Genomic DNA, 137,259 nt, shown 5'->3' with positions numbered 1-137,259 from the left:
CTAAGTTTCCCGGCGGAATGTCCTGAGACCCTTGCGCCAGACTTCTCCTAGGAACTGACAGGAAACAAACGCCCTGCCCTCGTTCCCTAGGGGTGGGGGGAGCCAAATCTCGACGTGTCGTAGGCGAAAGCTCCGACATCCCTGGTAGGGTCTAGCTGCAGAAAGACATATCCATACCTGGAAAGAAAACAGCTCCAGAGGCCCCCCAGACACCCCGGGCCATGTTGTGCCAGTTCAAGCTAATCTCTCCTGGCTACAGGAGAATTTACCTGACTTGTCCCCACGACCTCAGGTCGCATCCCGACTGAGGGTGCCCACGTCCCCAGCCTCCCAGGGCGCGACGCCCTGGTCCCCAGCGAGACTTGGGAAGAGATCGGAGTCCGCAAGGCGCGCGCCCTGTGTTCCCCACTCCACCCTCCCGAGTCCCCCGCCTCCTCTGTGGGTGACTGCTGCGCGGCCGCGCGGCGGGCGCTGGCGCGGAGGACCGTGCGGGCGGCGGCGGGGTTGGCGGGCCCAGCGCCCAGCCGAGCTGGAGCCGCCCGCTTTGCATACGCCGGGGGCGGGCCGGGGGCGGGCCAATGGGCGGCCGCCTGGCGCGACCCCGCAGGGCGCGACCCGCCCCCCTCGCTCGGGCCCCGGCCCCGCGCGGCGCGCTCTTCACTTCTTGGGGGCTTTTTAAAACAGCGCCACTGGGGTCTTCTCCATGCGGCTCGGGCTATGACAGCCTCCGTGCTCCTCCACCCCCGCTGGATCGAGCCCACCGTCATGTTTCTCTACGACAACGGCGGCGGCCTGGTGGCCGACGAGCTCAACAAGAACATGGAAGGGGCGGCGGCAGCGGCAGCGGCGGCTGCAGCGGCGGCGGCGGCGGGAGCTGGGGGCGGGGGCTTCCCCCACCCGGCTGCAGCGGCCGCGGGGGGCAACTTCTCGGTAGCCGCAGCAGCCGCCGCCGCCGCTGCCGCCGCGGCCAACCAGTGCCGCAACCTGATGGCGCATCCCGCACCCCTGGCGCCAGGCGCCGCGGCCGCCTACAGCAGCGCGCCGGGGGAGGCGCCCCCGTCCGCCGCCGCCGCCGCTGCTGCCGCCGCTGCCGCCGCCGCCGCTGCAGCCGCCGCGTCGTCGTCGGGAGGGCCCGGGCCTGCGGGACCAGCGGGTGCCGAGGCCGCTAAGCAATGCAGTCCCTGCTCGGCGGCGGCACAAAGCTCGTCGGGGCCCGCGGCTCTGCCCTATGGCTACTTCGGCAGCGGCTACTACCCGTGCGCCCGCATGGGCCCGCACCCCAACGCCATCAAATCGTGCGCGCAGCCCGCCTCGGCCGCCGCCGCCTTCGCCGACAAGTACATGGACACCGCGGGCCCGGCGGCCGAGGAGTTCAGCTCCCGCGCCAAGGAGTTTGCCTTCTACCACCAGGGCTACGCAACCGGGCCTTATCACCACCACCAACCGGTGCCCGGCTACCTGGATATGCCGGTGGTCCCGGGGCTCGGGGGCCCTGGCGAGTCGCGCCACGAACCCCTGGGGCTTCCCATGGAAAGCTACCAGCCCTGGGCGCTGCCCAACGGCTGGAACGGCCAAATGTACTGCCCCAAAGAACAGACGCAGCCTCCCCACCTCTGGAAGTCCACTCTACCCGGTAAATGGCGCCCCCTTTCCAGCCCCGGCCTTCTGGCTCTTCTCCTGCTTCTCCTGGGCTCGCGCCCCGGGGTCACTCGGGTGTCCCCCCTGCACTCTCCCTGGCCTGGCCTGTCCTAACAATTTTTTGAACCCCTGGGAGTCTGAGCCAGGCTGGCTGGCGCTGTCCGCCCTATCCTAAGTTGAGCTGGCCCCTGGCCCTCCTTCGGTGAGGGGTGACTGGGAGGGAGCTTGTGGGTTCCAACTCGGGCAGCCCCATTCTCCCTGTGTGCCCCACCCTCCCAAGCCCTTGACACTGACTCCAAGATGAGAAATTGACTTGATCTCGAACTCACCACATTGCCCCTGATGGTTCTCTGAAAAATGGCTTCGTTGAAGAAGCTTAAAATGTTTAAACTTGGGGCAAGTTGAGAGCCAGGCTCTACAGAAGTGTTGTGCCCTGTTGAGGGCTAAGGTGTGCACCGCTGGGTCAGGCGACCGAGCGCAGTACATGAAGGGTAACCCGATTGGGGTGGTCATTGGAACTCCGGGCGATTCCATTTCAATACACAACTAACCATGCCACCTCCTAACGCTCCAGGCTTTGGCAGAAGGCCGGATTGTGCAGAGCGCGTGGCAAAGAGCAACCAGGCATTGCAAGTAGGGCCGGGAGCTCAGACTGAGCTGTCGCCTGTGTCCTGGCTCTGGTCGGCTCCCAGTGTAACTTGCCTTCTCTCTTATCTTATAGACGTCGTCTCCCATCCTTCAGATGCCAGCTCCTACAGGAGGGGGAGGAAGAAGCGGGTGCCTTACACTAAGGTGCAGTTGAAAGAACTCGAACGGGAATACGCTACCAACAAATTCATTACCAAGGACAAACGGAGGAGGATATCAGCCACGACGAACCTTTCTGAGAGGCAGGTCACAATCTGGTTCCAGAACAGGAGGGTCAAAGAGAAAAAAGTCATCAATAAGTTGAAGACCACTAGTTAACGGATTAAAACTGGAGCGGAGGGCAGCTTGAAGAAACGCCTAAGGACTACTCACTTCTTTGCCCAGATAATAATAAGGCTTAATAATAACAGAAGAATTGGAAAGAGAGACACTGACGTTTTGCTCTCCTAAGGGGAATCTTTTTCTCGCCAATGGAATCTACAGTTTGAAAAACAAAAACAAAAACCTTGAGAAATGGTAGAGACTGCCAGTTCTCCCAACAACCCCTGCAGGCTCTAGAGTCAACTCCTCAGCCCCTAAAACACACAATTTCAGATAAATTACGAATTTACTCAAATCTTGTAAGTATTTATGTGACCATTATATTTTAGGATACTGTGTTAGGTGGTAATAATCTGAAAACTGGTTACAGAAACAAAAGTCTGTTTCAACATCCGCTTGTCCAGCATCATCCCCTTTGCGTGTTAAGTGCCTGCTCAGGTAAAACCTTACTGAAATTCCTACCCAAATACTTTCCAAAAGAAATGTCTCATGGATAGGCTTAGAGGGGAAAGAACTGAAATGTTGATCTTGAACTATTGCTTAAAAGGGAGAAAGGAGAGAGAAGGCTCATCCTAGGATTGATTGTCTTGGTAGTAAATGCAGCCAGCTAAACCCTTGAGGCTGCAAGAGAACTCTGGGTGGGTGATGAACTTCGGGAAATACCTTTCAATTACTTACAGCAAGCATGTTGGTGGCATTTGGACTAACCCAGTGTCAGAGATCTTCCCATAGAATCTGTTGTATTTTTTAAAATGTTTAGAACACACCAGATGATTCGAAAGATTCACTTTACGCCCCATCTCCCGGAAGGTCCCATTTTAATATAAATTTCTCCTGAAATATACTCTCTTTTTTTAAACTTATTTAAATTTGCATTTCTCAATACTTGTTAAACATTTTGCTAAAGACATTATTTTTCTTTTTTTAACTTTGAAAAAAAGAAAGCTCACATTGGAAACCCGCTCTCTCAAAATATTTAAATGTCTACACTCTGTATTTTAATCTGCTAAAGGATTAGTATTTTTCCTTGTTTATCGTGTTATGAGACCGCATTAGAAAGTCTAGGGATTCATCTTCACAGCACATTTTTAATCAAGCAGTAATTTCAGTTCACACATTCGTTTTGTCCATATTCACTAGAAATGCTATCTTGTAAATAAAGACGTTCAGCACACTGTGAAAATGTATTTGTGCACCTGCTTTCTAAATACTTCTACTAAAAATGAAAAATTAGATCTGTAGATAGTGGTATTAATTCTGTTAATAAAATAATCGCTGCCATTAAAATCTGAAGGAAACACTGAGTTACTTTTCTATGCTGAACTTACACTGCACAAGAAGAGAAGGAGCAGGTTTGTCTTATACAAGCCAAAGACCGTTCTTTTCTATTCTTAGTCAGGTTTTTATAATTTTTTATGAGAAGGGAAAGATCTCGCATAATTAAAATTCTACAAATGAAAATGTTCTGGGGAGATGCAAGTGTCAGGTATTCTGAAAGGCAGAGGAAAGAAAGGAGGAGGGAGAGAGTGTCCGTTCCCAGGCTCCCCTGGAAAAGGAAAACCAGTTGTTGAGTAGTGCCTAGACTGTCGTATTTTCAAATCTGTCTTGGGTCTGCATGTGACTGAAAGGACAGGTTTGGGTATTTGCTGAAATGACAGGAGTAGGAAAGGCCTTAAACCTTGACCTTGAGGAAAAAAGACAATTTGTGACCTTGACTTTTGACAGCTCCTGAGTCGGCTTCGGTCAGATCTGTAGATCAAGGGCGCCACCTAGTGTTGACAAGCCTCCTTGTAATTCTGCTTCAAGGGAATCAAGCTCTCTTACCCCCCTGACTTGTTTTAGAGATTGGATACTCATAATTTTTTTTTTGCTCTAAAGGGAGATTTGAATATATGTAAATGATACATGTGCTTGTAAATATGTCAATATATAATATATGTTTATACATGTATACATTTGGATATCAGTGTTTGTGTGCCTGTGTATATGATTGTAGAATTTGTACAGATAGAGAATTTTTAACTGCTAATGACTGAAGACACTGTAATTTAAGGTGAATTCTAGAGTTAAGGTACAAAATGCTCTTTATGTGGTGAGAGCTTGCTTCCTCTCTTTAATGGTCAACTTTAATTCGTCCTCGTAGCGGCTTGCTTTGCATCAGATTTCTGCGGATCTGTTTGAAAGCTGTCCATGTCTGTTACAGTGCAAGAGGTGTTCTTAAATAACCGTGCTTTCCTGGCCCTCGCCCTCCAAGGTGGTCTGTGACCTTAATTAGAACTATCTGGGAATCTTTACGGCAAATAAAAAGTCCACATACCTTCCCAACTCTATAGCTCTAGAGTTACATTTCAGAAATTCAAAGAAACCCGCCTCTCTGAGAAGTCAGTAGAACTTAAATATCTCAAAATGTGCTCAGAATATGGGTGCACAAGGAAAATTATCCTCCACCGCTCGAGGCTGGGCGTTGCTCCAGGGTGGTGTGCAATCTTATATTCATGCTTGCAAATCTACCATGTGATTTGTGGGAGACATAAATATACTTAATATTAACAGCCACCATCAAAACTATATTAACAATCAGTATTATAGCTACTGCTATTGACCCGACCCGCTAACAACACAAGAGATGTGTTCAGAGTCATAAATAATACATTTCATGTTTATGTATTTAATATACACATAGGGATGTGTGTCTCTGTGTGTGTGTGTGTGCGCGCGTGTGCGCTTGTGTGTGTGTGAAGTCCATTCTGTGCACACATGTATTAAGATGTCAGTGGAACCTGGAGCTTTGGGATCTGGATTTTCAGGTGCAGGTTCATTTTATCTTTATGTTAGAGGAAACGAATAGCGCATGGGAGAACTGGATTCCTCATTTGGTGGAAAATGATATGGGCCAGTTACAATCCCAGATGATGGAAACATCTCCAGCCTCGCCCGAAGACTGAGAGCTTCTTTATATCTTTATAGATGAGGAATTGTGGAAAGAATATAAAGCTGTTTCAACAAAGGATGCTCCCGAAACATACAGCTCAGATGGTCTTGTTAAGTGCCAGCATAGTTTGCTGCCCTGAGGATTGTCAACCGTTGGTGGAACCGAATGAAAACACAGCTTCAGACCCCACCGCCCTGCACCTTGTGTTACAGTCCCGTTTCCAAGTGAACCTACCATCAAGCAAAGTTAACGATGTCTCCAAAATGTTTAAAGTGTTGGAAATTCCCCTCCGAGTTGGATCAAACACTGTTTATGAACTGCTCCGACGGGGACTCTTCTGTTGAAGGGAGACATTTTTCTTTAGATGTAAGAAATATTCTGAGCCTACGGGGCCTAGGAAAGAGGCCAACAGCAGCTCTGCAGATGGAAATACTGCCCCTTTTGAAAGCCGGTACTACTGCAGGAGCCTGGGGTAAAGTATCTCTCTCTCTCTCTCTCTCTCTCTCTCTCTCTCTCTCTCTCTCTCTCTCTCTCTCCCTCTCCCCAGAAGATGTCAGGGTGCCCCCCCCTTTAGTTCTGAACTGGCTGCTGATGCAGTGTTCTCACCTAACACCCTTCTCATTTAAAATAGGCGTGGATTTATCAGACTAGTTGAGGCGGTTATGGATTATAATGGCTTCTCAAAGTTTTTTTTTAAAAAATATTATCATTTTGTTTTTGTTTTGTTTTGTTTTGTTTTGAGGCACGGGGTTTCTCTGTTCATGAACTCACTCTGTAGACCAGACTGGCCTGGAACTCAGAAATTCACCTGCCTCTTTCTCCCAAATACTGGGATTAAAGAAGTCCCACTACCATGCCTGCCTGGAGACTTCTCAGTTTTTCAATAGCAAGCAGCCTAAACCCTTTAGGTCAAAGGCAGCCAGGAGAACATTGGCCTCCTTCTGAAGACAATAGGAACAATAATGGCAGACACTGATCCATGAATGATGATGTTGAAAACCTCATTCAAGTTTTTTTTTCAAAAAGGAAACTTCCTGAATAAAAAATTATAAATATGGGACTTGAAAAAAACGACCTTTTCCATCTGCTCCTAATACTGTCAGATTTATTAAGTAACTTTAAGTGGACGATTGTAAAACGTCACTGTGGACTTCACTAAGTATTTATGCCTAATGCCGAGCTGAAGCCAATTCCTTTTTTAAATTAACGTAAGATTTTAAACACAAAGGAACTCAGAGACAAAGGGGGAGAATGTTCATTTGAAGATAGTCAGCTTAGTTTAAATGTTTTGTTAGAGATTCACCCGAAGGCAGCAAAATTCAGCCCAGGATGCTGTTTGTGTGCGAGCAATAGCCAGATAGTAGCTAGTACAGACGGTTCGATGCTGCGTCTTTGCGTGGGTGAAGATGCTGGAGTCCTCTCTGTGGATTCCCGGGGCCAGGAGCTGTGGGGAAGGTTGTCCAGGACTACTAATCCCCTGATGGGGGTTCAGAGGCGCCCTTCTGGGCTTGTGAACCTCGACTGAAGAGTCGCTAGGGGATTGCTGATTTATGCGCATTCCTTTAAACTTGATCGAATGCGTGTCAGCAGCCCAAGACCTGGAGAATCAGAGAAATGTGCCGCGAGTGCCCGCATCCCATTTTTCATAAGCAAAAGATGCGGCCTTATCCAAAAGGCCTGGCGAGATTTATGCCTGCCTGGGTTTTAGACAGGCACGCTAATTAAGTTTCATCTGCCTGGCCGCCGGGTAAATAAAATCTGGCTTCGTTCGTTATGAAAATTACTACTCAGTTCTCACGCATCTACCTAGAGCTGACGGATGCCTGAGATGTGCCTGCTATTTACAATGTTTTTTATAAAAGAAAGGTGATGCTTGCGCAGAAAAATTCCAGCGTGAAAGCAGCCACGGCCTTGCCACAGTCGATCTCGTTTCCCTCCGGCTCTGCGGCAGAGCTGAATCCACCCGGCAGAAGGAATTCCACCGGTGTCTAAGATCATTTCTGTGAGCCGTCGGGAGGCGCGGAGCCTGCCCAGGTGCAAGGGTGTGGGCGAGTGAGAGCAGAGGGTCCGTGGACTTAGATGGCTGCCGAGTGGCGCGCCTGTTGGGGACAGGCGCTACCCCAAACCTCCTGCCCTGGCACAGGACACCCTGCTCAAGATGGAGGCCCGAACCTTGCCAGAGCCCACCCGGCTCCGACGGCCTGTGGGCGGCAGGCAGAAGAGCCACGGCACCGCGGCGGAGGTCACCGTGGTGGGACTAACTAGCAGCCCGCGCCGCGTGGACACAGGAGGGCCGAGGACACACGCGATGAGCCACCCCGAGTTGCAGGCTGACGTCACCACAGGCCTCGCAGGCCTCGCCTGGCTCCTGGAGCAATTTGCTGAGGACGAGGACAGGCGACCGAGGTTTTGTGAGGGTGCCCCCTTCTCCGCCCCGCCCCTCCGTCCCCTGGAGAATAATCGGGTATTTAATCTCTCCTGGTCTTAATTCTTGGCAGCGTGGAAGGTGGTTTTGCAACGGGAAATAAAACTTGACAGGAGCATTTTCTCGAAAAGGGGTTTTCAGACGGGCTGAAAAGAAATCGTGTTTGCCGTCCTCCGGCACTTCCGTCCTGGAAGTCCGGAGCTGAGTGCGGGAGGAACCCCGGGAAGCCGCGCGCGCGAGCTCCACCTGGGCCGGGAAGCAGCCTCGGGCCGCGCGGTTCCCCGAGCATCTGCCGCCTAAAGCCTGAAGACAGGACCGGGGCGCACCGGAGCTCAGCACGTCCGGGCCTGGCTGGCACTGTCTGACACCCCGGTGCTGGACGGGGGCGGCTGGGGACCTGCGAGAGGTGAGGGCCTTGGGAAGCCAGCTTTAGCGCTGACTTCTGCCCTCGGGGTTAGGTAGGTGGTGAAAGCCGCGCTTGGGGCTTTGTTTCCTGGCCGCGAGCCTGTGGTCCAGCACTTTCGAAATGCAAGGGGGAATGGGGGTGAGCGGTCTGGCCTGAGTGGATTGTCTGGGCTGTTATTGGGTGGCAGAAGCTGGAGACAGCGCGGAGTCCTCCTCCCGCTCCTTACAGCTTTTCACACCGTAAAGGTCAAGTCCTCGGCGCCACCGCCTTCTTCACGGTCAGGGCCGCCTGAGAAAGAAGCCCGCCACGATTACAGAAAAGCACGGGATAGGTAATTGGCCAGGCCATCATTCTTGCTGCAGGCGGATCCTGACCCGGGTAGCCTGAGCTCTAGCACTGAGGCAAAATTCTTTTTAATTTTCAATTCCCTTTATTCCCATCCTCCTTTGAAAGGGGTCTTTGAAGCTGGGGATAGTCCAAGCTATGCCTTCATCCTGGAAGGGCAGAAATTGCCCCAGTGCGGGTGATTTCCGTGTTGGCGGAGGCCTAACCAGGGCGAGAGCAAGGATATACGCGCCCAGGAGAACGGACCGGGCTGAGTGGAAGTTCTGGTCGAATAGGAACAGTGAGTGGCTCGGCCGGCCTGGCGGCTGGGAATCCGATATGGAAATAAAGATACTGCTGGGTTCGTCCAGTCCAAACTCAGGGTTTTTGAGGTCTTTGGTGAGACCCTTAATGTCTTTTCTGCCTAAGTCTACTTGAAAGGAGGTAGACTATGCCAATGCAAAACCCTTTGACTCCTGCCCCTCCCGCCACCCCCTCCCCGCCCCATGGTGCTCTACAGGACAGAGAATTCCTCTACGAAAGCCTGCAGCAGGTCAGCCCGTCTGGCCCAGCAGTAAACACATAGCTTAAGACTAGTTGGCCACTCAGCCTATCCCCCAAAGAGAACCAAAAGAGACCTGCAAAGCATCTTTTTCCTTTTTCAAAACAGAGCTGTGGCAAGGAGCTACATCAGGGTGAGTAGCATGGAATAGGTACCAGGGAAGAGGGGCTACCAGGCAGGGTGAAAGGAGGAGGCTCCCAGTACAGGGCTCCTAGTGCGGGCCTCCACGCAGACAGAGGCTGCTCTTGGGTTTCAAAAGTAACCAGTGGAAGTGGAGCCATTCTAGGAGACAACTGTAATTTAGGGCCCCGGGATGCCTCCGCATCCCCACCCGGAGGACCAGGGCCAGCCTTCTGGTTGCATTACACTCCTCTGTCTTTACTGCAGACACACTCAGCTGAGGAAACCCCCGTTTGGGCCGAACTGCTGCTGCGAGGAAGGGGGGTGAATAGGAGGTGGATATTGAGAACCAGACCTTCACCCTTCAAAGTCTTCCTCACCCCACTCGCTCCCACTCTATAGGAAAGAATAAATAAAATCTCTAATGAGTTGGCAACCATGAAAATAAAAATAGTTCTCAAGTGAACCCTCCCTTCTCCCCTCAGCTAAACTAAACGATAACCAGATTGTTTGGGCGATTGAGCCCCTCGACTGAGCTCTGTGGTACACCCTCCAGTGGCCAGAAGAAGGATGTGGACTTGTTCAGATGTTTAGGGACACTGGATAGTGACTGGACCCACTAGTCAGGCAAAGAACCAACCGTGAGGTCAAGTTCAAGATGTGACCTATTCTCTTGCTTTGGGAACACATACTTGAAGATCTTTGGGCCATACCATGCAATTTATCTCCTTAGTTCACCATGGGGGAAAATACACCAAAGACAACCTCCTTCTATGTAGGAGAGGGTACCTATGTGGAGGTCTGGCTCCAGTCACTGGTGTTTGTGGCCATTTGACCAAATCCCCTCATTGGCCAACTCTCACACCCATGGAAAAGATGGCCACCAGATCAGCACTGGTTTTCAGTTTAGCTTTATAAACACAATGCAATATTTTGAAACAGAGGAAAGCAAGGCTCATGCAAGCAACAAAGGGTGAAATATTTATGGTGTTTTAATCAATCCACTGAACAGCAACTGTAGAAAACTGAGAGCAAGACCTGATCGTTTTAGTGGGTCCACCTCATCCCGGGCTCCTGTAATTACTCAGAATAAAGAAGGAGATGGGCTCAGAAAAGGAGCAAGGGTTCCTGAGGGAAGAAAGAAGGGAGGAGGTTGTGCTTGGAATTAGTACTCATTGAATGAGGAAAAGAAATTCATGTCAGGTCTCTCTCTGTGGGAGGTTAAAATGAGGAAAGTCAGAAACTTAATAGACCCCTTTCTCTAAACCTGCCTTGTAGGTTCCTTCTGGGGGGGGCACTTCAACACCTCAGCCCTTACTCAAGCAAGGGGAGACAACAGAAAGGGCAGGAGAATGCCTGAGGAAGGCTAGCTGAGAAGAGGCAAACAGACCAGCAGGAACTGCCTGGGGACAAGAAAGGCTTGAGGGGGGACTGGAGAGTGGGGGTAGCTTGGTTGAACATTTAAATAATGGATACCATGCTCAGCCTTCCAAGGACTGCCATGGGGGTTTCAGATCCCCTGAGTTAGGGATATCTGGCAACTGCTGCCTCCCAAGCTCTACAGCCAGGGAAGGCAGTAACCTTACAGCCTTTCAGGTTGACTCTAGGAAGCCCAGAGTCTAGGAGTGCACTCCTGTTGTCCACTTCTGTTCTCCCTCGAAGTGGCACAGTACTATGTAGTCTATCAAGGGACAGTGCTTGCAGCTCTAATCTCTTGAATGACTGTACTGGAAGCACCCCAGGCACAGCCACCCCATGATGACAAGGCCTTACATGGCCTTTCTACAAAATGAAGCCTAGGCAGCTTCCTGTAGCGCTGCTCTACTACTGCCCCGTACATCTCCAAGTGCAAGAAAAAGCAGACTCAGCCGAGGCACCTGGACACACTTTATTCTGGTATTCTACCTCGAGAAGGAGGGTGGAGCGAATGGTGCCTGAACCTCCCTCCCTTCATGGTGCGGTTAAAACAGCAGACTTTGTGGACACCGATACAACCCCCACCCTTTTGGGACAAAATCAGAAGAAACCTCCAAAAGGCTTGGTGTGTTTTGCTGATTAAGTTTCCTTCTTAGCCTTTCAGTTCGACAAGGCTAACTTGTTGGCCACCTCCAATCTCTGGACCGAGAGCCTTGGCCAAGCGCTAAGGGGGTCTGCCTAGACCTTGAAGTTCGGGGGGGGGGGGAACAAGAGGAGATTGAACCGGTTCCCTCCCTTCTCTACAGACACACGCACCGTCAGGCCGCGGCCACTTCCTGCCTTTGTTTTTCTTCCTCCAAACATTTTTGGCCTCTTGCATTAGCCGCCGTAGGGCTCCGGGTTGACGATTAAAGGAAATAAACGTTGAGGAGTGTTTTCTGGAGACGGCCCGCTCGCTGTGCAGTTCTTGAGAAAGAACAGCTCCTGGGAAACCAATGTCCAGGGCCAATGTCATAGCCTTGCCGGCAGCCGCCTCTTCTAGGAATGGAACTCGGACTTGGCCTTCCGGTGTGGTCTTATCCCTAGCCCGGTCTTTCCCAGAGCCTGGTGGGCTAAGATCGACCTTCGGCCTCCTGCAAAGCCGAAGAGTCAGTTAGGCTCAGAGCTAAGTGAAAACCAAGGACCCTCAGAACCACCTCCCTTTCTTTCCCCAGATTGGGTCGGAACCTCAGAGCAGCCTCCGGCCTTGTTTCTGAAGCCTGCCTAAAGAATACTCACTCTACCAGGTTCAAGCAGGTCAGGGCCAGGCGAAGCGGCTTCTATTGAGCAGCCTTGGGGGTCTGAGCATCCCAGCTCTTGTCTCTGCTTATAGAACTAAACAGCAATCGGCAGCTCCAGAGCTCCAGGCCATCTCCCTTCGGTTGCCTTCAAAAGCCTTTTTTTTTTTTCATCCATCTTCACCGCAGCGCCCCCACACGCTCCCTTCGAGGATGCAAGTCCCTCCGGGGCACCCCTCTTCTCTACTGTCTGTCTAATTGCTCTGACAATCACCTTCGTGGAGCACCTTCTTCGCCCACAGCCTTTCCTGAAGAATTTGCCGTGTCTCCAGGAAACACCCATGGGATACCTACCTGCCGGCTCTCGTTCACAACTAGCTAGCCCTGCCTCGATGCGAACCTGCACAGTGTCACACCGACCTTTTTGCAGGCACCCCTTCTCCCTGGCATCTGGAGAAGTCGAGCTAATTATGAGAGAAGCTGCCATGTAGCCAGGGGAGGCGGCCTTGCATCCCCCCGTGGCTGGGCCACCTCGGGCCCCACGGCTCAGGCACAAGCTGAAGTTGACTGCCAAAACTGCTATAAAAACCGCAGGTCTGTCTAGAACTGCTTTCGGTTCTCCTAGACGCCCCCGGGTTCAATTATGGTCTTAAAAGCCCTAATACAAGTGCAAGAATTTGTTTGCCTTCACCCAGGGGCGGGGCGAGCCCTGCAATGGTGGCGCCTTTGTTATGGCAAAGTCACTGAAACCCTTCACGCATTCCTTTTGTTCAAGGGTAGGGGTGGTGAGGACTGGGTGGGCTGCTGGGCAAAAGTTTGAGGTTAGCAAAAATCAACCCAGGGAACTGCTCAGATACTGCTGCTCACAAGCTCACCTCCCTTTTTTATGTAGCCTCCAAAAAGATATTGTGAAAAGATAAATATTTTGCCTCCTTGGCGACTGCAGGAAATAGAATTTTTGTTTGTTTGTTTGTTTGTTTGTTTGCTGCAGGACCATCCTGTAGTTTCGGTCCCCTAAAGCTAGCCTTCCCCAACTCTTTTCTCCCTGCTCTTCCAGATCTCCTTGCTCCCACCACTGCAGTCGGCTAGGAAGCCACAGTGGACAAATATGTCAAGCTGAAGATGCACAAATAATTTCAAGTTCAGCTCTCAGGGATTCAAGGGGCATGAAAGTTCCTGCAACAAATCCTGAATAAAGAGTTCATTAAACCAATGTGTCCAAGGTGCTTGATTTGTGATAAGCAAACCTTGTAAAAAAAAAAAAAGGTGGGGGCATAGAGCCACATAAACATTAATGCTAATAAATTAGTTTACTCCACTACACAGTAATTACTTGATATTATTGATATTTACAGTGGGCATTCAAATGCAATGGTGGGTCATTATTTGGAGAAAATACATAATGAGAATAGTTCTTTTCCAGAGCAATACATGATTAAATTTGTTATTGAGTCAGTTACAGTCAGCTCAGCAATAAATAAATAAATCGATGTTGACATTTAAATACCAAAGATCTTAGCGGTTATACTCTAAATCTCCCCCAAGATATGTAAATACCTTTGGCTATTTCCTGGATGAGGAAAGGGAGAAAGGTTTTCACTTTTGACTTTTTGTGACACCCTAGCTCCTTCTAAGGGAGCTGTGGGGAGCCCCCAGTTCTGGGTCCCCTCCCTGCTTTGACCATGCCTAGCTGCCCCATGCCCTCTCTTTTCTTTCATTTTCCCCAAACACTTCTCCAGTCTTGCAGAATGGCAAGCATTATTTTGTCTTCTTAATCTCCGTTTCCTCCTCTGAAGAGAGCTAAGTTTATCCTAGTAGTTATGGCTTCTTGAGCATTATCTCTCTGGACATCAAGCTTAGCTTTTTCAAGACATCTCTGTGGCCCAAGGTGCAGGCAGCTAGGAGAACACCTCTCTTTTCTTTGGCATCGTGCTTCTCCTATGGACTACACAGCAAGAAGGATGAGAGCTGTCTGGGTGTTTTTCTCTTTGAATAGTCTTTGCTTTCACTCTTAGGCTTTGCAAGGAAGAAGAGGCGGGTTAGTCCTCTCTTAGCCAGGGAACCTTGGGCCATTACTCCCTCTTTGCCACCCTCCATTTCCCCTCACAGCTCTGAAGAGCTGCAAACAGCCAATGGGTCCCCCAAAGGTGCAGCATACCCAGGAGAAGGCTCCTCGGATGTCAGCGCCTCTAAAACAGCCCAAGGTTCGCCTCAATGGCATGGTTTCCGATTCGTCAGCTTCAGGAGACAGAACAGCTTGCGGACCGGTGAGCAGAAGCGCAGTCCCAGCGCCTCTGGCTCTGCGGAGTCACTCCGAACCCTTACAGGCAGCTGAGGAGAAGGGGGTTCCTCCAAAGGCAGGGTGTGGGGTGAGGAAGTAGGCAAAAGATACAGGGTAGGTGGAACCCGGGTAAGGCGAAGGCCCTTCCGGACCGCGCAGATTATTGACAAACCGCGGAGGAAAGCTGCTCTGCCTGTTAGCGGTTTGGGGACGGAAGGCACTAAAGCGCTTCGGAAGTGACCATGAATGAGAGCGTGTAATCAAGTCACCGTGCAAATCGGACAAGCCACGAGGCCGGCACATCCACGGCTGCGAAGCCTGGCCCCAAATGGGGTCCAGCCAGGGTCTGAGGCTGAGGTGTTCCCAGAGCAAGCTTGTGAGAGGGGGGGCTGCGAAGAAGGAGGTGGCGAACGTAAGCCTTCGGATAACAGGCTTCCAGACCTGGAGCCACACAGTTCCGGGCTTTCACCTGGCCATCCCAAGCCCAGAGCATCCCTCACCCACCGGGGTGTTGGGGGGAGGCGTCGGGAGTTGCGCTCTCTCGCAGCCCTCAGCGCACCCGTGGAACAGGACCATGTAGCTGAGCAAAGGAGAGCTGCTTGGGGGCGCACCCCAACCTTTCTGCGCGCGGGGAGCCCCCCCAGCCAACATGAGTTACACCGGCGATTACGTGCTTTCGGTGAGAACACCGAGTGACGATCTGTTGCTTCCCCTGAGGTGGCTACAAAGAAAGGAAGCCGGGAGGGAGGGGAGGGGGAAAAAAAGGAAAGGGAGGGGGTTTAAAAAAAAAAAGCCGGGACTAGCTCGCAGCTTGTCAATTTCAACATCGGGTCACATGACCAGCACCTCCCTGCTAAGGATGGGGATAGATTTCCACGTCAGCTTACGTCTCCAAATTTCTACTTCACGGATCCGCTTCAAAGAGGCAGCTGCAGTGGAGAATCATGTTAAGCTCGGCTACTGCGGAGAGCCCAAGGTAGCCCAATGATGGATTTTGATGAGCGTGGTCCCTGCTCCTCTAACATGTATTTGCCAAGTTGTACTTACTACGTCTCGGGTCCAGATTTCTCCAGCCTCCCTTCTTTTTTGCCCCAGACCCCGTCTTCGCGCCCAATGACATACTCCTACTCCTCCAACCTGCCCCAGGTCCAACCCGTGCGCGAAGTGACCTTCAGAGAGTACGCCATTGAGCCCGCCACTAAATGGCACCCCCGCGGCAATCTGGCCCACTGCTACTCCGCGGAGGAGCTCGTGCACAGAGACTGTCTGCAGGCGCCCAGCGCGGCCGGCGTGCCTGGCGACGTGCTGGCCAAGAGCTCGGCCAACGTCTACCACCACCCCACCCCCGCCGTCTCGTCCAATTTCTATAGCACGGTGGGCAGGAACGGCGTTCTGCCACAGGCTTTTGACCAGTTTTTCGAGACGGCCTACGGCACCCCGGAAAACCTCGCTTCCTCCGACTACCCCGGGGACAAGAGCGCCGAGAAAGGGCCCCCAGCGGCAGCTGCGACCTCCGCTGCGGCGGTGGCTGCGGCGGCCACGGGCGCGCCGGCAACTTCAAGTTCGGACGGCGGCGGCGGCGGCTGTCGGGAGGCGGCGGCGGAGGAGAAGGAGCGGCGGCGGCGACCCGAGAGCAGCAGCAGCCCCGAGTCGTCTTCCGGCCACACTGAGGACAAGGCCGGCAGCTCCGGTGCGTATAAAGGCAGCGCCCAGCGCTTTATGAAAGGGGAGTTGGGAATCTAGCGCAGCACCGCTGTTAAATTTTTATATGCTGTTTTATAAGCATATAAGGTTTATGAAGGGCCTTTAAGTTTCCCCCAACAAAACTTTGTTATAAAAGGAGGGATCACGTGGCGAGTGCTGAAATTGGCCGTGAAATACCCACCGGCCAAAGCACGCTTGGAAAAAAAAAAATACAACTCCCCTTTTTCCTTTTTTCCCTTCTCAGCTCCCAAACCCAACAGCATGATCCCGCTCGAGGCCAGCTCCAGGCTGGGGAGCCGGAGGTGGGCGCCTGTAAATTCCCCCTACAAGGGCTTCAGGAGCCTTTGATAGCGAGGTAATCCGGAGATTTTTATAAAAGCCATGTGTTGCGGCGGGACTCCAGTCCCGGCTGGGATTCAAAGGCATCGCTGTTTAACGATGGCGCTAGGAGCGCATTTAACAGATAAAGTAGCCCGCTTAGCTCGAGCAATATATTAAAAGAAACAAATTAACCTAAAGTTGGCCTTTTTGTCCAAAGGAAGCCATTTTCCTTTGGCGCGGTGGCAATTACGTGCCGCCGTTCTGTTATTCACAGTTGTTATTAAATCAGTCAAAAACAACCTGTTTTTTTCTTTTTGTCTTTGTTGTTGTTTTTAAGGTGGGGGTGAACAACTGGCTCCTGCCTGAGGGTTAAGGAAGCCTCCTTCCCTCTACCCTCCCTAAAATAGCATCCCTGTACTGCTGAGGGCCTTCTGGCTGTGTGTTAGCAGTGAGTGCAGTGTGAAGGTCCGGGGTAGGGGGTTTCCTCTGCCGCCTCCCACCTCGAGAGACCTGGGAGGCTGGCGGAAGATGCAGGAGCTCTTGATCAGGAGTCAGGCTGACAAAGACCCCGCAGCCGCCCCAGATGTTAAGAAGGGCTAAATCACGGCTGCAACCGGGAAAGCCTGGGGCCAGGATGCACGCCTTTACTGCCTCTGGAACAGGCGGCCCAGGTGCTGAAGGTGAAATGTCCTCGGGCGGCTATTTGTTTAGTCTGGCGGGGCAAGGCACAGCCCGCAACCCCCCACTTGCCTGCTTTCAAAGCGGTTTAGCCAGCGCAAACTCGCCTGTTGCTGTGGGAAGCCCTCCTTTTTGCTCAAGGGGCAGCCTGAGTCCTTTCCCTGGGGGCCTATCTAGGGAGCTGGCTTTTATCTGAAGCCGGCTCCGACTGCAGCTTGTCCCTGGCCAGCAATAGCAGCCTGAAGGCAAGGGCCTGGAAAGACTTTGAAGGGGCCTGGATTGGGCCTCCAGACCCAGTGGCCAGACCTTCTTCTCCACTGGGGGTCCTGGGGCAAGTGGCATCCCCTATTCCCTCCTCACTCCTGCCTCTTTCCCTCCTTAGGTGGCCAACGCACCCGCAAAAAGCGCTGCCCTTACACCAAGTATCAGATCCGAGAGCTGGAGCGAGAGTTCTTCTTCAGCGTCTACATCAACAAAGAGAAGCGCCTGCAATTGTCCCGCATGCTCAACCTCACCGATCGTCAAGTCAAAATCTGGTTTCAGAACAGAAGAATGAAGGAAAAAAAGATTAACAGAGACCGGTTACAATACTACTCGGCCAATCCACTTCTCTAAGGCGCCAGCCTCCTGGAATTGGGAGGGGGGCTTCATACACGTGAAATAATATGCAGATTTTGCCCTTGACAAGGTCAAGCCACACAGTGACTTGGAAAAAGAGGGGGGTGATGTAGGAGAGAGGGGGGAGGCTTCCCCTGCAGAGATAGCCCAATAGGAAGGGGCCTGAAAACTCTTGGTTCAGATCTCAATGGTTAAGCTTCCTATTAATAATTGGATTCTAAGAGTTGTGAATCAACAGGATGAATGGTTTGGGACCCCTGGTGGTTCGCTCTTAGAGCCTGCAAAAGCTTTGGGCTGGGTGTGGTCACTGGGGATTGGGCCCCCTGCCAAACCCCTTGGAGGCCACCCCTTCAGGACCCTCTGAATAGAGCCTGCCCACCCCCAGGACTCCTAAGTCAAGAAGTTGGATGCTCTCCAGGCCTAGGTCAGCTTGGGGATGGGCTAGGAGGAGAGGGGAGGGTTCCTAGATGTCCAGAATGGGGTTGCTTTCCAAAAGTAATGTGAACGAAAGTTGGACTAAAAGGTGGCTGTGAAAAGGAGAAAACTGGGGGTCCTGGAAGAAAGAGAACTCTGTCCAGGTGATATTAATATCTTTCCATCCCTCCTGCCTACCCATTGTTTTGTACCCAGGCCTGAACCCCTACCGGTCACCTCCTGCAGCCCACCTGGCTTTTCTGCCTTCCAATGGTGGTGATGGGTCTTCACTCAAGCCCAGAGTTTGTAGAAGACATTGAGAAATCCAGAGGCCATGCTGGCTGTTGGTCCCTCAATCTCTGCAGGAAATGCCTGTGGAATGCTAGAGTTTGGCAAAGCCTCCATGACATTTAGGAAGCTTGGATTCAGTTGGTGTCAGGCAGCAGAGCAGCAGGCCTGGCCAGTGGGTCCTTGGCTTTGGCTATAAGGGGCTGAAGTCTCCCTGCTCCCAGATCCCCCATTCCTACGCTGCACTCTGCTCTCATTGACTCAGAACTGAGCTTGGAAGCTTCTGGCAATCTTCTAAGAGCCGGAGAGTGATTTGGAAATATTTTAAAAGATAAATATTATATTATATATATATTTCCCCGAAGGAACCAAAGCGAATTTTAAGATGCAATGTAGAGGGGGGCGGGGATAATAAAAATATTTAAAGGCTCTATCTGTTTACAGTGTTCCACGGTTAAACTCGCTCACTGCTAAAAATATTTGAATGTATGCTTCATACAGGGATGGTGTTCAAAAGACTTGTAAATAAAGAAACCATAACCTAATGTATTTCAATACTCTTCTTCCTCGAGTCCCCACCCCCAATTCGTTGATTTCTTTGAGGATGCTGAAGAGAATGAGAAGGATGTTGGAGATGGTCTTTTTATGCTTTTACAATATTGTAACATTTGGAAAGTGTTGGCATACCTAGAGCTAGCCTCCCAAGACCTGAGAACTTCCTCTGGGGAGCCAGGTGCTCTCCAAGTGAATCTCTTCTGCCTCCCTGTGTTGAGAAATTCCTGGTGGTTCTGTCTGTAATGAATGCCTTCAGCCGGTTCTTATCCACCCTATATTTCCTCCATGTCTTAACCTGCACACGGACACCAGGGCACATGGGAAATGAGGAGGATGGAAATGTGGGTATTTAGTCCTGGTGTGACATTTCTCTCCCTGTTTGCCTTTTCCTGCCAAATGTCTCCCCTCAGCTAGCATCCTTTACCAGTAAATGGGGCGAGTTTCCAGGCCCCTGAGGGGTGTGTGCAGAGGTGGTAGAATCAGGATTGAGCTACAACAAAAGCAAACCGAAAGCCTGGCCTATATGTCCACAAGGAAAGCAGCATCTTAGGGATGGGAGATGTCAGGGCCTAGTATGTGAGACTTCGCTCCCTCCAACTGACTTCAGCCCTAGAGAAGGCCTTAGGGGCCTGCAATGGCCAATGGCCTGACCCAGTCTAAACTTGCTCATCTCAGGACTGAGTTGAGCCCCTCTGAGTGTGCCCTGTGGATCCCTTCAGCAGTAGAGACTAGGTATCATGGCAGAAGTGAATCCCGGAAACCTCTAGGGTTTCCCCGTCCAACTCCAGCTCCCTCTCCGTTCCCTTAGGCAAAGAAAGATGCGGGCTTGCTCTTTGTTTGCTGCCTTTGAACTTCTGCCTTAAATTTGGACATCACCCATAACCTTGAGGGCACGGCTGAAAGGGACAGAACCTTTTGTTGCCCACCCCACCCTCTCTACAGCCACCCAGGCTGAGGCAGAGCAGCAGAGAGGGTCTCATTTGGAGAGAGGCCTTCGGCTTCAGACTCTGCTATTTATTTGTTTGTGTGTTTGTCTAACTGGCGCGACAGGAGAAAGCCAGCTGAAAGGGGAGAGGGACAAGCCCCCTAGATGAATGTCCAGGTTGATAGACAGACACACTGAGAAGAACAAGGACCCTCCTGGGGGGCAAAGGGGGCGGGCAGGGAAGCCCAGTTTAGGAAAAGACTTCCTTTGGGATGGTTAAAGATTAACCAAAGTCTCTCAAGTTGCTAGAGAGAGTCTAGCCAGAAGAACTGCTTGCAGGCGGGCGGCGGGCGGGCGCGGGTTTGATTTCTGAGCCCTATAAAAGCCCATCCTCCGATGGCTGTGACAATGTGGTCGTAAACCCGTCCCGGGCCGGCCAATTTGCATATTTGGAATGCGCCGCTATAAACCCGGCTGGGGTTTTGCAGCAATTTCTTAGATGTAAAAATGAGATCTCAATAGCAGCGGGTTGGGCACATTCTCTCCCTCTTTCTCTGCCGGGAGCCAGCTTCCTTTTCTGGGCTGCAGGCTGGCTCTCCAACTTCGCCTAGACCTGCAACAGCCACGAGATGGCGCACTTCCGATCAATGTCAAAGCCGCCAGGGAGCCTGGAACCCCAGCGAGATTCTTGGCCTTTGTTCGCTTCTGGTACTAAGAGCAGCACGGTACCTTATTTCACTTGCCCGGCTCCCCTTCGTATTCAAAAATAGGGAACCTCGCGCTCAAGAAGTGATTGGGGTTGTAATTTAAAGCAAAGCGCCTTCACTAGGCCTCTCCACATCGCAGCGTGGAGAAGCTGCTGCCCTTTGGCAGTGATTTCAGAAATGAGTCAAGGTAAGTGGCCACAAGTTTATCAATTTCACTGTAGTAGAGGTGGGGAGGAGTGGGAACGTGACCGATGGCTAAGCGAAGCTCTAGGCCATGACTGAGTTTGTGGGGTGATGCGCGTTTGCCACCCCCTCCCCCGCGCTCCCCTTGGCTGTCTGTGGTTGGAAAGCGGTGGGAGGCCTAAGTAGAAAAGTTGTCTGTTTTAGCTCCGTGCGCCAGCCTTTCACCCAAGTTTCTCACCCTAGGCGATCTTTCGATTTTGCTGAAATATTCAGATCTGAATGCGTTAGGTATGGCCGGAACCCAGGCAAAAGAGAGAATCAGCTCTGGGATTACGTTTCTTCGGAGAGGAAGGGATGGTAGACTAAGAAAAACAAAATTTCTCCTTGGAAACAACGGTGTGGTCAACATCTGTGGCCGTTGGAGCGGGTTTATTCCCTGGGGCAGCCCGCCAGAGGTTGCCTGTTTTCTCGGAGGTACAGTCTAGAAGTCTGCCTAGCAGGCTAGAAATAAGCTTTGTTCCCAAAAAGGCCATTCAAAGAAGTCCAATTTGGTTGTTTTCTTTTGGTTTTTTTTTTCTCTTTCTCTCTCTCTCTCTCTCTCTCTCTCTCTCTCTCTCTCTCTCTCTCATTCCTCTCTCATTCTTTCTCTCTCTCCCCCTCTCTCTGTCTCTGTCTCTCTCTTTTGAGTATGTTGGAGAAAGCCCCGTACTGCGTATTTGGAATGTGGCATCATAACACTGGCAGACATTTTCCAACAAATTCTCCTAGCCGTTAAAACGAAGGGACTTTGAATTGCACATTTTGCAAATTATACAAAAACACATTAGTAAATATCATCATATTTGTTTATACAGCATGGGGAATTAAGTCTGACCCAGCAGGCATTTGTTCAAGGCTTTCATAAAAACAAGTTTTAAATAACCAAAGTGCTTGCATTTTTGAAGGCCAGATTTAAATCTTCCTTTTTCCCATATTTAAATTTTTATTTTATTATATTTTCATTTGTTTCTTGAAGGAATTTCTTATCTTTTCCCAAATAAACCACGCCGTGGCTGAGTAAAAGGAATTTTAGAACAAATCAGTGCCGCCCCTGTTCACGTGTGTGAGAGCAAAAATCGTGCTTATGAACCGCTAGTTTTGTGATGCATGGGCTCCAAAGCCAGCCGTGCCAGGAAAAAAAAAAAAAAAAAAAAACAACTCTGAGCAGAAATGAGGCCCCACTCTGTGAACTGCAGTGGGTAGCAACTCTCCTTACACGCCTGAGCTGCCTCCAGTTTAAGACCAGGGCCATGTCTTTACCCACAAAACTAAGAACGCTGGTACTTCAAGACTACTGACAAAAGGCCCCAATACTTCCCCCACTAAGGGGCAAGGGCCATTTTGAGGGTTGGATTTAGCAAAAAAGAAAGAAAAATATTTAACCTAAGGATAGATTGAACCTGGTAGACCAGAAATGAAAAGAAAAAACCCCACACATTAAACAACCCTGAAAAAGGCAACACTCTTAAAGAACAAGTAAAGATTATTGCTTGTAGAAAAAAATCTAGTTATTCATAAATGTATAAATGGGGGAATTTCTGAAATTTTGTTAATGCTGGACATGCTGAAACTGTATTAATTTTCCTCTATGAAGCTGCAATCCAGCTCTACACCCTCTAGATAATCTGGAGCCCCCCCCCCTCCAAAAAAGAGCACTGAGAATGATTTCTATATAAAAACTAACTTATATTTCATTCTCAGGACCTAGGGGTATTTTGCTTTTTGTTTTGTTTGTTGTTTGTTTCGTTTTGTCCTAGTGAGAAACTCAACTTATTTTCATAATAAGAATGTATTTGGGGTCCTCACAAGGGCCTACACAGGAAGAGGAATTGGCTTTCAAGTCAAATGCAGAGTAATCCTCAAACTTTCTTGATTCATGCGTCTGGCATTTCCCATGGAGAGAATGGATCTTATCTCCAGGTAGAAACCCGCAATATTTACTCCTGAACAAACACAGCCTGTGGCGGTGGTGGCCACAGCAGGGAGATTGCTGCAGTGGTCTGGTTAAGGACAGCAGGCACCATGGGTTTTAGGTCAAAGGCATCTACTGAAGGAAAAGGGAATTCAGCAGCTGAAAAGAAGGGCAGAGGCGAAAAGAAAGAAAAGGGAATCACTCTACTTAATCCCTTGGTGGGGGGGGGGCGGATGGCGAATCTCCTGAAAGCCAAGGAGCTCAATAAACAAAATATTTTTTATTGTGGAGGCTAACACCTCATTGTTGTGGTTTAGGGAGACACTGGAGCTTTCAGGGTGGCTGAGGGGAGCCTTGGGCTCCAGACCAAGAAAGCCGAGCAGGCACTCAACCCATCTTCCACGTTTAACTGAGTCATTATATTTACTCTGCGACAGCCATATCAGGCCAGTCCGCCAGATACCTCACAGTATCCCACGGTAGGCTCTCCTGTTATTCCCTTGCTTAGCAAATCTCAGTGGGAGTAAGACAGAGCGGCCAGTTAGAGAGAGGTTTCCATGAAGGCTCACACACTTAAACAAAGAAAAGAAAGAGCTCAAATTAAATATGCCGTTTGGTTTCTAACGAGGGGGCAAGTTACTGTTGCCAGCAACATAGCTGCTTTTCACAAAGGCTGGTGAAGACCCAAGTGCCAATGCCATGGTCTGTGAGGCTGGTAGTGGACAATCTGATTCTCCCAACCTTTGGCAGAGAGGCATTTACATGCAGTACTGGAGTTGACTTTTTAACCTTGGTCAGCAATAGCAGGCATCTGGATAGCATCCAACCTAGAAGCCCATTTGGCCATCCTACAAGGCCTTGGCTAGGACCAGCCTGAGTGGCTTGCAGCTGGGCACCTGGCTTGTTTTGCCAGACAAATAAGCAGGGGTTGCTGAGTTCCATGAGAGTACTGGATGGAGAATTTAAGGACAAAGCTTTTTTTGGGGGGGTCTATAAAACCCCTTGGAAATGATGGATCAAGTCATGGGAATGCAGATTTGTTTCTTTCAGACCTACCCTTAGGTATGCAGCGGACTCCCTGAAACCTTGGAAGGTTAAGAAAGATCCCTTATCTGTGTCAGCGTCTTTCTTTTTATTCTTGTAGCCTCTGCTATCTCAGACACTCTCTCCAATGGCCACCGGTCCCTTAAAAGTCACTACCAGTGAAGCTCCTTTTTACATGACGGGGACAGCAGAGGGGTCTAATCCTGATCCACAAGCCTGCTGGCCTGCTGCTGCTCCTTTTTCTGAAGGAACGTTCAGCACTCTTGAGACCTACTTCCCCACATAGCATCTCTCGCCAGAGAGGTATCTGAATCACTGAAGAGCAAAGTGCCCTTTTTCTGGCAGCCCCCCAGCTTCCGGGCATTTTCAGGTGACAGACTGAACACAAGTCCCACCTGTCTGGTGAACAGAGGAGGGACCAAGCACATCCTGGAAGCTTAAGGGAGGGCCATTGGCTTCAATGCTCTGGAGCTCTGCAGACTGGTGATTCTCTTGGTCGCTCGGCCTACCCAAGAGAAAATTTGCCTTGGCCTTGGGCACAGAAGCAAACCAGATAGTTAATGTTTCACACAGACCCAGATTTTAGTTTCCAGAGTGGCTAATATAGATTGAAATTTCCAGCTGCAGCGGGCTGATGCTCATGGGTGTTCGTTCATATTCTCTTTCTCTCTCCCCTTTTCTCTCATTTCTTTCTTCATCTTCCTTCCTTCTTTCTCTCCCCATTTCTTTCTTTTGCATTCAGATGCTTAGATACCCAGCCCTCCCAGACAGTCACCTTGGGGGGGACAGAGGTAGAAGGGACAGGGATACCTCGCTAGCTAGTGTTAGCAGAAGCCCTGATTCCTGGGCGGCGGCTGGCCAAGCAGCGGCAAACAACCCCAGTCGCTGGAATCTCAGGAGCCAGAGGCTGGCCTCTACCGTGGTAGCCCAGTCTATGTGTTTTCACTCTGAGGGTCCTCACAGGGTCGTTGTTGTCCAGTGGCTGGATTCATTCTGGGAGAATCCAGAACATGATCATCTAAATGTAAGAGTCTTTCTCTGCCGTTTGCAGAAGCCTGAACAATGTAGTTTCTGGAATCTGGGCAGTCAGCAACACTCCTGTTCCTACTGGAGCTGGCAGGCCTAGGGCATCCTGGAGACCTCATAACCTTGTGGGTTACAGGTCAGGGGCAAAGCATCAACTAACTGCACAAGCTCCACTGGATCCTGCCGGAGAAGGTCACAGTTTCTGAGCTTGAGATGAGGTGCTCACTTTAAAAAGCACCCCTGAGTAGAACCCAGTGTCTGCTAAGCAAAGCTCCTGGTCTCTGGAGCCTCTTATAATAGGGCCCAAACCCAGCTTAATCTTCCAGGGAATGGATCGCCCTCATCACCACCTTGTTAAAATGTGCACGCTGTAACACAAAATGGCTGGAACAAAAACTGCTCCAGCCACGTCTTTGGGTGGTGGGGTGGGACAGCAAGATAAGAGTGTAGTGACAGGTTTTTCAGAACCTCAGGGAGGCTAGGAATGCTAAGGCTTTAAGGAAAGCAAGAGAGAAAGCCGTGTGGTAGAGGCGTTTGCTGGGCATGTTCTCCCAGGGTTTCACCTCCAGTTCTCCCAGTACAGAGAGACCAGAGACCCAAAGCTAATATTCTAGTCCCCCAAAGCAAGTGAGTTTGGGTCTCCTCGGGGGTGATGGGGAGTATGCCTTTGACTGGGGGAAAGCCCTTTTCTAGGGTTGCCAGACAGTTGGTTTTCACCTCACAGCAGCTCTGCAAGGTTGTATGGCAGAAATAGAGAGCCATGAACAGACAGAGGGAAGGGGAAAAATCTTGACTGGCCAAAGGATGGAGTGGGGAAGTCGTGAAGACAGAGGAGCCAGGCAGTGATCAGCCAGTGCATTTCCGGCAGTATTCATTGTACGATGTTCGAGTGGTACTAGCTAGCTTCCAGTTCACTGAGGATTCTGGACACTCCGAGGGTCTCAACAGCCTTAGGACCACGCCAGTCACTTTGGGGAGCCAAATTTAAGAACTAGGACCAGCTTCCAGAAATGAATAGAACGAAGAGACAGAGACAGGGCCTGCTTAAGTGATCAAGGGACGACAGGGACTCATGGCCACTCCTGCAGACAGACATGGGAGCACCCAAAGATGGCTGGGGTGCACATCATAAACACCCCACTTGTTAAAAGCCCAAGGCCTAAGGGCGCTTCCAAATATATTCTTTGCGGGAGGGGGGCAGTTTGCAGACTCAAGAGCCAGTTCTCCTGACCACCACTTTGAGGCAGCCCCCACAGTTCTGGCCTTCGGGCCATAGGTGTCAGGCGTGCGTCTTCTGGCCCATCAATACAGATTACATATTTATATCAATCGCGGGCTTCTAGGGCGCCCTCGGAGAGCGGCCCTGCGCCTACGAAACCAAACTGGGAGTGGTCGCGTGGAAACTCTGGCTCGGGATTGGCTGCGGGCGCCCGCCGCGGTGCGGGGGGATTGCTAATGGTATTCAGCATGTTTTGCACAAGAAATGTCAGCCAGAAAGGGCTATCTGCTCCCTTCGCCAAATTATCCCACAACAATGTCATGCTCGGAGAGCCCAGCCGCGAACTCTTTTTTGGTCGACTCTCTCATCAGCTCGGCCAGAGGCGAGGCGGGTGGCGGTGGCGGTAGCGCGGGGGGCGGCGGAGGCGGCTACTACGCCCACAGCGGGGTCTACCTGCAGCCAGCCAGCGACCTGCCCTATGGGCTGCAAAGCTGCGGGCTTTTCCCCGCGCTGGGAAGCAAGCGCAATGAAGCGCCGTCGCCTGGAGGCGGTGGTGGTGGTGGTGGTGGTGGTGGCGGTGGTGGCAGCGGGGGTCTGGGTCCCGGGGCTCATGGCTACGCGCCCGCGCCCCTAGACCTGTGGCTGGACGCGCCCCGTTCCTGCCGGATGGAACCGCCCGACGGGCCGCCGCCACCGCAGCCACAACCCCAGCAGCAGCAGCCGCCCCCGCCCCCGCCGCAGCCGCCCCAACCCCCGCCACAGGCCACTTCGTGTTCTTTTGCGCAGAACATCAAAGAAGAGAGTTCCTACTGCCTCTACGATTCTGCGGACAAATGCCCCAAAGGCTCGGCCGCCGCCGACCTGGCTCCTTTCCCGCGGGGCCCGCCGCCCGACGGCTGCACCCTGGGCTCTTCTAGCGGAGTGCCAGTGCCTGGCTACTTCCGCCTGTCCCAGGCCTACGGCACGGCCAAGGGCTTCGGCGGCAGCGGCGGCGGCGGCACGCAGCAGCTCGCCAGTCCCTTCCCTGCGCAGCCCCCGGGGCGCGGTTTCGACCCGCCGCCGGCACTGGCCTCGAGCTCGGCGGAGGCAGCCGGGAAGGAGCGAGCCCTCGACTCCACGCCGCCGCCCACGCTGGTTTGCACCGGTGGCGGCGGAGGCTCGCAGGGCGACGAGGAGGCGCACGCGTCATCCTCGGCAGCTGAGGAGCTGTCCCCGGCCCCCTCCGAAAACAGTAAAGCCTCGCCGGAGAAGGACTCCCTGGGTAAGCAGAGTGCAACCGAGGGCTCAAGTCAGGCGGGCAGACAGACAGACCCACAAGGAAGGAGTAGAGAACCAGGAGCTCGCGCGGCAGCCGCAGGCCTTGGCCCAAGCTGAAGGCAGGCTGACCTTCTGAACTTGTTTTTTTAATATTTGGGCGTGGGGACGCTGTAAAAACCCATGTCGGGCTTAGGGCCCCACACCAAGACGTCCATAGCGCTGGCCCCAGCTCACCCAGACTTGGGGGATGAGGACACCAGTGAGCAGCCCTCCTCTCGTGCATGCACTTTCTTGTGGCCCTGAGTACCCCCAAGCCCTGGTCTCCAGCCCAGCCAGCTCAGCGCGGCCCACGCGGGGGGAGGGGCAGGGAGGGAAAGTGGCTCGCCTGCAGATAGCACGGATGTTTGTAAGGCATCCAAAATAAGCAGCCGCCAGCGCCAATAAATAAGCCCATTAACCGGCGAAGTTCGAGTTTACGATCCCCCGTGCCTTTTTCAAAGTTCCTGGAGGGGCGGGAATCCTTGTTGCAAGAAGAAGAAAAGGCAAATCCCTCCCGGACGCCTGGGCCCTGAACTGAAAACCTAGGAGTGGCCTTTTCCCTTCTGCTGGAACTCGTTGTCACCCAACTGCACACCCCAGTTTCTTGGAGAGACAGGGGCGGAACAGCCCTTGACCCCAGAATCGGCTTTTCGGGACTTTCCTATTGGCCCAACTATATCCTTCTCCTCTGGCCTAGGACAATCTAGGAGGCTAGAGTAAGCCTTAGTGAAGCTGCTGGTTTCTCAAACAAATAAACATCCCTTACCCCCAGCCTGGGGGCCGCAGGAAATGCTTCCCTGCCACTGCGTGAGAGGCAGAGAAAGGCGTTAAGTTCAAGATGTACGGCCTTGCCTACTCCGGCCTTTCATTCTCCAAGCGCCCCGCCGAGTGGTGCTAAAACAGGTGCCTGGAAAAAAAGTAGGGGAAAATGTAAATTGGGAGGACCGGGTGTGGATTGGAGGCCCACTCGATTTTGTCATGCCTTTTGGAGGAATTTCTTGTTCTCCGAAAGTCAAAGGAGGGCATAACCCTCGCTCTATGAATTCGGGCACCCCTCTAATGGGAAAGACCCGGAATTCACCCCCCTCGCACAGCCCGAGTGGCCTCGACTTAACCTTCCCCTCTGCATTCTCTTAAACTCCAGGCAATTCCAAAGGCGAAAATGCAGCCAACTGGCTCACGGCAAAGAGCGGCCGGAAGAAACGCTGCCCTTACACGAAGCACCAGACGCTGGAACTGGAGAAGGAGTTTCTATTCAACATGTACCTTACTCGAGAGCGGCGCCTAGAGATCAGCCGTAGCGTCCACCTCACGGACAGACAAGTGAAAATCTGGTTTCAAAATCGCAGGATGAAACTGAAGAAAATGAACCGAGAAAACCGAATCCGGGAGCTCACAGCCAACTTTAATTTTTCCTGATGAAACTTGCAGGCAACGCCCGTATTTTCGCTTCCAGAGCGCCTGTACCCCTCCTTCTGCCTCCAGCCTCTGTCCCAGAACTCGCACCTGTGCCGGAGCCCCATTGCGCCCTTCCACACTCGCCGTCTCCCAGGCCGTTTCGTCTGTGCAGGGCTGGTTTGTTCTGACACTTTGTTTCTTTGTCTGTTTGCTTGGTGTTGGTTTACTTACTTTCTGGGGGAAAAAGCCATATCGCTAAAATTCTATAGAGATTGAGATTGTCCTCATGTCGAGTCCTGACTGGGCTGGGTTCGCTGCCTCGGGGGTTCCTACTGCTAGTACCGCCCCAATTCTTCTACTAGGATCTGCTTTCCTGCTCAGCCCTGGGTAAACTTAGCCGGAAGCCATAGGTCCCATTGTAGGCGCTGAGGTGTCTGGCCTGAGGTCAATGGTGCAAGGAGCCGCCACCGGGTTCGCCAGCCTGGAGTGCTGGGCTGTGTTTAATCAGCGAGTAAAGGCCTGATTTCTCTTTTCTTCCTTCTTTTCTTCCTTGGTCGAGAGCAGAATATTGAAACATGGACATGCAGGTTAGCAATAGGGCTTGACCTGGCTGATTGAAAAAAAAAAATGAGAAAGAAATAATCAGAAAGATTAATTTTTTCCTTCCTGTGTAAGATCTCCCAGCTTTAAAAAAAATAATAAATGGCCAAGAGAAGGAGGCTTCTCTTCCCGTTTGCCTAAGGTCTTGCTTGCCTGACTAAAATCCCTCATTTACCTTTGAATTTCCATGTCCTGGCTGTTGATAAATAACGCAGGTTTGTTTATACATGTGGAATTAGTGGATTTTTGCCATTAAAACTGTTGCCATTTGGTAACACGCGAAAAGCACACCACGATTCTCCCTATCTTATGGAGTTGGGTTTTTTGTTTTGTTTACTTTTGTTTTGCTTTAATTCACTTTTGCTGTTATTGTTCTGTTTTGTAGGCTTTCTGAAATTCATGGGAGCCTAAGTGGGCTGGGGCAAGCAGATGAGAGAAGGGAGACATTGTTTGGATTTTCTTTATACTGTGAAGTTACATGCATAAAAGGGTCAAACCTGTAGGTGCAGAAAAAGAAAAAAAACTATAAGTACAAATCTGTATAAATGTCTATTATTATGAAAAATTGCCAATCTTGTTTAAGCAAATGCATTCTATCGTTATTATAAATGTTAGTTTTAGCTTTATTTACTTCAAATCTTAAATCAGAATAAATTAATATTGTATTGCTGCTGTGCGTGGAAAAAAGATGATGTTTATGTTCTTATAGAATAAAAGCTGTGGAATGAAGCTTTTTAATTTTACCTCTTTTTTGATTTCTTATCTTCACCTTCCACTTTATCCTGTCCACCACTTTTACAACAGGAGGGCTAGCCCGAGCCCCCTGCAATTACTTTAGGCATCTATTTAAATATTACCTAGACGGTCGTAATTTGTCTGGGCCCTATAGCCCTGGTGCCTTAAGGTTTGTCGGCTTTTGTTCAGTTTTATGACTTGCTAGTATATCTGGATTGTGGCTGTCTTGGACCAGTGGTTTCAGTTGAGAGGAGAGCTGCATAGACAGAGGAAGCTAAACAGGATTTCTTTCGGGAGCCCCAGAGAGACTCACAGAGGCCAGTTATTTTGCGGGTGTCCAGGTCCCAGAAGACACCACGCCCTAAATCCGCGGAGGAGAGCCCACTCACAGCACCACTGGTGCCTGAGGCAGCGGTTAAGTGGACCGGGGCCGAGCTGTCCAGGGTCACCCCCTCCCCCTGCCGGGCCTCCCCCACCTGGCGGCCCTCCGCTAGGCCACGCGTTTCCTGCACGCCGGAGGTGGGGGGGAGCGGCTAAGGGGGGGAGGGTCGCGGGAGCGCGCGCCTCAGCGGGCGGGCGGTTAGGAGGGAGATGCGGGGGGAGCGAGAGGCTGCGGGGAGCAGGGGAGCAAGTCGAAGAGGCCGCGACCAGACACAGGACTGGGCTCGGTGCTGTCCCCTGCGCTTTCCGGTCGTCCGAGGAGGCTGCCGTACTGTTCTGCTTCGTGAAGCTGTAGAATCTCGGGAACCCTCGGCAGGCCGCTCGGTCTCCCCTCTCTTCTCGTCTCCCCCCTTTGCTTTTTCCTCGTCTTTTCTCCTCCCCCCTTCTCCCTTTTACTCTCTCATTCTCCTAGGCATACCTTCCTGCGGACCGGTGGCTTTTTCCTCTACCACGGGTTTAGAGCAGTGGCTGGCGCAGGGTGCGGAGGGCTGGTCTGGGCACGATCACAGCGCAGGGCTCTTTCCTTGGTGGCGACGGTGGCGGCAGCGGAGGCGGCGGCGGGCGAGGCAGCCCGGCGCCGGCAGCAACAGAACTGGTCGGTGATTTAGGTAGTTTCCTGTTGTTGGGATCCACCTTTCTCTCGACAGCACGACACTGCCTTCATTACTTCAGTTGAAAGCGTCTCCAGGTACCAGCGGGGTGGCCAGGACGGCCATCAAGGCCCTAATCGTGCCAGGCCTGCGGTGGCATCCTCGGATCCCCAGTGCAGGAGGAGCTTCGGGTCCTCTGCGCTGTGCCACCCAGCCCGCCTCACGCTCTGCGCCCCACACCTGGCCCGGGGCAGGTACGGTCAGGTTAGGGGCTGATTCTGGGGCGCCGGGGGCGTGGTAAGAATTCTGGACCCCGGGCCATTCAAGGTCAGGGGCGCTCTCTCGCTGTCTGAGCTCTCCCTACCTAGACCTGCGCCTGTCTGGGGCTCTACCTTCTCCTGCGAGACTGGGCTGGGACACGGATGCACCACTGTAAACCCGCCTTGAACCGAGGGAAAATTCGTTCGCCCCGTAGATCCCCGGGCTGAGGGCTGAGATAGGAGAGTCGGGACCTTCCGGGGCTGGTATCCTGCCTGGTCTTGTCGCTTACCCTTCCGCCTGCAAGCACGCCCTCTGCTCCCCAAGTCGCCGCTGTGTATTTCACGTATTTCCATCCTCTTTCCTTCTTTCTTTCTTATCCTTTTCTTTTTCCTTTTCGTTGCTCTTTCCCTTATTTCCGTTTCTTTTTTCTTGTGTTTTGCATCTTTCTGTCCAGTTCTCTGTCTCTCGTTTCCTTTCCAAATCGCCATTCCCGAGGGGAAAGGGCTAGCTTAGAGAAAGTTTTTGAAGCTTTCATTTTTCTCTCGGTGCACGAGCTTGAGTCTGCTGAGGAAGGGGTGCATAAAGGAGGCTGTTCGGGTACGCGGTTTTTGGCCTGGTGGGCCTCTGCGCAGACAAGGCCTCGGTTACGATCACGACCGGATGGCGGCGGCCTTGCGTTAGCAGCTGCCTGAGAGATCCGCTGAGAGGGTACCCGCGGCGTCTTTGTGTGCCCATACCGAGGACAGGGAAGGAAACCTTCGCTAGTTCCACTGGTTCGGAAGCTGGAATCAGAGCGGAAGCCCGGCCTAGGTTCTCTGGAGCCTGGTTACCAAAAGAGCTCCCGGCAGGAAGCTTCAGGTCGGCTCTGCCAGCTTTACCGGCCCTAACTCGGGCTTTGACCGTGATGAAGGAGCCTCGCTGGGGCCAAGGCTTGACTGCTTGCTGTCTTGCCAGCGGTAGCAGATCCAGAAAACGTTAGCCTAGTCCCGTCCCCCCCACACCCCCCCACCCCTTATCCAGCTGGGTGTTTGGGAAGGAGGCCTTTCCCAAGTCCACTACCTTTTAAATGAGTAGAAACAATGCCACATTTAAGAACTAAAAGGACACAGGCTTAAGTATTGATTTTAAATCGCAATCTATGAAAGCCACCCTAATCACTCTCAATACAGAAAACTGAAAACAAACCATCCCTTCCCCCCTGCAGAACACTCTCTAGCCTGAGACCACAGAATTCTGTTTCCCTTCCCAGCTTTCCCAGCTTAGGCTGGGAATTGTTTTCCTTGCTGAGCTCAACAACCTGTTATCTGAAATACCAGTACTCCCGGTTCCCGCCAACTCTGCTCTGCCATTTTCTGGATCCCGGTATTGGATTTATTTCAGAGGCCAAGGTTTCAGGAAGATTCTCAGTTGGGAATGCTGTGGTTTGTCATTATAACCATTTATTGTTTCTAGATGTGCATTCAAACCTTTTCACATCCAAAAGAAAGGAAGAATAAAACGCTACTCTAGCATCCAATCTCTGGGCTTACAAGAACAGTATCTGCTTTTGGGGAGTCCTCCCCCTTCTCCCACCAGTAAACAGCTGCTTGACACTCAATGCCTGGTATTTATTTTGTAATTCTCCTACTTGGAGACTAATGGTGTTTTAAAAGCTACAATAATAATAATAACAACCCATGTCTGCTCTTGGTAAAAAAAAAAAAAAAAAAAAAAAAAGGCAGACAGGCATGCTCTGCCACTCACAGACAGTTTAGAGCAGAGGCATACTCCAGGGTCATCGCCTAAATGAAAATCTGCACCTCAGAGGACTGCCGGATATTTAGAACACCTTGGACTGTGTGTGTGGGGGGGTGTAGGGGTAAGAATGACTTGGAAAAATTTGCAAGAAAAGGAAAATATTAGGGGGAGGGGACTGAGGCAGCAGGGACAAGCCACTTCCAGTTCCTGGTGTTGGCCACTTTCTTCTTCCTGCCGACAAGCAAAGAAGGAGGCTTGTATTCCTGGGGTGGCATAGCTTTCCTAGCTGGAAGAGCCTAATATTGTGGCGATTCCTATCTCCTGGAATGGGAATGTGTTAGAGTGTTGGAAGGTGTTTCCTTGAGCTATTTTGTGAGAAAGTAGGCAAAAAGAAAGATGGAAGTGTCTTAGGCCAGCCGTTTTGCTTATAGTGAAGTGAGGTAATGAGAAACACACTCTTGGGAGGCGCAGAAATCACACGTGAATTTCATTACACAGTTTCTAGGAGTTGTTGCTTTGTGTTCCGAATTGGGATAGGGTCACCCCCCCCCCCCCAATGAACAACAGTGGCTGTGGCCTTTTCACTTTCTCTCATCCCCGAAAGATTCTAAGGGGTGAGAAACAACATCCTCCATTTGGCCAAAGGATGAGATTAAAGTCAATGTCCAATGCTCCTCCCGGGTGGATCTGTAGCACTGGACTTGAGCTGTTAGTTGCCTAGTTTTGGGGATCTCTGTTGCTTTGTTTCACAGAAAACCAAGGCTAGAGACAGGAAGGAAGAAAAAGGGAGGGAGGGAGAAGGAGAAAAGAAAGAAGGGAAGAGAGTGGAAGGAATGGAGGGGGTAGTGGGGGGAATGGGAGGGAAAATGAGGAGGAAAGGATCCGGAAGGGCTCGTACTGGGCCCTGGAAAGGCCACTACCAATGCTGATGCTCTTCTTTTAGGCTCGGTTGCCCTTCAGCAAAACAAATTCCCCTAGTACTGATGTTTTTCCCCCAACTTCGGTCCGGGGAGAAGGCTTACAGATGATGGAGCTGAGAACCGGGTTGCTGGTTGAGAAATCATCCGCTGAACCGCTTGTGCTCAAAGTCGTGGGCCTGGGCCCAGGCGGTGCTTGTGACACAATTAGATCCTTAAACCCTTGCAGGCAGCTGGCAGTTCCCTTCTTGGCAGTTTCTCTGTGGAGCCTTCCCTTGTGGAGTAAGGACGATTTGGGTGCTGTGCAAGCGTCTGACTAAGTACTGGTCTAGCAAGGCCCGGTAACCCAGTCTAGGTGGTTGTGGCATCATGGGATGGTGCGACGCGGCAGGGGAGGTGGTCACTCTGAGGTGAAGAGAGCCTGTATTTGACTTTTTGAGGCGGGCCTGGGGGGAAACTCGCATCTCGGAGGACCGAAAGGATTATTTACAGGGTGCTCACCAACCAAACACAACAGTCTAATTTAACCTTTCCAAGTCCTCATAAATTTTTACAGGGAGCCGCAGTGAGGCAAAAGAATCTGTTGGTTGTTCCTGACTTCCCACCAGCCTGTGTGGCTTCCGAAACAATAACTCCTTATGAAATATCATAAATATAGATTTAAATACAGTAGAGTGAGAATGCGATTTGGCTGCTTTTTTTATGGCTTCAATTATTGTCTAATTTTATGTGAGGGGCTCTGCTGGCCGCACTCGCACGCGGGACCCGCGCCTTCCTGATGGCGTGATTAATTGTGATATAAAATAGTCCGCTTAAGAAGTGTGTGTGTCTGGTGTGTGTGTGTGTGTGTGTGTGTGTGTGTGTGTGTGTGTGTGTAGAGGGGGTGACAAGGCAGAGTACAGAGGCAAGGCCAGATTTGATCTTTTAATCTTCGTTGGCCACAATTAAAACAAACCAGATTGTGGAGCGGCGCGATCCCTTTGCATAAAAACATATGGCTTTTGCTATAAAAATTATGACTGCAAAACACCGGGCCATTAATAGCGTGCGGAGTGATTTACGCGTTATTGTTCTGCCGGGCGGACACGTGACGCGCGTGGCCAATGGGGGCGCGGGCGCCGGCAACTTATTAGGTGACTGTACTTCACTCCCCCCCCCTGGTGCCACCAAGTTGTTACATGAAATCTGCAGTTTCATAATTTCGGCGGGTCGGGTTGGGCCGGTCAGGCGCGGGCTACTGCGATGGCCACCACCGGGGCCCTCGGCAACTACTATGTGGACTCCTTCCTGCTGGGCGCCGACGCTGCTGACGAGCTGGGCGCCGGACGCTACGCTCCAGGGGCCCTGAGCCAACCCCCAAGACAGGCGGCAGCACTGGCCGAACACCCCGACTTTAGCCCTTGCAGCTTCCAATCCAAGGCGGCGGTGTTCGGTGCCTCGTGGAACCCGGTGCACGCGGCGGGCGCCAATGCGGTGCCTGCCGCCGTGTATCACCACCACCACCCCTACGTGCACCCCCAGGCGCCCGTGGCCGCGGCGGCGCCGGACGGCAGGTACATGCGCTCCTGGCTGGAGCCCACGCCCGGTGCGCTCTCCTTCGCGGGCTTGCCCTCCAGCCGGCCTTATGGCATTAAACCTGAACCGCTGTCGGCCAGAAGGGGTGACTGTCCCACGCTTGACACTCACACTTTGTCCCTGACTGACTATGCTTGTGGTTCTCCTCCAGTTGATAGAGAAAAACAACCCAGCGAAGGCGCCTTCTCCGAAAACAATGCCGAGAATGAGAGCGGCGGAGACAAGCCCCCCATCGATCCCAGTAAGTGTCTCCTCCCTGCAAGCCGGCCGCTGCCTCCACGCCGGCCACCGGGATCTACCAGCGCGTCAACTTTCTCTCGAGCCTGCCTTCGTCCTCGATGGGAGCCTCTGAATCTGGGGGTCGAGAACCAGAAGTTGGTGTTTGGAACACCCAAGATAGGGGCCCCAATTCCTGAGAACTGCGCGGAGCAGTCCGGGTCGGCTGGGGGAAGGGGAGGAGGATGCTGCAGCAAGAGGGGGCGGGGCGGGCGCAGCGAATTGAGCCGAGACCCGCCGCCCCTCTGCTAAACGGCCCAGGCCCAGGACAGACAGACTTTGGGCGGTTCTTCGAAAGCAACGCAGAGAAGTCTTTTGTGCGGCTAGATTGTTTATGAACTGCGGGAGCAACGTCAGCCGGGCAACCTGACCCGGGACGCTTGGGGAGACCTCCGATTCCCTCCACTTCTTGCTTTCGGCCGGTGGCTGCATAAATCCTGCCCACGATGAGGCTGCGGCCTATGGAGCCACGAGGGGTCCCTTGGCCAGATTTATTCAAATAAAGTGGAGCTGCGATCAAAGGCCTTGGGGCGTCCAGCCTCCCGCCTAGCTCCCAAGGCCTTCCGGGAAGGTCAAATAGAGTGGGGACTGTCGCAGGGAAGCCGGGGAAGGGAGACGCTGAAGAGAGAAAGAGCATTCGTGTTTAATCTTGCCTCACGGACACAGGGCAGCCTGCTCTTTACTTTGCTGGCAAAAAGAAAATGGTTTCCAAATTTCACTCTTTCACAACGTGCAGACTGTGAGAGGAAGGAGAGCAGGGGACGGGAGAGAGGAGGGCGGGGATTGGAGGGGTGCTGGTGTAGGTGACCCTCCGTGGGTCCGTCTGCCAGGGCTCATTGTGTTTTCTCTAACCAATTCAGCGGCATCCTGCACTTCAGCTCCTTCCCACCCTTCCAGGATACCTTCTTCTAAACTAGTGTCTCTCTCCCCTGCAGATAACCCGGCCGCCAACTGGCTTCATGCTCGCTCCACACGGAAGAAACGGTGCCCGTATACAAAGCATCAGACGCTCGAACTGGAGAAAGAGTTTCTGTTCAACATGTATCTCACGAGGGACCGGAGGTACGAGGTGGCCCGGCTGCTCAACCTCACCGAGAGGCAGGTCAAGATCTGGTTCCAGAACCGCAGGATGAAAATGAAGAAGATCAACAAGGACCGAGCAAAAGACGAATGAGCCATGCGGGGCTCATTTAGGAAAGAGCAAGCTAGAAAGAAAAAGAAAGGACTGTCTGTTTTCTTCTTCCTCCTCTCCCTCTATCCTACCCGCTCAAAGCGGCTCTAAACCCCAGGCCTCATCTCCCCCTGGCAGTCCCTGCTCAGGCTGGCTCCTAGGCCTGCGGCTTTATTGGAGGAGGTATTGTATGCTTTCCATTTTCTATAAGACACACACACAAGGGAGGGCATTAGCTCTGATGGCTGTACTGCTAGCTTGTATATATATATTTAAAAAAAATCTACCTGCTTCTGACTAAAAGCAAAAGGAGAAAAAAAAAACTACCTTTTTATATAAAATGCACAATTGTTGACGGGCTGTATAGTTTTTAGTCTCTGTAGTTAATTTAATTTGCTCTTTGTGTGGCAGGTCACGCTGCCAAAATACTTGAACACTGTGTTTTACTGTGGTAATTATGTTTTGTGACCCAAACTTCTGTGCTGGGTGAGGCACCCATTTGTGATCGTGGAAGCTAGAATTCGATTTGAACTCAGGTTGCTTAGGGGGAAGAGAAGCAGTTGCATTGCGTATAGCTCTGTAGTGGGATACTGTGCACTAGCTGTAAGGATTTCCCAGTGAAATCAGACTCAGAAAGAGAAGGCAGGTAGTTCTCCAGGACGCAGAGATTCGCCATGTCTCTCCTGTTGAAATGTGGGCATCTTCATCTTTACATGTTCTAGACTCCAGTCTTGTCCAATGTATATAGAATCTCCATATTAAAGAGACTCGCATAATCAGACAAGCTTGAAAATTGTTTTTGCACCAGAGGAGAAATAAGGAATTTCGGAGCTATACATATGTGCAGAGGGTTACTACCTATGGTTTACGCTTAATTTTAATTGGGGGGGGGGGAATGAGTGCTTATTGTAATGGAGTTAATCTTATTGATAATAAATTATACACCATGAAACCGCCATTAGGCTACTGTAGATTTGTATCCTTGATGAATTTGGGGTTCCCATCTGACTGAGCGTACACTGTATATTTTGCAATAGTTACCTCAAGGCCTACTGACCAAATTGTTGTGTTGAAATATTTAACTTTTGCCAAATAAAATATATTGATTCTTTTACTTTGTGCGGATCTGTTCTTTGTACCTTCTTTTTCTGGGTCTATTTTCTGGGTGGAGGCAGGGCTGAGATGAAGGGAAAGAACCCTAATTCTGTCTTCAGCAAGGTGCTTGAGCCGGCATCTGCGGTAACCAGTCCGGCCAGGCCTAAACTCTCCCGACTCATCCGGTTACCGGGTCGGTAGAAGCAGGGGTAGAAAGCGGTGGGGGTGGTGGGGGACACAACTCTGGGCATAGCCATTCACTTGGGCCTCGTGTCTTATTTGTCAGAAGGCAAGAGAGGCATCTGAGGTCCTGGACAGAAGCACTGGGCAGCGGTGGCCAGCAGCGGTGGAAAAGTCTTTTTTTTTTTTCCATTTTGGTGCCTCAAAAAAATTTCCCAAACCTGAACCCACAAAAAGGACTGGGGCCTTTGGAAGTAGAATGGTCGAGTTAAGGGGCGCAGGACCAGAAGCTGAGGGCCTGTGGCCTGCTCTGAAGAGATGAATGGGAGCCAGATATGGACAATGAAGTGGGCCCTTGATATATTCGGAGCTTTCCAGGAGATGGAAAATCTGCACCCTCCTGCCCCACTGGGTCCTGCCAACCGGTCCAGTGTAGGTTGGGGAGGGGAGCCGGTGTCTGCGTCCTACACTGCTACGCCACCTCCGGAGCTTAAGTCCTCAGAGAAGCAGGCCTTAGCAACCGACAAGCCCCAAAGTGCCATAAAAGAAAATGAGGGCTGTTACCCTTTATGGGGTGTAAAGGGCTGCGTGGGGGGAACAGCTATAATTTCGGAGGCTCAAGCGCCTTCCAGATGAAGCCAGAGGATTCTGCTTTGCTTCTCCCCCAAACTCCTTTTCTTCACAACTCTCCCCCCTCCCTGCCCCGTAATGTTGACCGGCTCCTAATGCGAGAAAGGGGTATCAGGGCGCCGGTGGATGGGGCGCCCCCACCCACAATGCGCCGCCAGGTTGGCATGCCCTCTGTTGTTGCAGACAGAAAGAACTTCAAAGCCTGGGCAGTAAGGGTGTGCCATAAAGGAAGGTCTGCGAACTGTCTGGAATTCGGCTCTTAATGAGTTTACAACTGTCCAGCTCCAATTAGGGTATCCCACCAAAACCCTTTCATTTGTTTGCTCTGTCTGCCTCCGATAAAGACACTGCGGAAACAGCCCTTTTTTATGGGCATTGCCCTTTCTGCAGCGTAGATTCCCGGCTCCCCGAGGATCCTGGGGGACAGGGCCCTCGCTCCGCCCATGGGAGTGGGACACTGGTGGGGTCACCGGCGCTGCCGAAGTTCACGCGGGCCCGAGCCGTTGCGGCTGCAGTGCCAAGAAAAATCCAGGAGATGGCAGTGTGGCTCCACGCAAGAGGCACTCCAGCCGCCATCTCCCGCCGCCGCGACCTAGGAAGCTCCTAAAATGTCGACTTGAAACGCGCCTTTCTGGAATGGGATCTGCGTGACCAGCAGTCGTTTATTTTCCCTGCTGCTCATGCCAACCTGAAAGCCTCCCGGGGACACAAGCATGCGCCGGGGCTTGCCTGACCGCCGGCGCTCGCTTCTCTCATCTCAGGCTCTATTCGGAGACCACTGCATTGCGTGGGAGCCGTGGTGCGGAAGGTGCGGGACTGCAGCTCAGAGAGCAGGTTCCATTCCGGGGTCACAGTCCCCAACCCAGCAGTGACCTAGGGGTAGCGAGGCGCGCGGGGACGGTCATTCACGATGGACGGACGGACAGACGGACAAGGGATCGAAAACCAACATCCCCAGGACTAGATGACCCCACAAAGAAAGCACCCAGTGACCACGGGTTCCGCCGACCCTCGAGGCCCCGAAACCTGCGCCCTGGTTTAGGGCCTAGCGGGCCAGGACCAGAAAGAGAGCGAGAGAGCACAGACGTCAGGACTCGGCCGGTTTGAATATCTGACTTTAAAATTCGGCGGCTGAAAATTGGTTAGTTATAAAACCGTATTTGGTGGTTATCTAGTGTAGAAGTGCCGCGAATTTTGGCCGCACTCTGGTAACTCAGGTCATACACTAGTAACTGTATTTGGAAATAAATGATATGTTTAAATAAGTAGAATAACATCGGAGCTCCAGGACTGGCGGTCACGAGGTTGAAATCGCCCTAGTTTCTCTGGCAGAGATATTTCTTTGGCAATGGAATACCAAGGCTACTGTGGCTGGTGTCGCCGGCTGTGGAGGCTAAAAGCAAAATAAATAAATAAATAAATAAACAAACAAACAAATAAATAAACCCAATCCACTCCCAGCCTACTTTTAATACTAGATACAGGGACATACTCTGGAGCAAATGAGGCCGGGTGCGAGGATCAGCCCCCGGTGTAGGATGGTTTTGGAAAGAAAACACAGGAGCAGACAGAGAACCAGTCCTTCGAAGCGCCTCAAGTAAAGCCTGTGCTGTGCATTTATTTGGGTCGTAATAGTCTCGGCCAAACCCACAAAACGCTTACGACTCGCATCTCCGTGCTGAACACGTTATAAAACTAGGGACTCGATTTTGGCTGACATCTCTCCTGGGTCTCCGTCTCTCTCTCTCCCTCCTACTCCCTTTTTATAAAATCTTCCTATATTCACGTGGGCATTACAGACACACAGCATGATTGTATTTCTGTATGTAACACACTACTTCACAGCCTGTGCTTGTAAGAAAGGCTTTATAGCTTCCTGGAGAGTCACCGGTGCTCGCCTACCCTAATCCTCAGAAATCTTTTTTATGTAACTGCAAATAAGCGGCGAACCCGCTAACCAGTGGGCACAAATAGAAGCTTCCGTTTATATAACAATGAAAGTCACAGGTTGGGGGCACTCCTTCTCTGTCGGATCACAAAGGCCCCGGTAGGTGCGGGCCTCTAGGGGCTCAGAGGCCTGGTGAACTGCCTAGGCCGGCAGCCTCCCTTGCCCTTGGCCGACTGACGGCCGGCAGGCTGCTCTCTGGTTTTCGCTGCTTGAGAGGCTTCATCCAGGCAAGACCCGGCAAGAAACCGAGCTTATTTTTTCGCTTCGGGAAGGAATTGATGTCCGCATCCAAGCTACAATTCGCTTGCCAGGTGGGGGACAGAAGCTGAAGCCTGCAGTCTATGCGGGGGAGAAGGATAGAAACATTTAAAGACCCCAAACTCGGAACCATTCGACTCTCTAGAAAATGCCATTCTCTGTCAAGGGCTGAGTTTATATTCTATATCTAGATTTAAACATTGAGGACTATTTGGCGACAGGAAACACAGGAAGCAAACTCTGACAGTCGGTCTGAGACCTAAATCTGGGAAAGCGTTGAGAAATATTTAGATTGTTCTGCAGATTAAAAGCTGGTTTATAAGGCGTCTTCTCCAGGGCCTGAGTTGAATAGTATGTGAATATTATCATACTGAGAAATACATTTCTGTCAAATAAATAGGGAACTAATGGCCAGAGAACGTAGAATTAAATAGACTTTATTGAGAGTCTGATTTTGTCCAGACTTTTGTGTTGTGAAGTCTAGCCAGGGAAGAGAGACTCAAAAACGAAGGGAGGGTTTTCGGTGACCTCGAGACCCCTGCTCAGATGGAAGACTTGTGCTCACAAGTGCCAAGGCCTTGAAAGCAGCAGAATTTGGACCATATTTGGCCATGATAAACGGGGACAGAGCCTCTTGCCCTGACTCCTTGGTCGTGCCCGTGCCCAAAACAGACGACCTTCCTAGGCGTGTGAGTGTGATTTTTCCTGGGCCACCGCAAATCGCTCCGTACTCTGGTTGTCAGGCCTCTTCTAAAGGAAGGTTCCACTTTCACATCGTCGCTTTGGACTGCGCCAGTCGCCAGAGTCTAGACAGACCGCGGCGGCCTGCCTAGCCTTTCACTTTGCGCCTTGCTTCGTGTCACCCCAGGAACAATTTATTGGTCTAAAGCCGCCTAATTTCTCCACTTTGATCTCCTAGCCTTCTTTTTGTTAGCTTCGTCTTCCTTTAGCTTTTTTAGAATTTTATTTCTCTATTACAAGACGCTGTTATTTGGATTCTCCCCCCCTTCCTGTTTTACCCCTCTGTTTCCCATCCTGATCCGCCATAAAGGGGATCCCGGATATTGCCGCCCTAGGGTTCCTATGCTCCGGGGGAGATAGCCCAGATCCCACCTGCCCTCCTCCCTACCGAAGTCTGGGGCCCTTTGCTAGGTAGGTGCTGGGGCTCCCTTGCAGCGGGATTTGAACCGTCCTTCCTCTTTTGTGCTTCCAAGATCCCCCTTGAGAGGATGCGGTGAACCGGGGGAGGGGGGTAGCCTGGACCTACTGAAAGTGATAAGAAAATGCTTTGTACACCAGCAACCAAACTCTATAATTTAGAGGAGCATTTCCGGGGCAATTCCATTGTGAAGTCGGGTTTATGATGTGCAATCGAGTTGAGCAGTAAAAGGTGGCTGGTCTTCCAGCACGGCCTGGGCAGTTTATGAGGCGTTTAGGGAAAGAGTTCACCCAAGTATCCTTCAGAGAGCGGTGGGCAGCTGGGCCTTCATCTGATCTATCACTGCTGGGGGTCTGAAGCCCCGCAAGGTAGGCGCCCAGGGTGAGAGACTGACTGTTTGGGAGAGTGAGACTGCGTTTGTGCAGAAAGAAAGAAAGGTGAAGCTGTGAGATCCAGTTGGCCCTTGAGAGGGTTCCTTATTTGCTTTTTCTAGTCTCCTAAAAAAACCGGGGTTTTATCGTGGGCTACAGCCCCAGTCCCGGAGACACCCCCTCTTTTCTCTCTAAACCAGATTTAAAAGTCTACCGTTTCCCGGCCCACAAGTGGAGGTCCAGGGGTAAATTGGTTGAAAGCTGCTCCAAACCTTTCATTATGAAGGATGTATTTAGAAAATTGTGGGCTCAAGCTTCCAAGCTGCGGGAGGATGACCCAGTTTTCCCGTGATCCGGGGGTAACACCAGGGGTTGTGGGAAGGACAAAGGGGGTGTTGAGCCACCTACTGGATTGCTAAGGGCCAGCCAGGTGCCCAGGAGTGAACGCAGAGAGTCTGCAGGGCGGCGGTGTCCGGGAGGAGGAAAGGGAATCTCATGTTAATAAATCTGTTGGCAAATGAGGCTCATTAATAGATAAATATTTCACTGCTTCCTTTAGAGCGGATAAACAGTGCTCCGCCGATTAAAGAAAGGAAGCTGGGAGACATTGACTTTATTCAAACCACATGGTTCCAGTTTGTGGCAGCATTCTCGCTGCTTAGCTAGAGGAGACGCTGCGCCTGCGGTGTTTGTCCTGGCGCATCAGATCCGGGCTTAATCGTTCTGCTTAGAGAGAGAGTGGGCAGAGAGATCTTTCTCTCAAGACCATCTTTGGGCCGACAGGTTGCAGAGACCCTTCAGGGGCTTGAGTCTGCAGAGAGGACAGGGACAGCGGGAATCCACACACTGGATCTGGGGTTCAGGAATCGGTAATGAGATTGTGGGGGGCGAGCCCTGCCGGACATCCAAAGGCGCGGGCACCAGGATGGGGCTCTGACTGCTTCGGGCGTCTGGGGGCAGGCGGGGTGCAGGCCGCTGCGTGGGCCGCGTATTTGAGCCTCTTCCCCTTCCATTCTAGGCGGCCGCCGGCCCGTGGCGCGAGACCACCTGTGAGGGCTGCTGAGATTGGCGGAGGCGGTCATGTGGGCGGTCACGTGCCGCGGCGAGCTCCGTCCAAAAGAAAATGGGGTTTGGTGTAAATCTGGGGGTGTAATGTTATCATATATCACGCTACCTCGTAAAACCGACACTGAAAGCTGCCGGACAACAAATCACAGGTCAAAATTATGAGTTCTTCGTATTATGTGAACGCGCTTTTTAGCAAATATACGGCGGGGGCTTCTCTCTTCCAAAATGCCGAGCCGACTTCTTGCTCCTTTGCACCCAACTCGCAGAGAAGCGGCTACGGGCCGGGCGCCGGCGCCTTCGCCTCCACCGTGCCGGGCTTATACAATGTCAACAGCCCCCTTTATCAGAGCCCCTTCGCGTCGGGCTACGGCCTGGGCGCCGACGCCTACAACCTGCCCTGCGCCTCCTACGACCAAAACATCCCCGGGCTCTGCAGTGACCTCGCCAAAGGCGCCTGCGACAAGGCGGACGAGGGCGTGCTGCATGGCCCGGCCGAGGCCAATTTCCGCATCTACCCCTGGATGCGCAGTTCAGGTAGGCGCCTCGGTCCGCCGGGTCGGTGTGCGGGCGGAGCAGAGGGGCGGGGGGGGGGGTGCCGGCGCGGGGCGCGGGGAGCCCAGTCTGGCGGCTTCCAGCCAGCGGCCCCGCAAGTCCCGGTGGCGCTGCCTTTCTGGTTTTAATTAGAGCTGAGGCGCCACAGCGTGGAGAGACTCATAGCATTGTATGTAAATGAGGCCCATAAAACTTTTTATGGCCCAATTAATGGGTTCGATCCTCGTAAATTTATTTAACTCCATTTGCCTTGGAATTTTTACAGTAAGTTTATCCGCTATTCTCTTTCTCATTCTTTCCCCCCCCCCCCGTCCCCCTTCTTCCTCTCCCTCTTTTTCTTTCCCTCAATCTCTCTCCTCTAAGTCCTCTTTCCTGTTCTCCGTTCCTTTCGTGATTCCAGCTCTTCCTTCCCTACTCCTTTTCTTTTGGCCTGGCTTTCGTTCTCAAAGGCAAGGAGAGCCAGGACCTCCGGGATGCCACTCACCCCTGTACCAGAGGCCATTTCCAGACCCTTGCTGGACCAAATAGGACAGAGGGTGGGATTGCCACAGGAAGGTCTTGAGCATGGGGCTGCCTAGGAGGGTTGCCCACTTTCTAGCCAGGCTGGAAAGCGGCTTAGCTTCCCTTTGAATGGCAAAAGTGCAGAGTCTCCCACTTGCCACACTCTGTATTTACAATTTCCCTTTGTCAAGGGGAAGCAGGACATTGTAGAAACGTAGCCGGCTGGAAAGGCCGGTTGTAAAGTTGGGATTCTGCTGTAAGGCTCTTCACAGACTGGCTCGCTTGTCTGGCCCCGGGGTCTTCCTCTCACACTCCCCCCCCAGCTCAATTGGGGGTGATGGGGGTTGCTCCTGGGTTTGGGCAGGGTAGAAGGTACAGGCTCTTGGACAGCGGGGCCTGACTAAAACACTCTTCTGTCCACATCGCAGCCTGATTGTCTGTTTGTCTATATGTCCAAATTTCTGCTCTCAGGACCCGATAGAAAGCGGGGACGCCAGACCTACACGCGCTACCAGACGCTGGAGCTGGAGAAGGAATTCCACTTTAACCGCTACCTGACACGGCGCCGCCGCATCGAGATCGCCCATGCGCTCTGCCTCACCGAGCGCCAGATCAAGATCTGGTTCCAGAATCGGCGCATGAAGTGGAAGAAAGAGCATAAAGATGAGAGCCAGGCTCCCTCTGTGCCCCCCGAAGACGCGGTGCCCTCCGTCTCCAAGGCAGCTACTGACAAGGCGGATGAGGAGGAAGAGGAAGAAGAGGAGGAGGAAGAGGAGGAAGAGGAATAAAGGGCCAGGAACAGGGCCATGACTGCACGGGACAGTCGGAAAAGCGTCTTTAAGAGACTCACTGATTTTAGTTACAAAAATGGGGGGGGGGGAGGAATAAAGTGTAAAAAAAGAGAGAGAGAAAGAGGGAATCAGTCCCCACCCTCATCCCACCCACCCCACCACCCACTCTAGCTCCCAGGGGGAAAGTAGGTCACCTTGGGGACCCTCTCTGCCTCTGAGGACCTCAGTAGATACCCCCAACCCTGGGCCAGTGTGTGCGCTGGCACAGTCAAAATACTACCTAGCACAGGCCTCCTTGAGAGGCACCCCCAAACTACCTATGGGCCCAACCCAGTGGGCCGCACTCCTAAGAAGCTCCCTCCACATCCTTACAGTGGCAGACACCCAGCACCTGCCCCCCCACCCCTGCAAAACACGTGACCAGTACTACCTACTAGGCCTAAACTACCTATTTTGTGCTGGCTAGCTTTTCTGCTTCACCGTGCCCACTCCTCCCAGGCCAGGCCTTGATGCTTCTAGCTGACAGTCTTTGGGGTCACTGAGGCTTCAATGACAAGGCAATGAGGTTCAGGGACCAGGGCATTGGCTTCTATTTAAATTGAAAAATAATATATTTATTCCAAAGCATACCAAATGCTGCAACCTAGAATCCCTCTTTCTTTGGCTTTGGCACTTCAAATTCAGGGCCATTACCCCTGTTTCTGGAGGGGAGCATTCCTGAGCTCGCTGCAGACTGGCTTTTGTGGGACTAAGGAGATGTTCCCAGCCTCACTGTTCCCTCCCTAGCTTCTGTGTCCTACTGTTCAGCCATGTATACTTAGGCCCTGACTTTTCCTACCTAGGACAGATACTGTATATTTGAACCAGATTTTTTTTTGGTCATTTCTATAATCTTGGAGATCATTTGTAAAGGAATGTCTTGATTTGGGAAGGATGTTTAAATGGGGTGACTTTGTAGCATGGTGTGTTGTATTGAACTAATTCTGTTGTGGACGGGAGGGGTCTAATACCCATCCCACTGCCCTTTTTTCCCCCCGTGTTGTCCCATGTCCCCCTTAGACCCAGCCTGGGGTTCAGGGAAGGCATGCTTCCCAGCCCATTTACGTATGTTTTATGTAACAATAAAGATGCCTGATGACAAAGAAACACTGACTGCTTTCTTCATGGGGTTTGGGGCTAGGGGAGGTGGCCATAGCTAAAGGGCAAGCCCTGTCTGCAGGTTAAAGGACCGAGAGGAAGCCAACGTGCAGAAACTGTCCTGGAGTCCAAATTTTAAATATTCATGCATAAATGTGTCATGTCTCTTTTTCCATGTTTTGTGTTTAGATTTGGACGAATAAAGCGTATTTCTAATTTTTATGTGTGACAGCTTATAGGTTTCATGACTGTGCCCTTTTCCACATCCATAATGTGTGTATATCTGTTGTGTATTCACGTTTTCCCTGTCTATAATAGGATGTGTGGGTTTCTGTGTCCAGCTGCACGTTGTTCTGTGTCTATGATTGCTTATGTGCCTTCCTCCTTGTAGATGTTTTTGTCTGGCTATTGTGTGCGCGCACCAATATCTACATCCACTGAAAACAGCTATTAGTTAATACCGTATATTCTATCTACGGCCTCCCAAACTTCACACATTCCAAGAACGAATTCCAAATTCAACCTTTCCTCTAAAGGTGCAAACTGAGCTCTCAAATAATCTTACCTACCCTCCAACTGATCCCGGATTCCGCATGCGCCCTGAGTCCAGCCCCAGTGTAGGAAATGGGATTCAGGGTACTTGCCGCAGCACCCCTACTTAGCCTTCAGTAGAGGCAAAGGATGCCCCGGGGCGTAACACTGCAGTGGAGGGGTTCTGGGACTGCCTTGGACCTCAAACACGTCTGCTGCGCAACCTAGGCAAGTCCTGTTGCGGAGGAGTAACTGTGGCTGGGGAAGGGGCGAGCAGCGAGGGACCAGGATCCAGGGGCGGTGGAAGTAGCTTAGAGGATCCTGAGCTTGGCCCGCGAAGATCTCCATTCTTATCTCCTGGCTGGGTTGAACCAGTTTCTTAGGACTCTTTTTTAATAAATCGGACCTAAAAGGGTCTGTAAAACCTGCAGCCCCAAGTCGGGACAGCCTCAGTGGTAAGATGGCGCCGGTGTAAGAGCTGCCTCCTCTTAGTGATGGGGAAAGGGTCATAAATCCGTTGTTGTTTATGAAAATTTACAACTTTGCAATACAACTTTATGAGTTGTTCGGCCCTTCCATTGGCCGCTGTCGGTCATGTGGATAGGAACCGTGAACATGAACTTTTTTATAATTTCCCTTGCGAGAATAGAGCCGCATTCTTGTGCTCCGCTCCGTCCTGCGTGCTTCGGAGCTCTGCCTTCTCAGCCTGCCTGGGCTGCGCTTTGTCCGGCGATGGCGAGCGAGGGGAAGCCACTGCCAGGCCCAGGCCCGCCGCTGTCGCTGGAGGTGGGGCGCGTCCAGTTCCTGGAGCAGCAGCCGCCGCTTTGCAACTCACAACCTGGCTAATTTCCTGCTTCCTCTGGCACCAGGAAGGAGGACAATTCGTCTCCTGGGCTGCTGAAGCGGACAGCTGTCAGAGAGGCAGGAGCTTCTGGGAGCCGCGGTCTGAAGGTGAGACATGTGGGAAAGGTGGGTGAGGTGCCACGGTGGAAGCAAAGGACACCCAGAACGACTTTGAAAAGGGGCATTTCTCACCATCATCCATACTGTCCCTTCACACAACAGCCCGAACACGTCACTCATTCTCACCCACTACCGACAACACCTTCGCCACTCACAAGGCAAATCGGCCTTCCCTCTGTGGCACAGTGCCCTGGCACTGGGCAAGAGCGCTTAGGTCTTCACTCCCCCTTCCCCGGTGACCCCGGGAAGCCCTGGGGTTTGGGATTATTTCATTCATGACCCAAATTGATTTAACTGACTTCCCCAATATCAGAGCTAGGTCCCTACCTGGGAATGTGGGCAGAGGGGAGAGAAAAGCGAGGTAGCCCACAACTCTCTGTTCCCTCCAGTGGGGCTAGTCTCAGGGAGAAAGGAGGATGAGGTAAACAAGCAAACACAAAAGCAAAACTTACTAATTCCGAGTTCTCCGGTGATTGCCTGCTTCATTTGCCCGGTTTTCCGCCAGTCTGGAGCCCCCGAGAAAGGGGCTAGATGCATATGTGGAATTCTGTCTTGGAGGAAAGAATCGAATTAATTGGGTGCCAATGGGGGATGTCTCGGTGCAGAGGACTGTTGTGTTGGCGAGTGTGGAAGGAACAAACCTAAGGTTTCTGAAAGAAAATTGCAAAAATCTCAAAGAAAATTGAGAAATAACAGGATGGCAGCCCCAACCAACCTAAGGGCAGTGGAAGGATGATGTTCAAGGTCCCCTATCTCTTGAGCAACCAGGGAGAGGACCACAGCTAGCCGCAAGTGCTGCTGTCCTGGCTGTAGCTTTGCATTGCGCGGTGGTACCAGTCATGGTGACTGAGCCTGAAAACGCATCTGACCAGGTCAGATTTGCCCTTCCCGGGAGAGACAGAGACATTGGAGAATGAGTAGCGAGATTCTGGGCTATAGTTCTTTTTGGCTTATTTGGTTTTTGATTGTTGTTGTTGTTTTCCTATCACAAGATAGTATCTCAGTATTGGCCAGACAATTAAGAATAACACTTTGATATTTGGGGTGTTCAGCGGACAACGCTGTGGGTGCGCCCCAGGCAGGGGCAGATAAAGCGCCGCCGCATTTGCCTCCTAGGGCCGCTGACTGCCTGACTGTGGCTGCCTCGGGCAGATTATTTATTGCGACCGTGCTGCGAGCTCGCTGCTGCCACGCTGTGGCCGTCACCGGGACGGGCGCCAGCAGCGGCCCGCCTCTTCGAGCCTGGCGCGACTGCTGTGCGGGCCCCTCAGAGATTTCCCCAGAAGCAGGGGAAGGGGGGCGGGCATCAGGGGCAATCTCCCAGGGTCTGTTTGGCTGTGAAACCTCCCTGCTTCGGCTATCCATGACAGAAACCTCAGCCGCCGGAATAGACTCGGGTCCTTCCCTCGCCCCCAACCCAGCACCATGGAGACTGGTTGTACAGGCCGCTTGGCCGGTTATGGCTGCTTCTGTCCAAACTACGCGTCCCAAAGGCGCCCTGGGGGCGCACGTCAGTTGCCAGTCGGGAAAGGCGTTGGCTTTGAGAGTCTGACGTCGGAGAGACCATTTGTAGTTGTGAGGCCTTGCTGGCCTGGCTGGCCCTGAGAATTGGCTATGGCATGGAAGGCGGCTCTTGGAGAGGGCCTTTGACTGGCAGAGGCCACACCTGTGTGCTTTGGGCTCTGGGCTAGAGATTTGGCTGGATGGAGATGGACCTTCAGGGTCCTCCCACACACCTGCAGGCCCCGCTGTCAGGCTGGCCGAAGTGGAGGGGCTCAATGGGCAGCCCAGGGCAAGGGAAAACTCTGCGACCCTACTGCTATCCTAGCCTCTTTGAAGAGAAGATGAAAGGTAAGTTTTCTGTGTGGCTTTGACCTAGCAGAGAGTCCTGGGGTGGTCACTCTCATAACCTTAGGAGAGGCTCTGTGGAGAGTGTGGAGATCTTGCTCCCCACTCAGTGGATCCATCAGAACTGACTGACTCCCCGCCCCCCATATATACATATTGAAAAATAAACAGGTCCACTGCCAACTGAAATATGCACTAACCTTGTCTTATATGTAAAGATTTCAATTTAATTTTTTCCCATCTTAATGTTTACAAAAGCTGGAAATACATTTTCTGGCTCCTAGCTGAGAAATCAAATTCTCTTATTGGCTGAGACAATTAAATCTAGAATCCAGGTCAAAGCATAACAATACGAGTGGTAAACTGTCGCCAGCTCCAACCCTGTGCGGGACAGGGAGGAATGAAAGAGAGACGATAAAAACAAACAATTAACACTTGCAAAATGACTATTTTCGCTTCAAATGACATTGGTTGAAATAATTGTTATCTGCTTTTTTTTGTTTAAGAACCAATAATTCAAACTTATTTTCTTCAAAGAGCATTTTAAGAAAAAAATCCCCCTTTTTTCTCCCCAGTTTTCATGTTTTGTGTTTTGTGTATTGCATTTTCTCTGTGAGAAACGCTAAATTTTATCCTCTCCTGGATAACTCTTGGTCTTATGGAGAGAAAAAAAAACTTTCCTGGGTTGGAGAGATAAAGACTTCGGCACACCGTTTGTGGTACAGCCTTCCTTTGGTGTGCTTTCATAGGCTCTCTGGAGGCCGACCTTAGGCAAGACCTTTTCTAGCTTTCGCCTTTTTTGAGGGGGAAGGAGGGAAGGTCAGGGGGAAAAAAGCAAGGAAGAGATTAAGGAAGTCGTTACCAGATTCCTACAGTACCATTCCCAATTGTCCCCTCGGCCCAAACGCGGTCAGTCCGCACGAACCAGGGTTTTACAGATCTTACAAACAACCTCCTGAATTCCAACCAAATCTTGTAAACAGTCTCTGCCGCCCACGCAATTGGGGATTTTAAAGCCGAATCAAGGGCTTTTACAAACCCTACAAACACAGTTGTGAAAATGCCATGGAACCGATATCACGTTTTACAAAATGAGACTGATCCTTATGCATGGAAGCCCAAGACAGGCTTTCCAGGTCCAATCTGGGACTCGTCAGGCCTGAGCCGGTGGTCAAGGCAATTCAGGATTATGGAGCTAGTGACAGAGTGGCAGAGCTGTTCTGGTTTGTAGCTACTGCCCCAGTAGGAGTATTTTGGGGGTGGGGAGGCAGGGGGAAAGTGGGTATGCCCCCACGACAGCGCAATCAATGTACTACCGGGAAGCCAAGCCCATCAGTTATCCTGTGCCAGGATTTGGGCCGCAGGAGCTGCACTCCGAGCCCTGCTCAGCTGGGGCCCTGCATCTCTCTTGCTTCTAGAGTGAGACTAGGGATAAAGTGCATGTGGAGTTTTATCTGTCACTGCTCTAAGCCGGTCCAGTAGCTTAGGGGAGTCGGGGGCATGGGACACTGGGTGAAAGGAGTTAAGTCTCACGGATGGCTTCCTAGTCCGGTCTCCCGGTCTCACAGACACTGATCTGTAGACCATTTCTTCTTGAAACTATGGGTTTTAGCCTCTCATTTTCTGGGTTCACAGACAGGATACACGGTACACAGTGGGTGTTGTTGCTTGCTTTAAGCCCACGCAGGCACGGACCATTGCAGGCGAGTCAAACATGGAGGGCAGTAGTGGGGAGAAGGGGGTACAGGAAGGCCCTGCCTTTGGCCTGGGCCTGGTCTACGAGGGGTGGTCTTTCAGCCTTTGGCAGTAAGGCCCAACCTGTAATAAGCATGGGAGGGGATAGGCCGTGAGGAATCCCTAAAGCACGGGGCTGAAAAGCAGCGTGAAGGCCTGGCTTCTCAGAGACCCTTCTCCAGCGCAAGAACCCACACCCACGGTTAAGGGAGTACAAGGGGAGGGGCAGCTCAGGTCCCGCCTGGGACAGAGGGCTCTCCAGAGCAAAGCCATTCTCGTCACCGCCCCTTCTGGCTCAGGCTTGTCAGGTTTCCTGTTTGGAGGAGAAAACCAGCAAAAACCAACAAGGCAAAAAGGGAAAGAGGAAAGGGCAGGCCTGGTGGGGCCTTTTCATTGACCTGGGCACTAGTGCCTCTACTCGACTCTGATCTACACATCCCTGCCCGGGCCGTGCCCATCGCTGGCGTTCAGGGGTGTGTGGGGGAGAGCGGGGGCCGGCTGGCTGTGTGCGCCCATTAATCTGCCGGGCGGGCGGCGGGCGGGCGGGCGGGCTGGGGGCTGTTTGTAACTTTGCTGCCTCGGTCGCCGTGGTCCCCGGGGAGCGGGCTCCGGCGCTCGCTCCCATTGGCCGCCGCTGCGTCAGCTGGTGCGATTTGCTGCTGTCGCTTTTGGCGTTCGGCCATCCAGAAACAAACCAGTTCGATGACTACTAATAGTTATAGCCAGATGTACTAATACACAACAAATCACAGTCCTGCAGAGGGGCGCGCAAATGAGTTCCTATTTTGTGAATCCCACTTTCCCTGGGAGCCTGCCCAGCGGCCAGGACTCCTTCTTGGGCCAGCTGCCCCTCTACCCGGCCGGCTATGACACGCTGAGGCCCTTCCCGGCCTCTTACGGGGCATCGAGTCTTCCGGACAAGACATACACCTCACCTTGTTTCTACCAACAGTCCAACTCGGTCCTGGCCTGCAACCGGGCATCCTACGAGTACGGGGCCTCATGTTTCTATTCTGATAAGGACCTCAGTGGCGCCTCACCCTCGGGCAATAGCAAGCAGAGGGGCCCCGGGGACTACCTGCACTTTTCTCCCGAGCAGCAGTACAAACCTGACAGCAGCAGCGTGCAGGGCAAAGCCCTCCATGAGGAAGGCACCGACCGGAAGTACACGAGCCCTGTTTACCCCTGGATGCAGCGGATGAATTCCTGTGCGGGTAAGGCATTTCCCTGCTCCCCCACCCTAGAGAGTGTAGGGAGAAGGAAAAGCTGGCAGGGAAGGAAGGAAGGAAGGAAGGAAGGAAGGAAGGAAGGAAGGAAGGAAGGAAGGAAGGAGAAAGGAAGGAGAGATAGATAGATAGATAGATAAGGAAGAAGGATAGAATGGACAAAGTTTCCATCTGTCTTTTTTTTTAATTTGAGAAAGAGAGAGAGAGAGAGAGAGAGAGAGAGAGAGAGAGAGAGAGAGAGAGCCCTAAACATTCCCAGTGGGACAATCAGGCCCAGCCAGAGGAAAGCCTGGGCCAGGAGAGCCATGTAAGGTGACACTTTAGAGTGTGTAAAGGATTCATTCACTGCCAAGCTATATGAGACCTGTAACAGGGGCAACAGAATGGGGGGGTCTGGTCCAGATTAGAAGGCTGCTCAGCTGCACCCTCGTAACACCCCTCAAGTTTTCAAGCAAAAGGGGTCTCCAGAAAACACCATGGACAAACTCCTCCACACTCCCTCTCCTCTTTCTTCTGCCCTTCGCAAGCCCAGAAACCCAGGCAGGCAGAGGCCCTCTTTTCCTCACTCGACCTCTTTCAATGTCTCCAGCAAAGCTCTGAAGCTGTGGAAGGCCACCTTCTCAGAATATTCATATTCTCTCTCTCTCTCTCTCTCTCTCTCTCTCTCTCTCTCTCTCTCTCTCTCTCTCTCCCACTTCTACCTTCCACTCAACTTCACACTTTAAGCCAACTTCTATCTCCTCCTGAGACCGTGCCTGAGCCTCACACCTGGCTTGGGTACCTCTGGCACCGGGACAGCCCATCACAGTCCTACCAGGGCCAGATCCCACCAGCTCACCTATGGAACCATCTCTTTACTCCAAGTTTTCCAAGATCCCACAGGGAGTCCCCTTTCCCCCTGCAGCAGGACAGAGCCTCGTGAGGGCTTCAGAACTCACCCTCCCAGCGGAGAGCCTTCAGATGAATCACAGCGCTTGCTAACAATATGCAAAGATTGGAGAAGGCTGGCCATATTTCAGTTTCCATAAATACACTGAGATCCCACACGAGGAGCCTCCATGGCATCTTTCACAGACACCAATGTGAGAATTCAGTTTCCTTGCTGCTCCTAGGATCCCCACTTCATTTACAGACAAATAAACGCTACCCTCCCTTGAAACAGTGACTTTGGCCCCTCAAATTAAGAATGCCCATGCTATTTCCTCGCTTCTAATGGTTTTCTAACAAAACACATTTGTCAAAAGCAATAACTTCCCGCCCCAAGTCGATTTTAGGCGAAAACGTCTCTCTTGGTATGAAATCATCTTTGCCATTCAGCCGGCTTTTTGCCCTCGGTGGCGGTGCTAGACGCTGGGGTAGCAGTAGGGAGTTTTCAGGCTGAGAGACTGCAGGGGGGAGGCACACGGAGTGCATTTGTTTGGTCTCGCTCACCCGCAACACATTTCTGCCTGCAGGTGCGGTGTATGGGAGTCACGGGCGCAGAGGCCGCCAGACCTACACGCGCTACCAGACGCTGGAGCTCGAAAAGGAATTCCACTTCAACCGCTACCTGACTAGGCGGCGCCGCATCGAGATCGCCAACGCGCTTTGCCTCACCGAGCGCCAGATCAAGATCTGGTTCCAGAATCGGCGCATGAAGTGGAAAAAGGAAAATAAACTCATCAATTCCACACAACCCAGCGGGGAAGACTCTGAGGCCAAGGCGGGCGAGTAGACTCCAGGGCAGGGACCAGGCCAGCGTCCTAACCTCTATTGGCTTTGCCCCCTGGTGCTCCTGCCTGCTCCCCAAGTTTTCTTTCAGCCTGCTCCCACCTGGGTGCTTCTGCAGCTTAGGGAAGTCCAAAGCTTTGCAGGAGTCTGCGCATTTACTTATTACAGAAAACAAGCAAACAAAACTCACACACCTAATGTCAGCTGTGGGACAGACATACTGTACACACACACAGGTTCTTTCCCCCATTGCTGCCCGAGTCAGCTTGGGAGTCCCGGGGTGCACCCAGAATTGTCCCTGCTGCTGTGATAGCGCCTCTGCGCTCCCTGAGCTACAAACGCGGTGTTGTTGAGGGAAGAAAGAGGCCCAGGCAGTGCCCGGTTTGCTGTCTGAGCTTTTCCGCCTTGGTCCCTCGCCATCAAATCTGGAAGGGCATCGCCAAATCGGCTCTGGCTACTGGAAAGAAAGGGCCTAAAGAGCTGGGCCCCAGCCCTGTCGTGGCTTCTCAGGATGCCCCTAAACAAGAAGCCGGAGGAACAAAGGAGAACTCTCCTCTTCTCCGACAGAACCAAGTCTTTCAACCGCCGCATAACAGTCATTGGGAGAGCTGCAGCTTCAGCCGAGGCGAACCAACCTGGGCGCGAGTGGAATAGTACAAGCTCGGGAGCGACAAGGCTCCCGCAAGCTCCCTGCTCCCGATTCCCACTCCCTGCCTCTTACAGAGTGGGCGCCGCCACCTAGAAGCTCCCAGGACCCAAAAGAGGGGGCCCAGGACCATGGGAGCCTGAAGAGTTCTGGCTAATAAGCATGCCAGGGGCGCCTGAGATGCCAGGCCTCTAGTAGGGAGACTCTGCTCGCCTCTCAGCTACATTTGTGATTTGATTTCGTCTTTTGGAGCCCAGGAAAATAACTACGGAGATACTAGGCACTGCCACGAAATGGTTCCATTAGTTCCCGCAATTTACTCCCGGAGGTCTAAGCAAGACCCCAAAAGCTCTGCCCACGGCTCCCAACTTCCAAGCAGCCTCAGAGGCTGCAGGGAGTCAGGGCCCACTCTCTGGGTTCACCAAGAACCCTGCTACCTGGGGCCCGGTTGGCTGAAGGAACCAGACCAGGGATGAAGATATTCCAGGATGGATAAATAAGCAAATCAGATAGCAAACTAATGATACGAAAAACGTATTTACACGGAAGAAAAATCGGCTCTGGTTATACGAGTGTATGGAATTTTACCTCGCCTCGGAGACACACTACACAAAAGCTGTCTTTAATAGACGCCTGTCGTTTAAGAGCGGCAGGGACACTGCCCTTCACGCGCTCACAAACAAAAAAAAAAAGAAAAGAAAAGAAAAAGCCTTAATTGTGACTGCTGCTGTTGGCAGAATTTATTTCTTCAATTGGCTAAATGGTCTTCCCTTCCCCGAAGGTGATATCTGTGTTTTCAAAATTCACAGCTGCGGGCCGGACGGGCAGGACCGACCCCAACCTCTACACAAAAATAAGAGGGGCTACAAAGCCAGGGGAATAAAGTTGTTGTAAATAATTCCAAGTCACCACCTCCCCCTAATCCTCTGCATCCTCGCCGGGCGTGCGATCGGCAGCTGACGGCCTCACAATTGGTACATCCTAATGGAACTGCGAGGGAAATGCAATAATTTTGCCATAATGGGCTGTAACCTCAATTCGACCCCGGCCCTTGCATCCCGAGGTCGGAAGCGATGCGATCCGCCCTGCCTCCAGAGGGTGGCGCTCGAGTCCGACTGAACGGCGGCGGCGGGTGTCGGGCACGCGCCCAGGGCGCGCGCGCCACCCCTCTCGCCTCCACCCAACTCCCCCATTAGTGCACGAGTTTACCTCTAGAGGTCATCAGGCAGGATTTACGACTGGACAACAAAAGCACGTGATTCGAAGTCGTACCCCATATTTGGGTGCCTACGTAGGAGGGAACCGAGTACATGTCCCAGTCATTTCCATAATTCATCATAAATTGTGCAAGGGTGCTATAGACGCACAAACGACCGCGAGCCACAAATCAAGCACACATATCAAAAAACAAATGAGCTCTTATTTTGTAAACTCATTTTGCGGTCGCTATCCAAATGGCCCGGACTACCAGTTGCATAATTATGGAGATCATAGTTCCGTGAGCGAACAATTCAGGGACTCGGCGAGCATGCACTCCGGCAGGTACGGCTACGGCTACAATGGCATGGATCTCAGCGTCGGCCGTTCGGGTTCCGGCCACTTTGGCTCTGGCGAGCGCGCCCGCAGCTACGCGGCCGGGGCCAGTGCGGCGCCCGCCGAGCCCAGGTACAGTCAGCCGGCCACGTCCACGCACTCGCCTCCGCCCGACCCGCTGCCCTGCTCGGCGGTGGCTCCCTCGCCCGGCAGCGACAGCCACCACGGCGGCAAAAACTCCCTGGGCAACTCCAGCGGCGCCTCGGCCAACGCGGGCAGCACCCACATCAGCAGCAGAGAGGGGGTTGGCACAGCGTCCGCAGCCGAGGAGGACGCCCCTGCCAGCAGCGAGCAGGCGAGCGCCCAGAGCGAGCCGAGCCCGGCGCCGCCAGCTCAACCTCAGATCTACCCCTGGATGCGCAAGCTGCACATTAGTCACGGTAAAGCCAGCCGTTTTTTGATCCACGCGTCCGTGGGGCCGCGGGTCTCGGTCACCCTCTGTTCTTTGCAGCCTCTCTCCGGGTCTCTCGCCTAGTCTCGCCTCTCTCCAGCCCGCAGAGCCTCTCCCTGCGGTTTTCCTTTCCCTGCCTTCCTCTTTACTTCCTCCCCATTACTGCAGCAGCATCCTGTATTCGCAAATACTGGGGGGAATGGGGTGGCCGAGCAAAAGTTTAGATGTTGAAAGAGGAAGAAATTCCACGTGGAACCCCAGTGCCTCGGAGCGCGCTTAAGGGTCAGGCCAGCCGAGCAGGGCATGGAGAGGTAGGGATGGTAGTAGGGGCCGTGAATCGGGCTTGTCAGGGTGGATAATTTATGAGAAGGGCTATGCTGGGGAAACAGCGTTACTAATTACAGCCCCCTAAAAGGGGCTTGGGGGGAAAATCAGGCGAGGGAAGGCGAGATTCTGAAGTTTGGGGCCAAGAGAGAGAGGAAATGAAAGAAAAGAAAAAGAGGGCGGGCGCCCCAAGCGTATAGGCTGGAACAGAAGGCGGCCAGGGCGGCTGGAACTTTAACGGAGGGTGACCCAGAGGCCACTTGGGACCTCAGAAAAAGGCAGTGCTTTGGTGCGTTTCTGAGCGGTGGGCAGCCTGGGAGGGCAATGCCCTGCTTATGACAACTCCTGGAGGGCCAAAGAGCAGAATGGGGTCGAGGGAGAGCCAGGCTGTCCTTCAAGACGGGGGTTCCAGCCTCAGGTGGGCCGGTTGTGTCCAGAGTCCCAATCCTGTTGGTTTTCACTTCAGAAAGGAAGAGGGAAGGAAATTCGGGAAGGGGGGAAAGGGAGGGGGGACTTGTTGAGCCTTTTCTCTCAGCTCAGGACCCTGGCTGAGTCTTAGAACCAGGTGCTAAGGAGTTGGTGGCTAAACCGCTGACTTTTCTGTTGCAGACAACATAGGCGGCCCAGAAGGCAAAAGGGCCCGGACGGCCTACACGCGCTACCAGACCCTGGAGCTGGAGAAGGAATTCCACTTCAATCGCTACCTGACCCGCCGAAGAAGAATTGAAATAGCACATGCTCTTTGCCTCTCCGAGAGACAAATTAAAATCTGGTTCCAAAACCGGAGGATGAAGTGGAAAAAAGATAACAAGCTGAAAAGCATGAGCATGGCCGCGGCGGGAGGGGCCTTCCGCCCCTGAGCCTCTGGGCGGTTAAAGTACTGAGCAGTATTAGCGGAGCCCTCCCTCCGTAATGTCAGTACTAAGGTGACTGTCTCAAACTCCCCCTGTGTTCCTTCTGTGAAGAAGCCCTGTTCTCGTTGCCCTAATTCATCTTTTAATCATGAGCCTGTTTATTGCCATTATAGCGCCTGTATAAGTAGATCTGCCTCTGTTCATCTCTTTGTCCTGAATGGCTTTGTCTTGAAAAAAAAAATAGATGTTTTAACTTATTTATATGAAGCAAGCTGTGTTACTTGAAGTAACTAAAACAAAAAAAAAAAGAAAAGAGAAAAAAAACACACACACACAAAAAGCCCCCCCCAACCTTGTTTAGTGCCAATGTTGTGTGTTGCACTTGAGTTGGTTAACGTGCATGTGCGTGGAAGTGTTCCTGTCTCAATAGCTCCAAGCTGTTAAAGATATTTTTATCCAAACTACCTATATTCCTTGTGTAATTAATGCTGTCGTAGAGGTGACTTGATGAGACACAACTTAACTTGTTCATCGTGTAGTGGCTAGTGACTGTGACGAAACTGTGACTCCAAGCGGTGTGTCCCTGCGTGCCTTTGTAGGACCCTTTGCACGAACTCTGGAAGTGGCTTTTCTAAGCGCAGCTTCAGTGATGTATGTTTTTGTGAACAAAGTTACAAATTTTGTTCGAGTCTGGCTGTTTAAGCAAACTGTGATCAGCTTTTTTTTTTGTATTTGTTTTTGAGGAAAAAATACTGACTGGAAACAAAAATAAACTTTCTATTGTAAGTTCTCTTGGTCGTCTGATTTGTGCCAAACAGTAAGCAAGGGCTCTTTCTGTTTTTCTGTCTGTCCAGCCGTGCTGGAAGCTGGTGTGTCTGAGGCTACCTGGGCAGCTTGCCTCTTCAGGGTGGCCTCCCACCACCACCTTGACTCACAAGGCCTTCCTAACTCTGAGCCATCAGAAAATTCAGGCCAGAAGCAGGTGGGGAAAGCTGTAAGAGGTTCCAAGGCCTGAATCAACCCTGTCCATCTCTGAGGAAACCAAGTTAACTTAGTGGGTGCCAAGGAGAGAAAGAAAGGAGAGAAAAGCCAGGGCTTTGTTAGCCACAGTCCGGCCCACACAGATCCTTCATCCCCAAGGCTGTCCTAGGCCTTGCTGAAGGGGATCCTCTGCCAGGATGTAGACCCCGAACCCCCTGCCCACTAACCCACCCTAGTACCCCTTCCCCACTCCTCTTACTTAACCCAGTTGGCTTCTTTTGCCACAATTAATTTGCTACAAATGGAAAGTACTTACCCCATCCTAGCTCCATTGGGAAACTCTTCAGAGCAGCTAAAGCGCAACTAGAGATTTGCACATTTACCCACTGCTTACACGGATGCCGCCTTTCCTTTTAAAAGTTATATAACAGTAAACTTTATAAGCCCCAGTTCCGGCTATATGACATTTGGGTGCCAAATGAATAGGGTTTTGTCTATGAATTAGATCGTAAAATCATCCATAGCACAGACAGATCGGCTCACTGGCTATAAAACGTCACGTGGGGCCATTAAAGTAAGTTTTATGGTTTTGGGGAGTTGACATCCAACATTATATACCACATAACATATAATCTCACTAACGCTGGACTCCATTTGACTCTTTTGCAGGCTACGTGTGCTGCCTGGTCATTCAAATTGTCAATTTTACGTCCAGAAGTGTCCAAACCACAAGTTCTCAAAACTCTCTGAAAAATGGCTCCCTCCAAGTTAAGGTAAGCTCTCGCCTCTTGAGTTTATTTGCACTCCGAAAAGTTTCTTGCTCTTCTTTCTCTCTGGCTCAGTAACGCTGAAACAGTCTCAGAATTAAAAAATGGGAGAAGAAACTTTTCCCTCTGCCCAAATTAGCAAAGTCAGAGCCAGCTTTGTGGGGCAGCACGGTGAACGGCGCCTGTGGCCGAGCCGCATCCCAGGCCTAACTTTAATTGCTCACAATCGGGGATGTTAATGACTTCCGCTGCTCCCGCCGGCGTGCAAAAAGATGATTTTTTGTGTGTGTGAGAATGGGTCTGTGTGTGAAACTTGGCAACCCCTGTCCCTCTTTCTAAGCTTGGCCAGGTCCAGGCCTTTGGGGGTCGCGGAGCTCTGGGATGCGGGGGCCTGGGAGTTGAAGGGGCTCGGGCCACTGAGGTAGAAGGCTGAACTGAACTGGAGAGTTTGAAAGAAAGGCCCGGGCAGGGCCGAGGCCGATACTGGCGGGATTCCTTATGGGGCTGTGGCAATATGTCTTCGCGGGCCAGGGTCATTTGGCAGGACTGAATTGAGGCGGCGGCCTTCGATGCTGGAGACAGCAGAAGCTGGCTGGGGCCCTGGCTGTGTGGCAGAGACCAGGCTGCTAGCATCCACAGAATGCTGGGGGCAGCGGGTCCCCACCTGAGGTAGAGGGTACTCAGCTTCCCCGCACAGGGCCAGGCCCTGAACCCTGTTCGCCAGTTCTTTTCTTTTTGCCTCCGAGTTCTCACCCGCCTGTGAGTCTGAAGCAATAAACTTTATGGCCGGATTTAACTTTAGTCTTTGAATCCCCAGGCTAACTGAAAGGGGTGAAAGCGCTTTCTTTTCTTCCGCCTGCCTTTCTTCTGCCTCCCTTCTTTCCTTTTCCTCCATTTCTTTGTAGGAGAAAGACATCAATGCTCAGGACCCCCAAAAGGCAAGTTAGGTGACTCCCTAGATAACACTAAGGGCAGAGAGAAGCGTACCCCTATACAACATGCAGACCAATTCCTTCTTCTGAAACTGTGCCTAAAGTTTTGAGGGAAATTGAGGTGTCTTCAATGCCCAACTTAAAAGTTCCTAGAGTCATTAGGCTGTTTTTCTTGACACACCATAAAGGGTAGTTTAGGAAGAAATTGCTCGTTTGTCAGTAGGAGATTTCCTTATCTCTTTTGTTATTTGTTCTTTCTGTTTGATCCCAGGAAATTTACATAATATATGTTTTCCAAAGCAGTCTCCAAAATTGCACCAATGAGTGAAGTTAGGTGAAATAAAAATTTCCTGGGTACAATTCCATTCGGGCCCCAGCCTCCCACGTCCTTCAATGGCAAAGCAAACCAAATAACTAGGGACCTGCTGGCCTGTTCTGGGGTCTTTTCAGGATAGGTACCCATCAGAGACCTAATATATTCCCCCAATCCTGTTTGAAGAGCTCAGCCAATATTTCCACCTATATTTAGATTAGACATGAAACAAAAAATGAAAATAAGAAAGGACTCTTCTTTTTCTCTGGAGCTGGGTAGGCCCCCCTTTTAAGTATTAGCTGCTAAAGGAATTGACCAAGTGCTTAAAGAGAAACATTTTAAAGTGTTGCTTACACATCCCTCTCTTTCATTCAGTGTAGATCCACAGAAGCCCCAAATTCAAAGATACAAAGAAAGAAAAACCTAGGACATTTGGGGGAAAAAATCTCTTAAAAAATCACACTTCCCCTAAACAGTGGGGAGCTGAGGACTCCACAAAGTTATTTTGTGTGGAGTGATTATTGGAACTTCAGTACTCAGGAAGACGGTGTCCATCTCTTAGGAAGGAACTGGAGTCAAAAATTTTACATGGAAATGGCTTCTTACTACTTGATGTGTCTTGGGATGCTGTATTCTTTGTTTTGCTGCTCTGAGTTATTAGAAAATGCTGGGTTGTTGTTCTCTTTCGGTTCTATGTCTGGTGATTTTGCTTGCCTAATTTTTGGTGGCTGAAACTGGGGGGGGGGACCACCCAAGGGTCATAGAAATGCTGGTGTTCGTGGATGTATCTAGGAGAAAGAAAGCCTCCACTGCACCCGCTGGCCACACCCTGAGGTGTGGGAGTGGGTACAAAAGCTGATGGTATTGTATCGAACCAAATACGTTCTCAGGGATCTTCCCCACAAATTAAAAAAAAAATACAGGCCATGAGTGGTGTCAGCTTGCTTATTTCTGTCTGTTTTAATCTTCACAAGGCTTAAGTAGAATTTAAGAGGGCAGGTTGACCCACATGGAGTTAAGTGACTTTTGAGAAATACAGCATCCAGTTAGATCTCTGGGACTGTTATTGGAGGAAATGTTTTCTTTCTGTTTTCATGGGAAGCATACTTAAAAAGGTGATTGGTTATCTGCTCATTTTGTAGATGAGTTATATCTTTTTATGGATTCTTTTGAATCTTTTTTTTAAAGCGGAACTTAGAGAGAGAGAGAGAGAGAGAGAGAGAGAGAGAGAGAGAGAGAGAAACTCTCCCACTGAGGGCTTTATGAAGACATCCAGCTTCAGTTGGTGGCAGAGATCTGTGTGTTCTCTTGTAAAAGGAGAAGGTAGCGGAAATGTGCAGAGCCCTGTTTGTTTCTACAAGCCAGGAAGAGTGTATTCCCTTGACTGTGAGTACCATAGGACACTTCTGGTAACACTTGCTTAGGGGTTTGTTAGGGTTTCCCTGGTCTAAACTCAAGCATCATGCCAAGATCCTTTTTCTCCTATGATTCCTCACTTTGCCCTGCTTCCTTTGGCTCTGGGAGAGCAAGACAGAGTTTTCTACCAGAAACAGTGGTTCTCACTTGTTGAGAGTCCTAGAATGTTGCATTCCTACAACCAAAGTGCAGAAGATTGGCTGTTAGAGAGGAAGGCAACTGTTTCAACTTCCAAGATGCCCTTACTGACTCTCCTTCTCTGGCTGGATCTCCTCCTGCCCTGCCCATCATAAAGAAGGCAGGGTAGCTTAGGCTGTAGCCCTTTGGCTTCCATTGGGGAAATTTTCTTCTAGCTAATGACAAGAGTATAAACAGGATGCCAAGGCAAAAGTGAGGGGTTCAACCTAGGGGTTCAGCCAAACAGGGAGGGGGCTCCAGAGCACTAGGCTTCAGAACTGGAGGGGAAGCCCAGATTTGTTGTGCTTGGTGTTTTCTGAAAAGAATTTTGTCCTTCCATCGATTTGATCTCCACAAACTGGCCTTTTCAATAATAATATTTGTTATGAAGGTTACTGGGTAATTATTGCGATTTTGTGGAGCAGTCCTTGCTGGAGGTGAAGTCTGTCATCGCCTAACAAATGGCGCCCATGCAGTTCACTGCCGGGTTAAGTAAATGCAGAGAATATAAATCTGCACACCCCAGGACCCGCCAGCAGAGCACGCTTTAGTACAAGTTCACAGTCAACCGGCCCGCCCGGGCCAGCTTGCCCAACAATTAAAGCTACGGCTTTATTTTTAAATAAAACAAAAACCGCCCCCACTCCCTTGCCAGTTCACCCTCCCCCCTCTTTTCTTACACTTCTGCTTCAAAAGATTCTCTAGTTCTCCCCTAAACTGTCCTCTTTAGTGTGGTCGCCAGTGATTTCAAGTTAATCTAGCTCCTAATTCCTGACTTAAAAAAAAGGGGGGGGGGAGAGAGAAGAAGGAGAAGCAGGAGGCTGGTTTGACAGGAAACATGGTCGCAAATACACAGAAATACACACTCCACCCTCTAATTCTAACTGAAAACGGCAGGAGCAGAACTGCCTAACATCTAGAGGGCCCCTTCCCCCTAAAGAGGGGGCTCGGGCTGTGTATCTTTGTGGTTAGCACATTACAACTGCAGGTCAAAAAGTTGAGGGTCAAAAGTTTACACTGTGCAGCACTCTTAGTCATCCGCCCAGACAGAGTCTGATGTCGATGTTAGAGCTGCGATCTTGACTATCAGCACAAAAGATAAAATGGCTCAGAGTGACGCGTGGATCACGGTGTGGACTCCAGGTGAACCCTAGTGGTTGAATGACCTCAATTACGGAGGAAAGGGTAGAAAATTCCTCTTTTTGGGAGTAATACATGCTGTATTTCATATTGAATTATCACTCCCATTCTGAGGGAATAGCAGCAGGTAAATAGGCATAGATTACCAAAACACCAAAACCTTAAATGCTGGAGGACCAAGAAGGGTTTGTGGGCTTGTCACAAAATAAAAATGCTTAGAACTCATCAGAGGATCGTTAAAATACCAAGAAGCGAGTTTTGAACGTTCCATTATGCCCCCTTTATATGAAAACAGGAGAGTGATTCTGATTAGTCTGGGTGTTTTTTTTAATGTTGTAATACATATAATAATCTCTAAAGTGGGGGAGAAAAGGGCAGATATCTTGCAAAGAGTATTCTTGGCAAATTTCAAGTATAGATTATGCCTCCCCCCCAACTCACTAAATGCAAAGGATGTCAGAGCAGGGACATGGAAGCCCCAATGAAAGGGACAGGACTCCTAAAGCCACCACTGCCAGCAGGAAAATGCTTATCAGTGTTACTATGTTCACATGGTTGGAAACATTTCTCTTATGTTTATTATGAAACCACTGTTGGCTATAAAGACTGCTACAATCTGCCAGATGAGTATCAGTATAGAAGGCAGGAAGCTGGGTTCCTCCATACCCTGGCACATTGTAACAGCACCAGGCTGCTGTTCTCCAGAAAATACTTCCCAAAAAGAGGTGTGGAACAGGGGTGGAGGATGAACTGAAGACATGGGAGTGAGCTAAGGAGGAGAGTCGGAGGACAGAAGAGAAGGGGAACCCTGGGTTCAAGAAGCAGACGGGGAACCATGCCCCATTTGTCTGCTGCAAATGAAGTGTTAACCAATATTTTATTTTTCATACATCTAGATTAGCTTTAAGTGTGTGGGTTGGAATTTGCTTTTTAGGGGACATAGTTTCCTTCCCTGTGTGTTGACCTTCAAGTGATCGAGGGAGGAAAGCAACAATGAGAAAGAGAAAATATTTTTCTTCTTAATTTTGGGACTAATTTAAGGACTCGGAATGTCACCCTTGCAGGTATGTTTGAGACAATCCCTGCACATTCAGGATAATTAGATTTAATGGTGCCACGTGTATATTCAGGGGTAACGTAAATATTTCCCAAATGTTGTCTTCATGAAAGCAAGGAACCCGAGTGCCTCTACTGTGCAATGTGTAAAGCTTTTACTCCGGCCAGGAGCTTGGAGGCAAATGGGGTTTGCCAGATGAAATGGAAGTCACTGCTGTCATAGCAGTAAGCTCTTCACATCTGGTCGCTTGAAATGAAAAGAATAGAACCCAGTCCCCCCCCCCCCTTCACCCAGAAATGAGGTCTCTTCCAGGGAATCTTTTCATTGTGTGTTTGGTTAAAGCCATGTGACATACCTAGGAAACGTTTTAGCATCAATACTCAAAAAACAGCCTTTAGCTGTCTAGTGACAGAATGGACCTGTGGAAGCCACTGGTTTGAGAATGCTTGATAATTAGGGTTTTGTTTTGTTTTGAATACAATCCTGGGTAATCATCCTAAAATGTATATCAGTCCTTATGTCTGGACTGTATTTTTATTTTAAACCATCGCCAGGAAATTACACACTAAAGAAATTAATTGGTAAAAATAGTCAGTCAAATGTTATTCCTCTATAACCAAATGCCTAGTGTAGGTGGGAGGAATCCCTTAAATGCCACTACCAGGCAGTTTAAAATCCTGCCATTCCCCAATTTGCTCCAGGGAAGTGCGTGAGACAGAGGACAGCCCAGAGGCCCTCACTCTAAAGAACAAAGGACAAATACAGTCAATACATCCCATAATGCTTACATTTCCTTTGCCTTTTACCCTTGGTTTTTCCTGGGAAGGACTGACCTGGGCAAAGCACCCGACTCTCTAAAAGACACTGTATAGACCTTTTAGAAGCGCAAAGTCCAAGGCTGAGGTGAACTTCAGGTCAGCGCGTCTAACAAATATGAAAATGTCGGCTGGTGAGGGCGAGCCTGTGACTTAACAAAGACTGTCAATGTGTAAGATTAATAAGAAACAAAATGCACACGGTGTCACTGTTCGGTCACTTTGAAACTTCGGACAGGGTTGCATTCAAGTGGGAAGGCTGTTCCAAATATATTCAAAATGATTCAAATCAGATTCAAACCAAGCTGCACACCCTGCCTCCTCCTGGTCCCCTTTCCCTCAGACTCCGGGCGCCTCTCCTTCTCCATCTGGAACTCGAGGGCACGATGAAAAGTTATTTCACTTAATGGGATTTGAAGAAAGCTTTTGGGGGAATCTATGTTATCTCTGCACATGGAAATGAACAAATGTGCTGACCAGTTTCCCAAGGAAAAGATAGCGCTTCAACCCCGCTTGGGACTAGAGCCAGTTGGTGTGCGAAGATTAACATGCCCCTCTCTGCTCCATTCCAGGGCATCCCATCTTTCCCCCTGGCAAGATGCTGCTGGTAAACCTGGGTTTGTTTTTCTAATTGAGTTAGTTTCTTCCTAGCTCTCCTTTGGTGTCTCGGATATTATGGGATATTATGTAAAGGCAAGAGGTGCTTTTCTTGAGTTTTAACGTTTTTCAATAGATTATTCGATTCAATGGGATTATGCTATGGCTTGCTTGCCAAGGGAGGCTTTGGAAGGTTCAGGAAAGGCACTGAAACTGTTTATTACAGCCATAAATCTTGCAGTAAAATGTCAAAATGTCGGTGTGTGAGATAACACTTGGTGGTCCTGGCTCCGTGTGTGTTTATGGTAGAAGCACAGAGACAAGTTACAGGCCTTGAGGGATTCTGTGCAAGCCCCATCTTCCTCAAGTCATAGAGCCTCCGGAAACAGGCAGGGCTAACTCATCCAGCTTAATCATATACAAAACAGTGCCAGTGTCTCCTCAATACTTAAAAGGAGAGACTCTGTAGACCATTCTGAGGCTAAACAACATGAATTCTATGTCTCAATGCCTGTAAATAATATTAAACAGGCATGGTTAGGACTCCTGTACTCAAAACTGGTGACACCAGGAACCGGGGAGATTTCCTTATCATGCTTTTCCTCCAACCTGAAACATAGCCGGATGTGCAATGCACATAAATTTGTATCTACAGTATATATATTACTTATGTTGATATATATACATATAATTTATGTATATATTTTCTTGCTAGAGAGGGCTAGATTTCCTCACTCCAGTCTATAGAGGATATCTAAAGATCATAATCAGTGCTGATTTCTGTCTGTGGCTCAGATTTCATTTAAAAAAATTCAGGGTGCCACAAGGCAGTGGACAGCTCTCTGTGGGCACAAGCACCCAGTGTGGAGAAACCTCTTTGTGTTCCTTCAGGACGATTCCGGTCTGAAGCTAACATGATCCCTTTTTAAACCTCTTTTCCTAAATTAAAGATTAGTCTCATATAATAGTCTTTATGTAACTAAGTATTAAACGACTATCCATCAAATGGATATATCCCAGCATTTAGTAGCCCGAATGAGTAACCGATAGAATTGAAGATAGAACTGACGTTCTTTTTGAAGTGTCCCAGGCTTGGGTTCTAACTTTCCTTGTCTCCGAGACTCAGTTGTGAGAAGGTTCTTGCTTTATATTGCTGTCTGAAAAATCAACTAGGTACACCGACTCAAATATCTCTGCTTTGTAGAGAGTGAGAGTTATTTTTAGACCGGTGACAGGCTAGTTTGCAGTGTTTTACTATCGTGCAAAGGGGATCTAGGCATGTCTGCTATTCAGAAGAGAGGGAGGAGGACAAACGCAGTACGAACGAAGCATCAGTATTTACTTCAAAGATCAACATTAGGTGGAATTAATAAGTAATTTATTTGTCAATAATGGCATAATTAGTTTACCCATCAAATTTCAATTACCAAATGGCAGACAACAGTCCCCCCCCCTTCCTTTCCGGAGCTACTGATATCGTTAATATGCTAATTTCCAGCAATTCAGAAATTACAGGCTGTCCTGTAAATATAACCCTAGCCCCAGATACAGCCTGAGGAAACAACACCCAAAAAGAGGAGAGAGAAAAAAAAAGTTAGAAAAGAGCAGTTGACGATCAGACCCGCCAAGGGTTTTATTCTATGTCAAGCTTGTTTCTGTCTGGGGTTTGTTCTGTAAGAAGAAGTTACAGGATTCGATAGCCGGGTTGTGTGCAGGCGTCACCTCTCCATCCCCTCTCCTGGGGAGGCCTCACCACAGCGCCGTAAAGGAGACCTGTTTAGCTAGCTTGTCAGCGCCTCCATATATAGGAAGGTTCCAGTTCGGAAATAAAAAATGCTGTAAGAATTCTGCCTCTGGAAAAAAAAAGAAAAAGAAAGAAAAAATTAAGTACCCTGCGGTTTTACTGGGCTGCCCTTTCTGTACATCCTTTAGTGTATTGTTTAGCGGCCCATTCCACCCACCCTTTCGGTGCGGCTCCAGGCCGGCTTCGCGAGGGACTCCCCCGACAACCGGGTGGAGGTGCAGGGTGCGGGTAAAAAACAAAAACAAAAACAAAACACGGACGAGAAAAATGGGTCTGTAGGCCTCCTCCGTTTTATTTCAGGGCTAGGATAAAAAGTCAATGTCTGCCTCTTGGTCCCAGTGTCCTTTCCTTTCCTGGAGGGCCTCGAACCCTGGGGGATCACCCGAGGCCTGGATGGACGGGAGGTCAGCGCTGAGCCGTGGAAACCAGCTGCCCCGAGGCCTCTGTCTGCCCCAGACAGACGTGGGCAGAAAGAGGGCTCGACAGGACCCACAGCCTAACGGGCCCCGACTTCTCAGCCCGAATCCAAGTTGGGGGGCAGAGGCACCCAAGCCCCTGCTCACTCCTCCCGCCCGGGTGGAGATCCGCATCCATCACGCCCCCGCGTGTTTCCTGATCCGGGTCCGCGCGCGCCGATCGTCCATTGGCCGGGTCGCGGCACGTGGGGCGCGGGGCGGGGCGCGCAAGGCTGCGGGGAGCGCGCGCGCGGGGCGGGGGAGGAGCGGCGCGAACTTCGGCGGCGACGGCGGGAGGGGGAAGGGCAGGCGTTTGACAGCGGGGGGAGGGGCGGGCGCCGGGGATGGGGTGGGGGGGCCTGGGAAGCGCGGCGAGAGGGGGAGGGGCCTCAGCGAGCGCAGAAAAACGACACCGCGAGAAAAATTAGTATTTTTGCACTTCACAAATTAATGACCATGAGCTCGTTTTTGATAAACTCCAACTACATCGAGCCCAAGTTCCCTCCCTTCGAGGAGTTCGCACCGCACGGCGGCCCGGGCGGAGGGGACGGCGGCGCGGGCGGGGGTCCCGGCTTCCCGCGGCCGCAGACCACCCCGCACCTGCCGGCCCCGAACCTACGCGCTGCCCGCCAGCCCCCCGCCTACTACGCGCCACGGGCGCGCGAGTCCAGCTACCCCGGGGGCCTGTACCCCGCGCCCGCCGCCGCCTGCCCCTACGCCTGCCGCGGCGCCAGCCCTGCGCGACCCGAGCAGTCCCCGGTCCCTGGCGCGCACCCCAGCCCGGCCCCGCAGTCCCCTGCGCCCCCTCGGCACTGCGCTCCAGGACCCGCCACCCCGGCTGTCGCGACTGGGGGCAGCGCCCCCGCGTGCCCGCTGCTGCTGGCGGACCAGGGGCCGGCGGGCCCGAAGGGCAAGGAGCCGGTGGTGTACCCCTGGATGAAGAAGATCCACGTGAGCGCCGGTATGTGGCGCCGCTGGGAGGGCAGCGGGCGAGGGGACGCGGGGCAGGGCGCGGGAGGGGAGCCCCCCATCTGGCCCGCGCTTTGGCTGTGGGTGTGTACGCGCTTCCCAAAGCCTGGTCCCAACGTGAGAACCCTTTTGTACCCAGGGTCCCTTTATCCCAAGATTTACGAGACGCCAAACTGTTAGGGCAGTAATTATAGCCCCCATAAATTTAATTGCCCTGGCAGAGGCTTCGGGCCATGTGTCTTTGAAGCTTTTCTTCAGCCCCAATGCCCAGCACCATTCTTTATGGCTCTCGGGTGTTTCCCGTTGTCAATAGCCTGTGAAACATTTTCTTTGCCGTTTTATGTATCTTGCGTGAACTTGGTGTCAGGTTATTATATAATGATGATGTCCAATTGCTCTTCCCCACCCTATCTCCTCTCCCCTCCTCTCCTTCTCTTCCACTCCCTCCTCCTTGGCCTTCTCCTTCGGGGTCCTGGCGTTCAGTCAACCCCAGTTATAACGGAGGCGAGCCCAAGCGCTCTCGAACCGCCTACACCCGGCAGCAGGTCTTGGAGCTGGAGAAAGAATTCCACTTTAACCGCTACCTGACCCGGCGGCGCCGCATCGAGATCGCCCACACGCTCTGCTTGTCTGAGCGCCAGGTCAAGATCTGGTTTCAAAACCGGAGAATGAAGTGGAAGAAAGACCACAAACTTCCCAACACCAAGATGCGATCTTCCAACCCTACCTCGGCCCCTGCCGGCCCGCCTGGGAAAGCACAAACTCACAGCCCCCACCCCCACCCTCTCCCCAGTGCCTCCACACCCATTCCCTCCTCCATATAACCATCTGGGGACCAAATCAGTTTCTGTCACTTACCTGCCCTTCTCCTTTCCTGCTTCTATCCTCATCCACTCCTCCCCAAGGAAACCATATCAGACACCAAAACAAAATCCAACTTGCTGGAAACCATAACCAAAAAGAAGAGAGTATCCCTGGTAAGTGTCTGTGCTATCCCCAAGAGGACATCTGCCCTGGACACTGCATAGTGGACAACCTGCTGACCTGGAGGACAGCCTTTTCAGGCTTGGATACCTATGAGGTATCCGAGGGTCGACGACTTGTCATCGAAGACCCTTGAGTCAGCTGGACAGCGCATGCTGACTGGGGATATGTACTTGTATTCTTGTTACAAGCAGAAGAGGCTGTCCCAGCTCCCTGACCTTCATCTTCTACATTCAGGCAGCTCACATGAGCTTTACTGAGTAGACATTGTGGACCTCATCAGATTATTTAATTCTCAAAATGTGTAGACCTTGATGGTAGGTGTGGCATGTAGTTTCCTCTCCTTGCATTTATTTAAGATACTGTTATAGAGATATTGTTGTCTTATTCTTGGGCACAATCTTGGGGGAGAGGGCAATGCAGTTAGATCCACTTGCAACTGTACAAAGTGATATGGCTGTGTCAAAAGGAATGTGCTAAGAATAAACATTTTAAAAAACATTGAAAACCTAAGAGGCAGATTTGTATGTATTCCAAGCTTTTCATAAAAACAAAAGTACAAAGAAACCAACTCCTCTTGGTGTAGATATTTGACCTGTGTGCAGAAGCCTTGTAGACAGTGTGAGCTGGGGTCACATTCTGAGTGCTCTAGAATTTGTGTCTGTGTGCGTATGTGTGTGTTCAACTTGATCTGAATTCTTGTCAAGCTTGACCCACTATGGAAATGTTCCAAAAAGCAGAAGGCTCTTGAGTCCTGAGAGGGCTCCTCTTCTTTCCAAACTTGGCCAGGCTTTCAGGCTTCAAGTCTCTGTAAGGCATCGAAACATGTCCGTCCCTGCAATGAAAGGTGAAACCGTGCAGAGCAGAGGCCCAGGAGTTTCTGCAGCTGTTCCCCAGGATGAACTCTGAGCACACTTGGAAAGAGGCGGCCCCTTGGCGTTCGTTGCACCTTCACACTTAATCTGCCTGTTTCCCTGGAGATAAAAAATAGTTTGTGCAAAGGGTTGAGATTGCTTTTTGGTTTTTTGGCTGGTCTGACAGTCTTCTCGCTGAACACAGCTTGGGACTTTTTGTTTGCTTCTTTAAGAAGAGCTTTTAGAGTCAAGTGAACTTTTCCCACCACACTCTCCAAAGTATCCTCTGAGGGAGTAAGAAGTATAATGACACCCCAAAATACACCCTAAGCAAAGTAGAGTTGAAAGAGTTCACTGTTGGAAGAAAGCCAAACTCTGATTAGGGTCACTTTCCTCAGTGCTGGGGGAGGGGTTTTCTGTGCACACCCAGAGATCTAGACCTAAATGGTGAAAAAAAAAAAAAAAAAGAAAAAGAAAAAGAAAAAGCCTCTCTCTATGTCTGTAACCCTAGTACTTGTTCATTGGTTGAAATTTGATACTCCGGCATCACACACACACACACACACACACACACACACACACTGTACATAATATTAGAGCTGCCACCTGGCCTTGAAGCAGAGCAGTTTTGGGGTTTGTAATAAATGTACAGGAGGGAAGGGATGTTCACCTACTTCTGTAACATCAGAGGGGATTTAAAACCATTTCCATAAGTGGGACAAGCTCAGCCACCCTTGCTGCACCGAGTACAAGCAAGCCCAGGGGCGGGGGTGGGGGAATCTGTTCTCGCCTGTAGGTAAGCTAGCATTTAGAAAGAAGTGATGGGCTCTAGTCTCTGAGAGACCAAGAGAATTCATGGGGAAAGGAGTATACAAATGGCTTCCCAAGTCAGGAAGAACCTGGCAAAAAGTGCATTTTATAAGGTGTGAACAGGCACTGAGCATTTATAGAGGCAGTGTAGCAACAGCTACAACTTATTAACTCCCCTACTACACGCACTTGTAAAGCAAAATTAAATCACACTGAAAATAGCAATTTCCCCAGGAATCATTAATCACCTCATACAATAAATACTTCTTTGTAATTCAACAGCAATTCTGAAAGGCATTCTCTGGGAAGTGTCTTTGGAGGGAAGAGGGGTCCTCTTGCAAATAATGCTTTCTCAGGCAAAGAGGCAGCATCTTGCTTGAATGCATATGTATTTACACACACACACACACACACACACACACACACACACGCACGCACGCACGCTCTTAGTAGAAACTGAATGTCAAGCCACAAAATCTCAAATGGCAGATTTTCATCACTTAAGGTAAATTCTTGTATTTCTCCTCAGTGGGGAAGGAAGGATGTGAGCCACAAACTGACTTCATTCTGGAGCTATTGGTGGGTAGGTGAAGGGGGTGCCTTTCATTTGTTCATTCAGAAAAGGAAACGAGAGACAAGATCCTTTTTTTAAATGCTGTTTTGGGATAAGATGTCATGTTTGCATTGATGATTAAGATATTGGTGTTTTGCAAAACCAAAGTTATTGAAAATGCTATGAATGATTATGCCATTTCTTCATGGTGGGTGTTCTATTTGTGATTCAGGCAGCCTTTAGGGGAGCTCGCTAGAACAGCTTAGAAAATCTCACTGTGCACTCTGAAATCGTCCATTGTCTGCCCTTTGTCAGGGCAGCCATGAGAGTTCACTGAGAGGACAGATTTTCTATCTCATTAATTTTTTTTTTTAAAAGCAAACCTACTAGTCCTTCAAACCCTTGACCTTTAAGGACAGTATTTTGTGTAAACTCTGTAGTTCTCTTACCAAAACGACCCTTGCCCATGCTCCCCCTCCCACTTTTCCCTTCTTTTCCTCCCATCCACAAGCATCCCCTTTAGTCACAGAGCCAAGCTGTGCATGCCTCTGGAGAGAAAAGTTTTGTCAACATCTGAAATCAACCTAAATCGGGTAGGAGACACTTTAATGGTCACAGTTTGAATTAAGTACTTAACACTCTCCCCCTTGAAGAAAAATGGCAGCTTGCAGGCTTTCTGTGCTAGTTTCGCTGAAATCTACGATATACCCGGTGTTTTATTACAGCAGGAATTCATCTGTGACAGGCGTAGTGGAGTACTTAATACCCAGGATGGAGCTCATGGGAAGATTACCCAGATATATGGGGTGGGCTCATTCACACTGTCTCTGTCTTTATATCAGCAATCCCAGAGTGCCCTAGTCCCTCTACTTCTTCCGCTTCTCCCCATGTCTCCTGGACACCACTATTCCCCTAAGCTCTCAAACTCTGCCACTGTCCCCTGCTGCCTTCCCTCTAGCAGTTCCAACACAGAAACAGATCAGCAACTCTTTAGAGTGGAAGGAGAGACACTCCAAAAAATAAATGTAGTAAATGAGGACCTAGGGCTTGCCGTCCCCACAAGTGGGTTCTGCACAAGCAATAGGCCTTTGCCGCCATTCCCTTGCCATCTGCATCAATAGGTGTAGTCCTTCAAGGAAAAACTCAGTCCTAACCTTTTCCAACTGCTGTTCCTGGCATCCCTTTCTTATACACTGCATCAAGGGGGAAAATACTTTGTACTTAAAAGAGGATGGTGTGTGCCTGGTGGTGATGGTGGTGCACACCTTTAATCCCAGCACTTGGGAGGCAGAGGCAGATGGATCTCTGAGTTTGAGGTCAGCCTGGTCTATAGAGCAAGTGTTAGGATAACCAGGGCTACACAGAGAAACCCTGTCCCGAAAAAAAAAAAAAAAAAGGAAACAAAAAGGATGGTATACAGGGCAGAGGAGGAGAAGAAATGGGGTAATACCAGGGAGGCGTCATGAAACCTAATCTGTCACTGCTGCCTTAGAACTCAGATGTCCCCATTTCTAACCTGAAGATGTTAAGACGAAAGAGAACTGGGGGGCATTTTAGTTCAGTTGTCGCAGTGTACAGAAGAGGAAACTGAGGCAGTTGGATGACTCTCTTCAAGTTCCTTATGCTAATGAGAATGTGGGTTGTAGAACCTTTGGCATCACTCAGGATGGGCAGAATGCATCGACATCTTTCTGCTGCAGGGTAAACAGGAATAGAGGCCTGGAGATGGGTATCTCGGCTTGTGCAGATGTGTGGGGTCGCAGGTGTGTGTATAGTCTGGAAGAAGAATGGATGTGTTTTTAAAGCTGCCCTGGGAGATGATGTAACTGAACTGCCTTATCCTTGCCATTCAAGCAGGTGCACTGGCCACTCTGCTCAGGTGAGGGTGCCTACAGGGCTGGTGGCCCCAGAATGACTAATTCTGCAGTGCTCAACCCAGCATGTCCATGGCATTCCCTTTTAGGACAAGAATGGTTATGTTTTGAAAACTTGGGGAACAAAAAAAAACCAAGTATGGACCTCGGTTGCCACTGATAAAGGTGTAGCGCCTGTTAGAGTGGAAGGAGATATTGAAATTGTGATCTTTGTGGTCACGTGACTCATTAAATAATTAACGCAGATCGTCAGGAATGGATCTGAGTCATCAGGGCCTCACTAGGAATGCATCTCTCAGTAGTGAGACTTCATCTTCCTCTTTGATTTTTAAATACACACACCTTCAGACCTATCTCCAAAGGCTTAATTTAACTCCACCAGGAAGGCAGAGCCTTTTGGTGTGGAAAACGGAGCTGTCCGGCGGTGCTTACCAGGTCCAAGGCTTTCCTGTAAGATTGCTGCGAGTCCAGGGAGGCTCTGTATCCAGGGAAATGTGAGTTTCTAGCTTCCTTCCTTCCTTCCTTCCTTCCTTCCTTCCTTCCTTCCTTCCTTCCTTCCTTCCTTCCTCCCTTCCTCCCTTCCTCCCTTCCTCCCTCTCCTCATGGTCATATCCTGGTTGCTGACTAAGTGGGACAGAAGTGCAGACAGTTGGTAATGTTCTGATTCACGCTGGGGAAGGCTGCAGAGATACCACAGGAGGAGCACGCGGCTTTGTTCAATTTTTCCCGGCGTTCATAAATCACTGGCGCTAGGCAAGCAAGGGAGCAAGTAGATGCCAAAAAAACGCGGGAGAGGCCACAACGGCTGCAGCCATTGCAGAGCGAGAGATCTGAGCAGCGTCTCTCTGTGATTCATTAGTCTGAAGGATTTATGGGGAACAGGAACCATGAATATTAGATTTAAGGACAAAGAGATAGCAACAACAATAATAGCCATAATAATTACAATACTCCCAAACCTTGTGTGTGGTAGGGGTGGTGGAGGAAGGCTGGGGCACAGCAGATCTTTCTGGGATGAGGTTGAGAGGCAAAGTACATGCCCTAGGCCCCCACCCTGCTCAGGATCACATCAGGAGTCCCAAGGCTAGGGGTATCTCTCCTTGAAGACACAGAGCGAGAGCTTGCACAAAACAAAAGGGTCACGAGTGGATTCTGGTCCTGAGCATCCTTATGGAGGGTAAAGGCTGTGGGTGCATTTGTGGCAGAAGGCAGATGCCAGTTTGCTGCCAAGCCTCAGCATTCTAGGAGGCTCCCGAGCCAAGAGTTAGGCAATTCCCCAGCTTCTTTCCTGGCTATCAGCTGGCTTGCATAGGTGTAGGACAGACCTACACAGGGCTGGTTTGGAGCAGGCTGGCAGGTGGGTACTGATTGGGTTAGGGTCAGGACCATAGAAGCAAAAATGCTGCACAGACCCAACAGAGGACTAACAAGCTGGGGTCATTCTCTGCACTTTCCTGACCCCCCAAAAGCTATCATTTGGCCATTTTCTAGTTAGCAAGCAAGGGAGTGCTAAAACAGGGAGGCATGAGGCTGCAGTAGAGTTGGTGGGGGCTGGGGGGGAGTGGAAGGCTTGCACCGGTAGGGCTGGTATTTATTGTCCAGTACTTTGGTCTTACTTGGTTTCTAGCAGCAGGAGTTGGTCCGTTCTTAGGGACTGGGCACTGCTTTATCCCACCAGGACCAAGAAATAGCTTGCCCAGTCCTTCAGTGAACCAGAACACAAAACCTCCCAAGACTGCCCCTGATCTGTGAACTGAGCAGGGCTCTGATTTCCCGCCAACAGAAATGAGCGCTATTAGTGAGGTTTCAGCAGAGCCTGTGATCGAATGCTTCCAGACAAGGCTTCCCATTGTTGGCAAAAGAAAATAAAGCTTGCCTTCACATTCCCCAAGTTGGGGTACAAGCGGAGCTCCGCCAGCGGATCCCCACATCACCAGCAAAAGCCATCGTATTTTCCTCCCTCTAACTCATTCTCCACTCCCCCAAGCTATACAAAAAGAAAAGGAGATTGTGGGTGCAGAGATGGAGTATGTATTTGTTTTACAAAAATAAATCACCATCTTCGGGCCATTTGTAGACTGGAATATTTCGAGCTATGAGTGCGTCTCATGGACCAGTGCCCTGGCGACAATTCCGTGTCCGCGTCACCCTGGGGCCACCCTGGCGCCCACAGAGGACACATTTCTAACTCCAGTCTTCATTCCCTTCCTTCACAGCCACCACTCACCCTCTGCTGTTTATTTGTCTGCAGAGTGCCTGGACACTGGAAAAAGCGAATCCCTGAGCACCTGGAATCGAAGAGCATTCCGGGTTCAGATTTAAACATCTTTGGAGGTAAGTGTTGCACCAAACTCTTTCTCAGGCTTGGGACTTTGCACCAGGAGGCGGGGAGAAGTGTACCTCCCCCACTCCTGGCAACTAGAGCTGGCTGAAAGAGGTTTTGGTCAATATTTAACTTTGGTAGACTTTAGAGCTGGGCTGCAGCATGACCATGTGGGCATGAGGCAGACAAAGAGCAGGCTCCAAAGCCTGTAGTAGGCAGGAGCAGAGGGTGTAGAAGCAAAAGAAGAGGTAAGGAGAGCCAGAGGGGTGTGTTTGTAACTCTCCACAAGCCCCCAAACAGACACCCCGCTGCAAACCAGAAGGAGGCAGGAGCCAGGGCAGCAAGGTGACTGCAGTGTGCTCTGTGGCTGGGGAGACCGGGAAGCTGTGTGTCCTGAAATTGCCAGCCAGTTCCAGCTCTGAGCTGAGAAAACTTGTCTCCGCCACCTGCGTTCTGTCTGATCAGAAACTTCTCGCGATGGCAGTTTTTCCAGTGTGCAGGCCCTGCTCAGGCCGAGTCTACTCCAGTCTTTCCTCAGAGCAGACCCACAGTGCTTTCTACAGGAAAAGCCCAGATCTTCTAGCTCGGAATGTTTTCTTTTTCTATTTGGAGCAAGGGAAAAACTCTTTAAAATTCTTTTCAAGCTCTGGCTTAATTTGTTCTTTTAGTTTGAGATGCAGGGAGGTGATTACTGTGGTTTATTACCTTGTAAAGGAGCTATAAATTACGGTCCTGTGGTCCTGTTTGGGGGAGGGATTGCTGGAATAGTTTTCAGAAGTTTAGTGCGAAAGGATGAGTTTGCTTTGTTCTTTCAGGGGTTAAACCTTTTTCCCCTGGTGCTGGGAATGGAACCCAGGGCCTCTGCACATAGTAGGTGAGCACTCTACCACTGACCTATGAGGTACCTCCAACCCAGGGATTACTTCTTTAAAAAAAATAGCCAAACTTTTCAAATTTTGTGTCAGTTTTCTAGGTACAAATCTTTCCTAAAATTTCCTCCCCAGACAGATATCACGTTGTCAGTTAATTCCAATATGCTATTTAATGGTGCTTTATGGCTGGGATGCAGTTTGGGATACCATTGTTTTTATCAGATAGGAAGTAAACAGTCCCGATAATGGAGTTACTGTCTCAGCTGTGGGTGTCTGTTTCTATCAAGCATAGAAGGAACATTTTAGGCATTTACAACTCAGTAAATGCCTAACTCAGTGTGTATACATGATTTGCGTATCTGTCGACCTTGAAAGCCGCAGGAGTATAAGATGATATACACATTCACTTGTGTCTCGAGAGCTGAAGCACATTGGTACTGCAGTTGTAAGCCACAGGAAATATCTCATGGTAAATAAGATTTATCATTCAAGTATAGTTTTGATAGAGAAATCAGATTGCTGTGTTTGAGAACAGATATATCTAATCTAACAACAGCCTGGCAAATATTGACTAATAGTCTGTACGCTTGGTCACCTGCTCCTCCCGAGCCAACTTTCCCCCAGTTTGGCTCTGGTGGCCTGGCTCATAGCTTGGGTTCTCAGCCCTGGCCAGAGTGAGGGGAAAGGGTCTGGTGACCACCCTCTCAAGCCAGTTTTGCTTCAAGAAAGTGGAAACCAGGGTGTTGAAGGGAAACTCACAGCTGTTGGGTGCCTGTGGGGGTTGCCCAGCCTAACTTCACCCTTACTTCACACTTAGAGGGTTTTTTTTTTTCCTCAAAAGTTAAATTTCTTTTGACTGCCTCAGATTTCCAAATCACCCACATCAGTCCTGAATGTTAAATTGTTAAACAGCAGTTGGTGCATTGACGGATATGTTAGTGGCATGGAGGCTCCAGAAGGGGATTGGGATGCCAATGGGCTTCACTGAAGCTAAGGCATTTCTCTGAAGCAGCGCCAGGGATTGCTACCATTGACTTATGGCCTCAAGAGTTTCAGTTTGCTTGGAAGTGTTGAGAGTGTTCAGAGGGGGCCCTCACCATCTTTGCAGAAACCTAGGGAAGGGAGTTGTTGGGCCATATTTCTAGGTCTCTCTGTGGTATCTGGAAAGCTCAATGTGAATGACTGGCACTGGGGAATGGGTGTCACGTGTCACGTGGGGCAGACAACACAAAGACGAGTGGATTGACTCCTCTGAAGACAGAAGAATATATTATGGAAGCCAGCATTTGGTCTGTTCTTTATCTCTCAAACCTGGGCCAGACAGGTTTGGATTCTTGCTTTCCAGCACCTGAGTAAGCCATGGCTAGGATGGTTTCTATGGAAGTCTTCCAGCTAGAACCCCAGAAGTGTGTTGCCACCAGCTTAGGCTAGCACTCACTTCCAAGGTCATGATTTGAACACCCCCATCATTCATGAGAAAGTCTCTTGACTTATGTTCTCAGCAGACTCCCTTTGGGTCCCTTCTGGTGAGAAAAGATGGGGAAACTCATACACAGTCTCCTGTAGTTTCTACAAGTAAGTCCCCACACTTGGGGCCAGCTGAAGAGTAACCCTCCAGAAATAAAAGACATGCAAGGTTAAGAAATCGGGACTAGGGCTATTTAGACAGTCTGTAAAGGTTGAGATGTGTGGATGCTGTCACCAAACAGAAGGCAGGAGTGGGGGGGGGGGAGACTGGGAGGGCGGTGTGTTTGCTTTAGCCAGGTTCTACTGGGCAGAACTGGTTCAGTTCAGCTTCACTGTTAGCTGTGGAGTTGTCTTCGGCCCAGAGTGCACAGAACAGTCTACAGGGAGGGCCTCAGGTTGTCTTGTAGGTTAGCAAGGAGACTCCAGTGGAGTTCAATGCTTCCCCCTATTTCAGAGGCAATTAGATCATTTCCTCTTACATTTTTCATCTTTAAAAGCATATAATTTCATGTATCACTCAGCTATGCACCGAGGAAATGCATAAGTATGGGTTTGACTAGGGCATTAGGTCTCTCCAGATTTAGCAAAATCTTGATCCACAACTTTATAGTGGAGCATGGCTTTCCTAGTAGGTTGCCACTGAACAAAACCACTGGACTTGGAGAAGAGACATTAACATTTTGTCAGGTAATTATAGGCCTTTTGGTTTCTCCAGTGGCTGTGGTGTATGGCGTGGGTGTGAGCAAACTCCATACAATTGCATGCCATGAAGAAACCTGCTGACTGATCCACTGACTAGCCAGTCATTTCTGGGCTTGGCTCTTGCCTTTTGATATCCGGGTCTGTGGGTCAGAAAAGCCTGGAGGGGGTAGGGTTAGGCATGCTGAATTCAATTTGTCTGTAGAAGAGAGGCCATAGGAAAAGTTAAGTGGACACTAAGAAGACAGAGAGCTTTGCTGTTCCCTTATGTTTGGAGCGTGTGTAAAGAAATGGAAGTGCAGATAAGTTCCTTTGTGTGGTATGTATGTGTGTGGGGTACCCCCTCATGGTCCTGCTGCTGAGACAGAACTCTGACCCTCCTACCCTGAACAAGATCCCCTACTTTTCCTCCCCCAAATTGAAATGTTCTGTTTGGAAATCTGGTTCTTTCAGTGACTCCCTATTCCAAATAAAAGGATTTAAGTTGACGTGTAGCCACGTGAGCACATAACAGTGCACATTACTGTGGCGTTTGGAGCGGAGACCCAGGCAGGCTTCGTCTGTGATTACGTTTTCTAGATTCTCTTTAGAGCGAGAGCTTCCACCCCCCCACCCCCACGCACCCACCTCCTCCTTCTCCTTCTCCTTTCCCTTCTCCGGAGCAGGCGCTCTTCCAGCGGCTTGCAGTTTTCAGTTCTCATGGAGCAGTTCTGGGCAAGCTAGCCGATGGGACTCCAGGCCATACCAGGAGGATGGAATTTATTTTAAGGTATTTCCTCTGATTGTTCATATCTAGAGTGAGTTATGGCTAGGAGAGACAAAGGTCAGGCGAGGAGACACTGGATCATGGACAGGACCCTCAGCCTCTGTCTTCCTTTGTTTCTGTTTTAGAACCGAAAGCAACTGAAAGATTCCCAGTAGCGCCTCAGACTCTGAGGTTAATTCCCTAGAAAATATTGTGAGGTGTAAACGGTATTTGGGGGCTACTAGATGGACAAGTACTCTCTAGTATTCGGGTTGCTTTGTCCCACTGCAACCTGGGATGAAGTCCCAGGAGCTAAGCCCCCGGCAGAGGAAGGCTTGTGGTGTCTGAGGTAGCTGGAAGCTGTGGTCAGGCAGAGGTGGCTGGCAAGAGGCTAGAATGGCCAGCCCTCATGAAAAGAGAGGGGTCCAGCAGCTGAGAAGAGGAGCCTCTCTCCATTTGGCCAGTGTTTACTGAGCAGGATGGAGGGTTAGGGCTGACCTGGGCAGCCTGAGCAGATGGGAGAGGAAAATCAATGAGGACGATGGGCAGATGCACTGCCGTTTTATTGATGATGCTTCCAGGCACTTTGTCCAGTGTTGGGTTGCAGGGGCACAGTTCCCCTTGCCGAACCCAATGAGTCCAACCTGGAGGGCCTGCCATTGTTTCCAGAGCAATATCTGCCTGGGAGGGAGGGGGAAAGGCAGCTCAGACCTCGGGGAAGCTTGGTGTGCTGGTGAGCCTGCCAGTCGCCTGGAGGTTGGTTTTCTTTTCAGAAGGGGATTGGGGCTCAGTTTGTACTTCCATCAGCGTTTTTTGGTTTGGGTGTTTGCTGTATACCCCCAAGACAGCCTGAGTTAAAGAACTGGTCTGTGTGCCCAAAATCTGAGGGAATTTTGTAGCTATCCTCCTCAGCAAGCAGAGACAGGTATTTCTCTGGCTTTATATTCCCTCTGAAAGAAAGCTGTTGCCAGCCTGGAGGCAGATGAGTTAGACTGCCTGCTTCCAAAGCACCGGCCAGGCCAGGGCTAACTGGGCTTTGGGGACCTTCTGCTCCTGGGAAGGGTGGAAGGAAGTCTCCGGAAAGGTGGAAGAAACTTCGCTTTACTTTGCTCCTTGGAGCAGAGAAAGGGGTGCCTGGTGAGGAGTTAGAATCAAATTTGCTCTCTTTTATAAAACGAAAGGCCATATTTCCTTATTTACAAAACAAAAACAAATCAGGCTTCCTCTGCTTGAGTGAGAGTTACTTTCCCAGAAAGAGCCGAATCTGCCTTCCCCATGCCGACCTCGGTGGTAACTGTGCTTAACTGAGGCCGTTTCAAGTGCTCTAAAACACCCCTTGGAAATAAAATGTTAGCTTTAATTGCTGTTCAATTACTTGTCAGCATTTCATATGATTTATGACCCAGTTCTGGTGCATTTTTGACCCAGTTAAAGACTCATAAATAATATAGTTTGACTAGAAAGAAGGAGAAATGGAGTATGGGTTTGTTAGAGACGTCTTTTTATTGTGGCTTCAGTGCCGGCAAGCAGAATAAATATCTAACAACATGCTCTGTAAACTGGTTCCATATAAAAGCATGCACAGTGAGAAGCCAATAAACTGCTTTCATAGGACACGGCGGTGATTCCCTCCCAGGAAAGAGCTAAAGCCACTGTTATGGCCAAAGGATTAGCTATTAAAAAGACTGGTCCCCCAGGCACTCCAAGCACTAGCCTCAACCTCACCGGCCAGGGCATTTCGTCAATAACTTCCCTCCCCATTCTTGGATGTTAAGGCTTCTTGCCAAAAGTTACTCCTCACCTACCTCCCTGGCTTGCACAGATAGTCTTGGAGCGGTGAGACCTTTCAGAGATGGGTAGGACACCCGTTTGAATGGTAGAAAGGTCCCACCAGGCACCTTCATTGCTCCAAGCACTCTGTGCCTGAGAAAATGCTTTCTTCTAGTACCTCTGGAAACCATGGGATTTAGGGAAGCTCAGAGGTGCCACGCAAAGAAAAACTTGGCGGGTTTGGAGAAGCCGGGTGAACGGTGGGATTTGCCTAGAAAGCTTACCCGTGGCAGTGAGCAATTTCAAGAGGTGGAAATCCAATAGCGTGTTTTCAATCGCAACACAATAACAAACCAACAAAACCCTGCTATTATAAATCATTAATTTTAATCATCTCTCCTAAGCTTGTTCCAAAAACCAGTCTTTTGGATTTCAGATGTGTGGCATAAGGCCGGGATACAGACCCGTGTCTTGAAATCAGAGATCTATTTTGCCCGCCGGGGCCCACTGCCCAGAAGTCGTGGGTCAGTAGAGGCCCTGGTCTGAGTTGAGCTCTCACCCAAACTCTCCCGTGGTTCCCGCAACTCCTCAGGTCAGGCCTGGTCCCAGCGCTTGGGTGACTGGACTTGGTCTGGTCGAGCAGGAAAGGTACGCGTACGCGTTGCAGACGGCCCAGCCCCTTGCTCCAACACTCTCAGCCCCTTTGGACTAGATGGTCCTCTCCCAGGTCTGGTTCTCACGGCCTTCCCTGCAGCTGGCATAGCTGAGAAGGCGGTGAGAGTCGCGTCAGCAATTTGGAGGAGAAAGTGCGGGTTGATTATTGACCCACGCCTTCTTTCTTCAAATGCCACATCCGACCCTGAGGGTTTGAAGAGAAAATGCCGCGGAGCGAATTTTTGTGGCCGGGTCTCACCTCCTACACGTCCCGTCCGGGCTCTTCCCTTTCAAGTTGCGCCGCTGCAATATGCCATAAGGACCAAGTGTTTGCTGTTTTGTGCTCTGTTTACAGCTTTGGGGAGCCGAGTCATAAATCTTACCCAGCCATAAATGACAAAAACCATTGGTATGCATGAGGCCACCCTGGCCCGGAGTGCTTTTTGATTTCTCCCCTTTCCCCTGGCTTTGTTTTTGCTCTAAGGTGACACTTTGGCTCCCTGACAATTTAAACATACTACTTATATTTTTAACACCTTCCTTTGAGAAAGGACCCTTGTTGACGCCTCCGAATTGCATGAAAGCTCTCTCTTCTCTCCTCTCTCCTCTCTCTTCTCTCTTCTCTCCTCTCTCCTCTCTCCTCTCTCTCTCTCTCTCTCTCTCTCCCCCCCTCTCTCTTTTCCCACACTCCTAACCTGGGGGAGTTTACTTCTGAAGCTGGGAAGCTGAGGAAGGTACTGGGAATGATCCCTTCCTCTTTAAAGTTGTGGCATATAACCAAGGAAATTGAGCAGGCCTTTCTTTGCTCAAGCCAGCAAAAGGAAGGCCACTCAGCTAATGAGGGGGTGAAATATCATGGATGCCCATTTGTGTTGGTGTCAGAGCCTTATCTGTCTTCTTTGTAGGCGACCTCCTTGCGTGCAGTACAATGAAATGGGCACGCAAGAGGTGGAGACTCAAGTTTCTGGGTATCTTTGTGTATGCCTGAGCCCAGAGAGGTTCCTTTCGCTGTGGGGACAGTTGTCTATCTCCCCAGGACACTTCCCTCCTTATGGCCTAGAAATATAACCGAAGGCAGTTGAGTTGCATTTGAGGATGTGTCTGGAAATAGGACCTATCCCTGCACCACAGGGACTGGATTTGGGGTGTCTATATTGGGAGAGGCAGGTGAAGTAAACTACCCAAAGTAAGGGCAACTCATTTCTCTTTCTCCCCCACCCCCAATAAAAATGTCCAGGGCAGGGAATTGCGTGGTTTCTCAGACAGATTCTTAAGAAATAGAGCCCCGCAAGAGAGCCCCTTTGTGAGAGCCGTTTGTCCTCATTAGCATAATTTTCCTGGACTTTAGTGACGCCTAGGAAGGAGAGGGAGGGCGTGGGGTGGGGGAGGCCGCCCTCCTCCCGCTGCCGCCGAGCTCGCTCTGCTCCTGTTCCTCCCCTCGCCTTAGCCCCATCCCCCACGCCGGCGCTTCCCTAGCCGCTCGGCTCTCCCCTCCCGCCCGCCCCGGCACCCCTTACCGCACCCCCCGACCGACCCCTGCTCGGCGCAGTATTCATAAGAAACATACCCAAGTCGGTGCCACTAGCCCCGCGGAGCCCAGCCGTGCCAGCGCTTATCTGGGGCCGCGGCCGCGGGCAGGGCGGGGGCGGGCGTGGGGGAGGGGAGGGGAGGGGGGTCCAGTAGCCCCAGTCCGCCTGGGGCCAGCCGCCCAAGCAGCCAGTCTCCCCGCTCTCCGCGGAGCCCCTGCCTCGGGGGTCTCCAGCCAGCCCGCCCGCCCGCCGGCTCGGCGGATGCTGAGGGTCGTTGGCCATCCCGCGCCGAGGGGACCCGGGGCCGCAGCCCAAGCCCGAGCCCGCGGCGGCCGTCAGAAGTTAAGGTAAGCGGGGCCACCGCCGGCCTCTCTCAGTGCTGAATGGTAGAGTGTACGTCTCGGTGATTTATGGCTGCAGACTTAAATCTCGGTTCAAGAAGAGTTCACAAGCCGGAGCTTCCTCGCCGGCAGTGACTGATACCCTCACACTTCAGTTCAGGCCGCGCTCCCATCCCCGCCCCCACTCTCCCCTCTTTCCTAGCCCAGACTCAACTTTTCTGGGTTGGTGAGAGAGGGAGGAGTGGGCTGGAACACTAGCTTCTATCTCGACGTCCCCTTTCGAACTCGGGTGAGGGCAGCTAAGGGAAGGAGAGGAGCGGAGTCTGGAGGAGGTGGAATTTGGACATACCTTGTGTGGAGACAACGGATTTGCTTCCTGTACTCAGTTCAGCCTCCTTAACTCGCTTCAGCTCTTGCACCTGGAGGTTATTGTCCAGGACCAGATCCTTGTGGAGGAATCTCCCTCCACCCTCAGCCCTTGCTTGGGGGGGGACAAAGCAAAGTTTCCTGGCTGGCAAACCTCCAACTTCTTTACTAGGTTGAAAACTTTGGGGGCTGGAGGGGGCGGGTTGTGTGGGCTCTAAGGTGATTGCGGACCTCAAACAATGGGATCTCTAAGTTGAATTCATGTTTTAAGTTTGTGGACGCTGCCTTATGCTCTTTGATTTTAAAGATTCTTCTTGTTGTTGTTATTTTAGAAGGCAATGTACAGTCTGATGAAAAGGCTAAAGCAAACGTCAGCCTGGTGTAGCCTGTGCTAATGGCTTAGAAAGTCACTAGAAATACTTCACGTTCAAAATCAATTTTGTTTCATCTAATATCTTGCTGTTCCAATGTCTAGAGTAATTTTCTTAACCTGACGTTTTACCTTAATCAAGCTTGGTATCTCAAAAATTTATAATGACAGGCATTAACACTGCCAAATATAATAGGAACTGTTTTCAGTGTAAGAACGAGCAAAGTAGACATTAAATTGTAATTCACTTTTAAATTTTATTTTGCCCTTTATTTACTTTCCATAGTGTTATCTGTAGCTTCCTAGACATTTCCAAAAGGGAAACAATACTCCAGGGTTCATGGCCACGCACAATAACTCTGGATAAGTGCTGCTGTGCTTCTTTATTGAGGTTCTGGAAAATTAATTGTGCCTGTTTTCCAGATGTTGATCAAATTGTTGGTTTAATGATGAAATCTAAGGGAGTTTATTATTAAAAACAAGATTATAACCACCCATTGGTGGATACTTGCTATATTATTTTTCTGGTTAATATTTGCTGTTTCTAGAAAAGTTAAATAACTCTGGGATCGAATAGTCACAGTAGGGGTTTGAAATGTAAACCATTATCTGTGTGGATTGGCTGGTAATTTTCTTTCTGGTCAGAGGGACTAGCATTCTGAGTGTGTGTGTGTGTGTGTGTGTGTGTGTGTGTGTGTTTGTATGAGTGTGTGCACATGTAAGGCTCACAGGGAACTTTACTTGCTGAGAATTAGAAGTTTACCCTGTAAAAGTTGAAAACCAAGAGAATGCAGATTTCACTTCTAACAAACCACTTCCTAAATGAGATTTTTAGTTGCTTTTTACGTTTCTCTTTACTTAGTATTTCTGGAGGAGGAAAATAAACCAAATAACAAATATGATCAACAATAGTATACAAAGATCAGGGAAGTCTGGCAGGAGTTTATGGTTTGTGCTTCCATGCCTCCTCCGGAGCCAAATGACCCCCATACATCAAATTGCATAGCAGTTTCTAAGACAGAACCTATTATCGGTAAGTTGGAAGGAGAGTTCAAGCCGTGGTCATGGAGATGAACGCTGGTTTTTCAGGTTCCTGGTGGGTTGTTTTTTTCTCTAATCCATCATGTTTTAACAGGTAGAATTTGATAGTTGCCCAGAATAACAGCACCTCAGAAAGTCCAAGGCAGGAGAGTCTGGGAACCTCCTGTAACTTCAAAACAGAGTCTGGGGTGACTTGCTTCAAAGTGCCTGAAAAACTGGGTAGGAGAAAGGGTATAGACAGTTACAGGGTTTGAGTGGAGTTTGTGACGTATGGGTGGGGTAGTGGTGTTTGTCATTCCCAGCACCCCTGGGGGGGGGAGAGAGAGAGAGAGAGAGAGAGAGAGAGAGAGAGAGAGAGAGAGAGAGAGAGAGAGAAGGGTTCTATCCAAAGTTTTCTCTCTCACCGACCCACTTCTTGACCTCATAGGGTTCATTTGGAGGAGGTTGGTCCTCTTCACTGAACTAGAGCAGGTTAACCCGATAGGCTCAGCTTCTGAAGTTCATCATGGTCTGATAGAGTCGCTGCCTCTCTCTCTCTCTCTCTCTCTCTCTCTCTCTCTCTCTCTCTCTCTCTCTCTCTCTCTCTCTCTCTCTCTCTCCAAACCTCTTTTGAGAGCTCCAGGAAAAGACTGGCTAGGAAGAAAGTCTGCCTCTGTTAGGGTTTGGGGACTAATATAAATCCTAAAGTGGGGATTGGAGAAAAAAATGGCGGCCCCTTGCCCTCTTGAGAGTTCCCCCAAAGTCTCGAGAGAGGCTCAGCCTCTACAAAGGGACGCCACGTTTTCTTCTGGAAAAGAAAGACCCCAACCTAGCCTCCAAAGCCTTCCTCATTTTGGACTTCGACTCCAGAGACACAGCTTCCAGCCCTTACTGGTTCTGCTCCTTTCTCCGAGGAAAATCCCCCAACTCCAGACCCAAGTTAAGCAAATATTTGTAGCTGCCAGTAAATTCCAGCAGCTTTTTATAGCGCGGCTCCCTGCGCCCGGGGCCACGTCGTGCTGCTAAATATTGCTGACCACTTTTTCTTTTATGGCTTTCATGTCACTTAGCTATTGAGAGTAAGATGGATTTGCGCGGAGCCCTCACCGCGCTGCACTTCTCCCCCCTCCCTTCAGGTCTGCGTGGGGCGGCCATTGGCGGCGGAGTGTCACGTGACCGCGGGGGCGTGCCAATGTGCTCCCTTACGGGTGTCAAGCCCCTGTCAGAGTGTGCGACCACGATCGTGAAACATCGCGATGCAAAAAGCGACCTTCTACGACAGCTCGGCGATCTACGGTGGCTACCCCTACCAAGCAGCCAATGGGTTCGCTTACAATGCCAGTCAGCAGCCATACGCGCCGCCTGCGGCTTTGGGCACCGATGGCGTTGAGTACCACCGACCCGCCTGCTCCCTCCAGTCCCCCGCCAGTGCTGGGGGTCACCCCAAAGTTCACGAGCTGAGTGAAGCGTGTCTGCGCACCTTGAGTGGCCCTCCTAGCCAGCCCCCAGGCTTGGGTGATCCTCCTTTGCCTCCACCTCCTCCCCAGGCAGCACCCCCAGCCCCACAGCCTCCCCAGCCCCCACCACAGCCCCCTGCCCCCACTCCTGCAGCTCCCCCGCCTCCCTCTTCTGTATCCCCCCCTCAAAGTGCCAACAGCAACCCTACCCCCACCAGCACAGCCAAGAGCCCCCTGCTCAACTCTCCCACAGTGGGCAAACAAATCTTTCCCTGGATGAAGGAGTCGAGACAGAACACTAAGCAGAAAACGAGCGGCTCCAGCTCAGGTAAATGGGTGCCTTCTGGAGGTGGGGCCTGTGGCCAAGCACTGAGCCTTAAGCCACCTCCAGCCATTACCAGCACAGTCTAGGAGCCATGGAAATGTATCTCCCGCACTCTGCCCCCCCCCCCACACACACACGCAAGGAGAAAAGTGTTTCCAGAATCTTTGCTCCTTAGGGGGCTGATAAGGTTTCTGTGGTAAGGATCCCCCAGACATAAACCTAATCCAAGTCCATCTGGACTTCTCTAGGACAGTGTGAGCCTGTCGAAGTTGGAATCTCTCCTTGTTCCACTGTTGGGAGTTGAGACCTCTAGGGAGAACCATCCGGAGGGCCTCTGTCTCTCTAGGCAAAAGCTCCTCTTTTCTAAGCAAACAGTGGCATCCTCCCATACAGAGATGGGGCAGAATAAAAGCAGGCCTAATCATCACCCAAGTCAGAATCAATGCTTTGTCTATAATCAAAGCCAGTGTTTGCTGCAGCACATGGAGTGGCTGCCTTAGCTCTGGGCAGGCCTTGCTCAGTCTCAGTACAATGAAGGAGGCAGCCGGGCATCTCCTGGGGGAGGGGATTCAGCTTATCTTCCTAATGGGAACCACATGAGGCTTTGGGAACTGGACTCCTATAGAGGAGCCTCAGCCTCAAGGCCCTGGGCTTCCCGGTCCTTTGGTTACCTTGGCCCCTCCCTCTCCAGTTTCCATTGCTCTCTCCTGAGCCTGGGTGTCTGGAACATCCAGAGCCGGTATTTGGGGAGTCAAGTAAGACAGGAGGCACCAAGGGCCAAATTGAGCAGCCTGCTTCATGACATCGAGAGCCCTAATAACCAGTATTCCTCAAGGGCCTCTCTCCCAGGACTAGAGAGCTTCAGTGAGCTCTGCTCTCCTTAGGTCAGAGAAGGCCTTCCAGTTTGACCTTCTAGAACTGGTTAGCTGAAGCTATTGGCTGATCACTCAGTCACTCGGGGAGGATGAAAGGCCTTCATGCATACACTAGGTCTCTCACATTTCAGCGACTGAAGAGAGACACCTGCCCACAGGAAGCTTATAGTCGCATAGGCCAGTAAATCAGCCAAACAAGTAAAAGGTTAGAGAGGAAGTGCAGGCCAGAAAGGCAAGCAGGAGGCTCTGCCGCTCTGTCCTCCCCTTGAAGCCCAGGATTCGCTCGCTCCTTAGGCTCCTTAGCGGAAGGAAGGGCAGGCTAACTGGGCTGTTTCTGCTCACCAAGGGTCCTGCTTCTCTCTGGTGGAGGACAGGAGCTTTAGTGGGGTGAAGAAAAGAGGGGCTAGGTTAGGGCTGGGGAGCTGGGCGGGGTTGCCAGCAGCCCCTGACACCACTCTTCCTTTCTGTGTCCCCGCAGGGGAGAGCTGCGCTGGTGACAAGAGCCCGCCTGGGCAAGCTTCGTCCAAGCGCGCGCGCACGGCCTACACGAGCGCGCAGCTGGTTGAGCTGGAGAAGGAGTTCCACTTCAACCGCTACCTTTGCCGGCCCCGCCGAGTGGAAATGGCCAACCTCCTGAACCTCACCGAGCGCCAGATCAAGATCTGGTTCCAGAACCGCCGAATGAAGTACAAGAAGGACCAGAAGGGCAAGGGCATGCTGACCTCGTCTGGGGGCCAGTCCCCAAGTCGCAGTCCCGTGCCTCCCGGTGCAGGAGGTTATCTGAACTCTATGCATTCGCTGGTCAACAGTGTCCCTTATGAGCCCCAGTCACCCCCTCCCTTCTCCAAGCCCCCCCAAGGCGCCTATGGGTTGCCTCCTGCCTCCTACCCCGCTCCCTTGCCCAACTGCGCTCCCCCTCCTCCCCCACAGAAGCGCTACGCAGCGGCGGGGTCAGGCGCAGGGGGCACCCCTGACTATGACCCGCATGCTCACAGCCTGCAGGGTAACGGCAGCTATGGGACCCCACACTTACAGGGAAGCCCCGTCTTCGTGGGGGGCAGCTATGTGGAGCCCATGAGCAACTCCGGGCCAGCACTCTTTGGCCTAACCCACCTCCCCCACACCACCTCGGCTGCCATGGACTACGGGGGCACTGGGCCGCTGGGCAGCGGTCACCACCATGGGCCGGGGCCTGGGGAGCCGCACCCCACCTATACGGACCTTACTGCCCACCATCCTTCTCAGGGAAGAATTCAGGAAGCGCCCAAACTCACCCACCTGTGATGATGGGCTCGGGCTGCGTGCCAGGAGAGTTGCCCTCCCCACCTTCTTTGGTTCTTTTTCCTTTTTAAAATTTTGTTTTATGTTCTTCCTGCCTCTCCCTTTTCCCTCATTTTGTTTTCTTTGGTAATGCGTTTTTATGGTTTATGTGACGTAGCAATCTTGGTTGCTGGAAAGGCTGTATCAGTAGTGACATTTACACCCCCACCACCCAGCCCCAGCTCTGGCTCTACACCCCTAACCTCCTCTACTCTTTGATAAGAAACAGGGTATATGAACAAACTTGCTAGTTGAGTTTTCAATGTGAATTTGTTTGTACGTTATGGCTCCCGAGAGGAAGCAATTACGTTTATTTTTTTTAAGTTTTAGTTTTTAAAATTGCACTTCTTGTAATGAGCGAGAAAAAGAAATCAAAGGCGCTTTGAAACAGGGACTCCCTGTGCAAAGATGACTAGGTGTACGTCTTTCCGTGTGTGTATGCTTGTGAACAGTCAGATTTATTTATATTTTTTGCAAGCATTGAATAGTCTAAGTTTTAAATATTATTTATCCCCATCCGTTCGTATTTATATTAAAGAAATTCTGTACCCTGATTGTTCAGAAGGTTTCTTGAGCCTTTTGTTCAATGGTGTATTGGCATACATATAAAATTTATTTGAAAGGGAAATAAAATTCCTTTATAAAGACCGTAGCGATGCAATAAGAACAGAGAAGACCCAGCGTTTGAAAACAGTGGTTTAGGTTTGAGACATCCGGCAGAACTGAACGCTAAAAATGCTAGATTTGTTTTGAGAGTTTTACATTCCTTGCTGCTCACATTCTGAGAAACAAAACAAAAATAAAAAAAAATAAAGTTTTTATTCTGATTAAGATCCGTGTCAAAGGGGATTCTTTGGCTGAAGACGGGGCTCGGTGTCGAATACAGGCAGAGTAGAGCAGCTGCCGCAGCACCGCGACTCCAGCGTGCGGCCTGGCCCAGCGTGTGTCGCCTGGAAGCTCGGCGAGTTCCGGAGAAAGAGGCCGCGGTTTCTGGAGGCTGTCTCAGCTCGGGAAATGCAGTGCTCCGGGTCCGCTGGTTGTCTGGTTCCCAGCTGCCGCCCAAGCAGGCGAAGGGCGCCTGACTGCGAAGTGCTGGGCGGCGTGGAAGAAACAAAGGAAGCCGGCCAGAGGCGCGGCGGGGGGCGCACAGGTGCGGGGCGACGCGCCCCGAGAACCAGGAGCTCTTCTCCACACCCCCGCACCGAAAGCCCAGCCGCCAAAGCCTCATCCTGGGGAACCACACAGGTCTTAAGCTCTTCCCATAAGCGATCGCATTCCAGGTCTCCATCGAGGATGCTTTGTGGTTCATTATCGCTCCTGGAGAAGGAAGAGAGAGAAAAAATTGTCTCCTAAATTCAGCTCCAAAGAGACCCGTGCTCTCTCGGGTCTCCAGCAAAAGAACTGAGCTCCAGAGTCTCTCTAGGCCTTCCTTGGACTGGAAGGAATCCCTTCCGTGAATCTCAGCATCAACTTCCTCCCGGAATTCAGCCTTTGCCATTCTGTGGATTTATTTCCTCTCTTTTTATGGCCCCAGGGGGAGGAGGAGAGAGAAAGGAGATTGGTATCTTTCTAATAAAAATGCAATTGTACAAGTGCTTCTTTCATTTGCTACTACACAAGCTTAATATAACATTTCCACGTTTGGATTTAAGATAGGATGCAGGCTGACTGGCCGGCAGAGTCAAAGGCAGACACAGGAAAAGGAAAATATTTCCATCTTCAAGGTAAAGAATTAGCAATTCAAAAACCAAATTCAGAAAATGAAAGCCTCAGAGCTGCACCCCATTATCAAAACTGGAGGTGAAAGGTCTGCGCCTGAGAATTGGGAGGAACTGAGCCCCCATCCTCCTTGGATTGTATCTTTCAGAGGCAGAAGTGGGAAATGTCGCCATTTTGTTTGCAACCTTAAATGTCTAACATCGTGGCCTCCACCCACCCACTACCCCAGCACCCCAAGAAAATCCTTAGAAGACACTCTGGGGTCATTTCTGCGGAGCCTCAGAGAGCAGCTTCTAGGGACTCTTTTCACGTTTTAGGAAAAAGAAAAATCTCGGAGGATACAAAACCTGGCCGCTACAGAAAGCTGTGAGTCTCACACCGCAGGAGCTTCTCCCATGTCCATCCTCCCCGCTTGATTCACGTTTTCTTTTCAAAGATTTTGGCCTGTTGGGAAGTGGACTTGGTCCCCTCACCCCAACCTCATTACCAAAATAACGTGCAGACATCAGAAATGCAGAGGCTGAAAAACCAGTCTTGGTGAGGGCTTTTTGGCTGTTGATGCCGGGCGGATACAGTAGTCTTTTTATGTAAATCGGTCAGAAACATGCAGAAAATTACCTGGGAAAATAAGGGCCAGCATCAAGGGGAAGAGGCGCATATGGGGTCTCCACCTGAAAATCTTTGAGATGTCAGCACTTGAACCCAACTCCTAAAATCTTCCCTTTAAGGCAAGAATGGATTGGGGGTCTTCCTTCATTCCTCAGGGCAGAGATTGTACAAGGAAATTCTAATACTGTTTCCCATATCTTGCCAGCCAAGGCATTTATTTTGGCTTTCAAAGAAAAAAAATACATCTAGCCCTCAGCTTCCTGGATATTAAAAAGAAATCTTTATTAAAATATCTCCAGAGTTAAAGTAACGGATTGGGGGAAGATCTGAATGTTGGACTGTCTCGGAAAAGGGTGTTCTTCCAGATGGCTTTTGAATCAGCAGCTGAGAGAAGCCAAATGCTCTCACCCACGCAGCCTGACAAAGCCCAATGGTATGGGCAGCCAGGCTATCTAACTTTCCTTCCCTGTCCCTCCACAATTTCTGGTAAAAGCAAATGTCCAAAGCCCCCCCCCCCAATCTGCAAAGCACCTTAGAATCCTCTCTCCTACCCCAAACCAATCTTTAAAAAGACAAAATCCCCTTGTTTACTTGCGCTTCCTGCTCTCCTCTTTGCTCGGCCACATTTGGGCTTGGAAAAAGCTTGAAGCTGAAATGTGTTCTTAAGGGCCAGAAGCTGTCAAGGCTTTGGGTGAGCAAGATTGATCGCACCCAGACTTCCTTCAGACCTTTGTTTGGAATAAAAGCAAGAAAACTGCAAAACCTTACATTTTCCAAACTAGCATCTCTATCTGCAAGGCAATGCTCTGAGTTGGTCAAGGTTGGAGACCACTTTATAGCTCATTTCCAACCCAAACCCCTTAGATGCTGGCCTCAGAAATGGAGTTCTGCCCTTGTTCCTTGGTCGGCCTTTCTCATTTTCTGCATAGAATTTTCTCCCCCACCAACCTCTCTCTCCTTGGCCATCAGAATGATTTATTTTCCTGCCACTGATGCCTGCCGGCCTGGGGCACTCTGATCACTTGGTCCATTTCAAAGGAAGAAAAAAAGAAGGAAAAAAAAAAAAACCCGAATCGCCTCACCATCCTTAGGGTTTGTGGGAGAGAAGATACCTTCATCAGATCTCTCTCTCTCTCTCTCTCTCTCTCTCTCTCTCTCTCTCTCTCTCCTAGTTTTGGTGATTTTTTTTCTTTTTAGTTCTTTTTTTCTCTCTCTCTTTCTTTTAAGTTCTTGCTTGGTTCCTAAAGGTGTTATCTTTTGAATCCTCAGCACTGTCCAGCACTTAGTCTGAAGTCCTGTCTCAGAACTGGAGGAAAGAGAATGAAGGAGAAGTTGAAGCGATGTAACTCCTCCTTGAGTCGCCCTCTCCTCCGCAGTGCTGTTGCCCACAAGAGGACCAGGGTGCAAATCTCCCTGGTGTCCAAGAGCAGGAAGGTGTGGGAGGCAATTCAGGCTGCCAAGAAACGCTCGCTGCTTCTGAACCAACCAGTCCCCAACCAGAGCGACAAGTACTCGAAGAAGAGTAAGAGGGAAAAGGGAGCGAGGAACAAGAGTCCTCGCCCTCTCTGCTGATAAGTTCCAGCATCTTCCTGGAAATCCGAAATACTCACCGCGCCCGAGCCCTAAGGGTATGAAACCCAGAGTGCCAGGAGCCGCACGAGCCTGCTCGGGGCGGCATTTCTTTGGCTGGCCGCCGCCCAGGCTACGGGGATTTGGACACAAGGACCTGGGGCTGCTGTCTCTCTTGGCACATGCATCTATCTTTCTCCAGCCACTCCTGAGAAGTTGATGGTGTAGGAAGATCGGCAAGCTTCGAGAGCCGCCTCTCTTTTTCCGCTGCCCGCAGGAGCCAGATGCAAAGCTGCCGTGGAAAAGCCTGCTAACAATGGGCCGGGGGCGCATATCCCAGGCTGGACATTGAGAGGAGGCGAGGGCTGCGAGGGAGGAGAGGCAGACAGGGTAGAGTGGAATGGGTGAAGGAGAGAGGAAAAAGTAGAGAGGAAAGGAAAGGATAGGAGAGGGAGGGAAGAAAGAGGGAGAGAAAAAGACAGGAGAGAGAGAGAGAGAGAGAGAGAGAGAGAGAATGAATGAATGAATATATGAATCGGTTCTGAAATCCAGGAACTGATTTTAGGGAAAGTAGAGGAGGAGGAAAAGAAAAGGGGAACCCCCAATATCTTCTCATCTTCACTCTCCTCCTCTTCTCTCTCTCTCTCTCTCTCTCTCTCTCTCTCTCTCTCTCTCTCTCTCTCTGTCTCCCTCTCTCCCTCTCTCCCCCTCTCTCTCTCCCTCTCTCTCCCTCTGCTCTTTTCTCTTGCCTTAGCAGAACTTATGTGGCTGGGATGCAAGGCCCTCGGGTGTCAAAACTTTGAAGATTAATGGATTACTTTGTTAATGACTGCAGGCGTCAGGCTGAGGTGCTTAAATGATTTGTGAGGTGCGAGGCGTCTTCCCGACAGTCCCAAACAATGCACGGAGTGTGCGGGGGAGGCAGAGGGCAGGCGCTGGCGGGACCGGCAGCAGGGCTCACACGCACACACTCACACACACTCCAGGGAGCACACTAGATCTTGCAGATCAGGAGGCGAACAGACACTCTCGCCCCCACGCACTCCGGGGCATTCCCATCCACACCCACATATATGTATTTTTGCCCTGAAAAAGGTGTAAATAAAGCCTCGATGGCCCCCAATGAGGCGTTCCTTTCTGACTTTTTTGGATCAATCAAACAGACAGTGGCTTCTTTTGATTAAAGCCCAAATTGTCATTGGGCAGAAGCAATCATGTGACAGCCAATTCGGTCCAATTTCAACCTTGTCTCCATGAATTCAATAGTTTAATAGTAGCGCGGTCCCCATACGGCTGTAATCAGTGAATTAGAAAAAAAACACCCCAGCAGCGATCTTCTATGATAGATTTTTTTTTCCGTCTGCGCTCGCCTTTTTCTTGGGCCTTGCCCCCCCAAAGCCCCTCCAAAAGAGGGAACTTTTTCTCCGAGGGGGCTCCAAGGAGAAGGCCATGAATTACGAATTTGAGCGAGAGATTGGTTTTATCAATAGCCAGCCGTCGCTCGCTGAGTGCCTGACATCTTTTCCCCCTGTCGCTGATACATTTCAAAGTTCATCAATCAAGACCTCGACGCTTTCACACTCGACACTGATTCCTCCTCCTTTTGAGCAGACCATTCCCAGCCTGAACCCGGGCAGTCACCCTCGCCACGGCGCTGGCGGCCGCCCCAAATCGAGCCCCGCGGGCAGTCGCGGCAGTCCGGTGCCCGCCGGCGCCCTACAGCCGCCAGAGTACCCCTGGATGAAGGAGAAGAAGGCGGCCAAGAAAACCGCGCTGCCGCCCGCCACTGCCGCCTCCACGGGCCCTGCCTGCCTCGGCCACAAAGGTCAGTCCCGAGAGTTGGCCCAACGTCCCGGGGACCCTCGTCCCCCAGCGGGCTTCCCTGAGAGCGGTTATGGGGGAGGGGACCATGGGCTTCTAGGGAAGAGGGAGAGAGAGAGGTGCCTGGTGGCGGATACCTTGCCCCTGTGGGCTCAGGAGTGGTTTTGATGGAGAAGAAAATAGATTCTGAGCTCCACAATAAGACATATATATTTTGAGGGGGGGGACTTTCTCTAACTTGTGTAATGTAGGATGATTTATTTGAGTTGGAACTGACCTCCTCTTGTCTAGTTGTCCTAGAGTTTGGCTTTTTGACAGTAATGAAGAGTGATAGACCGCTCTTGCTCAGCTAAGCAGCTGATGCATTAATTATAAATTGTGTTGTAGCTAATATAAAGTTTGCTCCCGGATGAAGAGGTTGGGGGGAGCCACAGTCAGGATTTGCTGGAGGTGGAGGAGATTGGGCTTCTCCGGTCTGGGCTCCCAGGAAAGGCAGCACAATAGCTGCACCACATCCAGGGGCGGCCATCTTGTTGCAGTTGCTCTTTCTTGCTGTATTTATTCTCCAGTGGAATAACCCTGCTCAGACCCCTCCACCTTCAACTGTACGTGTGTCTCTTGTTGGTTTCCTTTTCCGCAGAATCCCTGGAAATCGCTGCTGATGGCAGCGGCGGGGGATCCAGGCGCCTGAGAACTGCCTACACCAACACTCAGCTTTTGGAGCTGGAAAAGGAATTTCATTTCAACAAGTACCTTTGCAGACCCCGGAGGGTGGAAATCGCCGCGCTGCTGGATTTGACTGAGAGACAAGTGAAAGTGTGGTTTCAGAACCGGAGGATGAAGCACAAGAGGCAGACTCAGTGCAAGGAGAACCAAAATAGCGAAGGGAAATTTAAAAGCCTGGAGGACTCAGAGAAAGTGGAGGAGGACGAGGAAGAGAAGTCACTCTTTGAGCAAGCCCTGAGCGTCTCCGGGGCCCTTCTGGAGAGGGAAGGTTACACTTTTCAGCAAAACGCGCTCTCTCAACAGCAGGCTCCCAATGGACACAATGGCGACTCCCAAACTTTCCCAGTTTCGCCTTTAACCAGCAATGAGAAAAATTTGAAACATTTTCAGCACCAGTCACCCACTGTTCCTAACTGCTTGTCAACAATGGGCCAGAACTGTGGAGCTGGCCTGAACAATGACAGTCCCGAGGCCCTCGAGGTCCCCTCTTTGCAGGACTTTAATGTTTTCTCTACAGATTCCTGCCTGCAGCTTTCAGATGCACTGTCGCCCAGCTTGCCAGGCTCCCTGGACAGTCCCGTAGATATTTCAGCTGACAGCTTTGACTTTTTTACAGACACACTCACCACAATCGACCTACAGCATCTGAATTACTAAGAACATTAAAGCAAAACAAAGCGTCCTAACACAAAACCCCTTTGACCAGGTGGTTTTGCCTTCTTTCATTCCGGGAGTTTATTTTTGTTCTATTTTCTTCTTGACCTCCCCATCCACTACTTTCTTAAATGTTGAGGATTTTCTGTTTAATGTTCTCCCCTGACTCGGTTTTAAAGCCATCTCTTACAAATTATGTTGGAGTTTTAGTTGTTTTACACCGAACCCAACAAGCTTCTATGTGATTTTCCTGAGAACAAAACATGAGGCCTGCAAGAAAGTGACCATAAATTGTCCTGTCACTTTCTTTTTATTTTTGTATCACATTCGGATGCATTGTCATGCGTATTTTTGGTAGAATAAATTCTCCTTTGCTATAAGTAGCTTTCTTATTTTTTCTTCCCCTCTAGGCTTACACTGATTCCGTTTTGCTTCTTTTAGTCTAATATAGTAAATAAAAGTCTGGTCAGTTTACCTTTTTCAATTTTAATATATTTTTTATTAGGGTGGCATGTTCAAAGTCTGCAATAGACAGCAACAAAGAAGAAAGCCAGAAAGTGGCCAGGGCTTCTGGCAAGTGGTTTTTTTTTTTTTTTTTTTTTTTGGCTTCCCCCCCCCCTCCCCAGGGAATGGATTTGGTTTTCAGTGTTGAGACTCAAGCCATAGAGAAATTACTAATAGAAACAGGACTGGGCTGCCTGAGTTGGCCCCAGCCCAAGCTTTTGAAAGTGGAGAAAGAAAGTGCCTCCCGAAACTCCCAGATCTAGGATGAGTAAAGAGGAGTTCCTTGAACAAGCTACCAGGCTCTAGGTCAATAACCAAGTTATCAAAAATTCATTTATTTATACACATTTGTTTCAAACATCTACATTCCAACTCCTCCCTTTCCTCTCCCCATTTTCAATGTGGTTGATTAATCTCCCAGTTGTTGATGGGTTCAGGCAAAACAGACCTAAAAGATAGAGGAAAACAAAATAAAACAAAACAGAGGTTACTAGCTGGAAAATGCATGCCAGCAGGCTTCTTTCCAGTCATCCCAGGGTTCTTGCCCCCACAACACACACACACACACACACACACACACACACACACCGATATTTAATTATTAGATCTGTTAACTTTGCTAATAATAAATCATTAAAAGTTTGAAGTCAAGTTAGCAAATTGATGTTTTAAAACAGAGAGTTTCTGCACCTTAGAATATTAATTAACCCAGTTTCTTAGACAGAGAAGGAGCACTTTAAATGAAATATCAATAAAATGTGATCTAGGGTGTGTTATTGGGGTGTTCTGTTTTTTCCCCCTCTTATTTTGTCTGCCCCTACTTTTTTTTTGGTTTTTTGAGACAGGGTTTCTTTATGGTTTTGGAGCCTGTCCTGGGACTAGCTCTTTTATTTATTCTTTCTTTTCTGGGCTCTGTTCTGATGACTTACCGTGAGAAACTGCAGCAACATGTGCGTGGGGCAAGCTGATTGATGTTTAAGAACCCAGCTCTTAACTGCAAAGGCTTGGGAGTTACAATGAAGCCTCCATCATTCTTGGGGGGGGTGTCGCTGCCTACCCTTCCCTCCACCCTCTACTCCCCCAGTTCCTCAGCCGTCTTGGTGTGTGGGAACTGTGAAGGTTCAAGCCCCAGGCTCCGACAGAGTAGAGCAGGGCGTCCCGGCTGTGGCAGGGCTGTGCAGCTCCTGGATGAGATTCGTCCTAAGCTCATAAATCAAACGCTTTCTATGAATGAGAATGTCATCAAAGAGATCAATTGCAGGAACACATGCACAAATAAAAATCCTCTTACGTATTTGCCGGGGATCCCCGTCCGAAAGCATTAAGTTAGAAGGCGTTCAGTCATAATTCATTTTTATTGCTCTTTTAAAACAACAGCTTGGCTGAGCCGCGGATGCCAAGAACAGCTCCGGGCCTAGGTCTGTCTCCTCCTTGCTCATTCTCTTTCCAGTGGAAGAGTCCTGAAAGAGGGACTTGGAGCCAAGCAAGCGGCTTGCAGAGGATTATTTCTCTCATGGCCCAAGCTCGCCTTTCACCCACTCTCCTAGGGGCTATTTAAAGAGACTTTAGCTCGATTCCTGCGTGGGTCGCTGGCTTCCTTGCTCAAAAGACCAAAGGTCTCTTACCCTGCTCTGTGGCCTTTCCGAATCCTTCCGGGTGGGGCTGCAGAAGCCTACCCAATCCAGGCTGGGGGAAGTTGTCTTGGAGAGCCTCCCTGGGAAAGATGGGCCCACAGCTGCCAGAGGCCGAGCCCGCTATTAAAAGGGCAAGGTCTGTGGAAGCCCCCGGTGTCTGTGGGCCGGGTTCCAGCGCGGGTTTGTGATCTCGAGGAAAATACCCAGGAGAACCAAGGTGGAGGGAGAGGGTTGCAGGGAGCCAGAACTAGCACAAGGAGGCCAGCCTCCCGGAGCTAGGAGATTAATGCAAAACCGGAGTGAGGAGGCCCACAGTGGGCTAGGAACCGAGGAGGGGAGAGAAGGAATGGTAGGCCTTCTGCTGGGAGAGCAGCTCATAGGCACTCAGAGCGCTGAGCCTCACTTCCTGTTCCTGACACATAGGAGTCCCTTCTTTCCTCACAGCGGGAGGACTGCCCACCCAAGAGAACCTCCTCCGGGAGGTCTGCCTTGCTTTCCTCTGGTTTGAGTCCTCAGGAGCTGAAGCTAAGGGCAGGGGAAAATTTTCAGTCTTTGCTCCCCCTTAACCATGCTTTGGGGTGAGTCAAAGGTCACGAAGAAATACCACTCCCCAAATAAGTGGTTGGGGGAAATGTTTGGTTGCTACTGAGGGAGACTGAGGACAAAGGTCTACTAAGGTTTCCCTGAGGACGGCCAGGTTTGGGGGTGGGTGGGTGAGGAAGGCGACTTCTATGGGTGAAGAACAAAGCACAGAAGTCTGAAGTGTGACCTCACATTTAAAAAGTGCCTCCTCTGCGCAAAACTTTCTTTTACTTTAGAGAAGGGAACCCCCAAACTCACAGATAAATTGCACTGTTAATTTCATGCAAGGCTAGAAGCATGGTCAGAATAAAATCCATGCAGAATTGTGTGCAAGACTTCTTAGGTGACCACTGACTTTCTCCTACTTAAGAATGTGTTCATTCTCATCTCTGTCTCTGTTTGGCCTTTCCTCTCCCCAAGCCCAGGGCTGATATTAAACCTAATAGTAAACAGCAATTACGGACACCATCAGCATCACTGTAGAATGAGGTTGATGGAAAACAGGACCCCTGTCCTGGGATGATGCTCGCATTTGCACGTGCCTCTCCGGGGAGTGACCTGAAGGTTCACACAAGCAACTACACAGTCCGTTGGAAAGTGTCCCATCCACTCAGCCATCTGTCCACTGCCCCTCCCACCTGCCAGTCCTCACCATCTCCCCCCCCCCCTTCAGCCAGCCACGCAATAGGAGGCAGTGGGAAGACGAGGCTCCCCCACTCCTAACATGCCCCCCCCCCGAAAGAGAGAAATGTGTCAGGGGAGGTCAGCAGATTTTGTGGGAGCTGGGATCCAGCCCTCTGAGGCCTACGCTGGAGCGCGCAAGCTCCTGGGTCTCTAAGAGCGGACAGATGGCCTGCAACTCAGGCTAGGCCCTCGTGCCGGCCATGTCTGCTAGCGTCATCTTTTTCCTTTGCCTTCTACCCTCAAACTCCAGCAGCAGTGTTGCTCCGGATCCTGCAGGGTTACCAGGAGCAAAGCTGACTGGGGAGGAGAAAGGGGAAGAAATCGAGGGAGTGGGAGGGCAGAGAAGAGAGCAGGCGCCCGGTCTTTCCCAGAGACCTAGGTTCCAAAGGCTCCCCCCCCCCCCCTCTGGGGTCGAATTACAGAAGCTCCCGTTGCCACGCTATTGGCCCTTCGGAGTCAAGGAAGAGGGCTCTGAGACCCTCAGGATGAGGACAGTAGTTTCTTTTCTTTCTCTGGTCCCCTGCACGCCCACCCTGGTTCCTCCCAGACAATCCTCTGCACACGTCCCCCTACATTCCGTGGCTGGCGAGCCAGTGACGCAGCCTTGCTCTAGGCGCCGCGGTTCCAGGCTCAAGTCTCTGCTGGGGCTGGGTGGTGGCGGCCGTACCCGGCTGACTGCCCTGACGTCTGCTGGATTCCTACCCTTCCCACCCCGCTTGCTCCCGGCTCTGCCAGGGTCCTTGCGACCATGCGGAGAGCTCTTGTTTACCGATGCCCGCCTCAAGGGAGCCGGGAGACCTCACCCCCTCTCACCTCTTGCCAGTTCAGCTTTCTGGGCTGGGTGGGGAGAGGGTCGTGGAGGGTCGCTTCCCATCCCCCACATCCTGGAGGCGGAGGCGAGCAAAGTCGGGTACGCGCAGAGGGCAATCTCTACTCCCTTTGGCCCCGTGCTCCAAGTCAGCTCTGGCAGCGGCCGCCGCGGCCCGGGCTGCCTGGGGGGGCGACCGCGCGTCACCTAGACTGAGGAGCGCCGGGGATTTAAATGCCACTGAAACGGTGATCCATCACCGCCGCAGCCGGTAAACTTTCGCAGGCAGCTCAGTCATTGGCTGACAAAGTCACGTGTCCTTCCCCTTAAGCCCTCCGCCTTCCCGCCCCGCCTCTTGCGCACTGTACATTCATATCATTTTTCTTCTCTGGTCCCATGGAGGAAGTGAGAAAGTTGGCACGGTCACCCAGGGCTTCGCAGGACCCAGTCACTCAGTGACAGATGGACAATGCAAGAATGAGCTCCTTCCTGGAATACCCCATCCTTGGTAGTGGCGACTCCGGGACCTGCTCTGCGCGAACCTACCCCTCTGACCATGGGATTACAACTTTCCAATCCTGCGCGGTCAGTGCCAACAGCTGCGGCGGCGACGACCGCTTCCTAGTGGGCAGGGGGGTGCAGATCAGCTCGCCCCACCACCACCACCACCACCACCACCATCACCACCACCCCCAGCCGGCTACTTACCAGACTTCTGGGAACCTGGGAGTTTCCTACTCCCACTCGAGTTGTGGTCCAAGCTATGGCGCGCAGAACTTCAGTGCGCCTTATGGCCCCTATGGATTAAATCAGGAAGCAGACGTAAGTGGTGGGTACCCCCCGTGCGCTCCCGCTGTTTACTCTGGAAATCTCTCATCTCCCATGGTCCAGCATCACCACCACCACCAGGGTTATGCTGGGGGCACGGTGGGCTCGCCTCAATACATTCACCACTCTTATGGACAAGAGCACCAGAACCTGGCCCTGGCCTCGTATAATAACTCCTTATCCCCTCTCCACGCCAGCCACCAAGAAGCCTGTCGCTCCCCTGCTTCAGAGACGCCTTCTCCAGCGCAGACCTTTGACTGGATGAAAGTTAAAAGGAACCCTCCCAAAACAGGTGAGTTCTGCCGGCTAGCGAACAAATGCTTGGTTTTAAAAGGGGCCAGCTGCGCTTAGTTTCTTAGGAAAGTTAATGTTTTTAAAAGCTGGGTTCTTGCTTCTCTGCCTAATGTTGGCTGGAGTTGTAGTGTGTGGTATAGGGTGCTCAGGTGTGTTGGGGCAAAGGAGTTTCTGGGTCTGGCTTTTAGGGGGGGGCTGAGGTTTAAGTGGTCTAGAGATAGGAAATGTGTATGTGTGTTGGTTGGGGTGGGAAGTGTCGGTGGTGGATATTAACATTGAACCTGTTAATATCTACAGGTTCCATTAATCACGAGCCTGACCACGCTAATGGTTGGCATCAGGTTAACACTTTACATAGACATCATCCGTCACTGGCGCTTCCCACCCGGGTTTGTGCTGAGCAGTTAACGGAATATTGCCCCATAGGGCAATCGGACAAGGGCTTAAGAATTTTTACCTTTTCTTCTCTTTCTCTGTTTCCCTAGGGAAAGTTGGAGAGTATGGCTATGTGGGTCAGCCCAATGCAGTGCGCACCAACTTCACCACCAAGCAGCTCACGGAGCTGGAGAAGGAGTTCCACTTTAACAAGTACCTGACCCGAGCGCGCAGGGTGGAGATAGCCGCCTCCCTACAGCTCAATGAGACCCAGGTGAAGATCTGGTTCCAGAATCGCCGCATGAAGCAGAAGAAGCGTGAGAAGGAGGGGCTCCTGCCCATCTCACCGGCCACTCCTCCTGGCAGCGACGAGAAAGCTGAAGAATCTTCTGAGAAATCCAGCTCCTCGCCCTGCGTCCCTTCTCCAGCATCATCTACCTCAGACACCCTCACTACCTCCCATTGAGGCCGCTTCTGCCCACCTCCGCAATCCAGGCTTCTCTCTGGGCTGGGATTTCTTACCCAAAGCACATTCTTAGCTTATCTTACTTTCTTTCCAGTCTCTCTCTTCCTTTCTGGTCCTATCCAGGGAGCTCCTGGCCAAGATAATGTAGTTTCAGATAATTCTGGAGACTTGGTTGGATGTTAACTCCTTAATTCCCATCGGGTGCCCATATCAGTTTCCGGTGGGTCCCAACATTCCTTCCTCACTGCTGTGAGATTTTTCACACAACCTGTGGTTCCTTTCAGATGTCCTTTGGTGGACAGTTCCTTTTGCCAGCAGACGTTTGCAGGAGGCAGTCATCTCACCTTTTATCTGTAGATTGCTCTTCTCTGTTAAGTAGGGCAGGCAGAGAAGAGAGTATCTGAAGGCTCACGCAGAAGAGGTGCACTGAGTGTGTTTACACAATTAATTCGCCCCTTATTAACTCATTGTGTGTGAGTTTGCTGGTTCTAAATGCTTTCTCTTGAGAGATTTATCTTTATACAGATTTTCTAGAAACATGTACGTCACTATATCAAACAGGGTGGGCAAACTCTCAAAACTGGTAGTTTATGTGTGATTGTGGATGGAAAAAGGAAAAAAAAAGTCTCTCTCTTTCAAACAGAACCAGATGCCTCAGAAGGTAGTCTCAATTTGTTCTTTCAGAGTCAAGAAGGTCCGAGAAGCCCAAAGTTCAGAACCTTTGCTGTGCCAAGTCTTCTCAAACTACCGATTTCTTCTTGCTTCTCTGACCACCCTCCATTTAAAAAGTGTGCTGGGTTATTTGTAACCTAAAGGTATTCTTTCAATCCCCACTTCTTGCCACAGTTATCTTGGCTGGATCCAGTGTGATTTCAGCTGACTGCTAACCTGATGGATGGCACAATGAATGTATATTTTGTGTGATTCGTGAATAGTCTTCTGCATGTCGCACAATGTTTTGATGTTCCTGAAGTACCACACTGAGTTCTATCAGTTACCTTTTGTGAGCCTATGATAGCCCCCATTTCCTGTACAATCACGAACAGCTCTGAGATCCTGGAGAGATGCGATCCAGAGCAGAGTTTACGGGTCTTAAGATGTCTGTAATAAAAATATTCAAGTTTCGGGTATGCTTAAGCATCTGTGTATTTGGCTGGGCTACAGTTCATGGTTTACTACAAAGTAAGGGGAAGGACATATGGGGAAGGACAGAAGGGTGGTGTTTATTCTCAAAGAAGCGAGCCTTTCATTGTCATATAGCTTTCCCTAGAAGCGTATTTTCATCCAACTAATGTCTAGTTAATGCACCGATCCTTCTACCATAGCAACAGCTTCTTTATTATAATCAAAGTTCAAAATGGAAAAAAAACTAGTGAAGAAATTTGTGAAAAAGATCTATTTTTGAAACAAACAGGGCTACTTCCTGGGTCAAGTGCTAACCTTTTCACCTCCAACTGAATGCTGACACATATATAAACAGAGCCCCTTCCAAAGCTGAGCGCTCTCTTCAGCCAGCCTTAGGGAACCGAGAGCAGATTCCCATTTAGTCAGCTTCAGTAGGAAGCTGTGGTAAGGATTTCCTCTTCTTTTTTTGGATCGCCAGGCAGAGTGTCAATATATTCTGTCTTTTAAGTGGAGAACGATCTGTTTTCAATAGAGCCTTGCCTCCCTTCCCCGATTCTTTCTATCAACACCCATCCTTTCCCCCACTCCCTCGCGTTTCTGCTTTGCACAATCTTATCCCTTCAGACTCAGCTTTCATGTCCTCGCCACCATGGCTGTGAAGGGTGTGCATTTCTCATTCCGTGCCACACAAGTTGGGAAAAAGTTTATACTCTCATCTCTAGACTCAGACTCTTCCTAGTGAGCTCATGGAAACCAACTCATGTCTTTGTATATTCAAGTTGTTTCAGATCTCAGAGGGAGTCAACAAAAGATGGCGTTCCACATGGCTCTTCTAGACCTCTTGCCAATTTCCTTTTTTTTTTTTAAATGTATTTCAGGGTTTAAGCAACCATTTTAAACTTTTTCTGGTGGTGCTAGGGATGTAACTTAGAGCCTTGTTCATTCTAGACAGGGTTGGACCAATGAGACAACGCCCCCATCCTCAGTTTCCACACATATTTGGAGGCTTTGGGCCATGAGAGCAGAGCAGAAAATCTACAGCATCACAAATGCAGACGTATGACTTCCTTCCTTTGCAGGGGTGTTTTGAAAAGATGGGCTGGGAGAATACCTTACACAACTTTGGAATTTGCAGGCCTTCTAGAACACTTGTGAGATTTCCTGCATGTCCCTGTTAAGTGGGGTGGACTTTGTGGGAGCAGTTGTTGCCTGCATATCAAGGGCTCTGGGCACCCTCCCTCAGCTGCTGGGTTCTGAGGTTGCCTGAAAGGATTCAAGTGGATGGAGAGCACTTCAAAGACACCACCGTTTTCTTTCATTTCCCGCCTGGCTATACTGTATCTTTTGTTTATTAGTGTAAGGCCACAAAGCAAAACAGATGGCTGGTTTTCAAATACTTTAATGTGTTAAGGTGTCATTTGCATACCACGGTCCCGATTTCAATATCTGAAAGCAGGGTCTGACCTGCTGGAACCCTAGAGATTCCTATCTTGAAGGTGCTTGTTTTAATGTAGCTGAGAGGGAAGAGAACGATAAATTATGGCTAAACATCCCTAGCCTTTCCTAGGTTGTAGAATAAATCAGCTAACAAGCAATGCATTTAGGAGACATTAATATACCTTTCAACAAGGAAAACATTTGTATCTTTTTAGCTGTCCCAATCGATTAAATCAAAGGCGCTTAACACATTCTATTTCAAGGTCTCTCTCTCTCTCTTTTTATTTTTTTTCCTGTTCTGCTCTCTGAGGGGCACAGCTAATGCCTTAAAAAATCACAGCAATTGTAACGGAAACAGCCTAAAAAAATGGACAACAGAAAATAACATTTTTCTTTTATACGTTTAAAAATGGAACAAAGGTCTTAATCAGGGATCCCGGGTAATTGCAAGACAAAATTTGTTTTCAAACGTTTTCCCCTTCCTCCCATTTCCTCTACCTTCATCCAAAGTATTGGCTAAACCTGGGTGTCCTCAAACTACCCTGAGTTAGGTCTCTGTGACTGTGAAGTCTGCTTTGGCTTCACCTTTGAGAGTTTACTTTTGGAGGCTATTCAGATGCAGCGGTGTTTTCCTCTGGGGCAATCAGATTCAAACCGATCAATATTTACTCAGTCTGAAAGGGTTGTTGAAAAGGCTGCTAACAACAAACTGCTTAGCTGCTCACCCCTGTTTAATCTCAGGTTCACCGAAAGTTCAAGAAGAGATGAATGCAGCGAGGGGGTCACTTTAGAATGAGTCCCAGCAGTTTATCTGAGCTCTCAGCTAAAGGCAACAATTACAGTTCCATCCCTCCTTGGGAAAGGGGCAACCTTCCTATTATTCTTTTGCTAAACAATGTTTACTAGAAACTTAAAACACTTTCCTCTTCCCTTTTAGTTCTTTTTTTGGTGGGGGGGGGGGGAAGGAGAGGCGCTTCTCGCTGCCCTCCCACCGCGCCTCCTCTAGTTTTTCTGTCAACCCACTCAGGTTTCAGTTAAAATAATTGACACTGAATACTTTTTTAAAATGCTGTTATTCTGACAGAAGAGTTCCGACTTATTTCAGATGCCGTGAACTAAGAAATGAAATGCATGAAACTCATTGGGTCATTAACGCTAATCTTTGCGAAAGTGTGGGATGAGAGTGAATTGAAATGCATTTCTTTGGGGGAACACAGGCAGTCGGAGCCCCAGTATCTGAGATGGCTGTCCAGACAGGAGTGGAGGGCAAATCTGACTTTTGTGGAAGAAAATCTGGGGCTGGAAAGTGAGCTTCAATGATTTACACCCTCCTGGAGCATAAACCGCAGAAGGAAGGAAGCCTGTGGGGACTGGTTTGTGGAAGAGCCCGGACACTGAACCTAATTGCTACAGCTCTTCAGAGGTCAAAGTTCATGTAATCACTGCATAAATGCATACTAAATAGGGGTTTATTAAGCTTTCTTGATGGCTGAGCATGCCTGTGAAAAATGGCCGCTGCGGTTTGGGTTTCTTCCTTAGGAATAATCTTTCTTGAAGAAGGAACTCTAGGTGTTGGAGTCTAATTTACCACTTTGAGAGACAGGTGACCTTTCTGTCGTAAAAATTTGAAGTCAGTGAACAGGCAGTACCTTTCTCTGTACTGGATGGGACTGCAAAATGCTTTTCATTCCTGGGGAAGCTCAGATGCTTTCAATGCACTCGAGAACACAACTTAGCATGTCCTTGCCAGAGAAGCTACACACTCGATGGCTAACCCTGGAACTCATAGATCGGAAGCCTGCTTGACGCCTCCCAGAAGCGCTGCCTTCAAATCCCTTGCGCCTTCATGACCAGAATTGAGTGAGGCCCATCTAGCTAAACACTCCTTTGGAGAATCAGAAAAAGAACCCAGTGATAATTGATTTGAAGGAGAACCAGTGATTGGTACCTACCTAATTCTCAAATAAAAACTAAGGTATCTTAGAGCCTAAGTCCAACCCACTTCTAAGTTCTAAAATTCTAATTTTGCTCTTTTTCTACATTCTTTACCCTCTGTGCTTTCTCTCATTCTAGTTATTGCTTACCCTGGAACTACTGAGTCTTTGAAACAACCTTAAATGAAATGTTTTTATCTTCTTGTTTAAGTAGAACAGTGTTGGCCTCTTCCTCTTAAAGGCATATAGTCTTAAAATACACAGAAAGTGCATGAACATCCACAATTTGCTTTTAAAACCCAGACTTGAGAAAATAAGTGAAATAGTTTTCTCCACCTAAATTGGTCTACATTAAATTGACAAGGTCTTCACAATCTAAGGAGCTTCAAAATGTAAGTAACATTCTAGGAGCTTTGAATCCTTTGTTGTTTTCTTGTTTTTTTGTTTGTTTGTTTGTTTCTTGTTGGGTTTGCCTCCTGACTTGTTCTGACCCGCATTTCTTAATTTATCCATGACACACTCATGTTCTTAAGATGCCCAAACTCCAGACCTGAAACAGTAACACACAGATTCGTGGAAGAGCGCTTTCCACCTTCTCCTCCTCCTCCTCATCCCCGTGGGGGTCCACTAATCTCAGCAGAACCTGTCAAGGTCTGAAGAGTTGAACTGGAACCCTCAGAGGGTCAGTGCCCTATTTTTAATATCATCATCAAGTACAGCTGGCTTTGGATCGCAGGGCTGCAAACCAGCTATCAGCCAGGCAGCTCCGTTGTGTGGGGGGCTAGCCCTCAACTGCTTTGCTTTGGGGGGCGGGGTCTGGGGAGTGGGAGTAGGTGACAACCCCAAGCTCTAAATATATGGTTATTCCCTTCAGATACTGTGTTTAGAGCTTATTGGAAATACATAAAAAGCCCAGTGTTTCTTTTTCAACGTTTCCAGGCACAACTCAAATGCCCATCTCCATTTTCCCCCCAGGATTTTGAGTTATTCCGATTAAAAACAGCCTGCAAAAAGATTCAGCCACAAAGCTAATCTGTGGGAATCGGGTCGTGGGCTTTCACTTTAGGAGTGCGTGGTTAATGGCTTAGGGGAAAAGTTTGCAACTGCTTGCAACACAAGATGAAAAAGGTGATCATTTTTCTTTTCAAACTGGGATATTTTTAGCCATGTTGGTTGGACCTTTTACAAACTATGGCTTGCATTTTGGTTAAAGCGAGAATTATCGCTCACCACAAGGAGACCGGTTTAGAGCCCCTTCCCGCGAGAATTGCTTTGGTCAAGTTTGAAAGGGGACTTTGCATTTTGAGAAGCAAATGGGGTCTCTCCTTCAGGGACAGCTGTGTCCGTCTGTGCCGGCTTCCCAGATGGGTGACCGCGGACTGGGGCTTGGCGGTGTTGAGGGTACCTGCAGCCTGCTGCAGGGTCCTGAGAGCCGCTGCTTTCCTCACTAGCCTCCGAAATCTGCCTCATTCTCTGAGAGGAGAGCATTGCGCCCTTGGTCCATGCCTTTGCTGGCTCACTTGGGAGTCAGTGGAAATGGAGGTGGGAACACACCTCCCGTGGCTACATTAGGTTCGCCAGCCCCCTCCCCCCCAATAGTCTCCAGTATGTCAGGCTGGCCTGGAGCTCATCTTGAATTTCTGATCCTCCATCCTTCATCTCCACAGTGCACCACCACACCCCATCTCCGAGGGCTCCCTGTGTACTTAGGGAATGCTCCTCTGACTGAGCTATGATCCTAAGGAGATGCTGAAAAGCAGCTTTGGGCTCCTACTTCCACACTGGAATCAGACTCCACCATAGAAATTTCCCTCAAGCTTTACTTGTTTTTTTCTAGAAAGTTTCCAGTTCTATTTTCCATTTGTTTTGCTAAACCCCTCCTATGAACGTGTGTGTGTGTGTGTATGTGTGTGTGTGTGTGTGTGTGTGTGTGTGTAAACACCTAACTGGGATGTGAACTAGGCTACACCATAATGTTAGTCTTGACTCTCCACCTGTATCTCAAGCTTCTTGAGGGCACAGCTCTTGACTTCTGGCGACTTGGAGTTCTTTGTAGTCAAAAGAACTCTGGGTTATGGGGCTGGAGAGATGACTCAGCAGTCAAGAGCATTGGCTGCTCTTCCAGAGGACCTGGTTCAGTTCCCAGCACCCATATGGTCTGTCTGTAACTCTAGTTCCAGGAGTTCCTACACCCTCACCCAGGCATATATGCAGGCAAAACAATAAAAGTAAGTAAATTGCTGAGTGACGCAACACTCAGAAGGCAGGGGCAGGCGGATCTCTGTGAGTTTGAGGCCAGCTTGGTCTACATACACAGTAAGTTTCAGAACAGGCTCCAAAGCTACAGAGAGACCCTGTCTCGACACCCCTGTCCCACCCTGCCAAAATAAAAAGTCTTGGGTATAATGTGATTCAAGTATGCATTATAGTCATCAATTTAGGGTAAACAGTAAGCCCAACACCTCAAAGTTCACCATCTCTGTTGTATTTTTAAATTCCTAGTATGAAATATATACGGCATTATCATTAATTATATAGGCAGCTGTACCGTAGAATCCCAGAATTTATTCCTTTATCAAAGAATATCAGAATATCATTGCTCCTTTTCCTCCCTCCCTCCTTCCCTTCCTTCTTCCCTTCTTTTCTTTTTTCTTTTCTTTTCTTAACTTTGGAGCCTGTCCTGGAACTAGCTCTGTATACTAGGTTGCCCTTGATTAAAGGAGTGTAACCAACAGTTCCACACTTAGCTTCTGTGAGATCAAGATTTCAGTTCTACTTATGAAGGTACTTATGCATACAAACCTGTTTTCCTTTTCTCACTTACAGTATAAACTTAGAGAAGCTGGGCGGTGGTGGCGCACGCCTTTAATCCCAGCACTCGAGCGGCAGAGGCAGGTGGATCTCTGTGAGTTTGAGGCCAGTCTGGCCCACAAGAGCTAGTTCCAAAACAGGCACTAAAGCTACACAGAGAAACCCTGTCTTGAAAAACAAAACAAAACAATGTAAGCTTAGGGATAAGAGATGGGAATTGTACCCAACGCCTCACACGTGTGCCCTTTCACTGAGCTTTTGCTCTGCCTCTCAGATTCTTAAATTATAAAATGACTATTTTTGTTAATGTTTAAGTTGTCCTATTCAATTTATGTGGCTTTTCAATTTCCTGAAATTTTGAGTTAGAATTGTTCTGAGCCAAGCCCTGTGACAAGTACAAACTCATATAATCCTTACATAGCCCCAAGAAGAAGCTATTTCTGCTGTCTTGATTTTGCAGATAAGAAGAAGGAGTGGTCCAGGATGCTAAGTAACTCACCTACGAAATCCAGAGCGCAAACTCTACGCACTTCGATGTCTGCACCCCAGCCCGGCTGCTAAAGCTATCTTTAAAAGTGAAGCCATCGAGGCTCAGAACATGCTAGTAGCAAGAATGTAATAAAAATATTTACTCATTTCTCAAGTATATCTTTAAACTTGTAGTACAACAACAATTGAAAATGAATCAAGGCTGAACACATGACTCCCCTGTGCAGTCCAATGACCTAAGTCTAGATAGCTGGACCTGTGTAAAAGTCCGATGTGCTGGTGCAGGCCTGTAACCCCAATACTTGTAGGGTGAGATGGAAGGCAGAGACAAGCAAATATTCCAGAAGCTTTGGGCAGACTGGCTTGGAGTATACAGTACAGTGACAAATGACCGGAGAGGTCCTGCTTCAAAACAAAATGCTGGGCACTACATCAGAAGTTGCCCTCTAACCTCCTCATCTGTACCATGCACAAATGCACACTTACACACAAACATGTACACACACACACAACACACAAATAAATGCTTTAAAGATTAATTGCATGCTAAATATAATAACATTACTAATTACTACAGTTAGCATAGTTATATTATATTATAATAGTAACTAAATATGAAAGGTTTTATATATATTGTATGTACAATATATAAAATACATATTAAAGGTTGTATGTAATAACTAAAAGTTATTAAGAAAAAGCAGATATGAATAACCAGGTTTTGGCCAGACATTTTCTCCTAGCTTACAAGAAACTTACTTTGTTTCTTCCATTTCAGAGTTTCAAAATTTACTTCTGTGCATGTGTATGTGTGGTGTATGGTGTGTGCACATGTGTGTGTTCAGGTGCACACACCTGTGCATGTGCGTGTGGAGGCCAGAGGTGGGTTTCAATCTTCTTGCTCTAATGCTCTGCACCCTGTCTTCTGAGGTGGGGTCTCTTACTGAGCCTGGAACTCATGCTTTTGGCTGGACCAGATGATCAGGGAGCCCTGGAAGCCCTGTCTTTTCCTACCTGTCTCACAGGGATGCGTTGCCACATCTGGCTTTTATGTGTTGCTGGGGATCTCAACTCAGGTACTCACTTTACCCACTAAGCCATCTTCCAGCTCTAGGTCAGACATTCTTCCCCCTCTCCTCCAGACAGGGTTTCTCTGTGTAGCCCTGGCCATCCTGGAACTGTCTCTGTAGACTAGGCTGGCCTTGGATTCAGAGATTCAGCAACCTATTTCAGAATTTTTTTTTTCATTTTGGTTTTTTGAGACAGGGTTTCTCTGTAGTTTTGGTGCCTGTCCTGAAACTAGCTCTTGTAGACCAGGCTGGCCTCAAACTCCTAGAGATCCGCCTGCCTCTGCCTCCCGAGTGCTAGGATTAAAGGCGTGCGCCACCACCGCCCGGCCAGAATTTTTTAAAAACAGATTTTTCTAGATGAGGCAGAGATAACATCATGAGAGTCAAGTTCTTTAATCACCATGCCCAAGTTATTTATACAGGACGCCAGCTCCTCAGTTCCCATCTGATTCGGGTACCATGAAAGCTGAGGGTATTCTGCATCCATTGAGAAATTGTGCAAAGTCAGTAAAAGGCAGTTCAGGGCAGTGTCCCTGGCTGTGTTAGACTTAGGGGAGAACCAGATGGGAACATTGCCTTCCAGAAATAATGCTGCTGGCTGCTAAAGCGATGAGGACCGCCCACTCATCTCACTGTATTGGGGACCATTTTGAAGCAAGAATGCTACTTGGTGCTAAACTTTTGTTATCCTAAATTTGACAACATCGGCTGGAATTCTATCAACAAAAGAGAAAGCAAAACCAAAGTATAATTTTTAAAGATCTGGATAAAAAGTCATGTTCCATGGGCGTATCCTGATGCAAAAGTAACTTTCTGCTAAGTGTTGATCGGGTTTGGGTTCTTCCATGAAAATGCACCTGTCCTCCCCTGTAAGTCATCACGGCCGTCCTGGCAAGGCTTGTCACCACCTGGCCCCTCTGTGTGACTGAAGATAAAAGGAAGGGTCCCAGCTGCCACCACCATCTTTTTCCTTCGTGGCTATAGGAGACGAGCTTGTCATGTGCTAAACAATAAGAGATTGCTATTCTCCTCCGGTTGCTTCCCATCTTTGGCCAAAAGTTGGGAAATCTATCTTGTTCCACTCTTGGCCTTTTAGACTGTCAGACGCCTTCAGGCTGAACTTCCAGGTTCTCTGGAAAACCTTCTGTGGCTCTCAGGTGACCGACTCCCTGCTCTGCTCTCCTTCAGTGCGTTCTTCTTCTCATTGTTGGATTTTTGTTTTTGTTTTTGTTTTTGTTTTTGTTTTTTTGAGGCAGGGTTTCTCTGTGGAGCTTTGGAGACTGTCCTGGAACTCTCTCTGTAGACCAGGCTGGCCTCGAACTCACAGAGATCTGCCTGCCTTTGCCTCCTGAGTGTTAGGATTGAAGGTGTGTGCCACCACCACTTGGTAAGTTTTACTTTTGTTTTAAATATATTTATTTTTTAGTTATCTAGTTTATGTTATGGTTTTGGTTTGTTCATTCATTCATCTATCTCTCTATCTATCTATTTTTGAGTTTTTTGTACCATGAGCTTGTGTGCAGGGGCCCTAGGAGGCCAGATTCCCTGGAATTGTAGTTGCAGGTAGCTGTGAACTGCCATCTGGGTGCTGGAAACCAAACTTGGACCCTCTGCAAGAACATTAAGCTCTCTTAATTGATGAGCCATCACTCGGGTCCACAGAGACTTTCTATCTATCTATCTATCTATCTATCTATCTATCTATCTATCTATCTATCTATCTATTTTTTGCAGACAGGGTTTCACTGTGTAGCTCTGGATGACTGTTCTTGATAAACTGACCAGCACAGGATACGATCACGTTAGCCCACCTCAGCTTCCCCCTACCACTGCCCTGGCACATGGTGAGTACTTGGCAGTATAAGAAGACTTTGGATCCTTTCCGTAGCATTCCGATTTGCTTCATGACACCCTTCACTCCCAAGGCTGCAGTTTTTCTCCGTGTTTCTGAAATACTTTCTCATTGTTTACTAAAATTAAAGTTCAGAATTAGGTAACTTAAAGTATAAATTCTCTAAAAAGAATCAATCGTTTTATTTATTTTTGTATTATGTAACAAGGGATAAAAGGCTTAAAATGCGAATGTCACTTGAATTAACATAGAGACTAAAGCTTATTGAAACTAAAGTGTAACCCATCAGTCAATCAAAAAGGGTAAATAACTGATACGAGGCTCCTTTCTGTTTTGACAGGGGGTAGAGGTCAGAGAGAAGTCGGTGTTTGCGCCTTCCCAGGGACAGGAGTTCAAAAGGTCATCTGGGAAGCTACAAAACATAGCAAAAGAGATTTGGGGACATGGATTTTGTATTTTCTTAATGTCTCATATTTAGAGGGCTGGACTATGGCACAGGCGCTTATGCTGTGAAAGCAGTGTTGGGGGCTCTTTAGTCCACGCACAGTGTTCCATAGGATTTAAGATCTGGAGTGTGTGTGTGTGTGTGTGTGTGTGTGTGCATTTAAACAAGCAGCTTCCTCACAAAGGGATTGCATTTCTAGAGGAATGAAAGAAAGGGTTTTGTAATCTAGACTGAATCCTAAAACATCTCAACAGAATCCTCCAAGTACTTTACTTGATCAGCTAAGTGATCCTGGGTATGGTTGAAGAGAAAATATAACTTGGTTTTGAGCCAAGCTCCTTAATATGGGGGTACATTAACAAATACAGACACACACACACACACACACACACACACACACACATATATATATAAAACTGGCTAGCATCAAAGACCTTAGATTTATCAGATTATTCCCACAGGACTATTTAAATAGCTCAGGGTGCTTTGCAAACTTCTTCTGGTTTGTTTTCTTAACCCTTTTAGAAGTAGAAACTCAGTAGGTGCCACAGTCTGGAGCTATTCAACTGGTGGAAAGCATGCTGCATGTCTTGTTCCAAACAACGAGTTTGCCATTTATTTATTTATTTGTTTGTTTGTCTGTTTGTTTGTTTATTTATTTATTTATTATTTACATCCCCCTTGAACTAGAAGCAGAGCCCAGGAACCAAATGTTCTAGGTTTTTACTTCTGGCTCCACAACTGGCCAGCAGTGGGACATTGTCTCTTTAGAGCCTGGTGAAGCTAGTGGGTCGTGGAGCACATTCCAAGCCAAATAATTTTCTACAGTTTTATTCAATAGCAACAACTAAAATGTATTTTGCATAGCAGATCAGTAACAAAGAATGCACTGGAATGTTCTTCTCTGCCTGCCTGCCTGCCTGCCTGCCTGCCTGCCTGCCTGCCTGCCTTCCTTCCTTCCTTCCTTCCTCCCTCCCTCCCTTTTTTCCCTCCCTCCCTCCCTCCCTCCCTCCCTCCCTCCCTCCCTCCCTTCCTTTCTTTCTTACTTCCTTTTTGAGTCTAGATCTCTCCACTTAGCCATGACTGGTTGGTGTGGGAGAATTGTCTGTATGCTGTCAATCATGTTTTAAATAAATGCTGATTGGCCAGGCAGGAAGTATAGGTGGGTCAACCAGACAGGAAGTAGAGGCAGGGCGATGAGAACAGGAGAATGCTAGGAAGGAGGAAGCCCATTCCTCCCAGTCCTGCCCAGAACACAGAAGAAGCAAGATGTAACCTGCCCGGCTGAGAAAGGTACTGAGACATGTGGCTAATGTAGATAAGAACAATGGGTTAATATAAGCTACGAGATTTAATAAGAAGCCTGAGCTAATGGGCCAATCAGTTTTATAGTTTATGGAGATCTCTGTGTGATTTTCTTTGGGGCTTGCCAGCTGTGGGGAACTGGGCAGGACAGAAACCCCAAGAGCAGGACCTCATTTTACAGCTGGTTGCCCTGAAACTCTCTGTGTAGCCAGGCTGGCTTTAGACTCACAGATATCCACCTGCCTCTGCCACCTGGGTGTTAAAATTAAAGGTGTGCGCACTATTCCTGACTAGAATGCCCTTAGAAACATAACTTTCTCAGCACCCCAAAAGCTTGGTTATGTCCTTGTCCATTTGATACTATCCCTAACTACTTTTACCATTGGATTAGTATTCCTGTTTTTGTGTTACATACAAACCAAATTGTGTACTAAGTGTTATATGTTCTCTCTCTCTCTCTCTCTCTCTCTCTCTCTCTCTCTCTCTCTCTCTCTCTCTCTCTTTAAGACAGTCTCATGGGTCCTAGGCTGGCCGAAAACTTGCTATGTAGCCAAGGATGTCCTTAATTTTTGATCCTCTATCTCCTGGGCACAGATGATACAGGCATGCACCACCACGCTGGGTCATGTTGTTCTGAGAATTAAACCCAGTACTTTTTATATAGTAGGCAACACATTACCAATTGAGCTACATTCCAAGCTCAGTATTATATGTCTTTTAATATCTCTAGAATTCATTAGTATTTATAGCTAGCAATAATTGTTCTTTTAAAAAGAATACTGTGTAGTAGCTCATTGTAGAAATAAATTACATACAAGTTACCTGTTTATTGTGATGGCACTTAAGGTGTTTCAATTTTCACTGTCTCTTCTCCTCCCTGTCTTCTTCCTCCTCTTCCTTGTTCTGTGGTTATTCTATGGAGAATAAACTCATGGCCTTGCCCATGTCAGACAACTGCTTGCTGCTGAGCTACACTTTTAGCTTCTAAGTAAATCGGTTTTTAAAGAGATTTTATTTTTTTATTTATAACTTGTTTGTGTTACATGCTTGTTAGCGTAGGTGCCCACAGAGTTCAGAGGCATTGAATCCCTCTGTAGTTAGTGTTATAGGCTGTTGTCAGTTGCCTAGCATGGGTGCTAGGAACTGAATTTGGGTCTTTTACAAGAGCAGTGTGCCCTCATAACCACTGGGCCACTTAAGTAAATATTTTATGACCATTCTTGCTGCTACCCCTTTTCAGACTCTATACCTTTGTCTCTGGATCTATTACTAAGTGTGAAATTGCTGTGGCATAGGCTAAGCAGAGCGCACTTTCATAGATGATGTTAAACAGTGTCCAAGTTTTTACCCCCATCCTCCCTGTCGGAATGTTGCAATGACTCCGCTTCCCTGCCAGCACTTAATGTAGCCAGTCCTTAGCCCTTTGGTAGAGTGATTATTTTAATAACTCCTTAACAATAAATCTGCGATGTCAGGACAGTAACCCAATGCTTTGTTTTATGCACTTAGGTTGAAATCACGTGTACAGAATCAACAGTGCCACCCAGAAGTGTGGAGAAGCAGCGACCATCAGCCGCATTGCTTATGCTTCTGGCAGAGGCTTCAAAGCTCTCCACAGGAGCGACTAGCGGTGGGACTGCCCTGTGTTGCCCAAAGAACCTATATTCCTTCCAGTTACTATTTCACCACAGTGGTGGTAGCAGGTAGGCTTGCTCCTCTAGCTTGAGAGTCTCTTCTTCATTTTAGCATTTATTTTACCCCTACTCCCGAGACGACGGTCTCTGGGTGTTGGTAAGGACCCTTTCCACTGAGCCTTGTTGAGATGCAGTTACATTCATTCACCATCACCCACAGAGGTCAAGGGAACATCTACTCAAGATAATCCTTGGATGAAGTGTGGGTTAAGCTCCACCTTTGGGGGAAAAACATGCCCCTTATTTGCCCAGATAGCTGTTTCATAGAAACATGACGAGTCTAAATGGTCCATTCAGGATTTAGCTGTTCCCCTTGATGTTGACAGCAGCAGGTAGGTCTGAGCTAGTGGGCCATGGTAGGCATGGTAGCAAAAACATTTGCTTATCTAAGAGTATACCCAGGAAAGCATAGTCAGAGAACCCCAAGATGTTTGAACTCTGCATCTAGTGAGGGCTTTACGTACCTGAGAATACAACACATTTTCAGTTATTTCTGCCCACTCCACAAATACATGAATCAGATTAAAGAATAGCTAGAGAGACTTGAATTAAATGCATATTCCCATAATGGTTATTATCTTTTTTCTTGGCCTGACATTATTAAAGCAAGCTGAAATAACAGGAGATAAGTAGCTATTATAAATGAACCATTAAGAGCAACAGCAAGGCAAACATTACCATTGATCTCTCATGACTTTTACTTTATAAAAACTAATGTACTGAATTGCTATGCTGTTACCTACTTTAATAATAAATCTGTTGTGTCAGGACAGTGACCTGATGTTTTCTTTTACTTTAATTTATAGCGTATCGATCTAACTCTCAGACTACCTCACCTTATGAGATACACGCAACCATTTCTTAGTTGAAAGACAAAAGAAGCCTGGGCTAGAACCACCTGGTAGCTCTTTTCTCTTCCTGAAAGTACTGAAGATCTAATCTAGGGACTCATACATGATAGGCAGGTATTCTATCACTGGCTTTTAGCGTCAAGTCTCTTCTAAGTTTTTAAAAATGGTTTTGGATAGACTTTCACTAAGTTTCCCAGGCTGGCTTTGAATGTGTTATCATCCATTCTCAGCCTCCTGGGCAACAGGAATAACAGTCCTAGGCTGTGAGATTCGGTTTTTTTGTTTTGTTGAGATAGGTCTCACAGTGTAGCCCAAGCTGGTTTTGAATTTGGGATCTTCTTGTTCCAGCCTTGCAAGGGTTGGGGATTACAGATGTGTACCACCATGTGCTGTGGAACAATCTTTTTGCACACTGTGAAGAATCGTCACTTGGATTGGATTAATAAAAAGCTGATTGGCCAGTGGCCAGGCAGGAAGTATAGGTAGGACAGCCAGGATGGGAATGCTGGGAGGAAAAAGTAGAGTCAGGGGAGTCACCCGTCAGATGCAGAATGGGTTGGATACACAAAATAGGATAGAGATAAAAGCCATGTGGCAGAATGTAGATGAATAGAAATGTGTCAATTTAAGTTGTAAGAGCTAGTTAGTCATAAGCCTGAGCTATCAGCTGAGCATTTATAATTAACATTAGGCCTCTGTGTCAGTTATTTGGGAACTGGCAGGTGGGACAGAAACTTCTACCTACAACAATGCCTGTTTCTAGAAAGACTGTTTTAAGTGAGGGTTTCTACTTGATCAATAGTACAATAAATTTGACCTTGTCTTCAAGTTTGTCATATCAAAGAATGAGATGTTAGGATCCATCATCTATTTGAAAAGTTTATTTTTAGACGTTGAGAAATCTGAGCCTCCCCCCCCCCCCCGGCCATTTTCAGAGGAATGAGGATTAGGGATATGTTTTAAGACACTAGCTGTTGTTTGTTTGTTTATTTATTTATTAGTGAGTCATAAAGTAGAACAAGAAAATGACCTCAAGTAGCAGACAGTTTAATGTAACAACATTGAGCATTTATGTGGTGTCACTGGGCTTTTTCTTTCCCTCAATCAGAATGTGTTACTATTTTGTTTATCGACACATGCCAGGGTGCCAGGTACCACAGCACCATTCTCTCACAGGATCCAGGCTACAGACTTCCTTTTGCTGCCAGCTTTAAATTTCCACCAACGACCGGCTATTGTTGTGCCTCGGCCCATCTGCCCATGCCTGGAACCTATGCCCAGCTTTCAGCTCCTGAGCTTTGCTCACTAGTTCCAGGGGAAAGTATAGTGAGTCCTTTAAAAGACTCTCTGAGGCCTGGGCGGTGGTTGTACTAGCCTTTAAACTCAGCACTGGGGAGGCAGAGGCAGGCGGATCTCTGAGTTCAAGGCCAGCCTGGTCTACAGAGTGAGTTCTAGGAAGCCAGGGCTACACAGAGAAACCCTGTTTCAGAAACAAAACAAACAAATGAAAACCCCCAAACTCTCTGAGAAGGAGACAAGAAGCTCACTTCCTTTTGTTTGATGCTTGCTTTGTATGTCACAGTACTTTTTTGTTGTTTTTGTTTTTGTTCTTCGAGACAGGGCTTCTCTGTGTAACCCTGGCTGCCCTGGAACTCAGTTTGTAGACCAGGCTGGCTTTGAACTCACAGAGATCCACCTGCCTCTACTTCTAAGTGCTGGGATTAAAGGCGCACACCACCACCACCACTGGCTGTATGTCCCAGTTCTTAACGAAGGAAATCATAAAAATGACCACGTATCATTTGCATATCACAAGCATAACTCGACTTAAAAGGTAGCAGTTTGAGACGCCTACCCTGTTACTGTTATTTTCCCCGTCTAATGCACATAGCCATGCGGAAGCAGCCAGGCGTGGTGGCACACGCCTTTAACCCCAGCCGTAGAGAGGTAGAGGCAAGTGGATCTCTGAGTTCCAGGACAGTTAGGGCCACATAGAGAGACCTGTCTCTTTTTTTTTTAAAAGGGGGGAGGATATGGAAGGAACCTGAAACTCACCCGGGAAGAAGATGCAGGGGTTTACGGAGCTTCTAATTCATGATATCAGTTTCATGTGTAATAAGTCCATGTCCCAATCAGAGTATTTAGATGGAGTGACAGTCCTACTAAATGTACTCAAGCCACCACATTGGCAATAACACACACACACACACAGACACACACGCACACACATGCACACACACAGACATGCACACACATGCACACACACACACACGCACACACACACACGCACACAGTTACAGTTAACCCTTGTCCTTCTCAGCTGCAGAGAACTGTGGCAAACACAGAGTTCAGCAGACGTGGGGACCCACAAGGCCGTTCATTACAATCGAAGCCCCAGGTGGCCACGCGGGTGATGGCATCTTCTGTCGCAATTACTCCTTTTCAGCATGTATTTTTGATCACATAGCAATTATCATTGTACCAAGAAAAGGCAGGGTCGGCTAGTTTCAACCTGCTTTTTTACATCTTGCTTTTAAAATCACAGAAGGCAGCATAGAACCATAAATATTTATTCAGATAAAAGAGTCTTTGTCCTAGCTCTTAGCTTTTAAGGGGCAACGGGTTTTCAGCTATCACACATTGAGCTTTTAACGCAGCCACGTATGAGCGGCAGGGCAGACCCCTAAAGATGCATATGGATGGAGCGGTTAATTTCCTGAATCATCACTAGAAATCATCACGATGACACAGAGAAAGGAGACTCGAAGCCCAGGCCAATAGTGAATTGACAGCCATCTTTAGCCACCATGACCTAGGAATGACCCTAAGTGCTGCTGGGTGTGGCAGTGAGATCTATTGCAGAGCACAGGAATTAGGTGTCTAACAGGCTTGGAGACTCCCGCTGTGCAGCAACTAGCTGCAGAATCACTCCAAGGTCTGCTGGGCATGACGGTGGCCAACAGAAGGCAAATTTCATACCCTTTATTATTATAAAATAGATAGAGCTGGGGTTCAGGTTTATTCCCTCTGCTTTGCAGTATTTTAACACTCAGAACAAATACATTTTTGCATTGTTTAAAATGTTTTAGTTTGACAGTTGTCTTGCCTAATATGATGCAGATTCACTTTTTACATACACAAGCCAATAATTTTAATTCTGAAGTACCTAAAATGTCACACGTCATTTTATGATAAAATGTGCCCTTTCTTTTGCTTTCCCTAGCCCTTTAACCCTAGAGACTGCTTACATTTTGCATGTCTTGTTTGCTTCAGCCATTGTGGCTGTGTCAACGATGGTAGTTGAGGGGAAACGCACACATGGGGCTGCAGAGAGAGGCTGTGAATTGAACGCTACTGCCAGGCTACCCTGTCCCAGAAAGGTTGTGTTAAAACTACTTGGTATTTACTTTTATTTTTGTTTAAGGTTTCCTTTCTGAACCCAAGCCCTCACTCATGCTAGGGCCTTCCCTCTAAGTTGTGTCTCCTCTCTCCAATGGTTATTTGAATAAAGTGATTATTAAGAAGTGGTTCCTAGGCAACCAAGATGTTTGGTACCTCATTAGCTTTCAGTGAATAAAGTAGAGAGAGTTCTTTTGTGAGAATTGTTTTCCTGGGATTTTCATGAATGAGATGTAAATACAACTACCTGGAGAGAAAAAAAAAGAACAGAGATTAAACTATTTGTACTATTAGCGTATGCATAACTCACATGTCTACATGTTAATCACTGAAAATGCAACCGATGGTTTCTGAACAACCTTCTGTCTTAGTCACCGTTCTTGCTGTAATCAGATACAGGACAGGAAGAACTTGAGGGAAGAAACATCTCTGTCAACTCAGAGTTTCAGAGAGCTCAGCTATGGCTTTTCAGTACTATGTGCTTGGGCAGAACCCTGTGAGAATGAGAGAGTGGGCGTGGGTTCTTTACCTCATCATGGACAGAAGCGGAGAGGCAGGGGACAGGGACAAAATACCTTCAGGGACCCAGCCCAGTCCTACCTCCTCAAATTTTCAGAACCTCCTCAGCTCCCAGTGGGAGACTGCGGGCGACATTTTATATTTAAACCATAATATCTCCATGTGTCAAATTTACTTAAAATTAGTCATCAGCCATAAATACACCAATAATCTTTTGATTCTTTTATTTTCAGTTTCTCAAAGCCTGCTGAAACTTGTACACAGATCCTGTGGAACTGGCTGGTGACTTCAGAAGTGCCGCAGGCAGCAGCAGGGGGACTAGATTCCCGGGTTTGGGGGGCATGTAAGATCCCCAAGCAGCACAGACTTGGAGGTCCCACTCCAACTGGCAGAAGGCTCATATTTACATCACCGGTAAATAGGAAATGTTTTGAATGGAATCCTTATATGGATTTTTGCTGACTCTCCCTCCTTCCAGAGCCATTAAAAGATTCTGAACTTGACTGCCCCGTGCACTTTTAAGCCCTTGCTTTCCCCAGGACAGCATCTCATGATTTTTATTCCTTGTTATGCTTTTAATGAGCGAAGCAGGTGCGACCTGCATATTCTGATGGCTTCTAACTAAATTCTAGTCTGAACATCTATATGAGAACCCTATGGTGCCGAGGCATTTGTAGCTGAAGAAGAGTATTGCCTCACAGCTCTGTGATGAGTTGGAATTTTAATTCAACTCATAACCTTTTATAAACGGCTCCATCTTACCAGACCTCCATACTTGGAGACCTATTCCTTAATATTCAGCAATGGTCCTGCAAGGAAGAAATGACCATTAGTGAGCGCTGGTGACCTTATTAACTGGGCTAACACTGTTAAGTGAATGGTTGGCTATGTACATGTGCCCCATGGACACCTGTCTATCCCACGACAGTAGCACAATCCTGTTATTGACAGTTGAAAAGATTTACAAGCCCTGCCAGTCCCTTCATTTTTTTTTCTGCTTTTTTTTTTTTTTTCAGTTTGCTTCTAGCTTTTCTTCTTCCTTGTTTCTATCCAGCCTATCCTAGTCAGGGTTACCATTGTTCTGATGAAATCCCATACCGGAAGCTAGTTGGGGAGCGAAGGGTTTCTTAAGCTTACACTTCTCATCATAGTCCACCATCGAAGGAAGTCGGAACAGGAAGTCAACAGGGCAGGAACCTGGAGGCAGGAGCTGATGCAGAGGTCACAGAAGGGAGCTGCTTTCTGGCTTGCTCTCCATGGCTTACTTAGCCTGCTTTCTTATAGAACCCAGGACCATCAGCCCAGGAGTGGTGCCACCCACAATGGACTGGGACCTCCCACATCAATCACTAAGAAAATACGCAACAGTCAGATCTGATGGAGACATTTTCTCAGCTGAGGTTTCCTCCTCAGATGACTATGGTTTGTGTCAAGTTGGCATAAAAACAGCCAGCACTTAGTCAGCAATCAGGAAGTATTTCTCAAATGTCCACTTTGTTTTTTCTTCTCTCTCTCTCTCTCTCTCTCTCTCTCTCTCTCTCTCTCTCTCTCTCTCTCTCTCTCCTCTTTGGCCATGGTCTCTCGTATTTTGTGCTAGCCTTGGACTTGCTATATTTCCCAGGATAACCTTGAACTCCTGATCTTCCTGCTCTTCCCTCCCGAGTGCTGGGATTACAGCTGTGCTCCACCATCCCTGGTTTATGAGGTGCGGAGGAATGAACCCAGGGCTTTGCGTAGATGAGGCTAGCGGCTAGCGGCTGAGTAATGGCCAAAGTCCTCGCCCTCTGTTTTTATAACCACAGCCCGAGAATGTCATTTGCGCTTCTATCATTCAGGAGGGAAGTTAGGACGCTAAGCTTTGTTATCCTAATAGTCTTAAGATGTTCTGTTACAAACATTTCAAACACAGTTAGATACGGCCGTTGGAGAGACTGATACACTTAAGGACTGCATTCATTTCTCATTGCTGAGCTGTCCTGGTCTCGCTGCAATCAGCACTTAGCACAGGCATTCAGTTATGGCTGAATTAATCACAGACTTTAATGGCCACTGAAGCCACATTTCGAGAACCCATTTATATATTTGATAAGTAAGAGTCACATTTCCAGCTTGGGCATCTTTCCTGGGAGCTCGCACCTTGCTGCTGTTTTCCAGCTAGGGGACTACACAGCCTGCCTTCATTATGATAGAAAATCAATAACCTATGTACCAGGCAGAGCTCTGCCACTGATTTATGGGCTCCTATAACCTAAAGGGCAGAGACAGTATTCAAGAGAAGCTGGCTAGAGTTCATGTGATGTCAGGAGAACCTCCCATGGTTACATACTACTGTCTTCTGTGTTTGATTCACTCTCAGGCAGTACAAGATGTCTTCAAGCAACCAAGGAATGAATAGAAAGGAACTGGAGGGCAGATGAGGTCTCTGGCTGACAGGACTTTGGTTCACTTCCTGTTGGAGCAGTAAAGACACTCCAAAGGTTCTATAGTTGTAAGTTTATGGATCTGTCTGACCATCTTTTTTTTTTTCAGGTTCAAAAAATTATTTATTTAATATTTATCTATTTATTTGATCTATTTTTATGTGCATTGGTATTTTGTCATGGGTGTTGGGTCTCCTGGAACTAGAATTACAGACAATTGTGAGCTGCCATGTGAGCGTCTCAAAATAAAACCAGCTGGGGGATGCTAAGGCACTGGAGGGAGGGTCTCAGTAACAAAGTCAGCAACAGGGGCTGGAGAGATGGCTCAGAGGCTGAGAGTACTGACTGCTTTTCCAGAGGACCCAGGTGCCCACATGGCAGCTCACGACTGCCTGTAACTCCAAGTCTGACACCCTCACATAGACATATATGCAGGCACAATCCCTATGCACATAAAGTCAAAATAAATAATTCTAAAAAGCCAGCAAGCAAGGATTAATTACTGGGGATGTTGCTGAGTCAGCGAACTCCTGCCTGGTGTGCACAAGGTTCAATCCTATTCCCTCTGAAGGAAGAAGATCACATAGATGACTCTTGTGCAAAGAAGGAAAAGAGAAAAGAAAACAATGCTGAAACTTATTAAGGAGCGGGGTTGGGTGGGAGCAACCCAAAAACCCTGCCCACAGTCTTCTCAAACAAGAAGTCAGCAATGTTATTCTGGCATATTTTCTTTGGAGCGGTTTTGGAAGAAATCAACTTTCCTCCCTGATTCCTGTCGAAGCTGCAGCGCTCACGCATGTGATTCTAAATCCTGCCTTTCTCTTTTCTTTCTTTCTCACTTCTTTTTGTTTTGAGACAAAGTTTCTTGTGCTGGGACTTTCAATCCTCCTGCCCCAGCTCTCAAGGGCTGTGATTGCAGGGTGTGCCACCATGCCTGGCTCCCAGCTCACCTTCTAACTCAATACAATAGCATACACGTTGTGACTCATCTTTTAACTATGCTGCATGTGTAATTTTTAGCAGCTGTAAAGTATTTAATTTGTTTATCATCATAACTTGTTTAAACATGTCTTTTGTTGGACTTTTAGTGTTTTTTTTTTTTTGCATTTTGATATTTTGGACGTCTCCAGCAAACCTTGATGGATAACAATGCAACATCCAAATGATGGCCCCAAAGTGGTAATATGGGCCAAGTGTGAGAGTATCCACGAGGATCCTTCTTCGTGTAACCGATTCCTTTTCAGGAAGTACCAGTCGGCTTTTCTAGTGAAGAGCAAGCGCTAAGTGTTAAATCTCACCATTGCCAGTGGTAGGAAAAAAGAGAAAATTAAGTCTGTACCAATTGAACTTCTTTGGGGGTAGTATTTCATCGTTTTCAAATACTGTCACCTTCTGCTTGATTCATACCTTTATAAAAATCAAATTCCCCTGCTTCCACAACATGGCACCTGAACCTTCGCCATGGTGCCAGCCTTGACTCCGTGACCAGGATCGATAGAGGATGGCAGAGAAACAGTGTCAACCTAGTCACTGCAGCAGAGGCTCCAAGACGGGGACCGCTGGGTCTCCCAAGTCCTGGAGAGGCTGAAAATGGTGGAAAAGGACCAAGATGGTGCAAGCTAACACCTCAGGGGCAGAGAGATCTGGATAAGATCACCAGATGGATGGCAGCTGCCAACAAGAGCATTAGAACAAAGCATGCTGGGTTAATAAATTTCCTCACTCATAAAAAAGGAAGAAAGAAAAACAAAAACAAGGGAAAAAAATCAAATTCTCCAGGTAGAATTTAGCACTTAGAAGAGGAAAGTTAGCAGGACGGTGGTGGCACACGGCTTTAATCCCAGCACTTGGGAGGCAGAGGCAGGCGAATCTCTGTGAATTTGAGGCCAGCCTGGTCTACAGAGTGAGTTCCAGGACAACCAGGGCTGCACAGAGAGATCCTGTTTTGAAAGGGGAGCGGGGGAAAAGAAGAAAACTAGAAAATTTAGCATTTGTTTTTGAATATAAATACAATTGCATCACTTTCCATAGGAAATTTAAAANTATAATATGTATATATACTATGGTAAAGAGCTGTGTGTGATCACTCTCTGTCTAGGTGGTTTACTGTCTTCTGCCTTTCTCTTCACTGTGAGATGGGATGAAACGCTCTCTACAGAATGAGATGAAGTGAGATGAATGACCCAGGCATTTACCACACAGCTCTAGGGACTATGTATGCAAGGGATTCTTGAATACGAGCAATGTTGCCATCACAGATGACCTGGTACCCCAGATGGTTACTAAGTAACTGTTGGGAAGGTGCCATATACCTGACAGATATTCTGAACAGAGAGATGATTTATGTCTTGGGCAGGAGGGAACTGGACAGTGCAAGATTTTATGTTACTAAAATTGCTTAGCAATTTCAAATCTATGGGTTGTTTATTTCTGGAAATGTCCCTTGATTTTTTTTTTTGGATGATGGTTGATGGAGAATAACTGACACCTCAGAAAAGAAAGCCTTAGACCAGAGGGTCCTATTGGAATTTGTTAAAACTTGAGCAAGGCAGCTGGTGGATAGTGCTATACCAGGGGGATGTTTGTAGTAAGGGAGCATCTTCATGACCAGATCGCAAGCACTGTTAAACTACTCCAGCTTAGAACATCTAAACCTCTACAGAAGAGAAACTGGAAAATAGAGGCTTAAAAATGTAAAAGCCATCTGAAATCTACTCCCAGAAAAACCTTGTAAAAGCCTCTGCAGTAGAGAAGCCAGCAAAAGCAGTTTTTATTGCGAAGCTAACATGCTCTTCTTGCAGATGACTGATAGACAGTTCCGTTCAATTTTGATGTATTTAAATGACTCACTTGCCACAGTTAATAGCAAGGGATGATCCCCATGCGAGCAGCATTCTTGTTAACTTTAGAACAGACCTCTAGCCGCTCGTTTAACAGCTTGAAGGTGTTCTTCTTGCACAGCAGATGGTACTTCGCTTCTGTATTCCTTGAGCGACTTGTAGGACAGCAGGATTCTGGGAAGTTGCTGTTATAGTTGGCGAGTCTGTAGAATTCCAGCTAAGGGTTTGAGAACTATAAAACTTCTTGAAAGATTTTTTTTTATTTTCTTTTTCTTTTGTTTTGCAACTTACAGCACTGCCCTTTGGAAGAACTATATATATTTGTAAGCCGTGTTAGCTTCCTCAATGAAAACTGTCCAAAGTATTCTCCTGTTTACCAAAGTGCTTTAATATATTCCTATTCTAACTTAAATCCCATGGACTATAATCTCAGCTGTAACCCAAGAACTAGGTCTTTATAATAGTCTATGTTTCTTTCTCATTTTTAATGGAAGGCTTCTAATATAGATATACTTTATAGATTCCCTAATTCAACAATTATTACTCACTTTGAAAGAAAAAACAGATGTGATAGATGTTAAGTGGTTCGCCATGGCCGTAGAGCTCAGAAGACGATAATATGATTACTGATTTAGTCCTCGCCCATTAGCCCAAAGTGTTAGTATATAATGATCTATAACAGATGCTAACCTTTTGGGGCCTCTGGAAAACACATATGTGCATAGGAAAAGGGGAATGCGCTAAGATCAATACAAAGCGAAACCAAGAGTTGACGTAGGAAAAGCTCATTTAAGAGGAAGTATTAAGAGCCACAGTGTTTTTTATTGCATTGTCTCAGTATGCTTGCAAAGTATTATACAAATAAATATAATGTCCTCTTCACTTTCAAAATGAAAAATTTAGGATTTCTTTTTGAGACAGTCTTACTATGTGGTCCTGACCGGCCCAGAACTTAACATGTAGGCCATTTGGCCTGGAACTCACAGAGCTCTGCCTGCCTTTGCCTCCTGGAGTTCTGGGATTCAAAGTGGGAGCCAGGCAGTGGTGACACACGCCTTTAATCCCAGCACTCGGGAGGCAGAGGCAGGCGAATCTCTGGGAGTTCGAGGCCAGCCTGGTCTAGAAGAGCTAGTTCCAGGATAGGAACCAAAAAAGCTACGGAGAAAACTTGTCTCGAAAATAAATAAATAAATAAATAAATAAATAAATAAATAAATAAAATAAAACAAAAAACAAAGTGGGCATCACATGTCCAGCAAAAGTGGATATATATTTAAACTAATTTATGCCATGCATTTGAGTGTTTTGTCTGTAGGCATGCTTGTTCGCTACATGCACATCTGGTGCCTGATGGATGCAGAGGCCAGAAGAGGGCATTGGATCCCCTGGAGCTAGAATTATAGACTGTCATGAGCCACTGTGTGGATGCTGGGAACTGAATCTGGATCTTCTAAAAGAGCAGCCAGTGCTCTTAACCATTTTCTAGTCCCCCAGATGGATACCTTTCGAAAAAGAAATCTCCCTAGTTCCATTATTCCACCTTAGCTTTTCGCCTGGCTGGGAAACTCATTGCTTTAAGAATTGTTGGACTAGCCTCTGGGCAAGACTGCCAGAATCTTCAGAATCACAGATGTAGCTGTGAAAGAGAATGCGATGCAGGAATTCTTAGGATGTGTCAGAAGAGCCAACTGCGAACAGGCCGCTTGGGGCAGAGTGGCAGAGAGGGAAGGAGCAGGAGCATAAATGAACCGCTCCCTTATTTATTAACCACGCTGCTGTGCTGGGGTTCAACCCAGAGACTCTTTTTTTTTTTTTAGATTTATTTATTTATTATGTATACAGCATCTGTCTGCATGTATCCCTGAAGGGATTACCAGATCTTATTATAGGTGGTTGTGAGCCACCATGTGGTTGCTGGGAATTGAACTCAGGACCTCTGGAAGAACAGTCAGCGCTCTTAACCTCTGAGCCATCTCTCAGCCCCCAACCCAGACTCTTGTGAGACTCTTGTGTAGTTAGCTAAATGCTATAGCACTGAGCTATAACTCCAGGCCTAGCTGAGTTTTCAATATTTTAATTAGCTAACTAATCAGTTCATTCATTGAATTTGGGTACAAGCTCCTGCTGTATAGCCCTGGCTGGCTTAGAACTCACAGAGATCTGCTTGCCTCTGCCTTCCAAGTGCTGTAAACTGAGGGTTTTTTTTAAAGACATTTGTTATGTGTATGTATGTGCCTGTCTGAGTTTGTGTGTGTGCAGAAGTCCATGGAGGCCATAAGAGGGTGTCCCATCCCTTGGAACCAGAGTTGCAGATAGTCGTGAGCTGCCACGTGTGTTCTGGGAACTGAGCGGGGAGTCTCTGTCAGGACAAGTAAGCTATCTTAACTACTTAGTCACATCTGTAGTTTTCCAGCTTGCATACAGTGTGTGTAGATGGTTTATGTATTCTAGCGCAATGATCTACAATTTCAAGGCGTACATAGCTTGTATAACAAAAAACTATAAAATGTGCCAAATCCCAAATTTCTCTTTCCTCTGTCCTCAATTAACTTCCATGTCTCTTCCCTTTATTTTCTGCAGCAGCTTTAGCCTTTTGTAAAAACTCCTCACAAGCATAGGCCGTAGATGCAGATGATTATGGGTAGAAATACACTGCACACTAAGGGCAACACTTAGCACTTAGGCCAGGCTTTACGACCACTGACCAGTTAAATCACACAGCACCCTAGGGAGCTGGGAGTAGTATTGTCTCCACTTTTGCAGTGAAAATAAAATGCAGAGAAGCTGGTTAACTTTCCAGAGACTGGAAAGCTGGCGGGATTGTAAATCTGAATGAAAGTTCTATTGCATTCAGATTTGAGGTCCTTGGATAAGGTACATTTGAAGCTATTTGTCGTGTATTATTTTCTTTATTTTCACAAAACAATGTATTAAAATTTTGTTATTGAAAAAGGTAGCAGTGCTTTTATTGGATAACTCTTTTGAATTGAATGATACCTTGTAACAACCATAAGGAAAGAGTCATCTTCAGAAGTATAACTTGGTGACAAACTTCCCAGCTATAACAAATGAGGCAGGGGTTCAGTAAAGTTTGTACCAGTTCATGGGTTAGCAGTTTGTCCTAGATGGCTTTCTATTGCTGTGATAATGACCATAATCAAAAACAATTTTGAGAGGAAAGGGATTGTTTGGCTTGTATATCCCAGTTACATTCCAGGGACACACACGAGAGACAGAGACAGAGACAGAGACAGAGAGAGAGAGAGAGAGAGAGAGAGAGAGAGAGAGAGAGAGAATAGCCTAGCTCACCATGTAGCTAAGCCTTAACTTCTCATCTTCCTGCCTTCTGGGGTTTTCTATGCTCAGTGTTCCTCTATAATATCTCATCATGTACACATGTATATACAACGCTCAAGTGCTAGGATTACAGAAGTGTGCCACCATGCCTGGTTATATGTAGTACTGGGGATTAAAGATTAAACCCAGAGCCTGTGCCTGCTAGCTAAGAACTCTCCAAATTGACTTACACCCCCAGCCTGGAAATGATTTTTCAGTAAGTCACTTATATTATTGTGTCCTTGGCTTACCAAACTTTTATACATACATGCATATACTAGCTGCTGGTATACAGAGGCCAAGGAACACATTCTCCTCATCATTGGAAGCAGCAAGTAATTCCTAAATTCTCCACAGAAGTGAAAATACACAGTCTCTGAATATCACCCTTAGTTTTGCTCCTAAGTTTTAGTGCAGGACAGCAGGAAAACAGTGAATCAGTCCTGCTGCCTGGGAGGCTGGGAGCTGGCTGCTGCTGTTCCCTGTGCATGAAAACTACGGCGTGCTTCAGCCTCAGAGATGGTGCACAGCAGAATAAGAGCTGGTGTCCCTCGTGGCCCTTATCCTGAAGCCCACTGAAGGCACTTGATATGACAGTTGGCTAGACTGATGCAAGAGAACTCTGTAAGCAGAAACTTACAAATGTTTGTTTCCCAGCAGCCCAGACCCAAATAATAACACAGTCACCATATCAATTACAATACTGCTTGGCCAATAGCTTAGGCTTCTTATTAAGTAACTCTTACATTTTAAAATAACCCACAATTCTTGTCTGTGTAAGCCACGTGGCTTGGTACCTTTTATCCGTGAGGTATTCTCATCTTTCTTCCTCTGCATCTGGGTGACAACTGCAGATGAGCCTTTCCTTTTCCCAGAATTCTCTTATTCTGGTCACCCCACCTATACTTCCCACCTGGCTATAGGCCACTCGGCGTTTTATTAAACCAATACAAGTGACAAATCTTTACAGGGTACAAGACCATTGTCCCTAATAGAACTAATTCAACAAGTGCAGCCATAGCATGAACTTCTCAAACATTCATGGTCAGAAAAGCAGTTCTCCACTTGAAGTGGTGTAGTAGGAAGATTTAGGTTGAGGAGAGATTCAAGGTTTTTTTCTCCCCGCCAAAAAGATTTTCTCTATGAAGTTTAATATTATAGGCATTATTAGAAAGGGATTGAGAGTTGCACAGACACTGTAAGAGATAATTTCAACAGCATGTGAAAAGTTGGGTTAGGTGGTACATGATGTAACCCTAGCACTTGAGAGGCTGAGGCAGGAGGATACCAAGATCAAAACCAGCCTGAGCTACACAAAAAGACCCTGTCTAAAAAATAAAAATAAAATAAAACCAATCTTACCCATCACTTCCAAATGTATACAAAGTATTTGAAAATGAAGGCAAACATTTTGAATTTTACATTCAAGGCAAAACACATTCAAATCAAGTCTTTGTAGAGCAAAACATTGTTGTAAAATGTATTCCCTTTATTTTATGTGTGTGTTTGTTAGCATGTGTATCATCAGTACCATGTGCCTGCCTGATGCCGAAGGAGGTCATCAAAGGGCATCGGATGCCCTGAAACTGGAGTTACTGATAGTTGTGAGCCACCACGTGGGTGCTTGGACCAAACTAGTCCTCTGTAAGAGCAATGCGTGCTCTTAACCACTGAGCCACCCTTCTGGCCCCCATAGAAGGAGAATTTTGACAAGTAATAGACAGTTGATTTTCTTTTTCTTTATTAAAGCACTTCTTCCAGGGTGAAAACATTTAGTACTCGAACTATCTTAGAAAAACTTGCTAACATTTGACCTGGAAGGCTCTTAAGCTTGCCAAACCCACGGGCAAAGAGAAGTCTTCTGAAAGAATGACTTTATCTAAGACAGAGGGGATGCAGAGTGGAGGAAGGGAGCAGCAAATTCTCAATCCTCATTCTCTAAATATTTTTATTATTATTAGTGTGTGTCTGTGTGTGTGAGTATATGGTTTGTCTGTGTGTCTGTGTGAGTTTATGCTGTGTGTGTGAACATATGCCATGTGCGTGTGTGCCTGTGAGTATACGTCATGTGTGTATGTATGTAAGTGTATGCCATGTGTATATGTGTCTGTGTGTGTCTGTGTGAGTATATGTGTGTGTGTGAGCATAAGTCATGCCTGTGTGTGTGCCAGAGGATCCCTTGGAGCTGGTATTGCAGACAATTATCAGAAACTCAACATGGCTTCTGGGAACCAAATCCTCTGGTTGAAGAGGAATTTCTTTTCACTGCTGAGCCATCTCTCCAGCTCCATATTGTTGTGTAACATACCCCATGTCTATGATTTTTCTTTAGGATTGATAATGGGTAGAATAATTAGAAATAAAAAGAAACAATTTAAGGCTCTTGGTAAACATTGTCAAATTATTTGCCATAGAATGTGCTATGGTATGGTTATGTCCCCTCCCTCAACTTATATGTCAAACTCTAATTTATAATTCAATAATATCAAGACGTGGAAGCCTCTGAGAGATTAGGGATGAAGTTTCAGGACTAGGGATGAAGTACAGGCTGGTTTTACTCTCACGAATACAGCTAGCTGTTTGTCAGAGAGGCATGGCAGAGCCTGTCTGTCTGGGTGTGCGGGAATGCAGCAACACACACCACCTGAAGCAGAGCCCTCACCAGACACTAAGTCTTCCCAGCCATCATTTTGGACTCACCAGCCTCTAAAACACCAAACAACACATTTCTGTTTATAATAGTGTCAAACAGCCCTCAGACTTTATCTCCCAGTGCTTCTCTCAGATCTCATCAAAGAATCTTCCTTGTGCCGTGGACAGAGGTTAAGGCAGACACACACAGGTGGACCAAGTGCAGAGGACAAGTGTCTGAGGATGCTCAGCTTCAATGGGACATCTGTGTCCCATTTCCTCAACCCGAGGCTCAGGGAACATCACCAAAGAGGGAGTAGAGAGGATGTGAGAGCCAGAGGTCAGAGAGGACCAGTGTGAAGCAGGTCTTCTGTGCACAACAGGACAGCTGCATATGCATGCTCGTGAGATGTCACAGGCACACACACGTGCTCATGAGATGTCACAGGTACACACACGTGCTCGTGAGATGTCACAGGCACACACACGTGCTCTTGAGATGTCACAGGCGCACACACGTGCTCGTGAGATGTCACAGGTGCACACATGTGCTTGTGGGTATGTCACACGCACACACATGTGCTCATGAGATGTCACAAGTGCATACACGTGCTCGTGAGATATCACAGGTGCATACATGTGCTTGTGAGCTATCACAGGTGCACACACGTGCTCATGGGCATATCACAGGAGCACACATGTGCTTGTGGACATGTCACAGGTGCATACACGTGCTAGTGGGTATATCACAGGCACACACACGTGTTCGTGAGATATCACAGGTGCACACACGTGCTCGTGGGCATGTCACAGGTGCACACATGTGCTCGGGGGCATGTCCCAGGTGCATACATGTGCTCGTGAGATATCTTATGTGCACACATGTGCTCGTGAGATGTCACAGGCGCACACACATGCTCGTGAGATGTCACAGGTCACACATGTGCTCGTGGGCATGTCACAGGTGCACACACGTGCTCGGGGGCATGTCACAGGTGCACACATGTGCTCATGAGATATCGTATGTGCACACACATGTTCGTGAGATATCACAGGTGCACACACGTGCTCGTGGGCATGTCACAGGTGCACACACGTGCTCGGGGGCATGTCACAGGTGCACACACGTGCTCGTGGGCATGTCACAGGTGCACACATGTGCTCGTGAGATATTATATGTGCACACATGTGCTTGTGGGTATGTCACAGCAGCTCTGGTTGCCTGCAGAAGACCTGTACAAGCTCAAGCCAGTCGACCTTCCAACACAGGGGGAGGAGCTATGAGCTTCCACTCCTAGCTGAAGAGCCATTGACAAAGGCTTCTGAGGGAGGGACAATTAGTTTTGTTTAGTGCTGTGGCTTCTGGTAGGTGGTCTCTGCTCTGGTGAATGGTCCCACACTCTTGAGCATATGCGTGGCACAAATTAGAATCAGTGGACTATAAAAAAAAGGATACACGAAATTAGGAGGAGGTAGGAAGTAGATCTGGGAGGAGCAGCAGATGAATATGATTGAAATATGTTGTATTCATATATGAAGTTCTTCAAAATGGTAAAAATTCCATAGTAAAATTTTTGTATATAAATTACCCAGAGAAATATTATTTATAAAATGTAAGTCCAAATAGACTCAGACAAAATATGCAGTAGTTAAAAAATGAACTTTCAGAACTAGTGATAAAATTCGGTCAGTAAAGTGCTTGCTGGACAAGAATGAGGACTTGAATTTGATCCCCAGATCCAAGAAGGGGGGAGGAGAAGAGAGAGAAGAGAAGAGAAGAGAAGAGAAGAGAAGAGAAGAGAAGGGAAGAGAAGAGAAGTGAAAGCTGAATTTGGTGGTGTACGCTGTAATGTCACTTGGCTAGTTCCAGGCATGTGAGAGACCCTGCCTTATAAAACAAGGTGAACAGTGTCTGAGGAACAAAACTCAAGGTTGACCTCTGTTATGCACATACCCACACACACACGTACATTTACACACATACATTACACACCCACCCACAAATCTTTTAATATTGATTGTCTTCTATGATAGCATGACTAACTGTTAAGCAGAACAGGTATGCCCATTTGCCAGACATGGAAACCGAAGTGCATGAACTGTGACTGCATTAAACAGACTCCCTCATCTGACCTTACACCAGTGCCAGATGTGGGGGCAGGTGTCGGTAATGCCAGCGTGCAGGAGAAAGAGGCAGGCAGATCTTTGTGAGCTCAAGACCAACCTGGTTTACGCAGCAAGTTTCATACCAACCAGAGAGCCAGGGCTACATAGTGAGACCCTGATCAGAAAGACAGAGTCAGAGACACAGAGAAAAAAAAAGGTGTGACATGCCAAAGGAAAGACTTCAGAATTGAACGGAAGAGACAGATGTTAGCCCCAGTAACTATAACATAAGGTGGGCAAGGAGGTGCAAAAGAGCCAGGAGGTGGGGGTGAACTGGTGCTCATATTTCCTCCCATTCTCCTGTGAAAGCATCTTGGGGTGAAAGTCGACTGAGGGTGAGGATCAGGGGGTGGCAGTGTCTAAACAGGGTTGTGCAGGGCAGAAAAGAAAAGGGTTTTCCCAAGCACGGGACAACAGCACTGCATGAGAGAGGGTTTGGCCAGCTGCTGCAGAGAGAGCAAAAATGTGAGATTGAAGGATCATTTTTAGCTAAACAAACAGCTGTTTTTTTTTTAAATTATCTTATGCTTTGTGTGTGTAT

General features: G+C 49.0%; 11 protein-coding genes and 2 long non-coding RNA genes across 17 annotated transcripts; 11 read left to right on the top strand and 2 right to left on the bottom strand.

Moving 5' to 3' along the window:
• Window positions 1-717: 717 nt before the first annotated feature.
• Window positions 718-2,978, top strand: Hoxa13 (homeobox A13). Its single transcript, XM_050155558.1, has 2 exons — window positions 718-1,633; window positions 2,360-2,978. The coding sequence occupies exons 1-2, from the start codon at window positions 718-720 to the stop codon at window positions 2,602-2,604; spliced, it is 1,161 nt and encodes a 386-aa protein (XP_050011515.1). The 3' UTR covers window positions 2,605-2,978.
• Window positions 2,979-11,245: 8,267 nt separating this feature from the next.
• On the bottom strand, window positions 11,246-15,118 carry LOC126509597 (uncharacterized). Its single transcript, XR_007594206.1, has 2 exons — window positions 14,228-15,118; window positions 11,246-11,925 (listed from the first exon to the last, which is right to left on the bottom strand). It is a non-coding gene; the product is annotated as an uncharacterized lncRNA (long non-coding RNA).
• A 78-nt stretch (window positions 15,119-15,196) lies between these two features.
• On the top strand, window positions 15,197-18,922 carry Hoxa11 (homeobox A11). The gene is made up of 2 exons (XM_050155569.1): window positions 15,197-16,040; window positions 17,436-18,922. Exons 1-2 carry the CDS (start codon window positions 15,335-15,337, stop codon window positions 17,666-17,668), a joined length of 939 nt encoding a protein of 312 aa, XP_050011526.1. The 5' UTR covers window positions 15,197-15,334; the 3' UTR covers window positions 17,669-18,922.
• Window positions 18,923-20,235: 1,313 nt separating this feature from the next.
• Window positions 20,236-30,006, top strand: Hoxa10 (homeobox A10). 2 transcript variants are annotated; one of them, XM_050155541.1, is made up of 2 exons: window positions 20,236-20,747; window positions 28,424-30,006. In XM_050155541.1, the coding sequence occupies exons 1-2, from the start codon at window positions 20,738-20,740 to the stop codon at window positions 28,696-28,698; spliced, it is 285 nt and encodes a 94-aa protein (XP_050011498.1). In that variant the 5' UTR covers window positions 20,236-20,737; the 3' UTR covers window positions 28,699-30,006. The 2 variants fall into 2 exon arrangements, with proteins under 2 accessions (XP_050011498.1, XP_050011497.1); XM_050155540.1 differs by lacking the exon at window positions 20,236-20,747 and adding an exon at window positions 20,763-27,244.
• A 135-nt stretch (window positions 30,007-30,141) lies between these two features.
• Window positions 30,142-38,094, top strand: Hoxa9 (homeobox A9). 2 transcript variants are annotated; one of them, XR_007594194.1, is made up of 2 exons: window positions 30,142-36,548; window positions 36,745-36,854. XR_007594194.1 is itself a non-coding variant. In XM_050155542.1 (2 exons), exons 1-2 carry the CDS (start codon window positions 35,201-35,203, stop codon window positions 36,981-36,983), a joined length of 813 nt encoding a protein of 270 aa, XP_050011499.1. In that variant the 5' UTR covers window positions 33,902-35,200; the 3' UTR covers window positions 36,984-38,094. The 2 variants fall into 2 exon arrangements, 1 of the variants encoding a protein (XP_050011499.1); XM_050155542.1 differs by having other exon boundaries at window positions 33,902-35,774; window positions 36,745-38,094.
• A 3,810-nt stretch (window positions 38,095-41,904) lies between these two features.
• Hoxa7 (homeobox A7) lies at window positions 41,905-45,543 on the top strand. Of its 2 annotated transcripts, none has more exons than XM_050155448.1 (3): window positions 41,905-42,243; window positions 43,640-44,223; window positions 45,214-45,543. In XM_050155448.1, the coding sequence occupies exons 2-3, from the start codon at window positions 43,848-43,850 to the stop codon at window positions 45,528-45,530; spliced, it is 693 nt and encodes a 230-aa protein (XP_050011405.1). In that variant the 5' UTR covers window positions 41,905-42,243; window positions 43,640-43,847; the 3' UTR covers window positions 45,531-45,543. The 2 variants fall into 2 exon arrangements, with proteins under 2 accessions (XP_050011405.1, XP_050011406.1); XM_050155449.1 differs by lacking the exon at window positions 41,905-42,243 and adding an exon at window positions 43,248-43,490.
• A 6,756-nt stretch (window positions 45,544-52,299) lies between these two features.
• On the top strand, window positions 52,300-56,352 carry Hoxa6 (homeobox A6). The gene is made up of 2 exons (XM_050155447.1): window positions 52,300-52,960; window positions 54,427-56,352. Exons 1-2 carry the CDS (start codon window positions 52,519-52,521, stop codon window positions 54,684-54,686), a joined length of 702 nt encoding a protein of 233 aa, XP_050011404.1. The 5' UTR covers window positions 52,300-52,518; the 3' UTR covers window positions 54,687-56,352.
• On the top strand, window positions 55,194-59,280 carry Hoxa5 (homeobox A5). Its single transcript, XM_050155537.1, has 3 exons — window positions 55,194-55,335; window positions 56,348-57,301; window positions 58,246-59,280. The coding sequence occupies exons 1-3, from the start codon at window positions 55,194-55,196 to the stop codon at window positions 58,494-58,496; spliced, it is 1,347 nt and encodes a 448-aa protein (XP_050011494.1). The 3' UTR covers window positions 58,497-59,280.
• A 10,000-nt stretch (window positions 59,281-69,280) lies between these two features.
• Hoxa4 (homeobox A4) lies at window positions 69,281-70,871 on the top strand. The gene is made up of 2 exons (XM_050155446.1): window positions 69,281-69,905; window positions 70,397-70,871. The coding sequence occupies exons 1-2, from the start codon at window positions 69,395-69,397 to the stop codon at window positions 70,735-70,737; spliced, it is 852 nt and encodes a 283-aa protein (XP_050011403.1). The 5' UTR covers window positions 69,281-69,394; the 3' UTR covers window positions 70,738-70,871.
• Window positions 70,872-88,387: 17,516 nt separating this feature from the next.
• Hoxa3 (homeobox A3) lies at window positions 88,388-92,387 on the top strand. The gene is made up of 2 exons (XM_050155442.1): window positions 88,388-88,929; window positions 90,280-92,387. The coding sequence occupies exons 1-2, from the start codon at window positions 88,401-88,403 to the stop codon at window positions 91,083-91,085; spliced, it is 1,335 nt and encodes a 444-aa protein (XP_050011399.1). The 5' UTR covers window positions 88,388-88,400; the 3' UTR covers window positions 91,086-92,387.
• Window positions 92,388-95,703: 3,316 nt separating this feature from the next.
• On the top strand, window positions 95,704-98,730 carry Hoxa2 (homeobox A2). Its single transcript, XM_050155443.1, has 2 exons — window positions 95,704-96,843; window positions 97,480-98,730. The coding sequence occupies exons 1-2, from the start codon at window positions 96,468-96,470 to the stop codon at window positions 98,220-98,222; spliced, it is 1,119 nt and encodes a 372-aa protein (XP_050011400.1). The 5' UTR covers window positions 95,704-96,467; the 3' UTR covers window positions 98,223-98,730.
• A 306-nt stretch (window positions 98,731-99,036) lies between these two features.
• On the bottom strand, window positions 99,037-102,567 carry LOC126509515 (uncharacterized). Its single transcript, XR_007594177.1, has 2 exons — window positions 102,437-102,567; window positions 99,037-100,437 (listed from the first exon to the last, which is right to left on the bottom strand). It is a non-coding gene; the product is annotated as an uncharacterized lncRNA (long non-coding RNA).
• Window positions 102,568-102,890: 323 nt separating this feature from the next.
• Window positions 102,891-105,515, top strand: Hoxa1 (homeobox A1). 2 transcript variants are annotated; one of them, XM_050155445.1, is made up of 3 exons: window positions 102,891-103,253; window positions 103,457-103,551; window positions 104,039-104,174. In XM_050155445.1, the coding sequence occupies exons 1-2, from the start codon at window positions 102,894-102,896 to the stop codon at window positions 103,514-103,516; spliced, it is 420 nt and encodes a 139-aa protein (XP_050011402.1). In that variant the 5' UTR covers window positions 102,891-102,893; the 3' UTR covers window positions 103,517-103,551; window positions 104,039-104,174. The 2 variants fall into 2 exon arrangements, with proteins under 2 accessions (XP_050011402.1, XP_050011401.1); XM_050155444.1 differs by having other exon boundaries at window positions 102,891-103,551; window positions 104,039-105,515.
• The last annotated feature ends 31,744 nt before the right edge of the window (window positions 105,516-137,259 follow it).

The sequence above is a fragment of the Alexandromys fortis genome, unplaced genomic scaffold, assembly GCF_014885135.2.
Source record: "Alexandromys fortis isolate MF-2015 unplaced genomic scaffold, M_Fortis_MF-2015_v1.1 scaffold_93, whole genome shotgun sequence".
In the NCBI taxonomy this organism is placed as follows: Eukaryota; Metazoa; Chordata; class Mammalia; order Rodentia; family Cricetidae; genus Alexandromys; species Alexandromys fortis.
The sequence above is the reverse complement of the archived record's forward strand: the minus strand, read 5'-3'. Positions and strand labels throughout refer to the sequence as shown.

Coding starts and splice junctions, on each gene's coding strand:
- Hoxa13 (XM_050155558.1), top strand. CDS start 718: ATGACAGCCTCCGTGCTCCTCCACCCCCGCTGGATCGAGCCCACCGTC. Junction 1,634..2,359: donor CTGGAAGTCCACTCTACCCG/GTAAATGGCGCC, acceptor CTTATCTTATAG/ACGTCGTCTCCCATCCTTCA.
- Hoxa11 (XM_050155569.1), top strand. CDS start 15,335: ATGATGGATTTTGATGAGCGTGGTCCCTGCTCCTCTAACATGTATTTG. Junction 16,041..17,435: donor GGACAAGGCCGGCAGCTCCG/GTGCGTATAAAG, acceptor TTCCCTCCTTAG/GTGGCCAACGCACCCGCAAA.
- Hoxa10 (XM_050155540.1), top strand. CDS start 26,248: ATGTCAGCCAGAAAGGGCTATCTGCTCCCTTCGCCAAATTATCCCACA. Junction 27,245..28,423: donor GCCGGAGAAGGACTCCCTGG/GTAAGCAGAGTG, acceptor CTTAAACTCCAG/GCAATTCCAAAGGCGAAAAT.
- Hoxa9 (XM_050155542.1), top strand. CDS start 35,201: ATGGCCACCACCGGGGCCCTCGGCAACTACTATGTGGACTCCTTCCTG. Junction 35,775..36,744: donor CAAGCCCCCCATCGATCCCA/GTAAGTGTCTCC, acceptor TCTCCCCTGCAG/ATAACCCGGCCGCCAACTGG.
- Hoxa7 (XM_050155448.1), top strand. CDS start 43,848: ATGAGTTCTTCGTATTATGTGAACGCGCTTTTTAGCAAATATACGGCG. Junction 44,224..45,213: donor CCCCTGGATGCGCAGTTCAG/GTAGGCGCCTCG, acceptor TTCTGCTCTCAG/GACCCGATAGAAAGCGGGGA.
- Hoxa6 (XM_050155447.1), top strand. CDS start 52,519: ATGAGTTCCTATTTTGTGAATCCCACTTTCCCTGGGAGCCTGCCCAGC. Junction 52,961..54,426: donor GCGGATGAATTCCTGTGCGG/GTAAGGCATTTC, acceptor TTCTGCCTGCAG/GTGCGGTGTATGGGAGTCAC.
- Hoxa5 (XM_050155537.1), top strand. CDS start 55,194: ATGCCCCTAAACAAGAAGCCGGAGGAACAAAGGAGAACTCTCCTCTTC. Junction 55,336..56,347: donor ACCTGGGCGCGAGTGGAATA/GTACAAGCTCGG, acceptor TAATTTTGCCAT/AATGGGCTGTAACCTCAATT. Junction 57,302..58,245: donor CAAGCTGCACATTAGTCACG/GTAAAGCCAGCC, acceptor TTTCTGTTGCAG/ACAACATAGGCGGCCCAGAA.
- Hoxa4 (XM_050155446.1), top strand. CDS start 69,395: ATGACCATGAGCTCGTTTTTGATAAACTCCAACTACATCGAGCCCAAG. Junction 69,906..70,396: donor GAAGATCCACGTGAGCGCCG/GTATGTGGCGCC, acceptor CCTGGCGTTCAG/TCAACCCCAGTTATAACGGA.
- Hoxa3 (XM_050155442.1), top strand. CDS start 88,401: ATGCAAAAAGCGACCTTCTACGACAGCTCGGCGATCTACGGTGGCTAC. Junction 88,930..90,279: donor AACGAGCGGCTCCAGCTCAG/GTAAATGGGTGC, acceptor GTGTCCCCGCAG/GGGAGAGCTGCGCTGGTGAC.
- Hoxa2 (XM_050155443.1), top strand. CDS start 96,468: ATGAATTACGAATTTGAGCGAGAGATTGGTTTTATCAATAGCCAGCCG. Junction 96,844..97,479: donor TGCCTGCCTCGGCCACAAAG/GTCAGTCCCGAG, acceptor CCTTTTCCGCAG/AATCCCTGGAAATCGCTGCT.
- Hoxa1 (XM_050155444.1), top strand. CDS start 102,894: ATGGACAATGCAAGAATGAGCTCCTTCCTGGAATACCCCATCCTTGGT. Junction 103,552..104,038: donor AAGGAACCCTCCCAAAACAG/GTGAGTTCTGCC, acceptor CTGTTTCCCTAG/GGAAAGTTGGAGAGTATGGC.